Raw genomic sequence first — 144,179 nt, forward strand, 5'->3', positions numbered from 1 at the left:
TCCATTCTATTGCCATCATTAGAAGACTGAGATGGAAACAGTGTGATCATTTTAGAATGCTTCTTCCTTGGTATCTGCCCCAGATACTTTCAAGCAAGGATCTCTTTCAGAAAAAGCAGGTCCAGTGGAAGAATAATGTAATGGAGATGTCTAACGCAGTTTAAAAAGAGAGAAAGTTTGAAAATAGCATCATAAAAGCGAGATTTCTTCCTCTTTCCAAACACATTTTAGAAGATCTAAATAACAGAAACAAAAATCTCATATGTCATCATATATGGAATACAACTGAAGTGGTATACAGAAGAAATGTCTCTCCTTGAATATGTGTCTCAATAAAAAAGGAGAGAATGAAAATAAATGAATCAAGCATCTAACTCAGTAAGTTAGAAAAATAGCAACAAAATAAACCTAAGAAGAGCAGAAGGAAGGATTGCCATGAAAGGAGAAAGAATGAATCGCAAAACAATAATAAGACAAATTACATTTCCAGGTCTGGATTCATTGGCAGAACCAGCGAGAGAGATAAAGCATTAGCTATCTTAACTGAGGAAAACATGGAGGAGTGCAAAAGTACAGAGAATTTAAAAAAATGTTACAGGGAAAATAAAACAGATAGAGGAAACTAAAAGAATCATAAGGGATTACTTTGCTTGACTCTGTAGATACATCTGAACACTCAGATGAAATGGACAATGTTCTAGGAAAACATACCTTACATTGACTTAAGAAAAGCTCAAGAACTTTAATAAACCAAGTACTATAAAGAAATGGAGAAGTTATCAAAGAGCTGCCCTTCAGAAAGTGCCAGGCCCACATGGTTTCAAGAGAAATTATTCCAAACCTTTTAAGAAGAAATTATTTCAATGTTATTTAAATTGTTTCAAGGCATAAAAAAAATGGAGAAAAACTTCCACATTTTTTCATGAAGCAAGTATAATATTGCTATCAATCCCCAAAACATTGCACGAAAAAGAAAGTCACTGTTCAATCTTATAGAGAAAAAAAAATTCTAAATACAATAAATTCAAGAGCATATTGGTAGAAAAATATATCTTAGTTTAGTCTAAGAATATACTAACAATTTAATAACAATACTTAGGAAGGTTTAATCATAAAAAATCTTTCTCGTTTAAAAAAACAAGGTTACACAAAATGTGACAACTTCATTAAACTTTCTAACGTGTTTTATTGTTTAATATTTTTATTTGAGATAGGCACTAGGGTGACGTCTTAATGGTCTCAGTGTTTAAGGCCTCTAAACATCTTGAACAGGTCCTGATTGCAGCAAGAAGTTGGGCAGCACGGCAGACTGGCTGTGTTGTATGGGGATCCTGGGGTCTGAGGGCTGACACACTTTTAACACAGGTGGACCTGGAGGCTGAGTATGAGAGAGAAGAAGTTAATACAGACCCCACCCCAACAGGGGATAGATAGCTGCAGCCGTCCCCTACCCAGCTGAGCTCTGTAGTACTCTTGGGGTCTGGACTTGTCAAGGAGCTCAAAGAAAAGTACTGTGCCTGTTGTGGCGGAGAGGTAGGGAGGGGGGAATCCTGCAGGGACTGGCGTTTGCACTGTAGCCAAGGTGCCAGCTCATTTCTTTTACTTTTCTTTCTTTTCTTAAAATAGCAAATCCACCCTAGTCAAGGCACTAACCATTGCTCCCGGAGGCTGGAAGACAGAGCTAATTTCTAGGACATTAAAAATAATAACATGTTTAGATGCAGTAAAAGAGTGAAATTGACCTTGAGGTTCAGGGGAGAAGGTTAACATCATTGGGGATGAGCATGGACGTGAATCGTGCTAGCCACCACGGTTCAGTGAGGGCCTAGAGGAGAATCAATGAGAGCTGCAATCAGACTGTTTGCAGCCTGACATACTGCTGTATGTGATACAGAGACAGAGGCAAAGGAGGGGTGGGGAGGAGATGGGGAGGGCAGAGGGGAGAAGGGGAAGCAGGGTGCAGTGAGAGGGAGAAAGCCTCATTTCATCTTTTAGGAGTAATTGCAGATCAATGCTTTGTACAGTGAGCCTGCTGGTTTCTGGTTTGCAGCAGTAGCTGCCATGTACTGAGATTGCTTTCCTGGAGGAATGCGGGAAGCTGCCTCGTACCACGTCAGGTTGACTGGGCTTGTTCCTGGGCACCCGCTTGCTAGGCTGCCTGTGCTCAGTCGTCACTCACAGAAGGGCTGGCCACAGAGAACATATGCAGACTGTTTTTTTTTTGGGAAAATATTATATCATAGACCCTTGGACAACCGGGTCCTGTTCTTAATTAGATCTTCATCCACACATATGCTAGTGCTTTGAGGATAAGTTTCTACCTATAAGCACTGGATTCATTAATATACGAAAGGATGGAAAGTGAGGTCTGGGAGAGCCTGTTTTTTTGGAAAGTCTTTCCCGTCATGTCAGCTACGTGGGAATCCAGCTCTGAGACACAGCACTGAAAGCCAGAGAAATAGAGGAGAGTCTGCACTCACTGGCCCTAACCTCCCCTCTAGCCTAGAATCCTCCATGCCCCGTCTCTGAGGGTCGGCAGCCAGCGCTTCTCTAATCTCTACGAGGGACAGGGAGCTTATGACAGCAAAATGAAGCCTTGGTTTTCTTAAATAAGAGAGCCTCTCTTGATGAAACTTGGTCTACTTCTTCATCTGACAAACCTGTCAGTTTCATAATTGAAAAAACGACATCTCACCATTGTTTTGTTTCCTGTATCTTTGATACAGAAAAGTTGAATGTCTTTTTTCATATGCTTGTCTCGGTCATTTATATTCATCCTTCTGTGATTTAACACGACATTTCCTTTGCTTGTTTTTCCTGTTGGTGTTATGTTTTCAAGACTAATTTAAAAGAGTTTCACGTGACGTAAATTATAACCTTTGTGTTTCACATTTATTTTCATGTTTCTTTCCTGGTTTACAATTTTCCTTTTTGTTATTGTTTTGTTATGTATGAGAGAGAAACAGAGCTGGTTAAGGTCCTTTGTGTCTATACAGATCCTGCCCCAACAAAGGATAAACAAGGGAATATGTTAGAACACTTAGAGTAGATATTTTAAATCTTATGTAGTTACACCTTTCTACAGGAGATCCTTTATTATATTTATTCATAGGAACTCCTTCTCATCCTGAAATAAATACTACATTTTTTACATTTAGATGTTTATATTCTTATAAAAATATTTAGTGTATGTTTCACACATCTGAATTTTTATTTATTATGAAGTCTAGATTAGATCTTTTTTTCTCCTTTAAAAACAGACATTTTCCTCAACACCATTTGTTCAGTAACCCATCTCCTCCCCTTAGCTTGGGATAGTATATTAGAGTAGGTCGCTAAGCAAACAAGAGCAGGGCGGGAGGGGGCCTCCCCCATCCCCAAGAATGTCCGGCAACCGCCAGGTGACGGTCAGGCAGTTGTTAAATTGTCTCCCTAAAATAGTGATTGGCCACAGCTGGCACCAGGGACCGGCCGTCTCCCAACAGCTAGAAACACCTGAAACTGGTGATCCGCAGCTTCCCAGGAGGACTTCAGGCGCCAGGCACGTGCGCTCGAGCATGCGCACTCAGAGGCAAAATGGCGGTGCTTGGCTGCCCTCTGACCTCCGTGTGGAAACGCTACCCCCGGAAGGAAACGCCTCATGTGAGCGTGCGCTCAGCTTCAGTGAACATGCTGCGCACGAGGCTCCTCCCAGGCGCTGTCAGGCCCCTGTGCCCGCGGACAGCCCACCCCCAGGGAGGAATTAGGGGAGAAGAAACGCAAACCCTGGAACCCTAATGATTCCCCAGGCCAAGGGCTGGATGGAGGCCTGGAGCTCTCAGGTACGCCACTTGCCCCCTTCCAGATGCGCTTGACTTCCTGTCGTTCCTGCTGTGAAACTTTTTAACACACTTTCCGCCCTGCCCTGAAACTTGCCTGGGTCTCTCCCTCTGCCTCGCGCCCCTCGGGCGAATCCTTTGTTCCGAGGAGGCTGCAGACCTGTGCACATCCGCCCGATACCACATCCGGTGGGGGGAATTCCAGGACACGCTGCGGCCCAGTTACCTGCAAGAGCTTTAATCCTTACACATTTCCTTCTATGTGGAATGCAAATCTGGCACCTTTTTTTTTTAATTGTTTTTTTTAAATTTTTTTGAGACGGAGTTTCGCTCTTGTTACCCAGGCTGGAGTGCAATGGCTCGATCTTGGCTCACCACAACCTCCGCCTCCTGGGTTCAGGCAATTCTCCTGCCTCAGCCTCCTGAGTAGCTGGGATTACAGGCACGCGCCACCATGCCCAGCTAATTTTTTGTATTTTTAGTAGAGACGGGGTTTCACCATGTTGACCAGGATGGTCTCGATCTCTTGACCTCGTGATCCACCCGCCTCGGCCTCCCAAAGTGCAGGGATTAGAGGCAGGCGCCACCGTGCCCAGCTAATTTTTTGTATTTTTAGTAGAGACGGGGTTTCACCATATTGACCAGGATGGTCTCGGTCTCTTGACCTCGTGATCCGCCCGCCTCGGCCTCCCAAAGTGCTGGGATTACAGGCGTGAGCCACCGCGCCCGGCCAAATCCGCCCCTGTTATCACATCCGGTGGGTGGAATTCCAGGACACACTGCGGCCCAGTTACCTGCAAGAGCTTTAATCCTTACACATTTCCTTCTATGTGGAATGCAAATCTGGCACCTTTTAACTGTTACTTCTTGAACCTTCCGCTCTTGTGGCTCCAAAATACAAGGATTGCTACGACATTATTCTGTGAATGCATGCAGGGGGTTCAGTGGACAGATGTGTCGCCAACAAGCCACCTTACCACGATTGCACTTTGCTCTGTCTTCTGTAGAGAGGGGATCTTATCTTCAACGTCAGGGTGTAGCGTGGTTAGAAACCACTTTGATGCCCCGGAGGGCAGCTTCCCAAAGGCTGTGCGGGGAGGCGGGGAAGTAGCCTCAGCTGTTAAGGGAGAAGCATGTTCTCAAGATGTGTGACATTTTAAAGGTCTGAAAATAAGGCAACCTTACCCATGGGGAGCCAGAAAGGTGGTGGAGCTGGAGAAGTGGAGACAGTGGTTCTGAGTCTGCATGAGGGCCTGGAACCAGACCTGCCTGGGCACTCCTGGGCCAGCTTGTGGCCTGTGTCTACCTTGAGGAGGACATTGGAGGTGTGCCTACGGACTGAGAGAGTTTCTACCTTGGCGCCCAAGCTCGTAAGCCTCTGTGCTTGCATAGGGACCACCCGTGGGTGAGTGTGGGTCTAAGCCCCAGCAGCCAAGTGGTTGGGACACCCAGACTCCAATTGCCTCTTTGCAGCACCGGGGAAAGCTTATTCTTTGGGATCTAATAACCCCCTGGGATTCTTGGACAGTCCAGTTTGGTCATTTGGGACGCCTCAAGGGGACTGTGCTGAATTAACGTAATGTTTGAGTCTACTTAAGTAATTAACCAGAGAAAGTAGAGATTTGACATGCGTTTGTGGAGCAGTTCAAACCAGTGAAACCTGTCAAAACGGGTCAAATCAGCTCAAACAGTTTAAACCACACAGCTACGGCATGCCCCTCAAATCCTGCCATCTCCAGACTCAACATTCTGATTTGTATTATAATAAAGTCATTCTTAAAATGGCTTAACTTTCAGCACTCTTATCACCTTTGTCTAGTTCATCTCCAGTTTGCCAGTATTGCCATTAAACCACGGCGTCTAGAATTTACCAGCTAATCCAGTGAAACCAGCAGATTGGTGATCACTCTTGTTCTGGCTACAGTACAGGCTAGATATTTTCTATTTGTCTCTTCAGATCCACTTTCCACACTTCTCCCCCTACTCGGGGCTGGGGCGGCTGGCTGGTGTGGACTGAATGGGCTGCATCGATGAGCTTCCTTGTTCTCTGGCTTCTGGTTGGGTTTGGCCAAGGGGCATCAGTAGAGACAGGAGCAGAGTGAGGTCCTGGTGCTTATTGCCCTGGCTTTCTTCTGCTTTGTCCCTTTACCCAGGCCACAGCTCTTTTAGGCACATGTCTCGGATAACTCTTTTCCCCTGGTTTCGTCCTTGGCCTGGATACAGGGATGACAACAGGTCCCACTCTTGTACCGTATTTTGTGTTTTTCCTGCACTTTTATAAATAGTTCTCCATTAAATGCTCCCTAGTTACTCCATTTGACTTTGTCATTTGTTTCCCAGGCATATGCATTTTGTGAAACATCCAGGTGTTCCTCATGCACATTGTATTTGAGAACCATTGAGTGAATAGTGCTGAAGTGGCTAGCTGGAATTCCCACTAGCTTTTAAAATTATTTTGTAGAGACAATGATACGTGTGTTATAAGACTCCTCTTGCTTCCCAGTGAGCAGGCAGAGCCGTGCACATTATTGTTTGGCTGGATCTCTACCCAGCCCTCAGTGAATTGCTCTGAAATTGACCTTCTTATGCAGGTAGGTCCTGCCTGGAAGCCAAAGGCTGGGCAAGAAGAAACTGGGACTTTGATAAGCCAGGGCTGGCAGAGTTTCAGGAATTAAGCGCTGAATGATCACGACAGCGTGACTCAGTTATACCTTTCTCTGCTGGAGCTTGTATGGGGATAGCAGTATTCTATTGAAGGGCTGGTGCCAGTGTCCCAGGGGTGCTCACTGAGTGTGAAGGACCCCACTACTGGGTGGACAAGGCAGGAGGGATATTGGACATCCTAGCTTTTCAAAAAATGTGCTAGGAAATGTTACTCTTGAGGTTGGGGGAAGATGACACTTATTTATAGTTACTTTCTCAGAACTTGGTTTTGTTATATGCAGAATTCTTCTCAAGATAAGCATACAGTAACCAGTAATAATGGCTGCTTGAGTTGCTGAAAAGACCCACCCACTGGGCCCTCCATTCTCACTCTCTTTCCATCCGTTCATTCTCCCTGGAGCAGCCTGAGTGACATTTTATTTTATTTTTATTTTTTATTTTTTTGAGATAGAGTCTTACACTGTCTCCCAGGCTGGAGCAGTGGCAGGATCTCAGCTCACTGCGACCTCTGCCTCCTGGGTTCAAGCGATTCTCCTGCCTCTGCCTCCCGAGTAGCTGGGATTACAGGTGCCCACCATCAGGCTCAGCTACTTTTGTGTATTTTTAGTAGAGACAAGGTTTCACTATGTTGGCCAGGCTGGTCTTGAACTCCTGACCTCATGATTTGCCTGCCTAGGTCTCCCAAAGTGCTGGGATGAGTGACATTTTAAAGTACAAATTGGACTCCATCACCTCTCCCGCTAAAGATCAGGACAGGCTTCTTAGTGCCGTTAGGGGAAGGCACACAGAAGAAACACACCCAAGTCCTGCTTCCTTCATGTGCTTGTTTAATTGTTATTTCTTAAATTTCTGATTGGATGACTTTGTTAGACAAGCAAACTGTAACAGCTGAGCTTACATGAACATGGTTTGTGTTGATGCATGTAATCGAATGACTGCCAATTTGCACACCCCTTCCCCACCTGAAGGGATGGAGTGGGACGGAACGGCGCATGCGTATTGGCATCTCAGGGCAGGGCTGTTCAACAGAAATGGAACACAAGCCTGTTATATGATTTTTAACTTTCTAGTAGCCATAGTAAAAACAAGCAGGTGAAATAAATTGTAATAATTCACTTTAATATCAAGTATGTAATAATATCAAATAAAGTTGTGTTCAGTAGAAAATATTTTTGCCCTGCTCCAGATTTTCAGTTTGCACTTAATCAAAATTAAATGATATCAAAAATAGTTACATTACAGTAGTCACTTTTTTTTTTTTATGAGGCACAGTCTCACTCTGTCACCCAGGCTGGAGTGCAGTGGCACGATCTTGGCTCACTGCAACTTCCGCCTCCCAGGTTCAGGCAATTCTCCTGCCTCAGCCTCCTGAGTAGCTGGGATTACAGGCATTTGCCACCATGCCCAGCTCATTTTTGTATTTTTAGTAGAGATGAGGTTTCACTATGTTGGTCAGGCTGGTCTCAAACTCCTGAGCTTGTGATCCACCTGCCTCAGCCTCCCAAAGTGCTGGGATTATAGGCGTGAGCCACCACGCCCGGCAGCAGTAGTCACATTTTAAGGGCTCTGCAGTCACATGAAGTAGTGGCTACTATATAGTGTAATACGGTCATAAGGTTCTGCCATTGCCAACAACTGCAGCCTTACCCAAGCTGCAGAGGAGGCTACCTTGTCTCTGCTGCTTTCTCATTTTCCTTCAGAACCTCTCTCCATTGCTTTCCTTCTCCCTGTGATTCTTGCAGCTCTTAAGAACTGTCATTCTTCTCAAAGTCCCCACTTCATGCAGCCATCCCTTCTCCCCAAACACTCCGTGGTCTTCCTCCAACGTCACTCTTGGAAGGCAAGAAGATAGATTGAAGGCATTTGAAAAGAGGTGAGAACGAGGCTTCCGGCACAAATATATCCAGAATTACCCTCTAATTGGTGAAAGGGAGTGGGAACCAATTACAATGAATTCTGCTGCACAGCATTTAATCTTGGGGGTCCAACAGTCAAGGACTTACCTTGCTGACCATCAAGCCTTCCCACCTTCTCCTGAGCCACTCCCATACGCTTCCTCACCCCTGCAAGCCAAGAGCTGTAAGCTCAGTCAACACAGCTCCTGTTCACAAATAATAAAATGGCTGCCATGTGTATAGAATGAATAACATCAGATTTGTATCCTGATATCTGGAATCCCCAAAATGACCCAGCAAGGGAGCCATTATACTCCTGTTCCCATGGACTCAGAGGGTGCAGCCAGGATGGGGATATGGGTCTGTCTGACCACAGCCATGGGCCACCTGAACACCAGCCTGCCCCTGGGACCTCAGCTGTCTGGTAGGTCAGGACAGAAATCTGAGCAGCAAAGCCATGTGAAAAAGGCTGGCTCCGGGAGGGCTCCCAGAGGACTTTAGATTCACTGAGTGTCCACAGCAAAGTGTGTGCAAATGGCTGAGGGCAGACACCTTGCCTCCCTCCTACAGGGGCTCTTTTACACAAGGAGGACAGATTCAGTGTTACCTGCATCTGGCAGAAATTATCTCCAAGATGGTTCACTTATGTTCCCTACCATGGTTTGTTTTGTTGTTGATAATATTCTTTTACTTAAAAAATGAGATAGAATAAAGAAATGCACCCCTTTCTATGTAACATTACCCCAACCCAGATATAGAATATTTCCATTGCCCCATAAAGTACTGTCCTTGCAGATAGAGTTTCCTAAGGGATGAAAACTACTCTAACCTCATTACTATACATTAGTTATGCCTCTTCTTTAACTTCATAAAAATGGGATTATGTAGGATGTATTTTTTTGGTCTGACTTTGCTTAATATTGTTTGTGAGATTCTTCTGTGTCCTTTATTGGTAGTTTATTCTTCTACTGGAAAAAACATACCTAATTTTATTCTTTGTCATGCCTTGTCGATGGGCATTTTGGTGATTTCCAGTGTTTGTGTACTATGACCAAAGCAGCTATGTATTTAGGGGGATACATGCATTCATTTCTTAAGGATACATACCTGGGAGTAAAATTGCTGGCCTGTAGGATAGGCATATGTTTTATTAGAAGCCATCAAGCATTTCTCCAAAGTGGCTGCACTGTGCCTTTACCAGCTTCTTTTAAGGTCCTGGTTCCTGGCCAGGCAGCTGGCAGGTCCACCTGGCAACCAGACTGTAGAAGCCTGATGGGGTTGTTTGCGCATCCTCAGTCTGGATGCAGGTCAACAGAATCCCAGCCTGAACCACCTGAAATCAAAAAAGGGGGTGTCACTGGTTAACGCCCAGGGTGGGACCCAGGGACCCTCTCTCCCCTTTCTGTGTCTCAGTTCTGCTTCTCTCTACCTGCACTTGGACTTCTCCCAGGCTGGCCATTTCCATATGACTGAGGCATGGCCTGGGGTCCCCTCCCTAAAGCTTTGCAAGCATTTGGAGTCCTCCAACCCAAAGATAAAAGATGGTGAAAATTAGAACTACCCCCAAGATGCCATTTTTAACTTGTTAGATTGGCAAAATTCCAGAGTTTGATAACACTTTTTATTGACATGGCTGTGGGGAAACGGGCAGTTAGTTGCATACACCGCAAGTGACAGTGAAAAACTGGTGCGACCCCTAGAGACAGAAATTAGCCTGCGTGTATCGAGACAAGTAATCCTACCTCTAGAAATATATCATACAAATATTCTCAAAATATTGTATACTCTGTATGCTAAACAATATACAGGCCAGGCTAGTCATTGCAGTGTTGTTTGAAACAGCAAAGGCTGAAAACACCTAAATGTCTCTTGAAAGAGCAGTGATTAAGTAACATAATACATGTACACAATGGAGTACTCTGTAGCTGCACTGTTTTTTAAAGTAAAGACACAGGCGAGGAGGTTCTTCATATACTGGTGTGGAAAGGTCACCTATCAGTAAAGTGCCTGCTTGTGGGATTAGAGCTAGAGAAAGGGAAAGAGCAAGACTTTACTGTATACTTTCTCTGTTTAGACATTTTGGTTTTTGAACTACATAAATATATTGCCTAGTTAAAATACTGCTTTCATTTTTAAGTTGAAAAATTTAGCCTTGATTGTCCAGCCTTAGCAATGTGCCTGTCTCTGCACCAATCGCTGTATCTAGGGTGGGGTGCTATTTTTGGCAGCTTCTACTCGAATGGGTTTGGAGGAACTTCTCTCCTCCCAGGAGAAGAGGAGTAGTGTTCTGAGCAGACAGAACTACAAGTGTTCTTATACCCAGGAAGCAGGGTCAGGTGGATCCCAGAGTTGTGGTGCAAGGTTCCTTGTGAGGACTTTCCAGGTATGGAGGGCGGTGGTCTCTGGAGCCCCAGGTAAGGTCCTGCCACAGGGCTACTTAGCTCATCTGCTAGAGATCCCTTCCTCTTACCTGTCCAGCCCCCTGGGAATTAAAGGCAATTCCTGCTTGTATAGAGGAGCTCTAAGGGGAATTTGAAGGTTCAGATTATCCTTCTGCTGCTGATATCCATATTCCCAAGCCCTTCTGTTTTACTGATGTAACTAATTCCATCCAATCAGTCACACCTAGCCTTTTCTTTAAAATAATTCCAGTCTTAATTGGCTTTGGTCCTTGTATTCTTTATTTTTGCATTTAGAACAGTTCTTCTCTGTTCTTCAGAACAAGTATATCATCCACAAATCATGAGATGGGGATTTTTTTTCTGCTTGTGATCTATTGGGGGGAGAGCTCTCAGGAGAAGGAGAGGAAAGAAAATAGGAACAGAACCGAAAAGGATGAGCTTGGCTTCAGCCTGAGCTTTCCGGGAGCTTTGGAATATGAATTGCACCACGGTCGTTGCCACTTTGAGGTAAGGGCACCTGCATTTTGTATTCCTGTGTTAATAAGTCATTGGTTGATAGCTTGTGGGGAGGGTACATGCCTAACCTCCTGGCAAGATGGCTGCTGTTTCATTGGCCAAGGACAGTTTTCCAGAGAAGAGACAGTGGCCAGCTCTCACGGCAGCTGGGGGCCAGGCGTGGCTGCTTACACTGGAACCTGCCCACAGTGCTCAGTGTTAGTTTTGTTGGGTCTCTTTAGGGGGCCACATCTTAGCATTTTAAGATGAGATTTGCTTAATTGCTATTTCCTCTGTCCTCTCCTTACTTACCTCCCCCACACACTGCTGCATTATTTTTTAAAAATTTCTAATTTTTAATTGTAATAGCTTTTGGGGTACAAGTGGTTTTTTGTTACATGGATGCATTATATAGCAGTGAGTTTGGAGACGTCAGTGCACATCACCCCTGTAGTGTGCACTGTACCAAATGTGTAGTTTTGAAAATTCCTAATCCCCCTCCACCTTCACATAGGGTCTCTTCAGAGCCTGTCCTATCACTCTGTCTGCCTTTGTGTACCTAGAGCTTAGCTCCCACTTGTAAGTGAGAACATACGGTTTTTGGTTTTCCACTCCTGTGTTACTTCACTTAGAATAATGGCCTCCAGCTCCATTCAAGTGGCTGCGAAAGACATGGTTTTGTTGCTTTTTACAGCCAAGTAGTATTTCATAGTATATGTATACATTTTCTTTATCCACTCTTTCATTGATGGGCATGTAGGTTGGCTCCACTTCTTTGCAAGTTTGAATTGTGCTGCTATAAACATACATGTGCAATGTCTTTTTCCTATATCCTTCTTTTCCTTTGGATAGATACCCAGTAGTGGGATAGCTGGATTGAATGGTAGATCTATTTTTAGCTCTTTAAGGACTCTTCATACTGTTTTCATAGAAGTTGTGCATTCCTACCAGTAGTGTATAAGTGTTTCCTTTTCCTCACATCCATGTCAACATCTATTGTTTTTTGACTTTTAATTATGGCCATTCTAGCAGAAGCAAAGAGGCATCGCATCATGGTTTTGATTTGCATTTCCCTGATTAGTGATACTGAGCATTTTTTTCATATGTTTGTTGGCCATTTGTATATCTTTGAGAAATGTCTAGGCATATCCTTTGCCCACTTTTTAATGGGTTATGTTTTCTTCCTGCTAATTTGTTTGAGTTCCTTATAGATTCTGGGTATTAGTCCTTTGTCGAATGCATAGTTTGCAAATATTTTCTCTCACTCTGTAGGTTGTCTGTTTACTCTGCTGATTATTTTTTTGCTGTGTAGAAACTTTTTAGTTTAATTAGATCCCATCTATTTGTTTTTGTTTTTGTTGCATTTGCTTTTGGGGTCATATTCATGAAATCTTTGCCTAGGCCAATGTCTAGGAGAGCTTTTCCAATTTTGTCTTCTATAATTTGTATGATTTCAGGTCTTAGATTTTAGGCTTTGATCCATCTGGTGTTGATTTTTGTATCAAGCGAGAGATAGGGATCCAGTTTATTCTTCTACATGTGACTTGCTAATTATCTGAGCACCAGGCCAGGCGCGGTGGCTCACGCCTGTAATCCCAGCACTTTGGGAGGCCGAGGCGGGTGGATCATGAGGTCAACAGATTGAGACCATCCTGGTCAACATGGTGAAACCCTGTCTCTACTAAAAATACAAAAAATTAGCTGGGCATGGTGGCGCGTGCCTGTAATCCCAGCTACTCAGGAGGCTGAGGCAGGAGAATTGCCTGAACCCAGGAGGCAGAGGTTGCGGTGAGCCAAGAGTAACAAGAGTGAAACTCCATCTCAAAAAAAAAAAAAAAAAAAATTATCCGAGCACCGTTTGTTGAATAGGGAGTCCACTTCATGTTTTTGTTTGCTTTGTCAAAGATGAATTGGCTGCAAATATTTGGTTTTATTTCTGAGTTCTCTATTTTGTTCCATTGGTCTGTGTGCCTATTTTTATACCAGTATCATGCTGTTTTGGTGACTATGGCCTTATAGTGTAGTTCGAAGTTGGGTAATGTGATACCTCTGGACTTGGTCTTTTTGCTTAGTCTTGCACTGGCTGTGCAGGGTTTTTCTTTGGTTCCGTATACATTTTAGGAGTTTTTGTTTTAGTTATTTGAAGAATGATGATGGCATTTTTATGGGAAGTACATGAATTTCTAGATTGCTTTTGGTAGTATGGTTATTTTCACAATGCTATTCTATCCATTCGTGAGCATGGATGTGTTTCCATTTGTTCATGTCATCTATGATTTCTTTCAGTAGTGTTTTGTAGTTTTCCTCGTAGAGATCTTTTACCTCCTCGGTTAGGTATATTCTTAAGTTTCGTTTGTTTGTTTTTTATAGCTGTTGTGAAAGGGGTTGAGTTTTTTTATTTTCAGCTTAGTCATTGTTGGTGTACAGCGGTGTTACTAAGTTGTGTACATTGAGGTTTGTATCCTGAAATTTTATTGAACTCATTTATCAGATCTAGCAGCTTTTTGGAGGAATCTTTAGGGTATACCATCATATTATTAGCAAGCACAGTTTGACTTCCTCTTTGCTGATTTATATGCCCTTGATTTCTTTCTCTTATCTGACTGCTCCAGCTGGGACTTCCAGTACTATGTTGAATAGAAATGGTGAAAGTGGCATCTCTGTCTTATTACAGTTATCAGGGGGAATGCTTTCAACTTTTCCCCATTCAGTTCAATGGCTATGAGTTAGCATTTATGATTAAAGCATACCTTTATGATTAAAGAATTTGACATTTTCAAACTGACACAAGAACAGAAAATGAAATACCGCATATTCTCACTCATAGGCAGGTGACACATGGACACAGGGAGGGGAGTACTAAACACTGGGGACTATTGGGGGGGGAAAGGGGAGGGCCAGTGGGAGGGGGAGCTGGGGAGAGATAGCCTGGGGAGAAATGCCAAATGTGGGTAAAGGGGAGAAAGGAAGCAAAACACACTGCCATGTGTGTACCTATGCAACTGTCTTGCATGTTCTGCATATGTACCCCAAAACCTAAAATGCAATAAAAAATAAAAAAAAAAAAAGAATTTGACATTTTGTCAAAGGCATCTATTGAGATGATCATATGGATTTTCTTTTCAATTCTCTTTATATATTGTATCACATTTATTGACTTGTGTGTGTAAAACCATCCCTGCATTCCTGGTATAAAACCCACTTGATCATCATGTGTTATCTTTCTAATATGCTGTTGGATTCCGTTAGCTAGTATTTTGTTGAGGATTTTTGCATCTATGTTCATCAGGGATATTGGTCTATAGTTTTCTTTTCTTAAAAATTATGTTCTTTCCTGGTTTTGGTATTAGAGTGATACTGGTTTCATAGAATAATTTAAGGAGGATTCCCTCTATATCTTTTGGAATAGTTTCAGTAAGATTGGTACCAATTCTTCTTTGAATGCATGATAGAATTCAGCTGTTAATCCATCTGGGCCTGGGCCTTCTTTTTTTGGCAATTTAAAAATTACCGTTTCAATCTCACTACTTGTTATGTTCGGAGTTTCTATTTCTTCCTGGCTTAATCTAGGAGCATTGTATATTTCCAAGAATTTATCCATATACTCTAGATTACATAGTTTGTGCACATAAAGGTTTTCATAGTACCCTTGAATGATCTTTTGTATTTCTGTGGTATTGGTTGTAATACTTCCCGTTTCATTTCTACTTGAACTTAATTTGGATCTTCTCCTTTCCTTTCTTGTGAATCTCACTAAAGGCCTATCAGTTTTGTTTATCTTTTCAAAGCACCAGCTTTTTGTTTCATTGATATTTTGTATTTTGTTGTTGTTGTTTCAGTTTCATTTAATTGAGCTCTGATCTTTGTTATTTCTTTTCTTCTGCTGGGTTTGGGTTTGGTTTGTTCTTGTTTCTCTAGTTCTTTAAGGTGTGACCTTAAATTGTCTGTTTGTGCTCTTTCAGACTTTTTAATTGAGGCATTTAAGGCTGTGAATTTTCTCTTAGCACTGCTTTAGTGTCCCAGAGGATCTTGATTTCATTGTTGACCCAAAGATCATAAAGGAGCAGATTATTTAATTTCCATGTATTTGCGTGGTTTTGAAAGTTCCTTTTGGAGTTAATTTCCAATTTTATTCTACTGTGGTCTAAGGGGGTACTTGATGTAATTTCAATTTTCTTAAATTTATTGAGACTTATTTTGTGGCCTATCATTCATGTCTTCCATCTTGGGGAATGTTTCATGTGCTAACAAAAAGAAGGTACATTCTGCACTGGTGGGTAGAATGTTCTGTAAATTTCTGTTAAGTCCGTTTGTTCTTGGGTATAGTTTAAGGCTATTATTTCTTTGTTGACTTTCTGTCTTGATGATCTGTCTAGTGCTGTCAGTGGAGTATTGAAGTCCTCCACTATTATTGTGTCACCATCTATCTCATTTCTTATGTCTAGTAGTAATTGTTTTATAAACTTGGGAGCTGCCATATTAGGTGCATAGATCTTTAGGATTGTTATCTTTTCCTGTTGGACTGATCCTTTTGTCATTATATGATATCCCTCTTGGCCTTTAAAAAAAAAACTGTTGTCTGTTTTAAAGTCTGTTTTGTCTGAGATACGAATAGCTATTCCTGCTCACTTTTGGTTTCCATTTGCACAGAATATCTTTTTCTGCTTCTTTACCTTAAGTTTATGTGAGCTTTTCCATGTTAGGTGAGTGTCTTGAAAACAGTAGATACTTAATTGGTGGATTTTTATCCATTCTGCTATCTTTTAAGTGGAGCATTTAGACCATTTACATTTGATATTAGTATTGAGATGTGAGTTACTGTTTTATTGATTGTGCTAGTCGTTGCCTGAATACCTTGGGGGTTTTTTCATTCTGTTATTGTTATGTAGGTCCTGTGAGGTATATGCTTTGAGGTTCTGTTTTGGTGTATTTCTAGATTTTTGTTTCAAGCTTTAGAATTCCTGTTAGCATTTCTTGTAGTACTGGCTTGGTGGTGGCAGATTCTCTCAGCATTTGTCTGAGGAAGACTTTCTCTCTCCTTCACTTACGAAGCTTAGTTTTACTGGATACAAAATTCTTAGCTGGCAATCATTTCATTTCACGATGCTAAAGATAGGACCCCAATCTCTTCTGGCTTGTAGGGTTTCTGCTGAGAAATCTGCTGTTAATCTGATAGGTTTTTCTTTATAGTTACCTGATGCTTTTGCCTCACAGTTCTTAAGATTCTTCGTCTTGACTTTAGATAACCTGTTGACTTTGTGCCTGGGTGATGATCTTTTTGCAATGAATTTCCCAGGTGTTCTTTGAACTTTTTGTATTTGATTGTGTAAATCTCTTGCAAGGCCCTGTTTTCCCCTATTATTCCCTCAAATATGTTTTCCAGACTTTTAGATTTCTCTTCGTCCTCAGGAACAGCAATTATTCTTAGGTTTGGCCATTTAACATAATCCTAAATTTCTTGGAGGCTTTGTTCATTTTTCAAATTCTCTTTGCTTTGTCTTTGTCTCATTGAGTTAATTTGAAGGCCTTGTCTTAGAGTCTGAAGTTCTTTTTCTACTTGTTCAGTTCCCTTATTCTAACTTTTCAATGCATTTTGTCATTCTCTAAGTGTGTCTTTCATTTCCAGATGTTGTGATTGTTTTTTCTTTATGATTTCTATTTCTCTGGAGCATTTTTCATCCATATCCTGTATTTTTTTAAAAACTTAAATTGTTTTTCACCTTTCTCTGGTATCTCCTTGAGCAGCTTACTAACCTTCTGAATGCTTTATCTGGCAATTCAGAGATTTCTTCTTGGATTGGACGTATTGCTGGGGAGCTACTGTGGTCTTTTGGGAGTGTTATAGAACCTTACTTTGTCATATAATCAGAATTACTTTTCTGATTCCTTCTCATTTGGGTGGACTAATGCAGTGGAAAATTCTAGAACATAAGTGCTGCTGTTCAGATTCTTTTGTTTCATGATGTGGTACACTCCCCTTTCCCCTGAGGACAGGGCTTCCTCTTAGCCAGACTGCAGTGATTGTTGTTGCTCTTTTGGGTCTAGCCACCCAGTGGGACTACCAGGCTCTGGGTTGGTGCTTGGAATATCTGCAAAGAGTCCTGTGATACAGTCTGTCTTCAGGTCTCCCAGCTGTGGACACCAGCACCTGAGCTGGTGGAGCTGGTAGGGGAGTGAAATAGAGTCTGTGAGAGTCCTTAGTTGTAGATATTTTTTACTGTGCTGGCTTCCTGGAATGCTGGTTATGCTAGCAGAGAAGCTGTCACATGGACAGACTCAGGACCACTGGCTAGCCAGGATGTTGCAGGCAGTTGAATTTGCTGCTGTTTTCTCCTTCCTTGGAGCAGGGTTATTCTGTCATGAGTTGTTGTAGTGTCTTGAGTTGATCGGCCTCCAGCCAGGAGGTGGCACTTTCGAGAGAATACCAGCTGCAACTGTAGAAGGGGGAAAAGAGGCTTACCCTAAGTTGGCCAGGATAAGTATTTGGGTTTCTCAGACAATGGGCAGGGATATAAAGCTCCCAAAGAGTTTGTGTCTTTTGTGATCTGCTACTGGGGTAGGTAGAGAAATACCATCAGGGGGTGCAGGGTTAGGCAAATATGAGCACAGACACTTCCTGGGCAGGGCTTGCCATGGCCACTGAGAGGAGTGGGGGGTGGTTCTTGGGGCAGTGGGTTTATGTTTCAGAGGGTATTATGGCTGCCTCTGTCACCAGGGAAGTGGGAGAAAGCCAGCAGCAATAGGCCTCACCCAGCTTTCACGCAGTTGGCAAGGTCAGCCTCACTAACACTGCCTAGTTTACCTCCAGGCAGCCTGGGCATGGGACTCAGACATAGCTCCAGGCTATTCATTTTCTCACTGAGAAAGCAAGCATGGCTTTCAGGCCATACCCCTCCCCATCTGCCCACACTATTGGATGCAACTCCTGCTCTCCTTTCCGAAGCACTTCCTATTTGCCATTGGATTCTGCTCAAGAGAGTTTGAATCCAGTCAAAATTATGACAAAGTTCAGTTGGAAGCTACTTTCACCCTGTGACCCTTCCCAAATTCTACCAGCTGATTTCCCAAGGGCCCCTGTGAGATACAGACAGAGATAGCTTTCCTGGGCTCAAGCTAGAGAATGGGAATGCCTACAAGGCTCTTCCTACTGTTGCTTCTAATTTTATATTTTACGCTAAATCCATTTCAGCTCTAGGTAAGGTTAAATCCTTCTCCCACAATCTGGACTTTTGGGTTTCCTGTAGGGACATGTGCTCGGAGGCGGGTTTTTCCCCTTCACACTTTGAGAACTCACAGTTTTTCACCTGTCTTCTGGAATTTGCAGTGGCCTGCTGCTGCTTTCAAAGGATCTGTGGTGGTTCTGGAGCAAAAGTTCACGGTGTGAGTCTCCACATGCTCTTCCATCCATCCAAGTGGGAGCTGCATGTCAGCCTTATCACCTGTCCACCCTCTTCTCTAAGTTTTTCCAGTTTAATTTCTGATTGAGTTTATTGGGATCTTCTTTCTTCTTTTCTTTTCTCGGTTAATCTAGCTAGAGGTCTATCCGTTTTTTGTTTTTCAAAGAACCAGTTTTTTTGTTTCATTGCTATTTGGTATTGTTTTGTTTGAATTTCGTTTAGTTCTGCCCTGATCTTTGTTACTTCTTCTTTTAACTTAAGGTTTAGTTTGTTCTTGTTTCTCCAGTTCCTTGAGGTGTGACATTAGGTTGTAAATTTGTGCTTTCAGACTTTTTGATGTAGGCATTTAGTGCTATAAACTTTCCTCTTAGCACTGCTATTGCTGTCTCCCGGGGGTTTTGGTAACATGTGTCATGATTATCATTCAATTCAAAGAATTTTTAAATTTCTGTCTAATCTCATTATTAACACAGATGTCATTCAGGAGCAGATTATTTAACTTTCATATATATTTTGTATAATTTTTGAGGGCTCTTTTTGGAGTTGATTTCTAGTTTTATTCTCCTGCAGTCTGAGAAGATACTTGACAAGATTTTCATTTTTTTAATTTATTGAGATTTGTTTTGCGGCCTATCATACGATCTATCTTGGAGAATGTTCCATGTGCTGATGAGAATGTGTATTCTGCAGCTCTTAGGTAGAATGTTCTGTAAATATCTGTTCAATCCATTAGTTCTAGCATGTCATTTAAGCCCGTTGTTTCTCTGTTGACTTTCTGTTTCAGAGACCTGTGGAGAGCTTTCAGTGGTGTGTAAAAGTCTCCCACTATTACTGTTTTGCTGTCTGTCTGATTTCTTAGATCTCATAATAATTGTTTTGTATCTAGGAGCCCCAGTGTATGGTACATACACATTTAGGATTGTAATATCTTTTTGTTGGATTGATCCTTTTGTATAGTGACCATTGTTGTCTTTTTTTGTTTTTATTTTTGTTGCTTTGAAGTCTGTTTTGGCTTTGAAGTAGCTATAAGCATAGATACTTATATTAATCCATTCTCACATTGCTTTAAAGAAATACCTGAGGCTGGGCAATTTTAAGGAAAAGAGGTTTAATTCATTCATAGTTCTGCAAGCTGTGCAGGAAGCATAGCAGCTTGTGTTTCTGGGGAGACCTCAGGAAACTTACAATCATGGCAGAAGGTGAAGGGGAAGCCGGCATGTCTTACGAGGCTGGAGCAGGTGGAGTGGGGGTAGGTGCGCTACACACTTTTAAAACAACCAGATGTTGCGATAACTCAGTATCAGAAGAACAGCACTGCAGGGTTGGTGCTAAACCGTCCATAAGGATCCACCCCACAGGTCCAATCACTTCCCACCAAGCCCTGCCTCTGACCCTGGGGAGGCATGAGGTTTGAGCAGGGATACAGAGCCAAACTGTGCCACTCCTCCTGCCTGCTTTTGGTTTCCATTTGTGTCCCATTGTCCTTCTAGCTTGAGTTATATAAATCCTTCCGTTTTAGGTTGAGTCTCTTGAAGCCGGACATGCACCAAAATAGAACCTCTTGAAAACTCAAAACTCGCAGGGCCTATAATACAATGACACAACAACAACAAAACTGTCAGGTTAACAGCATGAGTAAGAGACTCGTACCCCACATCTTAGTGTTGATGTTGAATGTGAATGGTCTAGATGTGCCGCTTAGGAGATCCAGGATGGCAGAATGCTGCATTATTGTAAAGCAGATTCCAAACATCATCTGACCTTGTCTGTATGTACTTGAGTATGTAGCCTGTATAGTTGAATGTATTTTTCATTCAACCCCAATACCATCATAATACCTAAAAAACAATATTTACTTAATATCATTTTATACAGTCTGTTTAAATTTCCGAGATTGTGTCAAAGGGTCTTTTTATAGTTGCTTTGCTTAAAGTAGGATGCCAACAAGGCCTGCACGTAGTGTTTGATTGACTATTTATCTCTAACATACTTCACTTGACTTTCCTATACTGTTGTTTGTTGAGGCACTGAGGGCATTCGGCCTGTAGAATTTCCACATTCTCATCTGAGCTGATTGCCTCGTTACTGTGCTGTCTACAAGTCCCATTAGTGTCTGCACTTCTTGCAAACCAGTAGTTTTGGGGGCATGAAGGGTGCCACTGCTAATGAGTTGTCATTGCTTCTAGGCCCTTCCAAAGAACGATGGTAGGAAGCAGACATTTTCTAGAAAAAGAAAGAAATCATGATGTTACCTCCCATTTAAATTTAGAATTATATGATTTTCTATGAAATCTTTTAATTTTATATTAGTCTCTTTTTTTATTTGGAAAATCTTTATCCTTAACAAGAATTACATAATCACTTACAATCTATCTAGATACATTTTTTTTCTGAATAGTTAATATTATTTAAATCTTGGTCAAAGCCCCATGGCCCTGGGACAGTCACGTCAACTGTAAAATGGATATGGGAGCCCTTGCCCTCCCCTCAACCCAGTGTGGCAGGATCAGATGAAACAGTGGATGTAAGAGTCATTTGTAAAGACAGGAAAGGTGAAGGAAAGCCTTCACCCCTAGGGGCCTGTGAAAAAGTTCCAAGGAATCCTGAGCATGGGTTATTCAGGGAACCAGATCTCCAGACCCTTAATTTTTATACACATACTTTACTGGTTTTATTTGCCTAAGAACAGCTCTGAGTTTCCATTTGTCCTCCTGCTTTATTGTTTAAAAAACGCAAAAAGGCAGACTCCTCATTCACCCCTGATCTGACTATGGTAATATTGCCACAAGGTGTGCAAACCTCAGGGAGAATGGAAAAAATAAGAGGAAGAGTTCTTTATTGCTTAGCCAAGATTCCATTAGCTCCTGGGCTCTCGTGGTTTCCCATCCCATGCACTTTATGTTAAGGAAGAAGATGGTCTAGAGAATAGTATTTTGTCACACGTTAGGATGTTCTGAATATAGACATGAGAGTCAAGACATTTTCCTTCTTAAAGGAGAGTCCAACAACAGTAAAGCAAAGAGAACATCAGTTAGAAACACTGAATGCCAGAGGAAAAAACAACGTGGCTTTTACAAATATATTTAAATGTAAGCAATACCTTTCAGCCACCTTCAGTACCGGCCCCAGGTCAGGTCTCCAGCTCAAAGGAAGAGCATGGAAGTACAGTCCAGGCATATAGGTTGGTCTGTGCTGACTCATTTAAATATAACTGCAAGTTTTGCCAAGACTTTCACAATTCTCAAGGTATATCAAATGAACTGCACAAATACCAATTTTAGGTGACTTATTTGGATGCAGTATATTTATTCAGTAAGGTAATTTAAAATCCATCTTATGAAATGATATCATGAAATAATCCAATGATAGCTATCGCTCATTTTATTTTACCAGATAAAATATTTAATATCTTCTGCTTTTAACAGGAATAATATTATCCTAGCTTCTGGACTGATTTATTTTTAGCAGAATATACCCCTCTCTTTTATTAAATACATATGAAAAGTTAGAACACGTTCATCTCATTAGGAGATACACTTCCAATCACATTTAACTTTATGTTTAAAAAACAATCAAAATTGGTAACATTTTAATGCAGTTTTGATTAGTTGTATGATAATTCAATCCATAAGCAATTTTTTAAAGCATGGAGAACCTTAAGGTCACAAGGATAAAAGATATTTTTTAATGTATTACAAATACATATGTTATACATTTTAATGTATGATAGGATGATCAATAAAATACCTTCAAATTCTAAAAGTATATTAAATTATGTTAAAGGTTTATGGAGGAAGTAGAGAAGAAATATAAATTCAAAGAGAAAAAGGAAAAATGTAAAATTTCTCAACAGTAAAAACAGCTTATTCACATATTTTAAATGGGATGGTGATGAGCATGAAACCTTTATGAGCTCCAGATTCTGGTTAATATTTTAAGATTGATAGTTGTATGTTTAAATGTCAGTATTTGCAGTAAAATGAAAATTACATCTCTTGTAATTACTGAAACTTATGGTGAAAACTTCACCTATGAACTTAAAAATATGTGACAGGTATATTGTTTGAGATTCTTTTTTGAGATGTGCAAACAAATTTGAAGAGACCTCGGAGCTACAGGAAGGCCTCAGAGGCACAGACGGGAGGCGCTATATTCTCCTTCCTGGCCCTACCCTCTCTGCCTTCCCATCCAAGGCCAACTTGACAAGGGCACTCTGTGTCTGCCTGAGCAGCCTCCAAGCAGCCTGAACACAGAAATGCTCTTTTCTCTTTAGTCAACTGCCTCTTAATAATAATAAAAAGCATGTAACACATCCGTTAGCTATTGTCACGGTTATATTGCATGAAAAACAATCAGAAAACCTCAGTGGCAGACAATGAAAATGTTTCCTCCAGGTCATGAGTCCTTGGGTTGGCCGGGCAGTTCTGTGAATCCTCCCCAGGCCCTGTTGGCCTCTGCTGGGCTCTCATACATCGGCAGTCACTGGGATGGCTTGTCTCTGCTCTGTGTGACCTTTCATTCTCCAGGAGGCCAGTTTGTGCTTATTATGCTGGCAGCCGAGCAGCCTTCTGAGAGAGAAAAGAATGCAAAGCTGATTGAAGGCCTCGTTCAGCACTGGCATTCCATCACTTCCACATCCTGCTGGCCAAAGCAAGTCACAGGGTCTCCCAGATCCAAGGAGTGGGCAGTAGTCTCCGCCTCTTAATGGGAGGAGCTACATAGTCACAGTGCAAAGGGGCATGGATATGGGAAAATAGAGAGAACTGGGCCCATGTGTGCAATGAATCTACCACAAACAGTAACAGCTTCTATGACTTAGGTCCTTGTAATGAGCCAGACACTGTGATTAGAAACTTTTTTTTTTTTAAAGATGGAGTCTTGCTCTGTTGCCTAGGCTGGTGTGCAGTGGCTGATCTTGGCTCACTGCAACCTTGCCTCCCAGGTTGAAGCAATTCTCTGTCTCAGCCTCCTGAGTAGCTGGGATTACAGGCACATGCCACGACACCTGGCTAATTTTTGTATTTTTAGTACAGATGGTGTTTCAGCATCTTGGCCAGGCTGGTCTTGAACTCCTGACCTCATGATCCCCCCACCTTGGCCTCCCAAAGTGCTGGGATTACAGCTATGAGCCACCACGCCTGGCTGATCAGAAACTTTAAATATGTGAATGCCTTTGTTCCTCAAAAAGGTGGATAATCTATGTATATCCTGAGTTTTATCTCTGCTCCTCCTTTCTTCTCACAGGTACCCTGAAAACCACTTCCTTTCCTTTAGTGGGACTGAAACAGAGACTTGAGGAAGCTGTAGGCCTCAGTAACCAGAAGGAAAGTTAGGATGGCAGAGCAGACTTTCTCCCTCCTCAAATCAAGCAGGGCTGGGGCTGGTGGGCAGAAGAGAAGGCACACGGGAGGGAGATACAGAGGGACTGCGAATGCTCAGAGTGAGGGATAGAAGGCTCTCCTGTCTTTATAATGAGGAATTGGGGCATGGGGCCTCTACCCACTCCCTCAAGGGTACATCCCATTTCTCTGTTTCATTTAGCCTGTATGAAGCCTGTATTGATACCTTGCTGACATCTAAATGACTCCTACTCCTGAGTCTGAGCACTCATTGAGAGGAGCGTGATGGCTTGAGTCTGCTGAAGAAATAGGCAGCCATGTCATGATGCTTCTTTCCAGCACTCCACATTACTTGTGTAGGGCTGAGGCTCTGGAAAGAAGGGGGCTGAAAGGCCAAATCTTTATGGCCTTTGGTCTCTGCCCGCACAGAGATTCCTCTGTGAGAAGATGGCTGTCAAAGAGGGTGAGGCTTCCTCACAGCCATGGGGAGGTCACCTGATTCGGGAAGGAGGGGCAATGAGGCATGAACTTGAAGACTGCTTTCTTTCTTTTTTTTTTGAGACAGAGTTTCGCTCTTGTTACCCAGGCTGGAGTGCAATGGCGCAATCTCGGCTCACCGCAACCTCCGCCTCCTGGGTTCCGACAATTCTCCTGCCTCAGCCTCCTGAGTAGCTGGGATTACAGGCACGCGCCACCATGCCCAGCTAATTTTTTTGTATTTTTAGTAGAGACGGGGTTTCACCATGTTGACCAGGATGGTCTCGATCTCTTGATCTCGTGATCCACCCGCCTCGGCCTCCCAAAGTGCTAGGATTACAGGCTTGAGCCACCGCGCCCGGCCAAGACTGCTTTCTTGAGGTGGGCCAGTCTCGCCGACAAACCATCGTCTTCCTGAAGACAAGGAGGTGTTGGTGAGTTGGTGGCGTGGTGTACTCTGAGTTTATTTATTTCCCTGGCTCTCTGCGTTGTGTTTTTGAGACCTTCAAAGTCTCAGTATGACCCTGTCAGTCTCATGTTGTTTTGGCCTCTCTGGTATGTAAATAAAATCAGCATAGGATATTCTTAAAGTTGAGGATGTCCTAAGAGCCTTGGTTCCCCCAGCAACAGACCTTGAGATCAGGATTCTACTGCAGGTGGTTTACTTGGGAGATGAACCTAGGAAACGCCAGAGGAGAGTGGGGAAGTGGTGCAGGGAAGGGAGGGAAGCCAGCGCAAGATGCATTTTCAAGGCTCTTACCACTGTGGCAACTGTTCCTCAGAAAGGTGGGTAAAAGCATCTACCTTTTATCTCTCTGGGAGCTCTTGGTGCCCGTGTAGAACACATGCCTCAGAGCGATTCCACTCAAGGGGTGAGGGAGCTGCCATGTTTATCTACCAGCTCCCGTTGGTGCAACAATAAGGCACTCACCGTGGGCACACTTGCGGCACAGCTGGCTCCGCTGGCTGGTAGAAGCCTTTAGGTAAACAGACATGGGCTAGCCACTGAGAAGGGCTGACACGAGAGGAGATGATACAAAGTGAAGGGAAGTGGGTAAGGCATGTTCCGTAGAAGTCTTTTGTGATTCACTCCCTGCAAGTTACCAGGAAGGTACCTTGGTTAAGCTGCAGGGGCGTCCAGCAGAGGAAAACCCATGGCAACACCTAGAGAATGGTGCACTCACGACGCAGGCAGACATTCAAGGCCCAGTGCAGCCGGGTCTGGTTGTGTCCCCTCACGCTGCTTTTGGCCTGTCCTCAGTCTCCTGGCTGACCACAGCCGTACAGAGACTCAGCCTCCACTTCGCTCCATTTGATTGGAGCTAGCTCCTTCCCTCTCGTCCTTGCCTGGCTCCAGCCAATCCTTGAAGCGTCAGGTCAGGTCCCACCGTTTTTCTCAGGTCTTTTTTTTTCATTACCTATACTTCAGGCCATGGACTTGTCCCAGCCCCTCATGCCCTGTTGTCACGGTCTTGCCTTTGTCATATGATTTATTGCACTGTGTTTTCGTGTAACTGTGTGTGTGTGGGTCTGGTTTCCTCCAGTTGATAACGTGAATTCATGCACCTGTTTCATTGTGCCTGGATGGTCAGGCCAAGGCTGTGTGTGTAATAGATGCTTTTTCCTTCCAATTTGGGGTGACATATTAAGCAAGATATTGGCTTGGCTACTAAGAGAGATCAAAATAACAGTGGCTGAAACAAAATAGACATTTTAATTCTCTGTTATTAAAGAGAAGTAAGTTTTATAGTTACAGATGTCTTTGTTTTAGCTGGTGGGTGGCCCAGGGCAGCTCTCCCACATAAGGGCAACCGTGGACCTGAGGTTGTCTCATTGTTGTCTCATCGAGCTGATGGTTTTGTCAGCATGGTCAGCCTGACTTGTTTCTGTGATTGTGGCATTGACACTTGGACAGGAGGAAAGAAGTGAAGAGCAGGCAGCTTCCTTTTCAAGACTGTGATTTCAAAGTTAGTTACACAAATCACTTCTCAGCTAGACTTCGGTCACATGGCCACATGTAGCTCAAGGAGCCAGGGAAATGTTGGGTCTCACTTTGTGGCTAAAATTCTGAAAGGAGGAATCGGAGAGTGGATGTTGAGAGGCAGCCCTGTGACACAGAGGGCTGACAAATCCGGCTTTACTTTGGACAATGTATGCCATTGCAGCAGGTCTGAACAGTTAAAATGTTAACACATCCCATTTCCTTATTCCCGTATTTCTCACGAACACAATTAGTAATTTCCTTATTCTCAGATACAACATGTAGAGGAATAACATTTGCAATTTTAATTGAAGTATCTTCATCCTTGCTAATTCGTTTTGATCTATGGTCTTTCCTCCACTAAAATTAGACCGTGAGGCTGGGGCTTATCTCCTCAGGAGCGAACTGAAATGTGGAGATAGAAATGAGCCAGTGCCCAGCCTTGAGTTTTGAAACAGACTTCTGAAGCTCACGGCAGATGCAGTAACTTTGAGAGATAAGACTTTTAAAGTTCTAGAGTGCTTGAATTCCAGAAGCCCAAAGCGTATGCCCTAACCAATAATTTTGAAGGAGTACATAATGATAAAAGGAATTGTTTTCCTACCCAAAAGGAAAGAAGACCCGTAGGAGGGTGAGGAGGAGCGAGATAACTAGACAGGGGCAGTACAGGACAGTGAGGGGGTTGGTTGTGTTTCTCCCCCACCCCAGGCAGACTCCTGGTTTGGGGGAGACCCAGAGGTGGGGTCATCAGACTGGGTGGCGGAGCCAAACCACGTGTCTTGAATCCCAGTTTCGCCGTTTATTAGCCTTGTAACTCGGGCAACGTGTCTCTGTGTTTGAATTTCCTGTTTTTTAAGATGGAGATAGCAACAACAATGATAATATCTACTGTATGTTGTTACTGTGAGGGTTCGGTGAGTGAGTACATGAACAGAGCCCGGTATGTAATAATCACCTAATACATTTATTGTTATTAATACCTGAGAGGAGGGATCTGTATAGAGCTTCACTTTGTCTCTAATTTTAAAAATATCTAACATTTCTTCCACTTTTGTTTTTGAGACAGTTTCATGCTTGTTGCCTAGGCTGGAGTGCAGTGGCATGATCTTGGCTCACCATAACCTCCACCTCCCGGGTTCTAGCGATTCTCCGGCCTCAGTCTCCTGAGTAGCTGGGAATACAGCCATGCACCACCATGCCTGTCTAATTTTATATCTTTGGTAGAGATGGGGTTTCTCCATGTTGGTCAGGCTAGTCCCGAACTCCTGACCTTAGGTGATCCACCTGCCTCGGCTTCCCAAAGTGCTGGGATTACAGGTGTGAGCCACTGCACCCGGCCCCACATTTTTTTTTAGTTACATATGATTCAGACTTTTTACATTTGGAAGTTTAATATTTTATTAAGTAATACTACTCAATCCTCTTTCATTATACAAAGAAGCACTGAGAACGAAGAAATTCTTACAAACCCTGAGTACATTGCATGAGATCCAAAATCTGTAAATCATGATGATGATATGCTTTGTAGAAATTCTAGACATAATTTCAAAAAGATCAAGTGAATTAACATTTGAAGATAAACCTGATTATTATAAGCAGTCACAGTATCGCTGTCACCTGCCATTAACAGCATTTACAGGTAGAATATACATGCGATCCATCCATCTGTGGATACCTGCAGGTTTATTAGACTCAAAGATTATGAGGCAGCTATATCCTGATAAAACTTGGAGGAACCACACATTGAGGAGATTTCACAAGTGTAGAGCTAATGCAGACAATTTGAAAAGGATTGGCTTCATGCTGTCGTGAAATTGCGGTTGAGTCTGGGGGAACATTTGAGTGGGCTTGAGGGAAGTGGCTTATGGCACAATCCCAGGGCCTTACCTGGCTCGACTCACCCTTCTTGGTAGTAATGTCATTCCTTTCCTCTGTGCTACACACATTCATGTGCAAGCACAAACACGTCCCACACTCCAGCAGGAAGCACGGTTCCCCCAAGTGCAGCTGCTTAGGTTGCCATAGCAACCCTTGTCGCCAAGTGCCCAGCTGAACAAGTTTCACAAGACACCAGAATGTTTTCTTGCACTGCTCTCCCAGAATTGGGCTGAGATGGATCCAAGAATGGCCGACAGTGAGGGCAGTGGGAAAAGACACCAGGGTGACATCAAGCGTGGCCACAGGGAAGGAAGACTGCCTATGCACTTGGAGTGACTTACACATCCAGCCCGTCAGGACACTGCAGGACTCATGGTTCAGGGAGGTAAGGACGGCTCTGTGCAGAGCCATGGCTGCCTGTACCCAAGTTCCGGCCTGCAAATAGGTGCTCTTTTTCAGCCTTATGGGCGGAGGCCTTGAGCTGAACAGAAAACCCCCATCTGGTTCTAAAAAACAAAACAAGCTAAACAAACAAAACAAAAAATCTCTAATAAAATTCATGGTCAAAACAGAGGAACGCTCCTCATGTCTTGTCTCAAGGTTTCTTTGCTGCCAGTTGCCTGTAACTGATGTAAACCAACAGTCAGCCCCTCGATTCTCACCACATTCACTCTGTGAACTGGACCCTGGGTGAGGGGCTTGGCACAGGAACGAGAACAACGTAAAGGAGTTCACCGGGAGGTCATGCGTTTCACGGCCTCCGTACACCATGATCAAAACTATTTAGGCCTCTTTAGGGCTGGTCAGTACGGTCTAAGAGGCCGTGGTCTTGTGATAAGAAAAGCTCTTTGAGCCTCACAAAGTCCTTTCCTTCAACAGTGTTTTCTTTGGACCTAGTGACAAGTTGGCAAGAGTGGAAGAGTAGGGAAGGCCTTCTTAAATCTGCTTGATGGGAAACTCTGCAAACTTTGGGATCAAGCCTAAGTGATACCTGAGGAAAAGCTGTGCTTTGATTAGAAAACAAAAAATGTTTTAAATACATGAAGTAAGCTTTCTATTTAGGAGGCCAAAATATAGCAAGATAAACAAAGGTTTTGAGACATAGAATTCAGATTTTGGCTCTGCTATTTATATGGCTAAAAGACTTTTGGGCAGGTTAATTCACCTTTTAAACTTAAGCTTCCTTAACTGTGAAATGAATACAATAACAAAAATATCTATCTTCATACAGTAATTGAAAAATCAAATGAGATACTCTATGCAAAAGTGCTTGGTAAATGGCATAAAGTATTAAGGATGTTTATTGATATGGAAAGATGAAGTGTATACACATAATCCCATTTTGTACAAAACAACAGTATGCATTGGAAATTTGTACGAATATGTACCAATATATCTATGGCAGTATTTCTCAAACTTTGTTTTTTTAGTTTTTTTTTTCTTCAAAACGCCTTTTTACACCATTTTTCCTAATCTTATTCTCCAGTGATTTTTTTTTTGAGACAGAGTCATTCTCTGTCACCAGGCTGGAGTGCAGTGGCATGATCTCAGCTCACTGCAACCTCTGTGTCCCAGGTTCAAGTGATTCTCCTGTCTCAGCCTCCCGAGTAGCTGGGACTACAGGCACGTGCCACCACACCCAGCTAATTTTTGTATTTTTAGTGGAAGCCGGTTTCACCTTGTTGGCCAGGCTGCTCTTGAACTCCTGACCTTGTGATCTGCCCACCTCAGCCTCCCAGAGTGCTGGGATTACAGGCATGAGCCACCGCGCTCAGCTTCTCCAGTGAAGTTTTTACCACCAATATTCCGTATATCCATCTGCTTATGTACTGCATGAACATCTGTGCTTTACATACATGAAGAGTAATTGTTTTCTCCCCATGGGGACCAATTTTTGTCTCCTGGGGCTGTGCCGCCTCCACCGAGAATGTGTGCTCTCTGGGTAGTGGGAATAGAGCCGACTGTGCTTCTCTTGCCTTTGCTTCACTTTCTCTTCTTTTTTATTCTCTTCCTCCTTTTTCTTCTTTCTTGGTTTAATTCCAAGTAACCTATATTCCTTGAGTCATTTAAAATACCGTAGTGATTTCAAAAAATAAAGGTGGGTGGGACCTATACTGGACAATTCAGACCCCTTCTTTAAGTGTTGCAAGTTAATTCAGTTTAAAAGTGCCGAGTCCCTGAATCCAACTGTCTGGATTTGAGTCCTGATCCCATCTTACGCTGTGTGACCTGGAGTGGTGCTTAACCTCTCTAAGCTTCAGTTCACTCTTTCGTAAAATGGTGATACCTGCAGTATACCTCCCTAAAAGTGGCTCGTGTTAAAACTTTATTCATGCCAAGATAGTGGGTGCAAACATATTCTAAGGCAGAAAGTGCGCATAACTGAGGCCTCCTGGATAAACTGCCTTAACCTACAGGATGCTCTAATGGAGAGAATTTTAGACACCACGGCAGAAAAGGAGGCCTGTCATGTCTGCATCAAACCATGTAGGCGTTTATTTGCCTACTCCTCCTCCATCCCTCCTCAGCCTTAATTAAAAACCTCATCTCTCTATTACCATAACAATGAGTGAAACAACAACTGATTTGTTTCGCCAAATTAATTCTCCTTTTGGGAACCTGGGAGAACATTATTTATCAGAGCAGCAGGCAGAGATTTAAAAATGGAAACATTTTTCCAATTTGTATGCCAAATTGAGAAAATAACGGGATGAGTATTTCAAGGTTTGAAGGCATCTTAGAGATTTGTTCACTGCTGTGTCCCCAGCACTCAGGACAATGCTGTCACGTGGAAGACCCACAGTAATCACCTGTTGAATGGATGACTAAAATTAGTATCACGAAGATCTCACTTTTCATGAGTTTTTGCTGTTGCTTACACAAAGTACGGTATTTACAAGCCAGAGCAGGAGATGGATTTGTTTTGACATTCCATTACATGTTTTGTGTCTCCTGTTGGCAATTAAGAAGGAATAGGCTTACTTTTTCATGCACAGTCAAAATGAACAAACTCCTCTAAATCATTCTGTTCGCCTGTGATGAAATCTTTCCAGAGATCTAAAAACCAAGATATTTCCAATGTAGGTTCTGAAGTTCCTCTTTTTTCCTGAGGAAACATGACTGTGTCATGTGATAAGACCTGAGGAATAAACACACATGGGATGGTAAACTCAGTAAATACTTTTAAACTTAAGGTAAATATTGTGATGGTTTAGGGGACTTCCCCATATATTAATTTTATCCCTTAAAGGATTAAGAAAATTTACCACAACCTCCCAAGTTTTACCCAGAGTGAGAGAGGACTAGACGCTTCTAACATCTCACAATTTCATCTTCATTTCTCATTTTTGTACATCTTAAAAGTTATTTTGAAGAATTATTGAATGGAAATGAAGTAAAAATATATACCATCAATGAAGAAGCTTTTACAACATGGGAACCAACACCTACGTACTTTCTATTGTTAGCCAAAATCTCCAGAGAAGGAAAGAATGATGGAGGTGGGGTGGGGACCAGCTGCAATGCCTACTTTTCTGTGTGTCATCTCTGATGGATAGATTCAGTAATTCTTATATTTTTTCGACTAGAGATCTTCCTGAGCTGGAAATTTCTGCAACCAGTGATGGTGGGGTCTTTGCTTCAGGCACTCTTAGGGTGTGATTTAGGAACTATTTTCAGTTCTAATGGGATAATTTAGCACCCAGTCCCCAAAATCACGTGATCTGCAGTTCCATTTGAAGAATTAGAGACTTTCACAGCTGAAAGTTAAACAAAATGCAGACAAAACCCCTGAGATTCTTTAATCCAGCAGTATTCAAACTTTTTAAAGCAGCAGAACCTGTTGTTAAAATGAAAGTTTATCTGCAATTGGTAGCAGATAATGTTGATGCCCCAACCAGGGCCCATCAAATCCCCTTGCCATGGCTTAGGTGCTCTTTTATTTTCAATGGCCAGCACTTGCAGCTGGGCCAGCAGAGCTTACTTTGCCCACACTGATGGAAAGCTGGAAAGGTCTGGGAATGTACAGCCCTCTGGAGTGGCCCTGAGCCAATGATTCATCAGTACAGGAAGATGAGAGTGCAGTTCTCTTGTCTCTGGGTCAGGATGACTCTGAGATGTAACTTATACTCCAGAGCTCCCCATGGGATCAGGCAGAGGCCACCCCAGAGGGACTCTGGGTTTGTCTTGTTCCCCTTCCCAGTCTTGCTTCTCCATCTTCTGTCTTCCTTATACGTCTCCCCTGGGAGTATTTCCTTACTCAATGACTCAGGGTATCTTCTGGGGAGCTCAGCCTGAGACAGAGCCTGATATGAAAGTGGAGTATGGGAGGGAAGTCTGTAGATCACTATTCTGTCTGACTTTCTTACTCCGTCCTTTCTCAATTTCTTACTTGCTCTCCTGAAGAGAAAAATCAAGACCAGGGTGGTAAATGAGAGGTTGGAGGGGAAATCTTAACATTATAAAGGCTCAGGGTAGAAAGGGCTCTTCCAAGCCCAGAAAAACACTTTATTATTCCAGGAAGTTTGTTCATGACATTAGATGCTGCCAGCTCTGATGCCATATCACTTCTGCCGCCCTGGAGGTCAACTGTAGCTTCAGTTCATGGTTCCCAATACCCTGATTATACTCCGATGCCTTCTTATCTTGAGTCCCTACATCTCCCTGCACCTGAAGGCTTTCTCGGCCACAGAAGTTACTTGCCAGCACACGGAGAGAGTGGAAGTTCTGAGAGTTAATTATCCCAAGATTAATCCTTAACCCTGGTGGATGGATGTCTCACCCTCTTCCCTGCTTGTTGGCTCAGCTTTAACTGTGTTCTACACTGTCTTTCGAGGACTCCTGGCCAGATTGAGTTCAGATACCTGCAGTGGTAACCTGCCCATTAGCCATGCTTTCTAGACTTTTCTTCTCTTCCTGCCTCTTTTCCCTACTTCCTCACTATGCTTCCTTGGGTAATTGTCCAGCCACTACCCTCCCTGGTCTTTGCCTCATGGTCAGCTTTTGGAAGAAGCCAAAGCGAACCCTCCAGTTTGGAGTTGGCACAGCCCAGACTGAAATCGAGGTCAAGCCCTAAGGGTAAGGTTTTTATCAGAAGGTTGTATTTGGTTGAACATGTGAGCAGCAAGGCTGATTCCTGATGCTACCAGTGGGCGGGCTGGAGTTCCTAACATTCCCCAGCCTCGATCAGGTCTCGCTCTGGAGTTGGTGATGAGACCTGCAGGCCCCATGCTAAGCAGAGCTGGAAAGGCAGGAGAGGTAATGAGTGACACCCATGCACACCAGAATGCAGGCTTTTCAAAAGGGTGGACAGCTGGATGGATAGCCTTCCCGGATGAGAAGTGGAGGGAGCACTGGAGCTAGCGCTGTGGAGTTCCATAGCCTTCCCAGATGAGTGGAGGGAGCACTGGAGCTAGAGCTGTGGAGTTCCATAGCCTTCTCAGGTGAGGAGTGGAGGGAGCACTGGAGCTAGCACTGTGGAGTTCCACAGCCTTCCCAGATGAGGAGTGGAGGGAGCACCGGAGCTAGAGCTGTGGAGTTCCATAGCCTTCCCGGATGAGGAGTGGAGGGAGCACTGGAGCTAGCACTGTGGAGTTCCATAGCCTTCCCAGATGAGTGGAGGGAGCACTGGAGCTAGAGCTGTGGAGTTCCATAGCTTTCCCCAGATGAGTAGCGGAGGGAGCACCGGAGCTAGCACTGTGGAGTTCCATAGCCTTCCCGTTGAGGGGTGGAGGGAGCACTGGAGCTAGTGCTGTGGAGTTCCATAGCCTTCTCAGATGAGGAGTGGAGGGAGCACTGGAGCTAGAGCTGTGGAGTTCCATAGCCTCCCAGATAAGGAGCCGAGGGAGCACCGGAGCTAGCGCTGTGGAGTTCCATAGCCTTCCCGATGAGGGGTGGAGGGAGCACCGGAGCTAGCACTGTGGAGTTCCATAGCCTTCCCGATGAGGGGTGGAGGGAGCACTGGAGCTAGTGCTGTGGAGTTCCATAGCCTTCTCAGATGAGGAGTGGAGGGAGCACTGGAGCTAGAGCTGTGGAGTTCCATAGCCTTCCCAGATGAGTGGAGGGAGCACTGGAGCTAGAGCTGTGGAGTTCCATAGCTTTCCCCAGATGAGTAGCGGAGGGAGCACCGGAGCTAGCACTGTGGAGTTCCATAGCCTTCCCGATGAGGGGTGGAGGGAGCACTGGAGCTAGTGCTGTGGAGTTCCATAGCCTTCTCAGATGAGGAGTGGAGGGAGCACTGGAGCTAGAGCTGTGGAGTTCCATAGCCTCCCAGATAAGGAGCCGAGGGAGCATCGGAGCTAGCACTGTGGAGTTCCATAGCCTTCCCCAGATGAGGAGTGGAGGGAGCACCGGAGCTAGCACTGTGGAGTTCCATAGCTTTCCCCAGATGAGGAGCGGAGGGAGCACTGGAGCTAGCACTGTGGAGTTCCATAGCTTTCCCCAGATGAGGAGCGGAGGGAGCACCGGAGCTAGCACTGTGGAGTTCCATAGCTTTCCCCAGATGAGGAGCGGAGGGAGCATCGGAGCTAGCACTGTGGAGTTCCATAGCCTTCCCCAGATGAGGAGCGGAGGGAGCACCGGAGCTAGCACTGTGGAGTTCCATAGCTTTCCCCAGATGAGGAGCGGAGGAAGCACTACAGCTAGAGCTGTGGGAGAGCAGAGGAGGAGGAGGAGCTCTAACTTGGAATCTACAGTGTCCCATGTGAAAACTGTGAGATCTGGTTTCCTTAAACTTCTCCATATTCTTATTTTGACACGTGTGTGTGTGTGTGTGTGTGTATACATCAGAGTCAGGACTAGGTCAAGTGTCTGGGTTTCAAAATCTAATTAGGCACTCCTCAGATTCGCACAGACCTGGGAGTGATTTTGCACGCTAGACTCTCAGCTTTCCTCTCCCTAATCCTGGCAGGGATTAGGTCTCATTTGACGTGTGTGTGTGTGTGTGTGTGTGTGTGTGTGTGAGAGAGAGAGAGAGAGAGAGAGAGAGAGAGAGAGAGAGAGAATATGAGACAGAAGGAGTATGGTGATGGGGTCATCCTACTCTAACAAGAATACTTCTTGCTATCATTTGTAGAGCATTTGCTATGGGCCTGACACTGTCTGAAGTGCTTTTCTGATATGATTTCCCTTAGCCCTCAACAACAACTTTATTTGGTGGATATTATTCCTCTTTAACAGATACGAAAACTAAGGCTCAGCTGGAGAGAGATCTATTTTCTGAGCACACTTGACCTCCCAAGCACACGGACCCATGGCACTTCGTTTCCACAAAGGGTCTAAGTCCTCAGATGATGTATCACCCACCTGCCTCTCTTTAAGGAAAAGCAGAATGCCAGATTATAAACTAGTATAACAGCTCAATAAAGAGTGGATGATTTCATTTCAAACGGATTCTCCAGTTATGGAGCGATTCCCATGAGAGGGACTTTTTTTGGTGAACTGAATTCAGAATTTGATGTGCAGTTCTGTTTCCATGGGACCTTATTTCTATCTCCTCTATCACTTATTTAAAACAATGGAAATAATTTTTATATATGGACCTGTTTTGAGAGGTGTAGAATCCTTCACTATGTCTCCTTAAGTCTTCAAGCCTTCCTTCCACGCAGGGTTTATAATCCCCATTTCGCAGATGAGAGAAAGAGAGGCACAGAGAAAGGAAAGGCTCAGAGCAGTAAACGGGAAAATCTGGACCTAGAGCACACAGACCCTACACACCTGCCTGAGTAGCCATGGACTCTTCCGGGCTGCCTTTCCTAACCTAAACTTTGAGGAGGAAGAAACTTCATTTGAAAAACTTCCCGTAAAGTCTGCATGGCCAGCGTAGTGTAGCTGCCTGCTCCTCTTAACTCCTCAAGGAGTGATTTTTCTAGAGCCCAAAGGGCGTTTGTTTCTAGCTCAGCTTCACACAGGCTTCCATCTATTCAGAAAGCTATGAGAAAAGGCTGGGATGAAGCATGATTGTGGGCAGCTCATTGGTGCTCCCCGTGCCTATGTGCAGGAGAAAGCAAGGCTTTAGGGGCCAACTGTGGGTCACCCAGGAATCTTGATGTGTCTCTTCCTAGGAAAATGACAGGGCTCCGGCTGGTGCCTGAAATTCTCACGTGGCTTTGAGAGCTGTTCCCCATCATTGCATGTGTGGTCACACCTTTCTTCCATGGACTGGTTTATGTCCTCACTGGCATCCTGTGCTCTAGGCAGCCATTGTTTTAGCCACTGCTAAAAGAGGATGAGCTGCTTCGTGCAAATTCTGCCCCTAACAAGCACACAGCTTACTCACAAAGGCTTGGGAGCAGCCTCAATGAATAAGAGACTAGTGTTCTAGATTCATCCATGGCTCTACAAAGGACATGAACTCATTGTTTTTTGTGGCTACATAGTATTCCATGGTGTATATGTGCCACATTTTCTTTGTCCAGTCTTATCCTTGATGGGCATTTGGGTTGGTTCCAGGTCTTTGCTATCATAAACAGTGCCACAACGAACATACGTGTGCACGTGTCCTTATAATACAACGATTTATAATCCTTTTGGTATGTCCCATTGCTGGGTCAAATGGAATTTCTATTTCTAGATCCTTGAGGAATCACCACAATCCATAGTGGTTGGACTAATTTACACTCCCACCAACAGTGTAAAAGCGTTCCTGTTTCTCCACATCCTCTCCAGCATCTGTTGTCTCAGAGTTTTTAATGATCGCCATTCTAACTGGCATAATCAGCAAACTGACACAAGAACAGAAAAGCAAAACCAAAACGGCATGTTTTCACTCATGGGCGGTGATGAACAATGAGAACACATGGGCCCAGGGAAGGGAACAACACTCACTGGCTATGTGGAGGGGGTCGGGGAGGATGGGGGGGGATAACACCGGGGAAAAGTGCCTGATGTGGGCGACGGGGCGGGGGCTGGGGGTGGGGGCGGATGGAGACAGCAAACCACCACGGCATGTATGTACCTGTGCAGCAGTCCTGCAGGATGCAGGATGTGTACATGTACCCCAGAGCCCAAAGTACAATTAAAAATAAAATAACAACAAAAAAGAAAATAGTTTTGAGTAGGGACAAATGTAAATAATGGCACCTTCTCTCCTGTGAAATGACTCTGCCCAAGCACCAGGTAGGCCAGAGCAGGTGTCATGATTCCTCTTACAGAAGCTTCCTGCCCACCGGCGAGTCAGGGGCACTCCACTGATGGGTAGGCCGTGACCTTCATTAAGGCTTAACGTCATAAATGGCCATCTGTGGAACGTCTTGGCGTTTTATAAGATTACTCACAAAGACATGCTCCACAGACTTTATGTATTCTTATCTTGTGTCTATTTTTATAAACTCAGCCTCTTCCACAGTGGAATTGAGTTAACATACAAAAGAAACACATACAGTAAAATTGTAAACTATAGCTTAGAGTTAAAAATTCAGGTCTAAAGAATATAAACAATCACCTCTCTTGCTTTTTCTTTCTTTCCTATTTTTTTTGGGTCTCTAAAAGTGAGCTTAATTTTTCTTTTGGAAATCAGGGTATAAACAAAATAGGCAGAAAGGCCAACAAGACCTAATAAGAAGAAGTCAGGAATAGGAAGGAAGGAAATTAATATACAGGCCATCAGTGTCTCCATGTAAGTGTTGGAATCGGCCTCCATTCTGGCTCTGAACTTTATAGTAGCCCAAGTGGAAAGGGAAAAAGAGTCATCACACATTTCTTATTATCAGTACACAATATGTCTGTTTTATAGGAGGGTAAAGATTTTGGTACTTGAATCTAAAAGAAATTTCTCAGAGGCATTCACTGCTGGAGTGAGCAGTAGCTTCCCAGAGCAATTCTTTGAAGGCCAGTGGAGAATAGGGGGTGGGATCTGGAGACTGATTTCATTCAAATATGTCAGAAACCCCAGGGAAATTTCAGCTTGCTTCCATAAAGGGCTCTTGTTCTGGGGGGGCCTTGGGTGGAGGCTGGGCAGGTCCAGCCGGCTGTTCTCTGAGAAGGACCTGGGAGGGCAGGGTCAGGCTTACGCATAAAAGTGGGTCCTCAGCAGGAGAATTGCCTGAACCCAGGAGGTGGAGGTTGCGGTGAGCCGAGGTTGCGCCATTGCACTCCAGCCTGGGTAACAAGAGCGAAACTCCATCTCAAAAAAAAAAAAAAAAAAAGTGGGTCCTCAGAAATGGAAGAGGTTTTGAACCAGCATGGGCTGCTGTTTTCATGCCCAAACCCAGAAATGCCACAGGTACAAAAAGGAAGTGGCTGGATTTCAGGAACCAACACAGACACTAGGAGAAAACCCTGGCACAAGGAAGGTGGAAGGGTCCCCATGTGGGGTAACAGTGTCAGGGCTGGGGCCACAGGTGGCTTTCTAGAAGTCCCCTTTTTCTCCCACATTTCCTGGGTGGGACCATGTCCCACAGGGCAGGAAGGGATTCTGCCAGAGGGAGATTCTGGAGTGACATCAGAGCAGTGGATGGTAACCTGACAGGTGATTTAGCCAGCCTCACTCCCACAGCCCAGCCCTGAGGGCTATGCATTTTAGCAGAGGGTGGTCCTGTCTGGGGGCAAGCTTGTCTGGGGGTTGAGCCTAGAGTGTGCTGTACAGACTACCCTGCAGAGGTGCCCTGGTGAGTGTTGTCTATTTGCAGCCAGGCGGCATATCGAGCTGTCAGCTGGCAATCCCAAGGGGTCAGGGTAGGTACTCTCAGGGAGACATCCGAGGGGAGTGTGTGTGCTGCTAAGACACCCAACAAAAGGAGCGGCTTGTGCAGGAGAACAGAAATAATGGAACATACGGAATAATAATTTAAAATAAACATCATAAATATCCTCAGGGAGACCAGGAAGTAGGAGTAGGCAGTTATAAAGAAAACTAACTGGAGGTAACAGACAAAAGTAGAATTGTAAAAACAGAGCCCTCAGCGGATGGGTGGAAGAACACAGGGAATTCAGCAGCAGCTCAGATTATTAAGAGAGACGTGGGACATTCATCTCACAGAAGATACCAGAAAGGCGTGCAGATGGGAGAAAATGAGAGAAAACAACATTGAGGGTAGAATCAGAGGTGTTGACTCTTTCTTCTAAAACTCCCAGCAAGAGGGAAATGAGTCTATGGAGGGGAGAGAATAAATATTTGAGGAACTAATGACTGGGGATTTTCCAGATTTAGTGACATAATTGAGGCCTCTGATTAGATGAGTGCATGGTGCACCAAATAGGACAGAGTTAGACACACACACGCCCTTAGCTGTGTTATATTGACATTTAAACACATCAAAGACAGAGACGTTTCCAGAGGCAGAAAGCAGATCCGTACAAGAGAGTCCATGTAAAATAGATACTAAACTTCTCAGTGGCTACCTGGAAATCAGGAAGACAGTGGAGTGATGTCTGCAGAGTGTGGAAGGAAAATACCAGCACATCTAGAATATAAATGACCATATATACATACATATATAGTCATTTCAATGTGAAAGAAAAAAAGGCGTTCCCAGAGATACAAAGTCACAGACACATCCCATGTAAAATCCCTTCCTGAAGAGACCTGAGAAGGGGCCTCCGGGAGGAAGCCAGGAGATGTGGGAGGGTAAAGCTGAAGAAATGGCCCAGTGCAGTTTATGGCTGCCTGGGTAAGGACTGACCTGAGCACTTGTCTGTAACGTCGCAGACCTACGGTGCGAGACCACACCAGCATTGCAGGGGTGTTGGCGTGGGCTGGAGAAGAGGGAGAGATCGGAGGGAGGTGGGAGGATGGTAAGTTGCTGTCTTATTCCAGTGGAAAACAAGCATGTGGACATGTATATCCATGGAGAGCCCACGAATTGCAGCCCCAGGCAGTAGACACTTTCCACTCCCCAGTCTTTCGTGAACGTACCTGAAGAAGGTAGGCTTTCTTGACAAACTCCAACCATTATGGACTGCTTGTGTCTCCTCCAGATTCATATGTTGAAATCCTAACCCCCAATGCAGTGGTTTCAGGAGGGTTGGCTGTGGGAGCTATTAGGTCATGAGGGCAGAGCCCTTATGAATAAGATTAGTTAGCAAAGACATGCGAGCTTGCTCTCTCTCTCTCTGCTCTCTGCCATGCCAGTATACAGTGAGAAGATGGCCATTTGCAAACCAAGAAGTAGGTCCTCACCTGATACCAGATTCTCACCAGGCACCAGTTTCTCACCAGGCACCAGGTCCTCACCAGACACCAGATCCTCACCAGGCACCAGGTCCTCACCAGACACCATGTCTTCACCAGACACCATGTCTTCACCAGACACCAGGTCCTCACCAGACACCGGATGCTCACCAGGCACCAGTTTCTCACCAGACACCAGATGCTCACCAGGCACCAGTTTCTCACCAGACACCAGATGCTCACCAGACACCATGTCTTCACCAGACACCAGGTCCTCACCAGACACCAGATCCTCACCAGGCACCAGGTCCTCACCAGACACCAGATCCTCACCAGGCACCAGTTTCTCACCAGGCACCAGGTCCTCACCAGACACCAGATGCTCACCAGACACCATGTCTTCACCAGACACCAGGTCCTCACCAGACACCAGATCATCACCAGGCACCAGATCCTCACCAAACACCAGGTCCTCACCAGACACCAGGTCCTCACCAGACACTGGATCCTTACCAGGCACCAGGTCCTCACCAGACACCAGATCTGCCGGCACCTTGGTCTTGGACTTCCTAGCTTCAAAACTGGGAAATAAACAGTCATTGTTTAAGCCACCCAGTTTATGGTAATTTGTTATAGTGGCCCAAATGGGCTAAGGCACCAGCCATAATAAGCCACCATTGCTCTCTTCCTCCTCCTCAACAACAGTGGCTTTGAATCATGCTCCTTAAGTAGGGAAGACTCTAGGACAAATCCATGGATTCCCCGGAACTGGGGCTGGGAAAGTCTGTTTTGTGGCCAGTTGGCGTCTGATGCTCTGATTAGGTGGGGGTGGGGCCACTCCCTGCTGTCCCTCCTTTGCATCCATTCCCAGGAAGCTTAGAGCTTAGTTGTCTGGCTGGATGGAGTCCCTCAGCTTGGCTTCATTTTTCTGGAGTCATTTTTCCTCTCCACCCTCTCCATCCTCACTCCCTCTCTGCCCCAGCCCTTCCCTTCTGTGAATTCCTGGACTTCACTTGTGAAAGTTGTTTTCTGACACGCTTTTGAAGACTGCCTGTATGAGGCAGAGCTATATTGGAATCTGTGTCTGTACTGAAGTGGTTAGAGACTGGGTCCTGCAATTGCACACATATTGGCCTTGTTATCTCAGACGAGTTAGCTCCTTCTCTGTGTTCCAGGTTCTTTGTAATAGGGGGAATGCAGATAAGCCTTCTATCGGGGGTTGTTGCGGGGCTGAGATCATGCGGAAAGGGCTTGGCATAGTGCCTGGAGCATGTTAAGTGCCCAGTAAATGTTAATTCAGGGGCCAATGCCGTATCCTTTTTCTGGGAAGGCAAAACAGCATTAAAATACACACCTGTGACCACGTAGAAGTCTTGCTGTTGGGTGTTTCTCTGCAAGATGGGATATACACATACATGTAGATACACATACATTTCATGTGTGTGTAGAGGGGAGGCGGGGAGAAACAGCTATGAGCTCGTGCGAGCTGGCTGGCGCACATACATGTAGATACACATACATTTCATGTGTGTGTAGAGGAGAGGCGGGGAGAAAGGGCTGTGAGCTCCTGCAAGCTGGCTGGCGCACATACATGTAGATACACATACATTTCATGTGTGTGTAGAGAGGGGAGGCGGGGAGAAAGGGCTGTGAGCTCGTGCAAGCTGGCTGGCGCACATACATGTAGATACACATACATTTCATGTGTGTGTAGAGAGGGGAGGCGGGGAGAAAGGGCTGTGAGCTTGTGCGAGTTGGCTGGTGCTGATACTTTGGCTCAGAGCCATCCACACATTCACTTTGCAATTGAAGTTGTTGCAATGCATGAACCCACTAGGCCACGCCCCATTTTCCCAGCAAGGGCATCTTATTTTCATGCTGGTGGGTGCTTCGTGAGGGGCATCCGCTCCAGTCCCCAGGCCTGTCCACCTCCCACTAACATGATGCTGGCTGTAGGCCACTTTCTCTGCTTCTCAAAGCATCCCCTTCATTCTATGATGAGGAATCACTTTGAACTTTGAAAAAGGAACATAAAACAACTGACTTTAACTTCCTTCTGCTTCACAGGGCTGTGGTCCTCCTCTGCTGCGGCCCCTCCCTCATTGCTGGACGTGGACCCCCTGGCGGGGTCCAGCTCTGGCCCTGCTTCTGAGGCTCACGGTCCCTGCCACACACTGCCTCCTCTCCAACCTCTTGGGGCATGAAAGCTGCTCCTAGGCTGGCCGAGTGTGAGCACCCAGGCCCTTTGGAGAAGCTCCCGTGGTGGTAGGGGCAGCAGAGATGAGTAGGGATGCAAGTTAACAGGTGAGAGGGGAGGCACATGAGGCTTTGAAGGCAAAGGACTGCCTGCCCAGCAAATGTTCCCTCTCCACGTGCCAAGTAGAATTTGCTCAAACATATGGAGGCTACAGTTGGCTGCACAGCAGGCTTCCTGGCCAAACTCCTGGAGAGTGGAGCCAGACTTGCCTCCGAATTGTACCAGTGTGGCTACTGGCTCTGCTGGAACGTGCTGCAGGCATTTCATGACCCAACATGGGCAAACCTGAGCTGCTGCTCCTCTCTTCCTCCCCAGCCCTGTAGATGCTTCCCAGCATGGCCGACGGTCAGCTTCTCCATGGGCAGGGTCTTGCTGCAGCAGGAATCCAGCTGTTCTTGAGAAGTACCATAATCAGACTGTTTGCTGTGATTTCAGGGAAGACAATCATTATATTCCAACACCCAGAACCGTGCCAAGCAGGTAACAGGGGCTCCATAATATAAGTTGAATGAATGGGGAGGGCTTTGCAGAAAGCAGAGTCTCTTCTAGGCGGAGGTCTGAGAGAATTCGTGTTTGCCTTTCCCTGGCAATGAGGACTGTGGTTCTCTCCTCCCCCAGCTACTATGAGGGGCTGTGATGACTCATAGCAGCCCCCCTTCTCTGGAGAATTACCCTTGGGCCACATCATCCAGAAGGTATGCACACCCTCATCTAAGGCAGCCCGCAGAGACAAACTTACTGATGTTGAAGGGGTAAAAAGCCCTTAACTGCCTCTGTGGTGGGATTTATGTTCCAAAGCCCCCTTAGGCTCAAGCGAGGCTGGGTGTATTGAGAGCAGATGTGCTTGACCGAGATGCCGCGGACCCAGAAAGCTTTTAGGGAAGAACCTAAAGGGGGTTGATACGAGTTATATTACGTCCTCCACAAAAGATATGTTGAATTTGTAACCCCGGAACCTCTAAATGTGACCATATTTGGAACTAGGGTCTTTGTAGATATAATTAAGATGTAAATTAGGATGAGATCCTACTAAATTGGGGCAAGTCCTTAATTCAATGTGACTAGTGTCCTTGCTAAAGAGAAGAGAGACATGCAGGGAGGGCCCCATGTGGTGAGAGAGGCAGAGACTGAAGTGACACAGCTGCAAAGCGCAGAAACGCCAAGGGCTGGCAGCCACCACCAGACGCTAGGAAAAGCGAGGAAGGGTTCTGTCAGTGTCTCAGAGGGGCACAGCCCAGCTGGCATCTTGACCGCAGGCTTTGAGCCCACAGATCAGTGAGAAAGTTGATGGCTTTGACGTATTTCATTGTGGTACTTTGTCTCAGCAGCCCTAGGAAATTAAGGGTTGTTTCTGGAACCCTGTGTTACTGCATACTCTGTTATCTTTTGGGGAGTGGAGCACCTGAATGGGAACCAGCAGGAGAGCACCAGTTAGCTTCTGGTTCCACTTAGGACTCCCAGCACCCACAGGGAAGTCACAGTTTTCAGAACAAGGACCCAAGAATGAATGTTCTTGCTTCTCTCCGTGAAAATGTTCTTGGGGATTGTTGTGAGGAGAAGTGGCTGCGGAGCACAGCAGCGAAGAGGGCACTGTCTGGGAATCAGGTTGTCTGAGTTCTAGTACAGGTTCTGCTGCCAACAGCTGGGGCCTTTGGGTGAAACCCTTCGCAGCCTAGACTGCTCTCAGTTGTAAAATGGGGAGTTGGGTCAAACATGTCCGTCTGACTTGTTTTCTCTGGGATACGCCTGAGGTTTGGTGATGAACTTTGAACCTGGTGCCACAGCATTCCTGGGCTGCGTATTTTCCAGTTTGTCTTAAAGGACTTCTCCTGCCCTGCTCATCTTTATGGGACCTGTAGGTGATGAAAGACAAACGGGTCCCAAGCAGCTTTGAGCTCAGATTCTGAGTAGCCAGTGTTTTCCTCCCTGCATTCTGTTCTGCTCCGAACTTCAGCTCCTTTCATAACCAGCCTCTCCACCTGCGTTTGTGCCTCAGCGGAAGGTTCCCATGCAGATCCTAAAAGGATCTCAGCCCTTCATTTTTAACTCTCCCGCTTGTTTAAGCCTGAGGAAGCTGTTGGCTTATCAAGTTGTTCCATGAGTTTTATATAAAAATCTGTGGAAAATTGTCCCTATCATGTTTATTAAAAATGTTTGTAACCAAAAGGAACAGAATAGCTGATTGATTGAAAAATAGGTCTATTTATCTGTTGCCTACAAAAAACATGCTTCACTTATAAAGACACACATAGACTGAAAATAAAGGGATGGAAAAAGGTACTCTAAGTCCATAGAAACCAAAAAAGAGCAGGAGTAGCTATACTCGTATCAGAATGGATTTTAAGACAAAAATCATAAGAACCAAAGAAGGTCTCTATATGATGAAAAAGAGGTTCATTCAGACAGAGGATATAGAAATTGTAAGTATATATATACCCAGCATTGGAGCAGCCAGATATATAGAACAAATGTTATCAGCGCTAGAGAGAGAGAGAGAGAGCGAGAGAGAGAGTGAGAGAGAGAGAGAGAGAGAGAGAGAGAGAGAGAGAGAGCCTCCAATATAATAATAGCTGAAGACTTCATCACCTGTTTTCAGCACTGGACAGATTGTCCAGAGAGAAAATCAATAACCATCAGGCTTAATCTGCACCATAGACCAAATGGGTCTAGGATATATTTGCAGAACATACTCCGTGACCATGGAATACACATTCCTTTCCCCAGCACACGGGTCACACTCAAGGGTGGACCACATGTTAGGTTACAGAACAAGTCTTCAAACATTTTAAAAAATCAAAATATTAGCAGGTATCTTCTCTGATAACAATGGAATAAAATGAGAAACAAAACACAAGAAAAAGTTTGGAAACTATACAAATACATGGAAATTAAACAACATACTCCTGAATGATCAGTGGGTCAATGAAGCAATGAAGAAGGAAATTGAAAAACTGAAAAATTTCTTAAAGCAAATAATAAAGGAAACACAATATATCAAGCCTATAGGATACGGCAACAGCAGTACCAAGAGGGAAGTTTATAGCTATAAGTTCCTACATCAAAAAAGAAGAAAAACTTCAAATAAACAACATAACGATGCAGCTTAAAGAACTAGAAAAGCAGGAGCAAACCAAACCCCAAGCTAGTGGAATAAAAGAAATAATAAAGATCAGAGCACAAATAAGTGAAATTCAAATGAAGAAAACAAAAGGTCAGTGAAACAAAAGTTGGTTTTTGAAAACTTAAACAAAATTGACAAACCTTTAGCCAGACTATGAGAAAAAGAGAGAAGATAGAAATAAATAAAATGAGAAATAAAAAAGGAGACATTACAACTGATGCCATATGATCAACTATATGCCAATAAATTGGAAAATCTAGACATAATGGACAAATTACTAGTCACGTGACTGACCGAGATGGAACCATGAAGAAATGCAAAACTTTAACAGTTCAATAACAGGTAAAGAAATTGAAACCATAATTAAAAGTCTCCCAGTAAGAAAAGCCAATGGCTTCACTGCTGCATTCTACCAAACATTTAAGGAAGAAATAATACCAATCCTGCTCCAACTATTCCAACAAACAGAGGAGGAAGGAGTGCTTCCAAACTCATTCTGTAAGGCCAGTACTGCCCTGATACCAAAACCAGACAAAGACACATCAAAAAAAGAAAACTGGGGGCCAGATGTTTCTGATGAAGATTGATGTGAAATACTCAACAAAATACTAGCAAACTGAATTCAACAATACACTAAAATCATCATATATATTGACCAAGTGAGCTTTATCCCTGGAGTGCAAGAATGGTACAATATCCGCAAATCAGTCAATGTAATACATCACATCAACAGAGTGAAGGACAGAAACCATATGATCATGTCCAGTAATACTGAAAAAGCCTTTGATAAAATTCAATATTGCTTCATGATAAAACCCTCAAAAAACTGGCTATCGAAGGAACATACTTCAACATAATAAAAGTCATAGATGACAGACTCACAGCTAGTATCACACTTAATGGGGAAGAACTGAAAGCCTTTTCTCTAAGATCTGGAACACAACCAAGGATGCTCACTTTCACCACTGATACTAAGCAGAGTACTGGAAGTCCTAGCTAGAGCAATTAGACAAGACAAAGAAATAAAGGGCATCCAAATTGGAAAGGAAGAAGCCAAATTACCTTTGTTTACAGATGATATTATCATATGTTTGGAAGAACCTTACTCCACAAAGAACTGATAAATTCAGTAAGGTCGTGGAATGCAATATCAACACACAAAATCAGTAGCATTTCTATATGCCAAGAGCAAAGAATCTGAAAAAAAAATTTAAAAAGTAATCGCATTTACAATAGTCACAAATACAATTAAATGCCCAGCAATTAGTTTAACCAAAGAAGTGAAAGATCTCTATAATGAAAACTATAGCCAGGCACGGTGGCTCATGCCTGTAATCCCAGTACTTTGAGAGGTCAAGGCAGATGGATCACCTGAGGTTGGTAGTTTGAGACCAGCCTGACCAACATGGAGAAACCCTGCCTCTACCAAAAATACAAAAATTCACTGGGTGTGGTGGCACATGCCTGTAATCCCAGCTACTTGGGAGGCTGAGGCAGGAGAATCACCTGAACCCAAGAGATGGAGGTTGCAGTGAGCCAAGATCGTGGCATTGCACTCTAGCTTGGGCAACAAGAGTGAAACTTTGTCTCAAAAAAAAAGGAAAGAACAGAAAGGAAGAGAAAAGAAAACTATAAAACACTGAGAAAGAAATTGAAGAGGACACTGAAAATATGGAAAAATATTTCATGTTAATGGATTGGAAGAATCAATATCTCTAAAATGTCCATAACTACCCAAAGTGATCTACAGACTCAATATAATTCCTATCAAAATACCAATGACATTCTTCACAGAAATAGAAAAAACAATCCTAAGCAAAAAGAACAAAACTGAAGGAATCATATTACATGACTTCAAATTATACTACAGAGCTATGGTAACCAAAACAGCATGGAACTGGCATAAAAGCAGACTATATGAGAATAGAGAATCCAGAAACAAATCCACACGCTTATAGTGAACTCATTTTCAACAAAGGTGCTAAGAATATACACTGGGGAAAAGACAGTCTCTTCAATAAATGGTGCTGGGAAAACTGGATATCCATCTGCAGAAGAATGAAACTAGACCCTATATGTCTCACCATATACAAAAGTCAAATAAACGTGGGCTGAAAACTTAAACCTAAGACATCACACTGTGAAACTGTTACAAGAAAAGCAACTCTGCAGAACATTGGTCTATGCAAAAAATTTCTTGACCAGTACCCCATAAACACAGGCAATCAAAGCAAAAATGGACAAATGGGATCACATAAAATTTAAAAGCTTTTATACAGCAGAGGATACAATCAACAAAGTGAAGAGGCAACCCACAGAATGGGAGAAAATATTTTCAAACTATGCATCTGACAAGGGATTAGTACCCAAAATATATAAAGAGATCAAACAACTCTACAATAAAAAATCTAACAATCCAATAAAAAATGGGCAAAAGATTTAAATAGACACTTCAAATGGAAAACAGGCACATAAAAAGTTGCTCAACATCATTGATCGTTGGAGAAATGTAGATCAAAACTACAATAAGATATATCCCCCCTGTTAAAATGGCTTGTATCCAAAAGACAGGGAGTAACAAATGCTGGTGAGGATGTGGAGAAAAGGGAACTCTCATACACTGTTGGTGGGAAGGTAAATTAGTAAAACCACTATGTAGAACAGTTTGGAGGTTCCTCAAAAAACTAAAAATTGAGCTACCCTATGACTCAGCAATCCCACTGCTGGAGTCATAACTAACAGGAAATCAGTATGTGAAAGAGATATCTGCACTCCTTCGTGTTTGTTGCAGCACTGTTCACAAAAGCCAAGATTTTTGAAACAACCTAAGTGTCCAGCAGTTGAATGTGTAAAGAAAATGTCATATTCATGCACAATGGAGTACTATTCAGCCATAAAAAAGAACGTGATTCTGTTATTTGCAGCAACGTGGATGGAACTGGAGATCATTGGATTAAGTGAAATAAACCAGGCACAGAAAGACAAACAGTGCATGTTTTCACTTATTTGTGGGATCAAAAAAATCAAAACAGTTGAACGTATGGAGAGTAGAAGCATGGTTACTGCAGGCTGGGGAGGGTGGAGCTGTGGTGGGGCATGGGGAGGTGGGGTTGGTTAATGGATACAAAAATTAGAAAGAATAAATAAGACCTAGTATTTGGTAGCACAACAAGATAACTATAGTCTGATGATAACCTAATTGTACATTTTAAAATAACTAGAAGACTTAGAATTAGATTGTTTGTTGCACAAAGAATAAATGCTTGAGGTGATGGATACCCCATTTTCCATGATGTGGTTATTACACATTACATTCTTTTGCCAAAACATCTCACATACCCCATAAATATATCCACCTACTATGTACCCACACAAATTAGAAATATAAAACATATAAAAAGTTTTAAAGTTTCCCAAAGTTACTTTAAAAATATTACTCAGTATAACTAACAAAGTAATAGAAAGTAACACGCATGTGGTGACAAAAACGTAACCGTTTCCACCTGCTTGCATCTCCATTCCTCCCTTTTCTGACAGTGTCACTTTTTTTTATTCATGCTTCAATTTAACCATTGTAGAGATTGCTGAAGACTTCTCAGTATCCGTTTTGTCTCTTCATCTTAGTTTAACAAACCCCGTATTTTTAGCTGGTATGTTGCTTCCCAAATAAAAACTACATTTCTCAGCTTCCTTTGCAATGTCATGTGGTCATCTTTCTAAATTCTGGCCAATGAAATGTCAGTGGAATTGTCACGTGGGACTTCTCAGAGCCATCCTTTAAAAGCAAGCCTTTCTTTCGGGCATCTTTTCCTCCTCCTTGCTTCCTTGAACGTCAATATGATGGCTGAACTGTAGCAACCATCTTAGATGAAAATAGCCAGGCCATGAGGATGAGGGCCATATCACGGGACTTTGGAGCAGTGACTCTGAAGAAGGCCTGTCCCTGGTGACTTTGTAGAGCCACTCTACTGGACTGCCTGCCTCCAGGCTTCTTTTACATATGGAGAAATGAGCTTCTATCTTGTTTACGTCACCTCTTGTTCCAGTCTCTGTTGCTTATGATCGAACCTAATTCTACTTGATAACAAATATTGGCAATCTTGGTGTTTCCTTTCACATCTTTCTGTAGGCCATACACACGTGTACAAACACATATACATATACGTAAAATTCTTATGCCCATTGTTTAAAAATGGAGTCAATAAATGTTTCCGCTTCTAGCCTTTCTCTTTTGACAATGCATTGTTGATACTGAAGTGTGGCTTGAGTGGTCCAGAAGGAAAAAATAAGCAAAACTTGAAACGACTTGAAAGCCATCAGTAGGTGACTGGCTGAATAAATTATGGGCCATCCGAACTATAGGTGATGCCAGCATTTGAAAGAATCAGCTGTTTCTGTATTTATTGGTCTTTTAAAGCTTATCTCTCTAGATAAAACATCTTTTGCTCAATAAGGTTCTAAAGGACCCATGAGGTTTCACTTTTACCCCATCTCAGGAAGCTCAAAGCTCCTGAGTACTACTTAGTTGAAGCAGCGCTCTTCCTCAGTAAATGAAACAATGATCCTTTGTCCACATAATGCCCATTCTCTTTCTTATCTTTATTGCAGTCTTCCCAAACTACCGTGTGTACTTTTATTATAAGTTCTTTTGAGTCCTTTGTGGGAGCAGGTGGAACACAAACAGTACATTAACCAGTAATTTGGGTCTTTACTTTCCCACTGAAACTCTCCAAAGCAAGTGGAAAGATCAACTGCAAGATGGGTGGATGGAGATACCTTTTCATTCTTAGCTGAGAAAGTGAATTGGTTCATAGCCCCGGACACTCTTCCCTGGACCCATTTGTTCATGAAATGAACAGTTCAAGAAGAGAATGAAGAATTTTGACTCTTGGATATGGCCAATACCACAGAGTGGTGGTTCTCATGGGAGGGTGAGATGCTTATGTATCAGGAACATTTAGGAGTCCCTGCCCTGCCCACATAAGATTTTCATTTGTGTCCCAGCTCTTATCTTGCAGAGGACCACTGCTGTAGCATGCTTTCCAGATGCCAAAAGAACAGGCAGAGGGCTTTTAGCCTGCCTCTTCATTCCCTCCTTCGATTCCATCCCTTCTTTATCCTAAGGCTCCTGAAATTTCTCTGAAGAATCAGAAGCAGTTATTACCCTCAGAGAGTTCTAGATCCAGAGCAGGTGCTTCTTAGCTTGGATGTTCAAACCCGTCCCTCTACGTGGATCAGATTAATGCTTGCTGGCTCTTTGATTGGTGAGGCTCAGTGGTTAGTGGAACACCCAGGCTTCTGCAGTGGCTGAGCCTCCCTTACTGACTCTGGACGCTCTTCCATTTCCCAAAGAAATTGGGTTAGAAGATCCATTCTTGCTCCTTCCTTGGAAAAGTTGAAAGCTTTGATCAGGTCCTAAAATAACACACAACGCCTGATAAGAAAGAAAAACACATGTGATCATCCCTAGTAAAGATTTTTAATTAAAAAATTATTGTTATGAAAAGATACGTGTTTGACCCCTGGAAAGAAGAGAACGTAACTGATAGAGCTGTTTAAATGGAGGAAAAGGAAGACTTGAAGAATAAGACAAGGATTTCAGTGGGTGGATAGGGTGTGATAAGTGCGCAGATGGGCTGAGGATGTGCAGAGATCTAAAACCAGCAGCTACTAACTTGACATGTGACTCAGAGTAAACCTCTTTCCCGGTAGGTCTCACTTGCCCAAAAATACAATGAGAGGATCTCGTGGGACTCTTTTGGCTTGAATACTGTTGGGTTGTGAGTAAGCTTGACCCATTTCAGTACACAAGTCCTCTGGGCAGAGTTCTTAGGTCTGTAAGCCAAGCCACTTCTGTTTCTCTTTGGGTTGCTATAAAGTACAGATGATTCTATCAGCCTTGACGCAGATGCCCAGCTTCCCCCAGTTCAGTCTGACAGAGAAAAGTCTGGCAGGGCAGGTTGAATTTGTGGGGGGAATGGGGTGGAATATATCATCTCTTCTCAATCAATGAGCTACTTGGGTGATACTTCTGGACACAAAACAGACACATAAGTGCTCCTAATTTGGCATGATGTGAGATGTGTCTGGGTATGGTGGGACTCGGGAGGGGATACTGAGGACATGTGTGCTGCCTCGGGGGAGATGAACCAGCATGAAGGGTGGTGCCAGCAGTGGGCAGAAGGGAGTTTTGTTGAGGGAGGCAGAAAGAGAAAGCAGTAGCAGGCTCACTACCACAGCTCTTCGGTGCAGATGACAGAAGTGGACTCTGAGTGATACGACCAGGAAAAGAAATTCACTGGAGGAATGCTGGGTAGCTGGCAGGATCCCTGAGAGCTCTAGAGCCTCAGACTTGGGTTGTATGTGGATCACTGGTGGCTTCGCCATCAGAACCACAGCCAGTCTTGTGCCGCAGAAGCAGGTGTGTAATGGGGGATGCCCCTGCTACTGTGATCAGGTCGCTGGGTTCTGAATTCTGTGTTCACCCCACCCCCACCATCGTCCAAAGAAATTTTCCTCTGTTTCTGCTTCTTTGGGTCACTAACTTCCAACAGAAAGTCTAGAGAGTGTGGGTGTGAGTGACCAAGCCTGACCACCTGCCCGTGCCTACCTGCATGTTTTATTGGCTTCTATTGTGAGAAATAAAGTGATGGAGAAGACTCTAAACATAGAGCAATGAGCTTGGGTCACTCAGAAGCTTTCTTCCGCACCAAAGGAGAAAAGGGGCATTTAGTTATTAATCATGTTAAATTAAGTTAACAGGAACTTAGAAAATATTTCAAGGTTTAGAGGAAAAAAAAATTGAAAGAGACTAAAGGTCAAATTACAAAGAAGGTAAAAAGTGGTTTTGAGGGTCCTCAAGTGTCCATACATTAGTGACTCTTTGTTTCGCATTTAAAATCAGAGCTTGCATATAAAAATGTGGTCAAACCTGGTGTCTACAAGTGTTCCATGTGATTAGGGTGACACATGTTTTGAAAGGAAGTATGACCTGGGGTGCAATCCTGTTTTAAATGTTACGGAATTAACAAGGGTGACCTGTCATCACAAAACTTGGGAGACCCAAGGGAGCTTTGCAGCAGGTCAGGTGTCAAGCAAGGAACGTTCAGCCACTTTCATGGGGCAGGAGGAACGAAGTAACTTCCCATCCAAGTGGCAACCAATCGCATGCTTCCGAACAGATGGCACTTTGATGAGAAGTATGACCTCAACCTATACCTTTCCTCTAACCTGGTAGTGTGGGAAGGTCTTCAGGTACTGTGCTCAGGTCTCTTAGCAAAAAGAACCACACATGTATATGTGATTGTACACACCTACACATATACAGCCAGGTCTACCAAGGTAGCCAAGTCTACCTTGAGACAAAGGAAACACAAATATGGCAGGTTGGGTCACAGGATGACCCTGAAGGGCTGGACCCATGACCTTGGCCTCACTACTCCCTCTCTGGATTCCTGAGACAGAAGAAGAGGACCTCCAACAAAGAAGACATCTGGTCCTACCCTGGTGAACATGGATTGGATTCAGAAAGGTGCTATCAGCAAGTGAACCTAGAAGGAGGAGAGGATATTGCCACTTGAGGGAGAAGGAGAGACAGCGGTCCACATTAGAGGCTGGGCATGGAAAAAGCCCAAGTTCCTCGCCCTCTCTCACGGTGACACTCAGTGAAGGGCTGGGCTTTCTGTTACTCACTGAAATATTCCTGCTACTCTGCTGGCTCTCCACGCCATGATTTGAAGACAAGTTAAGCAGTAAAAGGTATTTATGGCAGAATGAGATTTTACCTTCAGAGTTGTAAGGGAAATCTTGAAAATGGAAGAGGCTGCTATGAGAGTTTCCAAAGCACCTCTGAGTGTTCAAGAGTCAAGTACGGTGACGGTGTGGCCCTTCCAGAGATAAGGGCTGTGCCAAAGATCCAGAATTGAATCCTGGGACTTTCTGCCATTGCTCTGAGAGATGACCTAGCACTGGGACTCAAATTGTCGAATGTCCCCACTAGAAGAGGCCCCTGAGAGGCACAGCAGGAGGAGGTCTTGGTGGTGGGAGTCAGCATTTTGCCTAAGGCTACACAGCCAGCTGTGGCAGGAACAGGGAATAATGCGAACACAAATATGCTAGACCCAATTCTTCCAGGAGCGAGACACAGATTGTTGGATTACCTCCCTGAAAGGTCCAAGGGAAGGCACAGTTATCAGGGTCAAGCGGATCAAGGCACTTGAACCATGTCTCTAAGAAGCACCTCTCCTCTCTCCTCCACTCCTGGCTCCGCCACCTTTCAGATAGCCTTCATTCTCAGGCAGGCTTTCTCTCGTGGCAACCCCCGGAAACCTCACATGTTCTCCCTTACAGCTCTAGGTTTAGCGTAAACCAGGCGTCTATTTCCCAGTTGACTCCTAAAGAAGTCCCAGGATAAACTCTGATTGGATGCCTTAGGTCATGTGCCCATCTCGGATTGGATGCCTTAGATCATGCCTGTCTCTGATTGAATGCCTTAGATCATGTCCCCGTCTCTGATTGGATGCCTTAGGTCATGTGCCTGTTTCCGAGTTTGTCACTGGACTGGAGTTACGAAGTATGCTGAGTAGGCTGGGATGAGGTGGGCCTCAGTGTCTCAAACCTTTGGGAGTAAGAAGCGGGAGGTGTGTGATTTCCAGGGAAAATCTGGGAACTGTTTCTGACAACAGGGCATCTAGCTACTTGGAAGATAAACCCATAGGTGCCCACTACATTAGTTTATCTGCATGTGAGCCTCATGGATTTCCTTCATACCCGCTGCCCTTTCCTGGGAATGCCCAGGTTTGCTCTATATGAGCAGGCGCCCAGAAAGCTCAACAGGCAGTCAGTGGTCTTTGCCAGGCTGTTCAGGGAAGGGGCGGGAGGCAGGAGAACAGTGAAGTCTGCCCTGAGGCATCACCCTACCCCAAATGAAGAGCTCGAGCGGCTTATTGTGTCGAGCTCATTGTTTTAACCGCGTAACTCATTGAAAGAAAATGCATAGTTTTATAGCCCTCCTTGATTGAGACTACATGGCTCATTAATTTTTGACATACCTGCCAAGGACTCAGAGGAAGGCAGTGAGCCCTGTGCCTGGGGGCCAGTGGGATCCAGCCAGGACGCCCACCCTAGGGAGAGTGAGGGCAGTGGGGCACACTGCTTGGCACTCTGGGGGCAAGCCTTGCCTGAGCAAAGTGGCACCCTGCAGGGAGAGACTGGGCAGGTACAACAGATGTGAACTCTGGTGCTTTCTCAGAGCTCTGGGCAGGGCTGAATGTTGTCACAGATGGGATTGAATGTGGAAACTTGGATTTAACTGTCAGGTCACGAGGCTTTCCTGGAGAGAAAATTGAGATTTTCAAGACAGTACGACCTGGGAAATCTTCTAGCTGGGGTCCTAGAGTGGGTAAGAGATTCGCTTGAGGCCACACAACCGTGAGTGCAAGAGCAGCTGGGAAGTAGTGCTTTTTTTTGTCACTATGGTTTAGTGTCCTTTCTGCCTCCCTAATGCAGGGTATGATATTGGGCCACAGAGATACACTGTTCCTTCAGGTGGTGTGGCCCCAGGGCTCTGTTCTCTGATGCCATGTGGCTCCTTACAGTGTGGCTGTTACTCAGCCTGAGGGCTTCCTCTGGCGAGTACACAAGGCACCAAGGAGGTGACCCCCCAGGAGCAGCCTTCAGCCAATGAGAGATGAGAAGTGGCAGTTGAATATGCAACTCCTTAACCTTAGGCGGGACCCCTCTGAGGCATGAGCTTCACTGTTATTCTCAAAGTACGTCCTGGCCGGAGGCATCACTATCACCTGGGAACCTGAAAGAAATGCAGATTGGCAGGCCCTCCCCACTTCAGACCTACTCATCAGAAACTGAGGCAGGTCCCAGCAGGCGGTTTCAATATCCCTTTTAGGTGATTCTGACACACACACGAGTTTGGGGATCTGTCCTTCAGTTTCCAGGGCTTCCCCTGATAACCTCCTTATTAATGTACCCCGCTTGTTCTCTCTGCTTCTCTGTCTTCCTTAGGTTTTGACTGGTGCTTTCTGAGATCATTTCCCAAATAAACAACTTGCCCTCAAATCCTTGCTCCCCAGCTTCTGCAGGAACCTGGGAGTACCAACGGCCCCAAACACATCTGAGGTTTTCTTTTCTTTATAACCACAGCTGGTCCCAGAAGCAGTGCAGGCTGATGCAAAGCCCCTGATGGGTCAGACTCTCTTGGGCCAGTAACTTAACCTCGCTGAACTAAAGTTTTCTGAGAGCCTACATTTGGGGGCCTGAAGGCCTAGGAATCAAAAGAGGTGTGTGAGTGGAGCTGAGGATTAATTCTTTTCTAGGACACTCAGTGTCTAGGGACTACATGATGCCTGCCCCTGGAGGGGGCAGATCTCCTTTCCTAATACATTTCTGCTGCAAAAGTTTTCCCGGAGGCCATGAAAACTCTGGCAGAAAGGGACTGGGATGCTGATCCCTCACTTGACATCAAGTTTCGAAGGTAAATTGAATGACAGGAAAGTAGTTACAAGAGAGGGCAGCAGCCTCCCTGAGGGCATAGGACATCTGTGTCAGTAAACTGCATTCTCCTAAGGATTCCCTGGAGGGGACAGCTGGTCGCAGATACAGCCTTCAACCAGAGCCGCCACCCAAGGGCACATGCCAGACGAAATGGGCACCAGTGTTTACTGTAGTTGTTATAAGCTGTAACACTAGGAGCTCAGGCAGTCAGCTGTGGGGCATCCCTCACTGAGGACAGTCCATAGGGATGAGTGTCCTGTTTCTCACTGTGGGAAGTCCTCGGGGCAAGACAGAAGGGACTCCACCTGAGCTTCCGGAAGCAGGCAGCTCGGCAGTGACTGCAGTGTTGAGTAAGATCTCAGTGCCAGTGGGAAGGGGTGGTTTGGTGAAAACCAAATTCCTGTGATCCTGCCAGAAGTTTTAGAAGCACCACAGATCGCTGGCTCTCCCCTGCCCCTGGCAGGCACTGAAGTAACTGAAGCCAGAGGCTGGCAGGGATGCTGGGAGCCAGCAGTTGCTGAACTCAGTTTCAAGTAAGGCTGCCATCATCCAGCCCTTCCACAGGCCAAAGCGGTGAGCACTGACTTTGTATTTTGGAGAGCAATTTATGAGAATTTCTGGTAATAAAGTAGGTAGAGTTGTTACAATGTGGGATATTCATGCGTACATATACACACAACATACATTCATGTGTATATATGCACACACACATGTAGCTGCATGTGTGAATACACAACCCTCTTGAGACCCTCAGTCGATAGAAAGGCATACACACCTCAGCTGGCTGCAGTGGAAACTGGAAGCTAATGGAAGCGCAGCAGCTCAGCACAGTGCCTGGCATGGAGGAGGTGGTGAGTGTCAGGAGTATCCCCATCAAGCCAGGGGGCAGCAAGAACATCCCAGACTCATGGATGCAGGAATCCGGAACAGAGACGTCCAGTCAGCCAGGGTGAGTTCTCGGCCCCTCCCTCAGGGCCTCCATGGTCAGCCCAGCAGGCTCAAGGAATGTGACAGGCACCCCTGGAGTGTACATGTGGTGACCTGGGCCCTCAAGATTTTCCACTTTAATCCTGGTTTCACTCTCCACTGGAGGCATAGGATTCCTGGCATTAGGTCAATGGTCAATGCTTTCAAAGCCAAAAAAAAGAAAAGCTTACACCTTCTCCGTGTGAGCCCTAAGACCCTGAAGACCACTTCATATCTTCCAGAGCCGCAGGAATATGCCATCGCACGTCCCAGCATTGAAACTGGCTGCTCCAGCCAAAGGCACCAACCAGTACTAATGTGTGGCCAGGCCGCTCTGAAAAATGCACCAGGGTCCCTAAGCCGCAAAACCACCTCCTTTAAACAACGACGATGAAGAGTTGCTTTTTCACATTTTCAATTACAATTAAATGAAGGAATGGAATCAGCCACCACCGAACACTAACTATAAACTTCATGTTTGCAGCCCTGCAAGCGTCGCTCTTCCTCAAAATACAACCTTGCTGGAATTTTCTCCTTCTCACCCTTCATTGACGGGAATTAGTGATGGAACACTCCCATATGTTACTGACAAGAATGCAGCCTTCTAAAAGCCGAGTATTTGGCTGGGTGCAGTGGCTGACACCTGTAATCCCAGAACTTTGGGAGGTCAAGATAGGTGGATCACATGAGGCCAGGAGTTCAAGACTAGCCTGACCAACATGATGAAACCCCGTTTCTAGTAAAAATACAAAAATTAGCCAGGCATGGTGGTGCTTGCCTGTAATCCCAGCTACTCAGGTGGCTGAGGCACAAGAATTGCTTGAACCCAAGATGCAGTGAGCCAAGATCGCACCACTGCACTTCAACCTGGGCAAGAGAGCAAGACCCTCTCTGAAGAAATAAAAAAATAAAAGGCTAGGATTCATCCAGCTAGACTGGGGATATGGGAGTGAGGATTTCTGCTGCACAACTGAAGTCCAGTGGACTCAGTAGCCCTGGGTGGGTATAAAAATGCAAATTGCCTTGACTTCCTGAGTGCCATACAGGGTGGTACGCGTCTTCATACGTACGGTATAGCTCGTCACAGCAGCCATGTAGGCTGCCAATGACTTATTCTGTGACCTTAGCGCATGTAGGAGTTTGCAGATCGCTAACCCTGCTATTAGTGAGAGCACACAATGTGCCATGCCCTGTGCCAGCTGCTTACAAGTGGTGCTTCTGATATTGACCAGTCTCATGGCTGCCAAGCTGTAGTCTTACAAATGAGGAAAGGAAAATGGAGCTAATATTAACTGTGTTGCTAAGGAATGGTTACTGTGGAGGAAAGTGGATGCTTCTATTTTTCCAAATCGGTAATTACAGGGCACACATTTTAAAGGAAATAAACTAATATGAATTACTTCCAAATATGATTGGTAAAATAGTTCTTTCTAAGAAAATATGCTTGTTGTAATCTTGGCTTTTTGAAACAGCTCATTCAAAGTATATTATACATATCATAAAATTTACACATTTCCAGCGTACAATTCAATGCGTTTTTAGTAAATTTATAGAGTTGTACAACAGTCTCCATAAATCAATTTTACAAGGTTTTCATGGCCCAGTATGATCCCTTGTGCCAACTCACAATTAATCTCCATTCCCACCTCAGCCCCAGGCAACTACCAATATACTTTTTTTCTCTGTAAATTTGACTCTTGGCTGCTCTTTAATGCAGTTCTCAGCCTGTGTTTTCATTTGTCCAGCTGCAGATTAGACAGGAGGCAGCATGGGATGGTGAGTAAGTCGTGGACCAGGAGTGAAGTGAAGATCTGCTCACTCACCTGGGCCACTCACCAGGTCAGCGAGGTTGAAAGGGGCTCCTCCTGGGTCCTAGTTTCTGCATTGACTAGCAATTTTGCAGGGCTGCTGAGAGTCCACTGTGCAAACATGCTGTGAACTAGGTAAGTGGCACCATCCTTATTTACAGACGAGGGAACCAAGGCTCAGTAGGTTAAGCAGTAGTCTCGGTGTCATGCAGCTAGGGAGCGATAGTGTTGAGATATACACTCAGTCTTTCTAGCCTTGAAGCACTTGTGTTTTCTAGTGTACCTCACTGGTCCCCAAAACTCAATCCAATATTGAGCTGAGTGAATTTCTCAAGTCTCTCAGCTGTAAGGAGTAATTCCCCCTGAGCTTACTTACGGTCAGCCTTCAGTGTGACCCAGAGACTGAGCTCCCTCCCCAGCAGCTCTCATTGGCAGCACCCTTGGAGATGCATGTATGTAGACAGCAAGTACATCGAGTCTCTTCTAGGTTTACAGCTTCGTCTGTGGGTTCTCTAGGGTCCCAGGTGGGACCAGGCATCCACGCTGTGGACCAGGCATCCACGCTGCCTCGCATCTGGCATGTTTCTTCCCGTCGCTTGGAATTTCCATTTCAAAGTGGGTTCATGGCAACCATTCCTAATCAAGGAGAGTCACTATTCTCATCTTTGACTCTCAGCTCTGCTATCCAAACATACAGGACTCACCTTCCCACAAGCACAGGCAATTCTCATAAGAGGCAGACTCACATCTTGCAATTCTGACCTTGATAATCGAACGCTAAAGTCGTTCTGCTAGTAGTCATTTGCCAAGGAGTCAACCAACAGATTCTCCCCTGGAAAACAAAGGGCCCATGACTTAAGGTTTCTGGGAGTTGAAACCTCCAAAATGACTATTTGGCTCAGCTTATTTTCCAGAGCGGTTACCTGAAAAATATCAAAAGCCCTAGACACAAGGTATTCATGAAACTGTGCACTTGCCTATACAGAGCGAAGTAGGAGGTGGTGACTTCTGCTGTTGGTTCTGCACTAATGCACACTTCTCTGCAAAATAAGTTTGGTAAGGTCAGTGTCTGCTATTTTGCTTTGTTTAAGTTATTTTCTATAGCAACTCACCCTCCACCCTCCAACCCGCACTTACCAAGTTCTGTTTTTATGCATTTTATATATTTGCATTTTATGTAAGATTTTATTCACAAAAGAATTCCACTGCAAAAAAGAATGGAAAAACACTGGGCTTGTTGCCTCCAGCTCTAACAAATAATTTAAGGCTTTGTGAAGGATTTCTTTCACAACTGAGAGCCATCCCTGTGACTGATGTGAAGGAGCACTTGGTCGACAGGCATTCTGGTACAGCTTTCTTTACAGGCAGTGTCTTAGGGATTCACCAGTCCATGAGCCTTCAGGAGTTTTACTTGGAACAGCAGACACAGTAACAAACACCACGGACATCTGTGCAGGACCTTCAGCCGTCACATTTGTCCATCTGTTTTGGTCCTCTCTCTTATGTGCAGGTTTCTGAAGGGCTCAGTAACAAAAGGGTCTCAAGAAAGCCACTGTAAGGGACGCAGCACAAAAAGCAGAAGGCTCTTCGATAAGGCTGCACTAATGTTTAAGCTAGGGACCTTGTTTATTTCTTCAGATCCAAGTCCATACACTTTCAGCCACAGGTGTGTGCAGGACTCCCCTTACCGGATATCCTGGCTGTACGTGTGTATGTATGTGTTGTGTGTGTGTGTGTGTGTGTGTGTGTGTGTGTGACAAAGGCAGACAGGGCTTGGGAAGGAGGGAAAGAAAGAGGAGAAAAGACACAGATAAATGCACAGAGAAACAGAAAAATATTCACAGAGAGATAAAGTTACACAGAAACAGACATAGACAGAAGCCAAACCTGCGAAAACCAAGCTGTTTATACAGGGGAAGACAGAAAAACAGAGAGACACAGAGAGATAGGAAGAGGTGGTCAGCCAAAAAACATTCAGTGACAATAGCCTGACGAAACTTATGAACATACCCAATGTGTGGATCTTATTTAGAGGCTGATCTGAATGAAAACACTGTTAAAACAAAGTGGAGTCGGTTGGGGAAACCTGAAGCACTGATGCGATGTTGGATAATTCCGAGGAATTATTGCTAACTATGGAGTGTGCTAAAGGTATCGTTATGTTTTAATTGAGCCGTTACCTCTTAGACACATTCTGAAATGTTTAGGGGTAAAATGACACAATGTCTGAGCTTGTTTGAAACTAACCTGCAGGGAGGAGTGGGTGAGGATGTCAATGAGCGATCATGAAAACTGGCTGATGGGCACATGGGGTTCCTTATATTAATCTGTACCTTCTGTGTATGTTTGAAATGCTCCATAATATGAAGTTTAAAAAACTGTTAAATGCTTACCATGAGTCAGGCAATAGTGTGGGGAATGGGAAATAGGGTGACAAGGCTAGAGGCAGGGATGAGAGAGACAGACAGTGGCGATGGAGGGATGGCGGCAGAGGCAGACAAAATCCAGAGAGACAGAGGAGAGACGGAGAGACGCAGGGTGGGGAGGATGAAGGCGTGAGTGCTGCCCTCACAGCCGTGTACAGAAAAGAGACTTCATCCCGTGGTATTAGGGTACTGACACATATTCCAGCATTCCGGGAATCCCAGAGTTAAAAATGAGACTTCAGCACAATCACTGCACCCACCACAGCCATGGCAGGTGTGCAGCTGCTATCAGAGCCTCTCCGTGTTGTGTTTTTTGGAGTCTTTTGGAGCCTGAGCCCAAGTTCATGAAGCTGCCACACATCGTCCCCCAGGCTCCCTTGTCTCTTGCTCTGGCTTGTGGTCCAGGCTGTGGCCTCAGCAGGGCACCTCTGTTCTTTCCTCTCTGGTCACTGGGGTTTCTCCTGGTCACCACTTCCACTTCCTGTGGGCCCCTCTCTGCACAGCGGGCACCTTCGTCCTTCCCTCCTGCTGGCCACTGCAGCTGGTCCTCTACACACGTGCCTGCTGGGCATGGCCATCTCTTCCAGGTTTTGCTTCTGCCCCACGCTGATAGCCAGCACCCCAGTCAGAGAAAGTTCTGGAGCCTTCCATATGAAAAAATGCATAATGGTCTGTGGCAACATGGAGAAGATGAAGGCACCACTCCACTCTTCCTCACATGGAGGCCACGGAGAGCCAGAGCTGGCTGCTTGTACCCCAGCACCTCACCACTCTGCCTTCCACAGCCCTTTCCATTTTCCCTCATTGCACTCTCCCTTCCAGCAATACCTGAGTCTGTGGGGCTGGGAGGGACCGGTCCGGGGCCAGCCGCCACACTGCACTCTGCATCACTCTGCTTCTAATAATCAAGGCCAAGCATGGCCTGCCCTGCAGATGGAGTAGCAGTCAGGGTTATCCAGAGAACCGTGGCCCATAGAATATATCTGGATATACAGAAAGAGATGTATCCACAAGGATTATCTTATGCCATTATGAAGGCTGAGGAGTTCCACAGTCTGCTGTTTGCAAACTAGAAGCAGGTCATGTAGGCCGAGTCCAAACGTAAAGTCCTGGGAACCAGGAGGACCCATGGCCCAAGGCCCAGTGTGAGTGAGAAGGCCCAAAAACTAGGGGCACTGATGTCTGAGGAAGGGAGAAGATGGGAGTCTCCGCCTAAGCGAAGAGCACATTCAGGCTCCTCCTGCCTTTCTGTCCTCTCAGGGCCCTCAGCGGAGTGGATGATGGCATATTGCTGAGGGCAGTCTACTCAGCCCGCTGATAAAAGTGCTCATTTCTCCTGAAACACTCCCAGGCACACACCAAAGTGGTGTTCTACCAGCTGTCTGGGCATTCCCTCACCTAGTCAGATGGAGGGAACGTGAGCGGCCACAGATGGTTCTCCTCCCTCACCCAGTCAGATGGAGGGAACGTGAGCGGCCACAGGTGGCTCTCCTCCCTCACCCAGTCAGATGGAGGGAACACGAGCGGCCACAGGTGACTCTCCTCCCTCACCCAGTCAGATGGAGGGAACGTGAGCTGCCACAGATGGCTCTCCTCCCTCACCCAGTCAGATGGAGGGAACATGAGCGGCTACAGATGGCTCTCCTCCCTCACCCAGTCAGATGGAGGGAACGTGAGCTGCCACAGATGGCTGTCCTCCCTCACTCAGTCAGATGGAGGGAACATGAGCCACCACAGATGGTTCTCCTCCCTCACCCAGTCAGATGGAGGGAACGTGAGTGGCCAAAGGTGGCTCTCCTCCCTCACCCAGTCAGATGGAGGGAACGTGAGCCGCCACAGGTGGCTGTCCTCCCTCACTCAGTCAGATGGAGGGAACATGAGCCACCACAGATGGCTGTCCTCCCTCACCCAGTCAGATGGAGGGAAGATGAGCCACCACAGATGGCTGTCCTCCCTCACCCAGTCAGATGGAGGGAACGTGAGCTGCCACAGATGGTTCTCCTCCCTCACCCAGTCAGATGGAGGGAACATGAGCCACCACAGATGGCTGTCCTCCCTCACCCAGTCAGATGGAGGGAACGTGAGCCACCACAGATGGCTCTCCTCCCTCACCCAGTCAGATGGAGGGAACGTGAGCCACCACAGATGGCTGTCCTCCCTCACCCAGTCAGATGGAGGGAACGTGAGCCGCCACAGATGGCTGTCCTCCCTCACCCAGTCAGATGGAGGGAACGTGAGCTGCCACAGATGGCTCTCCTCCCTCACCCAGTCAGATGGAGGGAACACGAGCGGCCACAGGTGGCTCTCCTCCCTCACCCAGTCAGATGGAGGGAACGTGAGCGACCACAGGTGGCTGTCCTCCCTCACTCAGTCAGATGGAGGGAACATGAGCCACCACAGATGGCTGTCCTCCCTCACCCAGTCAGATGGAGGGAACGTGAGCCGCCACAGATGGCTGTCCTCCCTCACCCAGTCAGATGGAGGGAACGTGAGCCACCACAGATGGCTGTCCTCCCTCACCCAGTCAGATGGAGGGAACATGAGCCTCCACAGGTGGCTGTCCTCCCTTGTGGTTCTGCGGTCTTCAGGAGGCCTGTCCGGGCGTCCCCTCCCAGAGTGTCTCCAGCCATGCAGAGCCCACACTTGGCAGGAGGCACACTCCTCCTACACAGTTAGCAGGAAGGAGAACTCCGAGGGGTCACTGCAATTACTGTGCCCTGTGCTATCACATTCCAGAGCCTGGTTCCCACCTTGCTCCATCCTTTCCCTGGAAGTCTTCCTTTGTCTTTAAATTCAGATACTCTGAGCATGCTAGACCGCGGGATCCACCAGACCTACTCCACCAAGACTTAGGGAAAGATGTATTTTCCCCAACAAAGGCAGAACCTTCCAGTCATGAAGAAATGATTCCTCAAACCATACTCTAGAGCTTGGATGTGTACAAAGGGTGCTGTGATGTGAAGGGAGGTGTTTCAGCTTAAGAAGCAGATGCTGCTCCTTTGTGTGTGAGGAGAAAGGACGCTGGCATTGGATGAGGTAATGTCTGGAAAGCACCTGGCATTGGGCTCTTCACTTACAGGCTCTCTGTAAATAAATGCCCCTTTCCCAAGTCCTATCCTTTCCTCCTCCACCAGGAAGATCCCTTTAAGGCAGGCAGTTGTCACACTTCTTCCAGGGGGGATTTGCATTCTGAACCTTCTCTCTGCATTGCAGGGTGATTAAAGAAGGGGCAGGAAGATGGACACCCACTAAAGCTGATAGATACCCTAAGAAAGCAAAAGGGAGCATAAAAGAAAAATTTAACTTTGGCTTAGATTTTCCAAGTGTTGTTTTGCACATCTTCTATGTGCGAACCATATGCTAGCTTTCACATTCTAGGAGATGCAAGTTTAATAATTATTATAGCAGCCAGCATTTATTGAACATTTACTATTTGCCAACTGTCGTGCAATGTGCTTTACACACACTAACTTAAGCATAATCTAAAAAGGTGGATACTTTTGTTATGCCCATCTTACCAATGAGAAAATGAGGCTTGGAGAAATCCCACCTGTGTTCGTGCCTTATTGCTTCAGTCCTTCTGACCAGAGGGTTTGTTACTGTGACTCAGGCTCTGGAGGTTGTGGCTGTGTAACTCTGAGAAACCTGTGATGAGGCGCTGATGTTCTTTGTATTTTTGAAGGCACTGACTGGCTCTGAATCAGAAAGGAAACAGGCCACAGAAAGGATTCCCCTGTTGTAGGCAGAGCACGTCAGCCGTGTTTGAAACACCGAGACACCCTGAGAGGAGGAAGCACCTCCGCCTCGTCCCCTCATTGCTTGAGCTCCCTGAGATCCCGCGATCCTCTTCAGGCCAGATGGTTTTTGACAATCCCAAACAGGGCTCTATGTCCCTCAGTGCGTCAGCCGAAGACTGTCACTATCCTTAGTGTCAGGCAAAGAGCTGGCAAGTAGGAGGCGACTTCCTCCCATGCCGTTTCTCTCGTCCCGGCTTTCAAGGGTGAAAGTCTGTATTTTGTTCCATCTCGAATTCGGTTACAGTCCCACTGACCAGCAGATATCTCCACCACTGAGGAGATTTCCCAAATGCATGGATGTGACTTGGATCTTAGCGGTCCCTTCAAGACCCGGAAGTCCCCCATAGACCCTCCTATCCGACTGTCTCCTCGTTGGTTCTGCTGTTCAGCCAGGGAGAGCTACAGGGTGTCATGAAAGCCTCTCGGGCTTGAAGTGCGGTCCATAGACCAGGAGGGCAGCACTCTTGTTGGGCATCCAGAGTCTCAGGCTGAGTCGAACTTATTTTTTTTAACGCGACCTCAGGTGGTTCACGTATATATTAGGGTTTGAGAAGGACTCCTGAGCCAGTGGTTCTTATACTTGGCTGCACACTGGAACCATCTTGGGAGTTTTAAAAATACCAGTGCCTGGTCCCACCTCCCAGAGTTTCTTACTTTTTTGGTTTGGAGGCTGCTTGAAAGGTCCCCAGTGATCCCGGTGTGCAGCTGGGGTTGAGAACTGCTGGCTTAGAGAGTTGGGTAACTACCTTAGCTACACTGATGAAATCCAGACGAGTGGCCCCCTTGCTGGCATCCTGTCACTTAGAGTGCCAAGAGGGACTCCCTCCAGGACTCCGATTCCAGAGTCAGCCCCACCTCCTCTCTCCCTGGCAAGGAGGAGCAGGACCTCTGTCCTCTGCAACAAAGGGGGCTTCTCTGGCTTTGTTTCATGGGAAGATGGCAGGTGAGGGAGCAGGAGTTTCCAGCCGAGTGCCTGCATAGCCCTGTGGCCAGGTAGCCTTGGTCCCTGTGGAGAAAGAAGGCATTACTGGCCAGTGCATCTGAAGGTCAAACGCACTTGAATGCCATTCCCGAAGGATGGAAGAGCAGTGGAAGGCGTCAGCCTTGGCTGCTGCCCGGCCTTGCTTTTCTGGGAAAAACAGAAGTTATGGGATGGAAGGAGTATGGAGAGAGGGTGTTGCTGGCCCTCCAGGCACCACAGCTTGTGATCTGCCGCAGCCATGGGCAGCTGGCTCCCTTCACTGGCCCTGCCGGTCTGGGATCTTTGCAGGGGCGCTAAGAACTCACCCACTGCAGAGGCCCCACCTCGAGGCAGTTTCCTGTGGGCAGTTATTTTGGGAACAGGAACTGGGCATTTGGGAGGAAGAGGGGTAGCCAAGGGCCTGAAGGCAGGCGGTGGCCGGGGGAGGGCCTGCAGCTCAGCCATGCTGAAAGGGCCCAGTGTCCACACCGCAGGCAGCCTCCGCCTGGCACGGGTTGTCCATGCTGCCTCAGGTTCCAGGGAGCCAGACGCTGGGAGGACGGACTTTGTTTTCATTTTCTTTTTCTTTTTTCTTTGTTTGAAAGTAACAGGGGCGAAGGCCAACAGCATTTCCAACTCCGGAAGTGGGGTCTACACAGGCACACACGCCGAACAGACTTCTCCAAGTGTGTTTTTCTAACACATTGGAAACCACACAGTTCAGGGGAGACTTCATCTCACATGCCGTAGCCTGCTTTCCCGGAACATGTCCAGAGACTGCTGTGTCAACACTGCCAAACGCAGCGAGCCGCCCTCCCCACGGAATGGTGTGATTTGCCAAGGAAAAGACTCGACCCAGAGCCTGGGGGCGGGGGGCGGAAGGCAGGCGGCTGGGCGCATTGCGCACCGCTCAAAGGGAGGGTGGGCTTCCAGCTGGACAGGGCACTTCCCTGATTGCACAGCTGTCACCGACCCCTTCAGAGGCCCCGCTGCATCCCCTGGGTTCCCTGTTCCCAGGCAGGGCCGCATTTGTGTGCTCAGCTGCTGAGTGTCCTACTCTTAAAGCACCCAGGGTGGGAGTGTGGGGAGCGAGGAATGAGGCTGGGGTGAGGATGTTTCTCAGCCCACGTTCTGCTCTGAAGCAGCTTGGCGGAAGAGGAAAGGGCTGTGGCATCGCTGAGACCTCAGACAGGATGTAAATCCCCAGTCGCGCATAGTCCTAGCTGCGTTTTCCTGAAGTGAGGATGAGCGCTTCCTCTGCAGAGACATTACAAATAGAAGGGGCGCTAAGGATGGCGAAGGTGTTTACTGCACCTTTCTAACAGGTGCTCACTGCATACCCGTTTCCTCCACCGGTTTGTCCCCGGAGGTTGAGTGTGGGGTTCTGTCTCTCTTACTTGGTTTTCAGGAGATACCCCAATCAGCCATGCTTCCCTTCCTGAACCCCAATCAGCCATGCTCCCCTTCCTGTACCCCAATCAGCCAGGCTCCCCTTCCTGTACCCCAATCAGCCATGCTTCCCTTCCTGTACCCCAGTCAGCCATGCTCCCCTTCCTGTACCCCAGTCAGCCATGCTTCCCTTCCTGAACCCCAATCAGCCGTGCTCCCCTTCCTGTACCCCAGTCAGCCGTGCTCCCCTTCCTGTACCCCAGTCAGCCGTGCTCCCCTTCCTGTACCCCAGTCAGCCGTGCTCCCCTTCCTGTACCCCAGTCAGCCGTGCTCCCCTTCCTGTACCCCAGTCAGCCGTGCTCCCCTTCCTGTACCCCAGTCAGCCGCGCTCCCCTTCCTGTACCCCAGTCAGCCGCGCTCCCCTTCCTGTACCCCAGTCAGCCGTGCTCCCTTTCCTGTACCCCAATCAGTCGTGCTCCCCTTCCTGTTCCTGTACCCCAATCAGCCGTGCTCCCCTTCCTGTACCCCAATCAGTCATGCTCCCCTTCCTGTACCCCAATCAACCATGCTCCCCTTCCTGTACCCCAATCAGTCATGCTCCCCTTCCTGTACCCCAATCAACCATGCTCCCTTTCCTGTACCCCAATCAGCCAGGCTCCCCTTCCTGTACCCCAATCAGCCATGTTCCCCTTCCTGTACCCCAATCAGCCATGCTCCCCTTCCTGTACCCCTCCCAACCACCACATAAGCTGCACCCTTTTTTGGTGTTTGTCTCCCTGAATTACCTCACTCATCTGGCAACTTTCAGGAGCATGTGGACTCTCTCTGCTGGCCATGTGGGGCCTACACTCTCCTCCACACCACCTGGGGGCTGAAGACAGCCTGTTGTCTGCCTCGTGTACCTCTCCTGTACCAGCTCTCTAGTACCCTGCTGGCTAGTTCCATGAGATGGCCACTGTCAGAAACCTCTGGAAGAGATGCAGAGGCCTTCTTCTTCTCTCTTAGCTGACCTCAACCCTCATGAGGAACCCTCTCCCATTTCTTACTCCTTCCTGTCTGATGATGGTGATGATGATCTCTGTGTGTCTACAGTGGAACGTATCACTCCTTATTCTTGATCTTTAAACTCTTCAGGCAGCGGGAAAACCGTCTCCCACTACCTCTTTGCATCAAGTCTGTCTAGTTTCAAACTCTGAGCTGTGTCCTTGAGCAACTTTAGGGTTAGGAGTCTCTGCTCTCATGCTGGGGGCATGTCTGCTGCAATGGATGACCCTGATTTAGTTTCCAGTTGGTGGAGAGTCCCCACAAGAAGCCACCAGGGATCACTAAGGGGCACATTTAATTAACATCTGACTTACCGACCTGCCGGAGTTATGTCATTTTATTTTTATGTATTTATTTATTTTTTTTGCAGAAAAGTGATTTATTTAGGCAGAGGAAGAGAAAAGGGAGAGAGAAAAAGATGAAAGAGAAAGCTTCCATGAGGACTGTGGAAGGGGACCCAGATATGGAATCCCAGAGAGGAAAGCAGCTTCCACGCTGAGTGGGGCGGGACCCCAGAGGGGGAAATCCCAGTTACGTCATTTTAAAGCTGACTGGCTTTGTGTCCCCTCGCAAATTCTTCATGAGCTCCTGGCAGCTGTCTCGGGATGACCTGAGCTCATTGCTTCAGATTTCTGAGCTTCAATTTTTCAAGGCTGAAGCATCTCTAAGTCGCCTTCCGGTTCCAAACTTCTAACATGTATGTGTTTGAGATTCTGGACAAGCCTCTAAATGCTGAGCTCTGGCATCCATATGAAATACAGAGAGTCCCCATCAGACTCCAATTTCTCTAGTAATGGAGGGGAGGTCTGGTATAGATTAAATATAATCCACTGATAATCCAAAGCCCCACGTTAGCCTTTGGTTTTGATCTCATGTATTAGAGCAGTGAACAAGTTACGAAATTGGCCAATTTGAATTCTACCTGTCCCTTCCCCTTCTATCCTCTCAAAGACATGCTAATTTGATCTGTAATGTGGCCAAAGGGCAGACAGTAGAAGGGAGGAGAAGCCAGAGGCATGAAAAATCCCCAAACTGGATCATCCACCCCCTGGATAATGGGCAGCTGCCTCAACAGAATGCTCAATGAAGGCTCATCTTTTTTCCAGCCAGCCCTGTCCCCACGCTGCAATAGCTATAATCTCCATGGCAAAATGCATTAAACCTTTGAGTTCCTTAGACAAATTCCACCATTCCTCACTCAATTCACAGGCAGACTAGATTGTTTGAAATTGAGAAACTGCTTAATTGTCATTTAGAAGTAGCAGGATGTCTGAAAGACCTAACCAAATGCCCGTCTAGGGGCCCGGGAACCCCATTTTCTGCTATCCGGATAGTAAAAGCAAGCAGAAACTTGTATAAACTTTTCATGATTGCTTCTATAATTATAAATGTTTTACTATGAATACCCCTTAAGCTGCAAATGAACCTGACTTGTGAATATTGCTAAAATCCCACGTGGCCTCCTCTGGTCTCCATCTACACCACAGTCTCTTTGGAGTGCTGGCAGCACCCATTTTTGCCAGCCATAATCTCCATCTCAGCTCCTATCTTTGAAGGAGGAAATTTGATTGGCTTTAGGCTTGGCAGTGGATAGGCTGCCTTGGGATCAAAGGAGGGTGTGTTCATTGCCGCCTCCACCCAGTCCCTGCCCGAACGAGGCTCCCTCATTGTACCGTGAAACTCTGACAGTGGGTAGTTAGACTACAAGTGGACATCTGAGCTGGTCTGTGCTTACAACATTCTTGGACCCTATGGCAGAGACTAAACCAGCATGTAGCAAGGTCCCTTCCCACTGCGAAGAACAAGTTAGACTTCATGAGTCTCTGAAGGTCCCTCAAGTTCAAATGTTCTGTAATTTCTTTCCTAAGCCTAAAGATTCTTACGGTCGCCAGGCGCAGTGGCTGAAGCCTGTAATCCCAGCACTTTGGGAGGCTGAGGCGGGTGGATCATGAGGTCAAGAGATCGAGACCATCCTGGTCAACATGGTGAAACCCCATCTCTACTAAAAATACAAAAAAAATTAGCTGGGCATAGTGGCGCGTGCCTGTAATCCCAGCTACTCAGGAGGCTGAGGCAGGAGAATTGCCTGAACCCAGGAGGCGGAGGTTGCGGTGAGCCGAGATCACGCCATTGTACTCCAGCCTGGGTAACAAGAGTGAAACTCCGTCTCAAAAAAAAAAAAAAAAAGAAGCCCCCTTTCTGACTCAGCCCACCAAGCTGCTGCGAAGCATTCCCGTGACTGCTTTGGGTTCCGAGTGGCTCCGCTTGTGTCACTGTCCCATCAGCTGCTAGCCAGTGCAGCCTTGCTCTGCTCCCTTCCTCTTCGTTTCATTCCCCAGTCCTGATACCCAAGGCTCATACCCCAGGCTTTTCTTCTTCCTTGGTTCTCCTTATAATGGTTAACGGCTGCTCCCTGATGGTCATTGGTGACCTTCGGTGAGAACAAGTGCATACGGGTCTAGAATTGCTTTACAGGTCAGATACCGTTTTCTATGGTTGCATAACAAATCACCACAAACTGAAGTATTTAAAATATTTAGGTTGGTGCAAAAGTGACTGCAGTTCTTGCCATTACTTTTAATTCAATTTACCATTACTTCTAATTTAATGTGCCGTTACTTCTAATGGCAAGAACTGCAGTCACTTTTGCACCAACCTAGTAACATCCATTTGTTAGCTCATGGTTCTGTAGGTCAAAATTCTTGACCCATCTTGACAGAGTTCCCTGCTCAGGTTTCACATTCAAGGTGTCCCTTTCTTCTGGAGGCTTCGGTGTGATAGGGGCAGGGGGGCGGGTGTGGCAGAAATCCAAGCTCATTCATGTTGTTGGCAGAATCCGGTTCCTCAGTTACAGGACTGAGGTCTCCATCTTCTTGCTAGCTGTGGACCAGGATTTGTTGTCAGCTCCTGGAGGCCAGCTGCCGCTGCATGACATATGACCCCTCCATCATCAGGTCGGCAGTGGAGACACTCCCTTGCACTGATTCCCTCTGATATTAATCTATTGCATCTCTTATGTCCCCTGTCTCTGATCTCTAGACCCAGATTTAAAGGACTCATGAGATCAGGTTGGGCCCACTTGAATAATCATCCTTTCTTAGAGTCAACCATGCCATATAACACAACCTAATCATATGAACAGTATCCCCTTATTAACCCAGGAAGTAAATATCAGGGGCTGGGAATTTTCAGGGACGTCTTGGAATTCTGCCTACTACAGTTGGTTTCTCATTTCTTCTCTTTTCGTCCATAGTGTCTGGCTTCTACCTGGGCTGGTATTGGCTACAACAAGCTTTTCACACCTTGTGTTGAGAGATGTGGTTCCTGGTATCAGGCTGTTGGAAATATACCCTAATCTTTGACACAGGTGCCCAAAACAGGGATATGGTGGGAAGTCCAGCCAAGGAGTCCTTTGGAATTATGAATGCTTTCCATATATGTATGGTGATAACCACTGTTAATGTTTTTCCAGAGATACTCTGTTCTTAGTATTTAACCATTCTGTGTACATATGCACATGCACCAAATGCGCGTGCACACACACACACACACACACACACACTTGCTCTCTCTACATAAACATACTTGCATAAGTACATATATATAGCCTTAATAAATTGGGGTCATAATGTAAGTACTGTTTATTTTCTGGTGCTTATTTCAGTTTTAAATTTCATGTTAAATAGCTGCATAGTATTTATTGCACTTACCCAAGAGCACCAGTTCTGGAGCTAGATTGTCCAAGTCCTTCTTAGTTCTAGACCAGCGACTCATGTCTTGTGACCCTAAGTGTTCTCATCCGTAAAACAGAGATAATAACTGTACCTCCTTTAAATAACGTCTATGAGAATTAAAGGGGTTTGTAAAGGAGTCAGGGCTCAGTGCTTCATATGTGGTAGGTCCTCAGAAGTTTTCTGTGTTTTTCATTATTCATCCGTCAGTGATCACTCCCCCACTTCTACCAAATGTTCTTATTCAGCAAAACTGGCTTTCTCTAGCAATTGTCTCTACCATTATTTTGGTTCTGCACAGAAGTTATTACACAGAGAGTAGTTCAGAATTAATTAAACCAAGACTAGAAATTCCACTGTTTTCATGTAACTTGCTGCTAGCCATCTGTGAATTTATGTCACTATGAAATCAGATGAAAAATGGCAAAATCAGAGGAAACTTTGTTTTGGGAACTGTGTGTGAGTTTGTTTTTTGCCTTTTCAAATTAATATGTTTTTATGAATAAATAGTTCTATATTCTTTTACTTTAAATTCAGTTCTGAAATTGTTCCTAGCAACGGAAAGTAGTTTGATTTGCTACTAACTCATCTGATACTATCTATTACTATCATCTATTACTATCATTAGTAATAGATTAATCAAAGTTATCTTTGTTGTTCCTAGCAATGGAAAGTAGTTTGATTTCCTACTAACTCATCTGATACTATCTATTACTATCATCTATTACTATCATTAGTAATAGATTAATCAAAGTTATCTTTGTTGTTCCTAGCAATGGAAAGTAGTTTGATTTCCTACTAACTCATCTGTTACTATCTATTACTATCATCTATTACTATCATTAGTAATAGATTAATCAAAGTTATCTTTGTTGTTCCTAGCAATGGAAAGTAGTTTGATTTCCTACTAACTCATCTGATACTATCTATTACTATCATCTATTACTATCATTAGTAATAGATTAATAAAAGTTATCTATCAAATATCATGCTGACATGTGATCTCCAGCATTAGAGATGGGTCCAGTAGGAGGTGTTTGGGTCATGGGCTTCCTCCTCATAGTGATGAGTGAGTTCTTGCTCTGAGTTCACGGGAGATCTGGTTGTTCAAAAAGTTATCTATTACTGTCGATGTTATTCAAAGCATTACTGATGGGCATTCAAGTTGTTTCCAGTGGTTCACCATTATTGAGTCTGTGGAGAGTGTTCTTGCATGTAAATCTTCTGCACATCTGATGATTTTCTTGGAACAAGTCGCTAGAGTCACAGCTCAAGACTGAATGAGGTTTCTGTTTGTATCTACACTGCCAAGTTACCCTACAGGAAGTGTGTGCCTGCGCATACCCCCAGCAGCTGTATGTGAGCAGGGTCCTGTCCCCCAGCTGGCACAGTGACAGGGGGCTACTCTGAAAAGACAGGGTGCACATACAGACTAATTCTCCTGATCTGACCCAGGTGCCACAGACATCCATGAATTGTCACAAGGAATTTACTGTGGACAATAATTAAACTCTCCAAGTTCGTGAATATTGGACTCTTTGGTTCAAATTAGAGTGGATTCCATGCTCTTCCTAAAACATCAGGGTTTCTTGCCGTGCATTCTGATATACTTCTTGAAGAAGCAAAGTTAGTTATAAGAACATGGGTTTCTTTTATAATTAGGAAGGAGAAAAGTAAAAGTTACATTTTTTACAGGATTCTAAATGTAGGGATTATCCTTGGGCAGTGGAGAGAAAATCTCTTCCTCGTGGTCTTTGGGTTATTATAGATAACATCAGTTCCTAGGCATGAGTGAAGGAAGTTGGAAAAGTTAAATTCAGATAGCTTCAAGATTTTTCTTTTAAGCAAGGTATTTAAAAGAAAAAAGCAAAAAGTTTTCTGCTGAGAGAGGAACACTAATGCATGAGGATCAGAAAAACAACATAAAACTTCCCAATGACACTTGACATTGGAAATCGTAGTTTTGTCATGACTCCAATCAGTATGATCATTTGCCTTGCAGGGGTAGAGAGGACAGGTGGTTGAATTGGTTCCAGACAGAGGGCCAGTAGAACAGGTAGGTCTGAAACATGTTGGTTGAATTGGTTCCAGACAGAGGGCCAGTGGAACAGGTAGTTCTGAAACATGTCGAGGGTGCTTCCATGAGCAGCAAGCATCAAGTGTAGGCTGCACAGAGAAGGGGGCCAGGTCATGCCCAGGGTGAGAAAGAAAGGGTGGACGGGAGGGCAGGAGGGTCTCAATGCCAAGATGAAATGAATATAATTCCAGGCGAGTTCAGAAGCTTAGGGGATAGGTGTTGTGTTCAGAAATAATCAAGGTTAAAACTTCTATAAGTCCTGAGCATGAGCAGGGATTGTGTTATTTACCTGGTGATGGCCGAATGTTGCTGGGACTATGGTTAGGAAATCCTATCAGCTAGTTTTACCTGCATCTTAAAAGATGCCAAAACACAGTGGCTAAAAGAAACAGCCAAAATGTGGGAGAGCTGGGTAGGATAGCAGCCCCTAGAAAAAGCTGAGAGGGCAGACAAAGCTTTATGTTCAAAACCCTGCTGATACAATTTGGATGTTTCCTGCCTCCAAATATCGTGTTGAAATGCGATCTCCAGTGTTTGAGAGGGGTCCAGTAGGAGGTGTTTGGGTCATGGGGGTGGATTCTGTTGAGTGGCTTGGCATACTCCTCACAGTAATGAGTGCGTTCTTGCTCTGAATTCCTGGGAGAGCTGGTTGTTTATAAAGAGCCTAGCATTTTCCTTCCTCTCTCTTGCTCCTGCTCTTATCATGTAACATGGTAGCTCCCGTTTACTTTCCACCATGACTGCAGACTTTCTGAGGCCCTTACCAGAAGCTGAGCACGTGCTGCCGCCATGCTTCCTGTATAGCCTGTAGAACCAAGAGCCAAAACAAACCTCTTTTGTTTATAAATTACCCAGCCTCAGGTGTTCCTTTATAGCCATGCAAAGCAGACCAAGACAGAAAATTGGTATCTAGGAGTGGAATGTTGCTGTAAAGTTACCTGAAATTGGGGAAGCAGCTGTGGAGCTGGGTAATGGAGAAAGGTCCAAGAGTTTGGAAGGCTCAGAAGACAGGAAGATGAGGGAAGCTTTGGAGCTTCTTAGGTACTGTTTAAATGGCTGTGGTCAAAATGCTGATGGAGATATGGACAGTGAAGGCCAGACTGATGGGGTCTCAGAAGGAAATGAGAAACTTCCTGGGAACTGGAATAAAGGCCACCCCTGCCACCATCCTAGCAAAGGGCTTGGATGGATTGTGTTCATGTCTAGGGATTTGTGGAAGGCTAAACCTAAGAGTCATGACCTAGGGCAGCAGTCTTCAACCTTTTGGCGACAGGGACTGGTTTCATGGAAGACAGTTTTGCCATACACTAGGCAGGGGATTGTTTCAGGACGATTCAAGAACCTTACATTTATTATAACCTATACTTCTATTATAACACTGTAACACATAATGAATCAGTGGGAGCACTGAGCTTGTTTTCCCACAGCTAGACAGTCCCATCTGGGGGCAATGAGAGAGAGTGACAGATCATGAGACATTAGATTCTCATAAGGAGCATGCAACCTAGATCCCTCACATGCACAGTTCACAATAGGGTTCATGCTTCTGAGAATCTAATGCCACCACTGATATGGCAGGGGTGACTCAGGGGGTAATGTGAGTGATGGGAAGTGACTGTAAGGACAGGTGAAGTTTCATTCACTTGCCTGCCACTCGCCTCCTGCTGTGTGGCCCAGGTCCTAACAGGCCATGGACTGGTACTGGTTTGTGGCCCAGGGGTTGGGGACCCCTAACCTATGGTATTTGGTGGAAGAAATCTCTAAACAACAAAGCATTCAAGATGTGATCTGGCTGCTTCTAATGGTCTGCAGTCAGATACGGGAGAAAATAAATGACTTGAAGTTGGAACTTAAAGGAGAAGGAGAACATAAACATTTGGAAAATTTGCAGGCTGGCCATGTGGTAGAGAAGAAAAAAGCATTTTTAGGAGAGAAATTCAAGCAGCCTGTGGAGCAACCACTTGCTGGAGAGATCAGTGTAACTGAAAGGGAGCCAAGTGCTAATGTCCAAGGCAGTGAGGAAAAAACCTTGAAGGCATTTCAGAAATCTTGGAGGCAGCCCTTCCCATCATAGGCCCAGAGGCTTAGGTGGACTGAATGGCTTTTAAGGGCCAGGCCATGGGTGCTATTGCCCGGAGCCACTTTAGGAAGCTTCTGTTCCCATCCCTGCTGCTCCAGCTGCAGCTCAAAGGGCCTCAGGCACAGATAAGACTGCCAGTTTCACCACCAACTGAAAGCCACCAAGGATTACCAGCTGCCATAATCCTTCATGGCTTCCATGTGGTGGCGAGCCTATTGGTGCACAGAATACAAGAGTGAAGTAGCGTTGACAGTTTTCATGTAAGTTCCAGAGTATGTATGAGAAAGCCTGGCTGCCCAGGAAGAAGCTACAGTAGGGCTGGAGCTCCCACACAGAATCCCCACCAAGGCACTGCCTGGTGGAGCTGTGGGAAGGGAGCCATTGTCCTGCAGACCCAAAAATGGTAGCGCCAGCAGCAGCTTTTATTGTGATCCTGGAAAAGCCACAGACACTCAACTCCAACCTGTGAGAGCAACCGTAGTATCGGCACCCTGCAGCTACAGAGGCAGGGCTGCCCAAGGCCTTCGGAGCTCATCTTTGGCACCAGCATGCCCCAGATGTAGGACATGGAGTCAAGAGAGAGTATTTTGGAGCTTTAAGGTTTAATGTCTGCCCTGCTGCATTTTGGACTTGTATGGGGCTTATTGCCCCTTTCATTTGGTCAACTTCTCCCTTTTAAAATGAGGATATTTGCCCGATTTCTGTTCCACCATCATATCTTGAAAGTAAATAGCTTGTTTTTTTTACTTTACACGCTCATAGGTAGAAGGAACATACCTCGATTCTCAGATGGGACTTTGGACCTTAGACGTCAGACTTTGATTTGATGCTGGAACACGTTAAGTCTTTGGGAAACTATTGAGAAGGGATGGTTGTATTTTGCGAAGTAAGAAGAACATAAGATTTGGGGCCCCAGGAGAAGAATGATATAGTTTGGTTTGGATGTTTGCCTCTCCAAATATCATGTTGAAATACGATCCCCAAAGTTGGAAGTGGGGCCGAGTGGGAAGTGTCTGGGTCATGGGGGCAAATCCCTCAGGAATGTCTTGGTGCCCTCCTGGTGGTAATGAGTGAGTTCTTGCAAAATCTGGTTGTTTACCAAGGATGCACACCTCCCCTCCCCCTCTTCTCTCTCTCTTGCTTCTTCTCTTGCTGTGTGGTACACTGGCTCCCCCTTCACCTTATACCATGATTGTAAGGTTCCTGAGATCTTCCCCAGAAGCCAACTAGATGGTGCCATGCTTGTTACAGCCTGCAGAACTGTGAGCCAAATAAACCTCTTTCTTTATAAATTATGCAGCCTCAGGTATTCCTTTATAGTGATGGAAAATGGATTAAGATACCTGCTGATCCAACAGCTTGAGCAATGTGGATGGCCAAGCTCCTACTTTCCAAAGGAAGCACTTCATTGTAAGACAGCTTTACAGCTAGAAAATCCTTCCCTGGACTGATCTGAAAGCTACCTTCCTGCAGTTTCCACTTGTTGGTACCAGTTCTGTGCCCTGGGCCAGAGAGGGGGCAAATCTGTGTCCTCTGCCACATGGTCACTGGAGAAGAGCCTGGGATGCTGAGGGGACAAACTCATCTGAGTATCCCTTCCCATGCATGTAGATCCTGGCTGAACCCCTGCTCTTCTATGCCGTGTGATTAGCTTCACATAAGTCCCCATTGCTTTAAGTTCCTGACTCAGATAATGAGTTAAATTCTCCCCTGGAAGGAGAGACATGAGGTCATCTGATCAGGAAGAGGGAATTGTTTTAGAGGCAGCTGCAAAGCAGAGTGTGGTAATTAGACAGGAAATCTCCATATCCCTAATGCCTAAAGCAGCTCATTGAGGCAAAGGTATATTTACTGAGCCTTAAATTATATACTTAATTTTTTAATGACTATTAATAAATGTAGACTTAGTCAAAATAATATATAACCTCAAGAGACAAAAATAATGTAATAAGCAATTTTAACTTTGTTATCTCATTTAAACCTTTTATCAACCCTGGGAGATAGATTGAAATATTTTCACTTTATAGGAAGGAAAATCAACCCTCAGAAGGCAAGTGTAATCATACTCTCAGCAAGCTAGGCTGGCCTTATTCTGGGCAACCTGGAATACAGTGCTCAGAGCTCACCTGCCCCTTATGGTGAGGAATTTGGGAGAAGACCTGGATCCAGGGTACTAATCTACATTCCACATGAATCATGCAGGGTATATGGTGGCAACAGTTCCAGTTTCACAGTGGTAATTTGAACCTTTAAATATCATTGATAGGCAAAATAACCCCTCCCCCCAAACCCATGTCCTAATCCCTGAAATCTGAGACTACGTTATCTTCTATGGCAAAGGGGACTTTGCAGGTATGATTAATTTAAGGATCTGTGAATGGGAAAATTGTCCTGGATTATCTGGGTGAGCCCAACCTAATCTCAAGAGTCCTTATAAAATGGAGGAAAGAGCATCAGAGAGAGAGAGAGAGGTTTAAATATGCTATGCTGCTGACGTTAAGGGATCACAAGCCAAGGAATGCATGTGGCCCCTAAAAACCTGGAAAGGCAAGGACATGAATTCTTTACACAGGCCTCCAGAAAAAACAGCCCTACCATACTTTGAGTTTAGCTCAGTGAGAACTCTGACCTACAGAACAATACATTTATGTTATTTTAAGCCAGCGAGTTTATGGTGATCTGTTACAGCAGTCATAGGAAACTAATACAGTATACAACCCTGGTTCTGACTTGCTTGGCCTGTACCAAGGCACACGTGAGCTTGTGTCTTTGGGTTCTGCAGAAGCAGACCCTGAAGCTTATGTGAATGCAGGTTGTTTGCTTTGGAGTGTAAAGAAGCAAAGAAGACAGAGGCAAGGAAAGTTCCTTTTTCTGAGCAAGTTACCACTGTGGTCCATTGGGGGTGAGGCTGATGGAAGGTCTCTGGGAAATAGTGTGGGATGGGCTGCAGAAATGGGTCACCTGAAGGGCAGGAAAGCTGGAGTTTTCATCTGTTATTGGTCAATGGCTGCTCTTGGAGATCCCTAACACTTCTAACTGGTTCCCACATGGACTGATCAGACTTCAGGCAAAGCGTTGCAGGTGCTCATGGTAAGAAGCCATTGGTGTACAGGGGAATGTTGACTGCTGAGGCAATATGGTGGGCCCATTAGCATCTGCTGAGGCTGATTTCTTGGAGAGTTTGTCAGAAAATGACAGGCTGCTTCTCCCATTCTGCAGCTTCACGTGGATCCTTTTGGAGTTAACTTGGAATGTTGCCTTGGGTCTGAAATCTCAGTTAAAGAACTGAAGGGCTTGAAGATTCAGCTCTTTTACCTCTTTCACCTGTCATACCTAAGGCATGACTGGATGGTGTGGGCTGTGAACAGCCGACTCCAGCCACAGCAAGGAGAAGCCATGTGTTTCCTGGACTGTGACCTTTGACGACATAGCAGGTAGTTCCTGGCTGGGAGGGAAAGCATTTCATGAGGAACAGGAGAAAGGTGTTTCGTAAGGATAGCTTACTTGATAAACAGGGAGCTAGACTGTCTTGACCAAGGGAGGGAGGAATAAAGCTCAGGGAAAATGAAGATGAAGATGACCTAACATTTCAATGTCAAGAGGGAACAAGAGTCTTGTAAAATACACTCAGCTCTGGTAAATAAATCACCTGAAATAGAACCAGACGAACACTGTGTTCAGAAGAAGGGCAAACAGAATCACACTATGGACGTTGACCTAGAAACACACAGATCCATGTGGAGAAACACAGTGGAGACTCTTGTGGTGAGACTAAAATGTGGGAAGAACAGTTGTTTTGTGGAAGGGGTTTTAGCAGCGGGGCTGGAGCTGGGGTTGGAGTGTCAGCTGAAAGCAGAGCACATTTCAGTGCCCTGCTGACAACCTCCTCTCCTAGCAAGGCAGGGAAAGCCACAGGGAAGAAAAATTATTCTGGAATCGATTATTATCAGCAGCAAAAAACTAATTGGTAAAATGGAAGCAATAAAAGCTTTGCATAAAGTGACTGTTTTACCCCAGGATTCATAAAGGAAGTATTGAGGATGGTAAGAAAATGGATTCTAGGCTTTGGAGGGCAGATTTCCAAAACAGTCCCAGAAAATGGATATAGTTCTGTAGCTAGAACATCTTAACTGGTGATATGACACAAGAAAAAATGGAGACTTTAAAGCTAAAATTATTACAATCCACAGTTCTCCAGAAAGAAATGTGCCTGTACCTGATGCTTTCAGATAAATTCTACTCCAGAGGATATAAGGAAAAGCTAGAAGAAGGGGTACAGCCAAGGTGTGTGACGAAGGTGAGACGTGGGCCAGGAGGGCTTCAGGAGGATTAAATTCCAGGAAAATCATTGAGCTCCCCAAAGGCTCAAAATGGTAATAACAGCTGAACTTTTATTGGTCTCCTGTATTCCAATCACCGTGCAAAGCATATTATCCTATTTTATCCTCATATCAATCCTGTGAGGTAGGAAGAGGAAACTAAGGCCCAGAGTGACCAACTGGCTGAGGCAAGTCACACGCTAGTAAGCAGATGAAACAAAAATGTTGACCAGTGAGATGGACCGACAGCTGCTTCAGCCTTGCTCAAAGGGTGCTGCTTCCTGCCTCCACATTCACCTGGAGAAAGGTTTCTAGGACTTGCCGCCAGGCTGTTTGGCATAATTGTGGCTAACATGTGAGTGAATGACCCTGATGTAGGTTTCGTAAACCCAGGAGGCACAGAGAAGGAATGCTGATAGATAGAGCTTCACAATCATCGCAAGCCGGACTTCTGAGCCAAAGTGAACTGCTGCTTATGCGCAGGTTGAGGGCCTTCTGAGGAGATTTCTCAGGTGGTTCTAGTGGGGGCCGGATTGTCACAAACTTCACATGAGACACAGGGTGTGTGGCCAATCTCGTGAAGGCCTGGTGGTTTGACCATCTGCTTGGAGCTCCCGCCCTCACATCTGTGACTGGGTCGCTTAGGCCTGGTGGTGGCGAGGAGTGTCTGGGGTACCCCTGTGGTAGCTCTATGGTGGTCTCCCACCTAAGGGCGCCCCTTCCTGCTCCTGGATTCCACTATGTTGGCCCTCATTCCTCGGTCACACTGTCTCGCACACCCAGACAGCTCGTGTCTTCCTTTCCAATGTGATCCTCTACTTTCTGTTTGTGAGTTTCTCGTAACTTTTTGTCCATTGCAAGCCCTTCTTCTTATTTTTTAATGTGTTTATGTAGATATGTAATATGTTATTTTTATGTTTTCCATCTTTTCTAGGATTTGGCCTAGAGGGGCAGAATGTGGTTGCCCAGTCATTAAAAACAGAAGTTGTTGTCTAAAGCATACTATTGAAAAGCATCTCTGAAGTCTCTGTTTCAGAGCCATGGAAAATGGGAAAATTAAGTTACTTCATTCCAAATCCAACTCAGAAGGCATAGAGAGCTGCTTATGGTCACTGCTCAAGTGACAGCCTGTTTCACAGACCCACATAGGTGTCTCCCTAGTCAGAGACTGAAAAGGTAGTCACTATAATACTTCATCACTTTCTAGACTTGGGGCAATTTTTTTCTCCATGAAATCTCAGAGGAGACCTTGGAATATCTCCCAGAACAGCCTCTCCTCCTCCCCCCCTCCCCCTCCCTCTCCCCTTCCCCTTCCTCCTCCCTTACTTCTTTCTTCTTTCTTCTCTTTTTCAGATGGAGTCTTGCTTTTATTGCCAGGCTGGAGTACAGTGACGCGATCTTGCCTCACTGCAACCTCCACCTCCTGGGCTCAAACGATTTTCCTGCCTCAGCCTCCCAAGTAGCTGGGACTTCAGGCATGTGCCACCACGCCCAGCTAATTTTATATATTTTTAGAGAAAGGGTTTCTCCATGTTGGTCAGGCTGGTCTCAAACTCCCGACCTCAGGTGATCTGCCTGCCTTGGCCTCCCAAAGTGCTGGGATTACAGATGTGAGCCACTGCGTGTGGCTGACAACCTCTTATAAAATATCCAGTGAAATTATAATAACTGTAGGCTGCAAAAAAATAAATTATTTCGATGATTACGTAACGTTTTTATTTTTAAACATAGATTACAAGAGCCAAAACTTTTTAGTTTTTTTCTGCACACTTGAGTATTAAAACTCTTTAAAAATGCTTTCTTTTCCTTTCTTCATTTTTCCTTTTCTCTTTTTCTTTCTTATATTTGCAAGAAAAAAAAATAAGAAAAAGGGAATTAAATCGAGTCTTTTAAAATCTCATTTTATTATCAAGAATATGTTCTGCAGATATAATGTGGCAGAGTATCCTGATGTGGTTGCACAGTTAATAGAACTAGCAGGATTCCATGGGTCCAATTTCATCCTTTGATATAAATTTCAGGAGATTGTTAAAAAAGACAAAACCACCTTGGAGAGCTAAATTCACCAGAATCAACCATGAAAGGCAAGGAAATGAGGATAATGCAGCCAGGGCTGGAGCCTACAAGAGTCTGAGAACGTCTTATAGTGTGGAGAGGCCCCTTGTTGCCCACCCGGCGTTTAAGGTTCTTGATGAGCCAGCATCAGTCTTCCCTTTCAGGCTTATCCCTCATTATTTTCTCTTGCTCTCACTTTTTCTCACACACTTTCTTTTTCTCTCTTATACACACACATACACACACGCGCGCGCGTGCGCGCACACGCACGCACGCACGCACTCACAGAGAAAGGGGAAGTTAAACAATTCAGAGAACAGCCCTGCAAATTAGGACCGTATCTGCATCATGAGTATTGATATTCTGTGACTGACATTAACCTTATTTATTTCAGGAATAAGCTGAAGTTTACCAAAATTCCCAAAATATTTTCATAGTTGATGGTGAAGCTAAGGTTGCCAGATAAAAATACAGGATGCCCAGTTAAATCTGAGTTTCAGATAAACAATAAATATTGGGAACTGTTTATACTAAAAAAAATTGTGTTTTTTCTGAAATTCAGTTATAACTGGGCATCCTGTCTTTTGATTTTGCTAAATCTGACTGTCCTATTAGGGGGGATGTGTCAATCAGGGTTTTGACAGAAAAGAGATGAAACACTTAAAAGAGATTATTTACAGAAGTGTAATGATCCCCAGGAAAATGAGGGTTGATGCAGAACCTGGAGTTAGAAACAGCAGGTATAGTTTCTGCCCCACAGGAGTGAGGAGAGGGTGAGGCTTTCAGAACCAGAAGACAGGGAGGCCCCGTGAGGATGGCTGCCTGAAGAGCAATGACCTCTGCATGAGAGACTGGACCCAACTGGCAAGAGACTGACCCAAAACTCTGTGATGTCGCTCATAGACATCAGTGTCTCGGCCAGAGAGCTGGTGTAGACAGGTGGAGATTGGATTTAAAGAGGCAAATAAAACACTTCCAGCATGAGACATCTTGGGGGCTCCAGACATCCCAATGACATGGATCTAGCATGTGATTAGGCCACAACACTGGGGGCAGAACCCACATGACTGTGAAATGCCTGCTTGGGAAGGGTCCCTCTTCCCTGGGACAGCCTCAGGGTCCCGCTGCATGGGTCTGTGTTTCTTGGGCTGGGTCTCTCTCTCTCTCTCTCTCTGTGTGTGTGTGTGTCTGTCTGTCTGTCTGTCTGTCTGTCTGTCTGTCTCTGTCTGTCTGTCTGTCTGTCTGGAGTCTGGCAAGGCCAAAATCTGCAGGGTGGGTTAGAAGGCTGTAGATCCAGGAGGAGCTGATTTTCATTTCAAGTCTGAAGCCTGTCTGCTGACAGACTTTCTTCTTGCTGAGAGGAGGTCAGTCTTTTGTTTTATTCAGCCATAAACTCTTTGGCATTTCAACCACATTTGGAGAGCAATCCATCTTACTCAAAGTCCACCAATTTAAGTGTTAATCTCATCCAAAAACACCTTCACAGAAACATAAAAAGTAACGCTTTAACAAATACTTGGGCACTGTGGCCCAGCCAAGTTGACACCTTGTGTTAGTCTGTTCTCACACTGCTATAAGGAACTGCTTGATACTGGGTAATTTATAAAGAAAAGAGGCTTCATTTACTCACAGTTCCATATGGCTGGGGAGGCCTTGGGAAATTACAATCATGGAGGACGGGGAAGCGGGCACATCTTACATGGCAGCAGGTGAGAGAGAGCAAGCAAGAGCAGGGAAAATGCCTTATAAAACCATCAGATCTCATGAGAACTCGCTGACTATCATGAGAACATCATTGTGGAAACTGCTCCCATGACCCAGTCACCTCCCACCAGGTATCTCCCTCCATACCTGGGATCGCAATTCAAGATGAGATTTGGGTGGGGATGCAAAGCCTACCTATATCGCACGTAAAACCGTCACAGCTGACTTTGAGTGTAGCCTTGGCCAGATGCTCAAAGGTTGTCCTTCTCACCGTCTTGTGGTCCAGCTCAGCTACCAAGGTTGGACTCTTCCTATGTGGGTTTGGGGAAAGCAAAAGAAAGCTTGCCTTTTTCTCACCCTGAAAAGTGGCTGGGGAGGCCTCTCTCTTATCTCTCCCCTGGGAACCTGAAGTGGGTGAAAGCAAGTGGCCAAGGCATGGGGGATGATTAGAAGTCTTGGTCCTCTCTTCCTCAATTTTAAATAAATTAGAGGAATTTTGAATAAGAATCTGCCACTGTCAAAAAACTCTTTATCTGAAATGGTTGGTATGAGTTTTTGATCGGGGAAAATATTGGATATCAGTGTCATAAGCCCACTGGCAGAAGACAAATCCCCTGTAAGTGTCTGCAATATTGGGACTAATAATGGTGCAGCGAGCCTAGGGTTTCTCCAAGCTTTCATGTGGGCACATCCTCGAAGGACCACTTGTGCGATGCCTAACATGGCGAGTGCCTTTTGGAGAAAATGTGATGCTTTGGGGGCAGATATAAACTGGTCCTGATATTTAAGAATAGCTCAAATCCTTTGTATTAGAAATACTCTTCAAGTGACATTATGAACCAGTTTTGGGTTTCATAGAATTAACTGTGCAAAATGATAGCCCTGAAAATATCTAAATCTGGGACCTGCTGTGACCTTCGAAGTTTTATATTGGGAATTCCTCCTCTAGGTATGTCACTAAGTCAAAGGATTTCAGCATTGCATAGATCAGAGCAAAAATTAAACGATGGCATTTTCTTTAGATAAAAGCCTGTGATAGTGCTACCCTTAGTGGTCCAGTTGTCCCAGGAGCTACAGACATTTTTAACTACTCAGATGAGAACGAAGATTAACACTATGTTCCTAAGGAACGTATGATGGGAGCGACATTGTTATTCTTACATTTTGTGGCAGGAACTTCCTGCCATCTTGCCACGAGCTAATTATTGGTTTACCTCATGAATGGGCAGTCAGTTAATACATTTCCAAAAGATGGCACCCTCCACACCTCCGCCAAAATTCTAGATGGCTGGATGTTCAAAAAGTATGAGAAAATCCCAAGGTCAATAAAATTCCAAATTAAGAACTCAGAATGTAGTATTTTGAGTTTATGTTTTTGCTATAATGTCATTAATAATCAGCTGTTGATAAGCTCAGCTAAGCCACGTTTTACAAAGATTTTAGTTCCCCAACGAGATTAGCAAGAAGTTCAGTGACTCTCAGTGCAGATAATGTGTAAGTGTCTCAGTTCAATGTGTTTTCAGTCTCTGTAGAGTCTTACCTCACTCAGACTAGAGTGCTGGAAGAAAGTACGTGTTAGCGGTTCAAGGGCATCTTGTTTGATTAAACGTTCAGTCAATCTCTTATACAAAGCAAGAGCTCCATTTATAGATTTCAAGGGAATTGGCAAAATCATTATTGAAGGCTTTAAGCAGAGGATTGACATGTTAGATTTGTATTTTAGAAAGTCTTTCTGACGGTGGTATGGAAAAAGGCTTGGAGGGATAAAGATGAGCAGCAGGGAGACCAGTCGGGGGTCTCCAGAGAATGGAAGGGTCTGAACTGGGCCAGGAGTTGTAGAGTTGGTGAGGAGCTGTATGCCTGAGCATACAGCTCACAGCTCTCCAATTACAGGGCACATAACGGACCACGGGCACTGTTGCTGTGATCTAAATCCAACCTCACGTTTGTGTTGAAGCCGTGTTTCCCGTGAACTAACTTGAGCCAGTTACCAAGGGTGGCGGTAAAACAAGTGCAGGGATGTTTCTGGGGGACCCTGAGCTCCCCTAATGGTGTTTCTGGCTCGAAACTCCCCAGTGGCTTTGTGGAAATTTCCTTGCACTGCACAACAGTGAGACACTTCCACCCAACCTTCCTTCCCTCTTCCCTTCATTCAAGGTTGTAATGCATCGTGAGCTTCCTCCATGTTTTCTCTCATAGATATTTTCCTTAACAAACATCCTGGCATGTTTAACCTCACCTTGGTGTCTGCTTCTTAACAAACCTGGAGCAACACAGGGGAAAAATGTCAAAAACATTTGTGTGTGACGGAGTCTTGCAATACTGGCCAGGCCTCAAGTGATCCTCTTGCCTCGGCCTCCCAAAGTGTTGGGATTACAGGCATGAGCCATTGTACCCAGCCAAAAATATTTTAAAAGCAGAATTGGCAAAGGAAGGAGGGAGAAATGATTCTGCTACCATTCCCATGTTTCTGAGTGGCAGGAGGGTGGCTGTTAGAACCCAAGGGAGGAGCAGGTATAGAGCTGAGGGTTTCTTTATATCTCTATGGTTTCTTCCATGACGGGGGAGATTCTAATGTCTGAGAGACCACCCTTTGCCTTCTCTCTAACGTGTGAAAACGTGGCTGTTGCTGCTTCTTCTGAGGTTTGACTGTAATGGTGCGAGCACTGTGCTGACCGTGACTAATGACCTTCATTCCACCCTTTAGCTGTGGTAATCTCGGCACTCTTCCAAGAGCCCGACCCTTCAGGTCTCCATGTGTTTTCTCCTGCTGTCTTCAGCCTGGAAATCTCCCCCAGAACTGCCTTCTGAAGTCTGTCTTGCTGGAAGCAGCTGTGTAGGAGAATGGGAAAGCCTAGGCTTTCAGTCAGGAGCCGGGCTCTTCAGCTCCAGCTCTGCTGCTAAGAGAGGCAGCCGTGTTGGTCCCAGAGAGGACCACAGGGGTTGAACTCTTGTTCTGTCACCCATGAGCTATACGACCTTGGACAAGTTATGTCACCTTTCTGGACCTCAGTTTCTTCGTCCATAAAATGGGGATGGCAAGAATTTCCATCTTGTCGGGTTCCTGTGAGGTTGAAGAAGTCAGGCTTAACAGGGATGGCACATGGTCTGTGCTCGATGTGTGAGTGGAGAATTTTTAACCTGTCTGGGTCCTTAGCTGTGAAGCAAAGGTGTTAGACTAGATGACCTTCAGATCACAGAATCTAATTCACGTGCTGCCTGACCCATTCTGCTGCTCCCACCCTGAGAGCCCGTCACTTCTTCCTGGGCCCACCCACAGGGTGCTGCGACACCTCCAGTTGGTTCTCACGCTAGTTTTGCTTTATGTTTTACTTGGGTGTGTGCAAATCTGTCTACTCCCCTGGACGGGAAGCTGCTTGAGGGCAGGGAGCATTTTTCACTGTGACCCTAGAATGACCAGCACAGCAGGAGCACAAAAATTCTTGTGAGTAATTAAGTGATTAAGAATGGCTTCCAGAGAGAGATGGTTGCAAAACTAGGATTCATTTTAACAACAGATAAATTGATTAAATTCTCACTTAGACCTGGCTGTGCTTAAGTCCTTTTTAAACATTATCTCACTTAACTCTCTTATCAGCCCTTAGACTCAAAGGGCTCCTATGTGGGGTTAGAGGTATCAACAGCCCGATCATAAAGAGAGGCATTATTGTTCCCACTTGCAGATGAGGAAAGAGGCTCACGGAGATTTAGGAACTTGCTAAGTGAGTGGCAAAACTGGGATGGAGTGGCAAAACTGGGTCAGCTCTGCTGACCTCTAAAGACCATGTTATTCACACTACATCGCCAGAGTCTTTGATGCGAAACATTCCCCAAACTCTTGCAGACTAATTTGTGTTTGTTACTTTGTGTCCTCCCAAAATTCATGTGGTAAAGACCTAATCCCCAGTGTGATGGTGTTTGGGAGTAAGGCCTTTGGGAGGCAGTTAGGGTTGGAATAGGTCATGAGGCTGGGAGTCTTAGGATGCAGTTAGTGCCCTTGTAAGAAGAGAAAGAGGCCGGGCGCGGTGGCTCACACTTGTAATCCCAGCACTTTGGGAGGCCGAGGCGGGTGGATCACGAGGTCAAGAGATCGAGACCATCCTGGTCAACATGGTGAAACCCCGTCTCTACTAAATATACAAAAAATTAGCTGGGCATGGTGGTGCGTGCCTGTAATCCTGGCTACTTGGGAGGCTGAGGCAGGAGAATTGCCTGAACCCAGGAGGCAGAGGTTGCAGTGAGCCGAGATCACGCGATTGCACTCCAGCCTGGGTAACGAGAGCGAAACTCCATCTCAAAAAAAAAAAAAAGAAGAGAACCTTCCTCTCTTTCCATGCTCATACATGGAGGAAAGAACACGTGATGACACAGCGAGAAGGTGACTGCATATAAGCCAGGAAGAAAGGCTCACCAGGAACGGAATATGACAGCACCTCCTTAGTGTTCCCAGCCTCCAGAAGTGTCAACAGTGTCTATTGTTTAAGCCACCCCGTCTATGATAATTTGTCATAGTAGCCCAAGCTGAGATAGTGTTGTATTTCACTTCCACCCTGGCCACAGGCCAAACAAATACTGTGTTGTCACCTGCCTGCCCGTTGCACACCTCCCCATCCATCTCTGGAGACCTTGGTTGTCATTGCAGGCTGGCTGTCTCCAGTGGTCCCTGCACTAGACCTCTCCCTCCCACTCAGAAACGTCCTGCCTGCTCAGAACTGTGCCAGTTGGATTCGTTAGTGCACATGAAGGTATTAAACACTTAAAGGGGTTGTTTCTTGTGCTCAGGCTGTTGATACCTCCAACCCCACATAGGAGCCCTTTGAGTCTAAGGCAGGCTGCTGGGGAGATACAGGGGGAACAGAAGGGCATTTTGGTCCCTCCTGAATAAAATCTCAGATCTCAGATACTGTTACTTAGGCAATTCCATGAGTTTCTTGAGAGAGAGCTATGACCCTTGTGATATCTGTTAATAGAAACATAAATCTAGGAAGGCCTCAGAGCCTCTCATTTCACAGTCAGGCAACTGAAGTCCAGCAAGGTTACGCACAATGACGCATCCAAAGCAGCAGGGCCAAGGCCAGAGAGAAAGCACCGTCAGGGAAGGCACATCCTTCCTGGGGCAGGGCGCACTCGTGCATGCGTCCTCTGCTTCCCTTTCTTTCTCCTTCTCTCACACACTTCCTTGTTGCTTCTGCTGAGCAGGAGGGCTAAATCACAGCCACAGTTTCCAGAGGTCAGTTTCCGGGGTAGGCAGGTACTGAGGTTATACCACAGGGTGAATCACCCTGGAAGAACAGCATAAGCACATTCTCTGTGGTCAGCTCCACGGGATGCAGCATTTGTCTACAGCCGCAGAGAAGCGGGAACAATCCTAGCTGTAGGATAAAACCCCTCTTAAGAGTTTTCACTGTTTTAACTAAGCCCTTGAGTAATCCATGCTGTAACCACAGCAACCCTATGGACAGCTGTGGGGGACACAAAACCCCTTTACCAAGATCATTGAACCCTCAAGTTTGGGGAAATAAAATGTGGATCTACCAGGAGAAAATAAATATCCAGAAAAGGAGCCATTCCTTAGAATATTATAAGTGACCAAATTTGGCTCAAAAGTAGAAAAGCTGTTCAGGCCAATAATTATGGAAGACCCAGAAATGTCCGAGAATTAACTGAAAGAAAAGTCACCAGTTCCTGCAGGAATATGATTGACTAATCAAAAAACACCTTTTAGGGAATAATTTTTTGTTGTTGTATAAATTATTTTAGACCATAAAAATGTGAAACGCTCCTCTGATTCATTTCACAAAGCAAACTTAACCCTGGTACTACCCTGTGACAACTGGCATTCCCAAAAGAAAATCCTGGACTGATCATCTCATTTATACAAATAGATATAAAAATTCTGAATAAATAGATCACCACTGAAAAGTATAGTGAAAAGAATACGTGTTACGACAGAGTAGAGTTCAGCGTACTAGGAATGCCACGAATCAGGAAAGCTGTGAATAGAATTAATAGCGTAAGTAGACCACATTGCATTAACGCAGTTTGCATCTACTCCTGATGTTTAAATACAAGTACAATGATATTTACTTAAAGTGCTGGTTATTCCCAGTTTTTGCTCCTTGACTTGTTTTTCTCCTCCCTTTTCAGTCCTGTTTTGTGTCCTTCTGTGGCTCACCTCCACAGACCGCATCCTTGAGGCTCCCAGATCCTCTGTCTTCAGACTGCTCAGCCATTGGATAATGGCAGAGGAAGGAAGGTGAAGGGAAGGATGCTTGGAGTGCTTGTCCCCTCCATCCCTTTCATCCCCTGCGGTCTCAGCAGTGGCAGTGATCAGTAGTGGATGTGTTCCTCCTCAACCACAGCTCCTCTAGGCACATAGCTCTAACTCTCACAGGTTCCAGTGATATTTTTCCCTCCCTTTGTCCCTTCAGGTTTAGGGGTGGTAACAGATTCCCTGGACACCTCACCATCTTTTCCTGGTTCCTGTAACCCCACCCACATCTCTATGCTTGGTTTCCTTGTTCAGTTCTGTTTAGTTAAATAATTTTCAGCACACGATCTTACTGCCAGGATCTTGCCTAATACATCCAGCATGATGAGTACTATTTATTATAGATTGATAAGCAATATTATATTTAAATTATCTCATAATATATTAATAGATAGAAAACCTTGAATTTTCCTCTTTGACAATTTTTGGGTCAATGAGAAAACTGAAGCTGAAATTTCAAACTCTAAGACTTAGCAGTAATAAAATACTGCATGTCAAAATTAATGGCAGATGGCCAAAGCTGATTTCCCAGGAAAATAAAGCCGAAAACACATACATTAGTACAAATGAAAATTTAAAAAAATGTTCTCAAGAAGTTAAGAAAGAATATGAAGGATAACATATGAAAAGCATGAGTAATAAATAAAAAAGCAGAAATGAATGAATTACAACACTGAAAAAGAAGAAACAAAATTTAAAAATTTGACAAAAATCATGTTAGAAGTAAAAAATAAAAAATTAGAATGAAGAAGTAATGAAAGACACAGAGGACATTCAAAAAAGTTTCTGGAAATGTTTGGCAAACCTAAGTACAAATTAAATTGAAACTTTGATGAAATAATTAAGCATCTTAGAAAACACAGAAATTACCAAAATTCACCCTAGAAGAGATAAGAATTCTAATTAGACCAGTAATCAAAAATTGAGACTAAAACATCCCCTAATCACCAGGCCCAGTTGGTTTCTCAGGTAAATAATTTCAAATGTTCAAGGAACAAAGAATTTCAATACTTGAACTGTCTCCAAGCACAGCAAGATAAGAACTTCCATGGGAAGCCAAAATAACACCACCACTCAAATCAGAGTACACGGGAGGTAACCAAACTCGTTTATAAATATTGCTGTTAAAAATGTATTAATAATAAAAATTAGCAACTAGAATGAACAGATTAAAAAAAAAGGTCTCTGTCATGAAAGCAAAAAAAGACGGGATAGCTCAGGAATAATAGAAATTCTGCAAGGTCCTAGGTTCCAAGCAGTCCGTTGTGATGCTCAGAGATTTGCAACAGGTTAAGAAAACTTGCAGATAAAGCACATAGCCTAAAAATACGGAAAAAACAATTTAAGAAAAAGGTATGTCATGAATGCATAAAAAATATATAGATACTAGTCTATTTTTTTAATTGTACTTTAGTTTCTGGGGTACATGTGCAGATCATGCAGGACTGTTGCATAGGTACACAAATGGCAATGTGGTTTGCTGCCTCCATCCCCTCATCACCTACATCTGGCATTTCTTCCCGTATTATCCCTCCCCAACCTCCCCACCCCCTCTACTGTCCCTCCATTGGCCCCCCCAACAGACCCCAGTGTGTGATGCTCCCCTCCCTGTGTCCATGTGTTCTCATTGTTCAATACCTGCCTATGAGTGAGAACATGTGGTGTTTGATTTTCTGTTCCTGTGTCACTTTGCTTAGAACGATGGTTTCTAGAGTCATCCATGTGTTTACAAAGGACACAAACTCGTTTTTTATGGCTGCATAGTATTCCATGGTGTATATGTGCCACATTTTCCCTGTCCAGTCTATCATCGATGGGTGTTTGGGTTGTTTCCAGGTCTTTGCTATTGTAAACAGTGTTGCTATGAACATACATGTGCATGTGTCTTTATAATAGAATGATTTATAATCCTTTGGGTATATACCCAGTAATGAGATTGCTGGGTCAAATGGAATTTCTATTTCTAGGTCCTTGAGGAAGTGCCACACTGTCTTCCATGATGATTGAACTAATTTATACTCCCACCAACAGTGTAAAAGCATTCCTATTTCTCCACATGCTCTCCAACATCTGTTGTCTCCAGATTTTAAAAAATTTTTTAGTTTAAAATATATATATATATATTTTATTGCACTTTAGGTTTTGGGATACATGTGAAGAACATGCAAGATTGCTGTATAGGTTCACACATGGCAGTGTGATTTGCTGCCTTCCTCCCCTTCACCTATATCTGGCATTTCTTCCCATGCTATCTCTCCCCAACTTCCCACCCCCCGCTGTCCCTCCCCTGTTTGCCCCCAACAGAGACCAGTGTATGATGCTCCCCTCCCTGTGTCCATGTGTTCTCATTGTTCAACACCTGCCTATGAGGACACGGGGTGTTTGATTTTCTGTTCTTGTGTCAGTTTGCTGAGAATGGTGGTTTCCAGGTTCATCCATGTCCCTACAAAGGACATGAACTCATCGTTTTTGATGGCTGCATAATACTCCATGGTGTATATGTGCCACATTTTCCCTCTCCAGTCTATCATTGATGGGCATTTGGGTTGGTTCCAGGTCTTTGCTATTGTAAACAGTGCTGCAGTGAACATTCGTGTGCATGTGTCCTTATAGTAGAATGATTTATAATCCTTTGGATATATATCCAGTAATGGGATTGCTGGGTCAAATGGAATTTCTATTTCTAGGTCCTTAAGGAATCACCACACTGTCTTCCACAATAGTTGAATTAATTTACACTCCCACCAGCAGTGTAAAAGTGTTTCTATTTCTCCAAAGCCTCTCCAGCATCTGCTGTCTCCAGATTTTTTAGTGATCACCATTCTAACTGGCCTGAGATGGTATCTCAATGTAGTTTGGATTTGCATTTCTCTAATAATCAGTGATAATGAGCATTTTTTCATATGTTTGTTGGCCTAATATATGTCTTCTTTTGAAAAGTGTCTGTTCATATCCTTCTCCCACTTTTGGATGGGTTTGTTTTTTTCTTATAAATCTGTTTTAGTTCTTTGTAGATTCTGGATATTCCATAAGCCCTTTGTCAGATGGGTAGATTGCAAAAATTTTTTCCCATTCTGTTGGTTGCCAGTTCACTCTAATGATTGTTTCTTTTGCTGTGCAGAAGCTGTGGAGTTTGATTAGGTCCCATTTGTCTAATTTGGCTTTTGTTGCCAATGCTTTTGGTGTTTTAGTCACAAATTCCTTGCCTATGCCTATGTCCTGAATGGTTTTGCCTAGGTTTTCTTCTAGGGTTTTTATGGTATTCGGTCTTATGTTTAAGTCTTTAATCCATCTGGAGTTAATTTTATGTAAGGTGTCAGAAAGGGGTCCAGTTTCTGCTTTCTGCACATGGCTACCTAGTTTTCCCAACACCATTTATTAAACATGGAATCCTTTCCCCATTGCTTGTTTTTGTCAGGTTTGTCAAAGATCAGATGGTTGTAGACATAGCATTGCCTCCAGGGCCTCTGTTCTGTTTCATTGTTCTATATCTCTGTTTTGGTACCAGCACCAAACACCAAACAGCACCATGCTGTTTTGATTACTGTGGCTTTGTAGTGTATTTTGAAATCAGGTAGCTTGATGCCTCTGGCTTTGTTCTTTTTGCTTAGGATTGTCTTGGCTATGTGGGCTCTCTTTTGGTTCCATATGAAGTTTAAGGTGGTTTTTTCCAGTTCTGTGAAGAAGGTCATTGGTAGCTTGATGGGGATAGCATTGAATCTATAAATCACTTTGGGCAGTATGGCCATTTTCATGATATTGATTCTTCCTAACCATGAGCATGGAGGGTTTTTCCATTTATCTGTGTCCTCTCTTATTTCCTTGAACAGTGGTTTGTCCTTTCCTTGAAGAGGTCATTTACCTCCTTTGTGAGTTGTATTCCTAGGTATTTAATTCTCTTTATAACAATTGTGAATGGGAGTTCACTCGTGATTTGGCTCTCTGTTAGTCTGTTATTGGTGTATAGGAATGCTTGTGGTTTCTGCACATCGATTTTGTATCCTGAGACTTTTCTGAAGTTGCTTATCAGTTTAAGGAGATTTGGGGCTGAGATGATGGGTTCTTCTAAATACATAATTATGTCATCTGCAAATAGAGACAATTTGACTTCCTTTTTTTCTAATTGAATACACTTTATTTATTATTTACTATCATAAATTATGCTCATGTATTAAAGTTTAAACTTATCAGAACTTACACATACACGTACAGACCATGCATGGTAGCTTTTGCAGCTGAGAGAAATGTAAAGAAATGTAAAATACAATATTAAGTTATAACTGCATAAAATTATGTACATACTGTACTACTGTAATAATTTTGTATCCATCTCTCGTTACTATTGGGTCCGCTCCAGTGTTGGGAGTATCTGCTTAAAACACCCTGTGCTGCTAATCCTCTCCTTGTGAACAGTTTGTCTCTCTAGTAAATTATCACATTAAAAAATGATTTCTTGTGGTTTGCATGTATTTTTCATTGTGCAATATCATAAAACTTGAATAATATCACGGGACTCATACAAAGTGCCAGTACTCGAAGTGCTCCCAAGTAGCAGAGAAAAGTTGACATTACAAGAAAAGACCGAGTTGCTTGATATGCACCATCACTTGAGGTCAGCAGTTGCAGTTGTCTACCATTTCACGATTAATGAAACCAGTGTAAGGATCATTGTTTAAAAAAAAGAAGAAAAGAAAAAAGAAAAAGAAAACTCTTTTGTGAAGCCATCACTGCATTAAAAAGAAAAAAGTACATGAAACCTTGCACTTTTGTGAAATACTTTTTATCTTACACTGAAAACGCAGTTTTTCTGTGGGTGCAGGATTGCTATAAGGAAGGCATAACTTTGGCCGGGTGCAGTGGCTCACACCTGTAATCCCAGCACTTTGGGAGGCCGAGGCGGGCGGATCACCAGGTCAAGAGATCAAGACCATCCTGGCCAACATGGTGAAACCCCATCTCTACTAAAAATACAAAAAATTAGTTGGGTGTGGTGGCATGTGCCTGTAGTCCTAGCTAGTCGGGAGGCTGAGGCAGGAGAATTGCTTGAACCTGGGAGGTGGAGTTTGCGGTGAGCCGAGATCACACCACTGCACTCCAGCCTGGCGCCTGGCAACAGAGTAAGACTCTGCCTCAAAAAAAAAAAAGGCATAACTTTATACTCAAATATGATTTTTAAAAAGTGAAGTAATTATATGAAAACTTAAAGAAAATGAATGGCAAAGGATCTAAAACCTGATAATTTAATGCCAGCAAAGGATGGTTTGATAATTTTAGAAAAAGGCCTGACTTTAAAACTGTCAAGGTATCAGGAGAAGCAGCTTCTGTCAATCAAGAGGCAGCAAAGTTCCCAAACACCATCAAGAAAATCACCAAGGAGAAAGGACATTTGCCTGAACAGATTTTTCATGCAGATGAAAGTGCCCTATTCTGGAGGAAAATACCACGAAAGAGATCTATGAGTTAAAAAGAGAAGTAAGCACCAGGATTTAAGGCAGAAAGAGATAAGATAACTTTATGTTGTTGACTGCCTTTATCCACAAAGCTGCTAACCCCTGGGCCTTGAGTTGAAAAGACAAAAGTGAGCTACTTGCCTTTTGGTTATACAACAAAAATGCATGAACAATAAGAATGCTTTTTCTTGGTTACTTCCATTAATGTTTTGTCCCTGAAGCAGGGAAGTGCCTTGCCAGTAAGAGACTTCCTTTTAAAATTCTTTTGATATGGGACAGTGTCTTTGGCCACCCAGAATTCCACAAGGTCAATACCAAGGACATTAAAGTGGACTATTTGCCCCCAGACACAATGTCTCTAACTCAGTCTCCAGATCAGGGGGTCATAAGGACCTTTAAAAAATTATTATATATGATACCTTACCGAAAGTATTGTCAATGGTAAAGAGAACCTCATTAGAGAGAGCAACATAAAAGTATGGGAGGATTACACCACTGAAAATGCCATCATTGTCATAGAAAAAAATCCATGAAAGCCATCAAGGGTAAAATAATACATTTCTGCTGGAGAAAACTGTGTTCAGATGTTGTACATGGCTTCACAGGATTTACAAGAGTCAATCAAGGAATTCATGAAAGAGATTGTTGATATGGCAAAAAGAAAAAAAGTGGTGGGTAACAAGTCTCAAGATTTGGAGAAATTCTATAGCTAGTAGACACCACACCATATCATCAAAAAAGTGAAAAAGGCAATCTACAAATTAAGACAAAATATTTGCAACTCACACATCTAAGTTACTTGATTCCAAAACATATAAAGAACCTTCATAATTCAATAATAACAAGACAATCCAATTTAATGTACATCCTATGTCTGTAGATTTGCCAATTCTGGACATTTCACATAAACAATATATAACTTTTTGTGACTGACTTCTTTCATTTAGCATCATGAAGACATGATATTCTTGTAAAAAGTATTTAATTTTGATGAAGTTGAATTTATCTTTTTTTGTTGCTTGTGCTTTGGTGTCTGTAGCCCAATTTGGCAAGTATTGCCTTACTAGCAGTGTTAATTCTCTGCCACATAACATGAATGCATTTCCATTCATTTAGTCCTTTATAAATTTATCTCAACAGTATTTTACAGTCTTCACTGGACAGGTTTTGCACTTTTTAAACTTAATTCTGAGGGTTTTAAAAATCTTTTTAATGCAATTGCAAATAGAATTGTTTTCTTAATTTCATTTTCAGATTGTTTATAAAATTAACTTCTGCATATTGTTCTTGTATCCTCCAATCTTGCTGAACTTATTTATTAGTTCTAGTAGTGTTTTGTGGATTCCTTGGGATTTTCTATATACAAGATAATGTCATCTACAGATAGAAATAATTTAGGTTCTTCCTTTCCAGCCTGGATACTTTTCATTTCACTTTTGCCTAATTGCCCTGCCTGGAACTTTCAGAGCAATGTTGATTGAAAAGTGGTGACAGTGGATATTATTGTCTTGTTCCTGATCTTAGGTGGGAATAATGTAGTCTTTTACCTTTAAGTATGATGTTAACTGTGGGTTTTTCATAGGTGATCTTTATTAGGTTGAGGAAGTTTTCTTTTATTCATAAGTGTTCTTGTTATCTACTTAATCATCAAATGGGATTGGATTTTCTCAGATACTTGCTCTGCATTTATTAAGAATATCATGGGGGGGGTTGGTCCTTCATTTTATAATGTATACATTAATTGATTACACTGATAGAGTTTTGGATGTTAAAACAATTTTATATTCCTGAGATAAATTCCACTTGGGCACTTTTACATGTTGCAGGATTCTGCCTGGTAATATTTTGTAAGAAATGTTGCATCTGTATTTATGAAGAATATTGGTCTGTAGTATTATTTTCTTGTGATACCTATTTTGCTTTTGTAGCAGTGAAATACTTCCCCATAGAATGATTTGGTGTATAGAATGTTCCCTTCTCTTTTTGGTAGAGTTTGTGAAAAATTAGCATTATTTTTCTTCAAATGTGTGTTAGAATCACTAATGAAGCCATTTGGGGCTGGGCTTCCCTTTGGGGGATAATTTTTAAACTAGTAAGTCAATCTTCTTATTTGTTATAGGGCCATTCAGATTTTCTATTTCTTCTTGAGTCAGTTTTGGTGTTTTGTGTCTTTCTAGAAATTTGTTCATTTTATCTAGGTTATCTAATTTGTTGGGGTACAATTGTACATAATATCCTTTACACTGTACATAATAATTATACATAATAATAAGGTTAGTAGTAATATCCCCTTTCATTTTTTTAGCGACAGAGCTTCACTCTGTTGTCCAGGCTGGAGTGCAGTGGTGCAATTATACCTTCCTGCAGCGTTGAATTCCTGGGCTCAAGCTATTCTCCCAGCTCAGCTTTTGTTATTCCTGATTTTGGTCAGTTGAGTTTTCTCTCTTTTTCCTTGGTCAAGCTAGTTAAAAGTTTGTTGACTTTTTTAATCTTTTCAAAGAACCAACTTTTTATTTCATTGATTCTCTCTGTTTTTCTATTATCTATTTCATTTATTTCTGCTTCAATATTTCCTTCCCTCTGCTTGCTTTTGGTTAAGTTGGCTCTTTCTTTTTAAATAAAGTAGAAGGTAAGGTTATTGATTTGAGATTATTCTTTTTTAAATGTAGATGTTTATAGCTTTAAATTTCCCTGTGAGCACTGCTTTTGCTGCATTACAAAAGTTTTCATTTAATGTGTTTAGCTACATGTATGTCACAGTATTTTCTAATTTTACTGTTATTTACTTTTTAATCCATTGATTATTTTGAAGCATGTTTAGTTGTCACATATTAGTACATTTTCAAGTTTCCTTCTGTTACTGATTTCTAATTTTATTTTGTTATGGTTAGATAGCATACCTTGTATGATTCCTTGAAAATTTATTGAGGTTTGCTTTATGTTTATTGCTTATTCTGGAAAATGTTCCATGTGTGCTTCAGAAGAATGTATATTCTGCTGTTGTTTCTTTTTTTCTATATATATCTCTTAGATCTATTTGGTTTATAGTTTGTTCAAGTCTTCTGTTTTCTTATTGAGCTTCTGTCTGTTGTTGCATCCATTACTGAAGAGGGGTTATTGAAGTCTCTGTTATTGTTGAATTGTCTATTTCTCCATTTTATTCCGTCAGTTTTTCTTTCATATATTTTTGGGGTCTGTTGTTAGGTGCACATATGTTTATAATTGTTATGCCTACCAGATATATTGAAAATTTATCATTATAAAATTTCCTGGTTTGTTTCTAGTAAAAATTTGTTTTAAAATGGATTTTGTCTGATATTAATACAAATATTTCTGCATTGTTTTGGCCATTATTTGCATGGTGTATCTTTTTCTGTCTTTTTACTTCTAACCTATTTGTGTTTTGAATCCACCTTGAAACCTTATAGCCAACTGACTGATGAATCGCATTTCTTTAAAATCTGTTTTTCAAAACCTCTGACTTTTAATTGGAGAGCTTAATCCATTTACCTTTAGTATAATTGTTAAAATAGTATTTATGGTTGTTATTTTGCTATTTGTTTTCTATATGCCTTATGACTTTTTGTTCCTCTGTTCTTCTATTACTGCCTTTTTTTGTTTTAAAATGGTATTTTCTAATATATAATTATAATCCCATTTTTAACCATATTTTTTGAGTTATTTTCTTAGTGGTTCCACTGAGAATTGTAATTAGCATCTGAAAGCAATCTAGTTTGGATTAATATTAACTTAATTTTATTAATATCTAGAAACTTGGTATCAATAGTGATTGATTCCATCTCTACTCTTTTTTTAATCACAAATCAAATCTTGATATGTTATAAGCCCACCCATACAATTTTATAATTGCTTTGTGAAACTATCTTTAAATCAGATAGCAGAAGAAAAGATTACAAAAAGTACATTTATACTGTGGTTTACATTTGTCTATGTAATTACCTTTACTGGTACTCGTTATTTCTGTATGTGAATTAGAGTTACCATCTAATATCCTTTCATTTCAGCCTGAAGGACTTTCTTTGTTATCTCTGGTAAAGCAGATTTACTACTGATAAATTTTCTCTATTTTAGGTTTTCTCAAAACTTTTCCATTTTTCAAGGATAATTTTGCTGTATGCAGAATTCTTGGATAACAGACATCGTCCTCCCCTCACCCCCAGTACTTTAATGTCTTCTGGCCTCCATGGTTTCTGTTGAGAAGTCAGCTACTAATCTTATTAAGGATTTCTTTTATGTAGCGAGTTGTTTTTCTCTTGCTATTTTCAATATTCTGTATTTGACCTTGTCTTCCAACAGTTTGATTATAATATTCCTTAAGATTCTGTTACTTGGTGTTTGTTCAGCTTCTTGAATGTGTTAATTAAAGATTTCTCTTTCTTTTCTCCTTCTGAAGTTCCCATTATACATATATTAATGTGCTTGATGGTGTCTCACAAGTCTCTGAGGCTCTGTTCATTTTCTTCCATCTTTTTCTCACTATTCTTCAGACTAGATGATCTTTGTTGAATGATCTTTAAGTTTGTTGATTCTTCTGCCCACTCAAGTCTGCCATTGAAATCTGATAGTAATTTTTCATTTGAATAATTGTATTTTGGCTCTTTTCAAAATTTCTATTCACTTGTTGATATTCTTTACCTAGTGAGTCACTGCTGTCACACTTTATTTGATTGTTTGGCTATAGTTCCTTTAGTTCTTTGAACATATTTATAATATTGATTTAACATCTTTGGTAAGTCCAACATCTAGGTCCCCTTCAGGGATAATTTTCATTAACTGATTTTTTATATATATGTAAGTCACACCTTCTTATTTCTCTGTGTGTTTCATGATTTTCATTGAAAATTGGGTACTTTAGATAATATTATGTGGTAATTTTGGGCATCTCTTTCTTTCCTGAGGGTTTGCTGTTGTTCATGCTTTTGTTGCTATTGTCTGTATTCTTTGTGGTTTGTGAAGCTTCTGCCCAATTAGTTGAGTGATCATATGATGTTTGGTCAGAGTTTTTTTGTTTTTGTTTTTTTTTAATGCCTTGAGCCAACATGTCTTCTAGTTTTTGCTGAGGGACTCTGTGTGTACAAAATCATGTCTTTCAACACTCAGACAGTTTATATCTCTACCTTAGACTTTATTTTCTATGAGTTCAGGGCCTCAAGGTCAGCCAGAGAGGAGGGATTTTAGGGTATTCTCAGGTCTTTCCTTCACATGCATATAGCATTGCATGGCACACATCCTTCTTGGTCCCCAGGAATATGTTAGAGATTTTCAAGGTCCTTTTTGGCATATTGCTCCCTAGATCTTCCTTTTAATTATTGGGCAGGTTCTTGTTTACCTTAACTGGTATTACAGCTTTGGGAAGCTGTGATACTAAATAATCAACATTGATTTTTTTTAAAAACTTTTTTATCAAAAACTTTTTAACTGACAAATAGTAATTGTACATATTCATAGGGTACATAGCAATGCTTTCATACATATAATGAATATTCAAATCAGGATACTTAGCCTATTCATCTCAAGTATTTATCCTTTCTTTGGGATCATTCAGTGTATTCCTTCTAGCTATTTGAAACTATATAATGTATTATTGTTACTATTGCCATAACCCTTCTGGAGATAGGGCTTTTCCTACAGGGTGAGCTTGGAGTTAAGTCATGACAGCATGTTGCAAATGTGGTTTCTCCAGGGAGCTATGAGGTAGACCACATAGTGACCATGCTTATGGTGGGGCTTTTTGAGAAGCTCCAAACACAGCATGTTGACTGAATGGCTGCTGATTTTCAAGGCTACTGCAGAGCTGGAAAGACAGGAGTGGGAGTAGGTCAAGTTAAAGTGCTATGAATCCTGCTCTTCTTACTGAGATGAGCAGTTTTCATCAAATGAATGGTCTTCACATTGTTGCAAGGCTTTAGTTAATCTTAGAATTCTGAAAACTTTGATTTAAACATGTTGCCACTGTTTTAATTGCTTTTTGGAAGAGCAGATTTATGGAGGCCTTTCTTTTAGCAATTTGGATGTCCAATCCTGTTTAATTTTTTGATATTGTGAATAGTGTGATTACATTTTCTAAGAGTTCATATAATAAAAATGAGAACAACTGCAATACAAATGCCAGTATAACCTAGACATCACTGGGAAAACAACGGGATCACTGACTGTGTAATTTTAATGAAAGATGTAAGGATTAAGGAGATAGTATAGCATACTATGTGATATGTGAAAAAATGTTGAATTGGGCCTTATGGGGAAGGAGACATGAAAACACAGATGGACGTTGAATCTCCCAAGTCCAGAAAGAGACAGAAAAGTACTTCTAAATCAATCAAGTAGTTTTTCATCTCCAAACAATACAATAAAGCTTAGCTGAAAGTAGCACTTGCCGAATTAACTCGAGATAACCACACAAGCGTGCATTATCATGTAATTCCCTTGTTACCTGAAATTGAGTGAAATTGCCTTTCTTGATTAAAATAGCTATTAAGCACAATTATGATGTCCTATGAGTGAACTAAAGGGAAAATTTTGGTAATAGATGTTGGTGTTGACCCATTACAGTGCAGCACAGATTTTTTTTCAGCTTTTACCAATGGTCATACTTTCTACCATGTATCAAGCAATGCATCTTATCCTGAAAATTAGCAACAACTTGTAGGAATTAGTTTCCAGCTTTCCACAAATGTCCATCCATTTGGTAAATACAGGCTTATTTTGGAGAGCCAGAAACTAGTTCCTATCAATCTAAAAACCTGCTGTTGCTAATAAGTAAAATATTTTTGTTGAGTATTCCATGTCAAACACTTTGAAACTTGAGGGTAAATTTAGCTCGATGTCATCACATTGAACCGACACCAGAATCCTTAAAGCATGCATTTGATAAGAGCAGAACTACAAGTCAAAGTAACTTTTATGTTTGACTATATTCAGTTTACCCCTACATAAAAGAAAAGAAAAATATCCTAAAGGTTACAGGGAGTTCAGAAAAGTATTGTTGGCAAAGAAAAATCAAGGGTAAAAATACCCTACTGTATCATGGAACAAAAAGAAAAATTTCATTGTTATTTTTTATTAAATGTAGGCAATGTCTCTTTAAGATCTACAATTGTATTATCTATTTATTTTCAGAAATCCTACATTTATGTATGTTAAGAAAACACAATATAGCCTATACAATTTGAATATTTATGTAAAAGCTTTTTTTAAACAAGAGTTTAAATAAATTGCTCCGTCAGAATACAGAAAAAAATCATAAAAATGTTATATTTTATTACATACTTATTTTATGGGTCCTATGATTATTTGCTAAATGCCACTGTTAGTCATATTGTTTTGTTTAAATAATAGCCTTTTGCTATAGAAAAGTCAATAACACAGAATAATATATTTATTGGTATTTTATATTAAAATAATGAAACATGTATGTGATTATTACATACATTATTATTTGATTTCACATGCCGTGTTCTGAGTCGGTTCCCTACAAAGTAGATACTATCCACAAACTACACAAAATCCTGGTCATTTTAGGGGCTCCAGTGCCCCAGCCTTGTTAGTGAAACAGAGGCAGGACCCCTGCCAATATGGGCCAAGAGCTTGAAGTATCCATCCAGAGGCTGGGACAGCAGCAGAAGTTGGTGGGCAACTCTCGTGCCCAGGGAGAGACTGCAGGGCTATTAACAACTGCAGGAAACTAGCCCATGTCATACTCCCTGTGAGTCTCAGAAATAGTGTGGTGGGTAGGTCTTTGGAGAGGAAAGTAAGGTCTTCCATGAATATGTGTGGTCAAGTGCTGATAAATTTTAGTTGTAAGTGTTAATGTAACTGTATTAGTTGGCTTGAGCTGCAATAACAAAATGTTGCAGGCTGGAAGGCTTAAACAACAGAAATTCATTTTCTCACAATTCTGGAAGCTGGAAGTTCAAGAACAAGGTGCCAGAAGGGTTAGTTTCTCCTGAGGCTTCTCTCCTTGGCTTGCAAATGGCCACCTCCTCACTCTGTCCTCACATGGTTTTTCCTCTGTACACATGAGAGGAGAGCACTGGTGTCTCTTCCTCTTCTTATAAAGCCACAGTCCTACTGGGTTAGAGGCCTCCCCTTATGACTTCATTTACCTGAATTGCCTCCTTAAAGGCCTTGTCTTCAAATATGGTCACATTGAGTTTTGAGGCTTCCACATATGAATTTGGGGTAACACAATTCAGTCTGTAACAATGGCCCTCACTGGCACCCATAGGCAGGCAGAACCCATAGAGCAGGAAATAGAAATGAGATCAAAGAAGAAAGGAGATCAACTGAAGAAATATCAGTGGTTCACTCTCCTGTTTAGTTACACAGACTGTATCTGAGTCTTTGAAAGATTATGCAAACCATTAGTTACGATAGAGAGGATTTGAATAATAAATCAATAAATTTATTTAATAAGTATCCAAGGAGCTTAGTGTTCTCTAAATAGAGAATATATATTCTTTTCTATTGCATATAAAATACACACACACAGACACACACACACAGACACAAACACACACACACACACACACACTCTATTCCCCACTCTGTTTATAATGGCACAAGCAATAAAGTAATAACAAAAACCTCTAAATACATGGAAATTTAAAAAATGCTCTTCTTAAAAACTCTTGGGTCAAAGAGAAAATTCAAACTATTATGAGAATAATAGGAATAATTAATAACATAGCAACATTTGTGGAATGGGCCCCAAAGCATTACCAGATGGGAAATCAGTAGCCCTAAATGCTGCCATTAATAAACAGACAGAATGAAAATAAATGAGCTCCCAATTCCATTCAATAAGCTCTAAAAAGAACATCAAATAAAAAAATTAATGATGATAAAATGCAGAAATTAATTAATTGGAAAGCAGAAAAACAGAACTGATAAATACCTTTAAAAGCTGGTTCTCTGAAAAAGACAAACAATATAATAGAAAATATTCTGACCAGTTTAACAAAAACAAAAGATAGAAAGCACAAATCAATGAAATTATGAATGAATAAGTAATGCGACAAAAATGGATTATAACAATTTGATTCTAAAACTTGTTAGAAAGGCCGTGGCCCCAAATCTGCATGGAGATCTTGTTTGTTCTGTAAATTGCAGAATTCATTTCCAGCATGTGACTATATCACAGTATACTTATCTGTTCTGTCAGTGAATATTTAGATTCCTTTTTTCTGCAACAAATACTACTACAATAAACATGGTTGTACGTGTACCTTGTGCATATGTGAAGAGTTCTGCAAGTGCACTGATTTTCAAAGTGGGGTTTCTGGGCCAGTAGCATCAGCATCATCTGGGAACTGGTTAGCAATGCAGATTCACAGGCCCCATCTCAGACCTACTCAATCAGAAACTCTAGGGTTAGGTCCCAGGGCTCTGTGCTTAAACAAGCCCTTCACATGATTCTGATGCTTGCTCTAGTTTGCAAAGCATGGCTTTAGGGTGTATACCTAGAAGTAGAATTGCTGATTGAAGGGTAAGGTGCAACTCTGTTTTTATAGGACATTGCCAATAGCCTTCCTAAAGGCTATGCCAATTTATACTTTGATTAGCAATTAATAAGATTTTCAGTAAGCTGTAGTCTTGCAAACACTTGGTATTATAAAACTTAAAATGTCTAAGTGACAGGTGCAAAATTGTGCTTCATTGTTTTTGTTTCTATTTCTTCGATAACTGGCGAAGTTAAGCACCTTATCTGAGGATTTTTGATCCTTTGGTTTTCTCCTACATTAATTGCCTGCTCATATCTTTTGCCCATTTTTCTGTTGAGTTGATGATCTCTTTCTAAATGACATGCAGAAGTTCTTTATTTATGTCAGGCACGCATATTGCAAATATCTTTTCCCACTCTCTGGTTTGTCTTTTTACTTTAATTAGGCATATTATAATTAAACAGAAGTTTTACTTTCTATACGATAATAAAATTCATCACTTTTTCCTAATTTGTGTCTTTGGGAGGTCTTGGTCAAGAAATCCTGTCTGACTTCAGTGCCATAAAGATAACTTCTTCACGTCTCTCATAAGACAGAGAGAGCCTAAGAAGTAGTGCAGTAAGTATACACTTAATGAATATGCTGAAGTTCCAGAGCCATTGCCCACTGGCCTTCTTGAGCACTTCACCATGAAACAAGAACAATTATCTTCTTTTTGTAACCGTATATTTCCATCCCTCTCCTCTGTCCCCACCTTGCTTCTGTTACCTTGTCTTTCCTCATCTAGGCAGAGACTGAATCCCAGACACTGACTGCACATGAAGCATTGATGGTTAGTGATGATGGTGGTGATGAAGTTTATAAGGGAAATGGTGGCCAATTCTGAGAGGTGTAACCACCAGAGAAACACCACTGGCTGTACAGAGAACAGAAAATAAAACTGATGAAAATCTGCCTACAGGGTTATTGTTTTTCATGTTATACATTATTTAGAACACAGATAATCAGGCAGGTAGCATGTTTCACAAAAGCCTCCCTAAAACTGGAAAATGAACTGGCTGTTGCTGATATGAACATGTCAGAGATTTGAAAAACATTTGGGAGAAACCAAGGAAATCAATTCACCCCCATATTGATGTGTCTAATCCGTTCGAGGATAAAAAGAATACTAATGTGGGCTTTTCAGAAAATACTGAAGGAAAAGGAAATGGAATTGCATCTAGAAGATTCAAGGGAAGAGCACCCCTCTGAAAATGATCTGTTATAGGACCCAGAGGGGAAAAAAACCTGAGAAATTAGTTAGCATTTGTTGTCAATGGTGGAGTCAGGTGAGAGGTGACTGGATCATGGAGGCAGATCCCTCATGAATGCTCTAGCAGCATCCCCTTCATGAGAAGTGTGTTCTTGCTCCGTTAGTTCATGTGAGATCTGCTTATTTAAAAGAGTCTGGGACCTCCTCCTTTTCTCTTTTGATCTGGCCTCTCTGTGTGACATGCCTGCTCCCATGTCACCTTCCACCATGATTGTAAGCTTCCTGACACTCTTACCAGAGGCCAAGCAAATATTGGTGCCATGCTTTTACAGCCGATTAAACCTCTTCTCCTTATAAATTACTCAGCCTCAGGTATTTCTTTATAGCAATGTAAGAATGGACTAACACAGAGTCTCCAGGAATCAATAGTATAAAGTCATAGAGAGCAGGCTAACGTGATAAGGCACCAAAAAGAGAAGAAAAGAAAGTAAAATGAAAGAAACGAATGAGAAGGAAGTATTGCACAGAAACTAAAATCTCAGCAACAAAACCAACATCTCCACTGAAATAGAAAGTTATGTTATATATTGTTTTGTATTGTTATATACTTCTTTATATTGTTGGTATAGAGAAGTTATATCAAGGGAAATATAAATAGTAACATAGAAGTTAAAGATACTCTCCCAGAATATAAAGAAATGTACTAAAAAATGACACTGAAAGAAAAAAGATTCATATAGAATAATGAATACAAAGAAAATTGGTTTTCTTGAAGAAGACATAAGAAATAATGAAACAAAACAATATTAGTTTACCCATTTATTCAACGTGTATTTATCGAGCGATCTACCATGTGCGTGCACTGTGCTAGGTGATGCATAGGCTGCAATGTGTATTAAATGAGCTCACCTCCTTCAATTACAGAAGCAAACACACACATAAATATGTACTTGTGGATTTTGGAAAGCATTATGTAAGAAAACAGAACAATAATTAACAATATAACAGAATAGAACTTTAATGAGTTGAAGAAAGATCTCTGCATGGAACTTGAAAGTATGCTTTCCCAGTCAGGCAAAGCCAATAAAACCAGAACGATACCAGCTAGATAAAGACAGCATCTAAATTGCCATTTTTAAATTATAAGATAAAAAATATTTAAAAGCGGTCATGCAGAACAATAACAACAAAAATACCCTAACGGGACTCATCTCTTCAATGCTAAATGTCAGAAACTTCTGGATCATCTTATCTAAAGACTTTGGAAAAAAGTGATCATGAACTTTGTACCCAATAAAGTGTCTTCCATGTGCAAAGGCACATGAGTTTATCAGATAAACTCTTCAGAATATCTCTAATCCATGAATTCTTCTTTAGAAACCATTAGTTCAACCAAACAAGAGGAGATGACAAAGTAAGAGCTCAAGTATGAAACTAGTTTGAAATGAGATAAAACTAAATTATTGATGCACACAAATGAGAAAACTGAGCCTTTGAGGAACTAAAAGGCCATCAGTACGGGTGGAGGGAGGGGGAAATCATGGCAGGGAGGACCTAGGCTGCACAGGTGTACTTGGGCCAGATCCTACAGATCTGGCAAGCCATGCACGTTTCTTTTTTAAACGTGTTTCTCTTTGAAAGAAATATGTCTAACAACTTCTAAAATGTATTACTCAGATAATTAAAAACAGGTCTCCACCTCAAATTATACAAAGCTTTCCCAGTTCTATAAAATAAGGGTGAATACTCCAATAGAAATTATTTTTTAATGAAAAGACTGGACCGAAATGGAAGATGAAAATGTAATTAAAAATGCAAAATTTAGAAGAGAGCTTTGGCAGCTAGGATCCAAGATGGCTAAATAGGAACAGCACTGGAGTGCAGTTCCCAGCAAGAACAATGCAGAGGGTGAGTGAACACTGCATTTCCAAATGAGTTATTACTGCCCACAGACCAGGAGACTCCTGGGCTGAAAAGTGCTACGAATTTCCAGCATGGCTGTTTCAGCAGGTGCAGTGGGTCTGCACAAAAACACAAATCTGGGCGGCTGTTTCAGCTGGCTCCTGGAATACCTGGGAGACAGAAGCACCCATTCAACTGAAAAAAAGGGGGCTGAAACAGAGAGCCAGGTGATCTGGCTCAGCAGGTCCCACCCCCACTAAGACCAGCAATCTGAAATGCTCCAGACTGAGAGTTTCACAGCAAATGCAGCTGGACTTGGGACAGTCCAGCTCTGTTGGGGGAAGGGTATCCGCCACTACCGAGGCAGTCTGTCATTACTGAGGCACTCCACCATTGCAGAGGTAGTCTACCATTACTGAGGCAGACCACCATTACCGGGGCTGTTCTAACTATACCTCTATAAACAAAACTGCAAGGAAGTTCACACAGCAGCTGGGCAGAGCCCATGGCAGCTCAGCAACACCTCTGCTGGCAGACTGTGACTAGGCTACCTCCTTGCTGAGCAGACCAGCTCTGAAAAAAAAGGCAGCAGCATGTCAGGAACTTGTAAATAAATCCCCACCTTCCCAGGACAGAGCATCTGGGGAAAAAGGCAGTTATGAGTTCCACTGCAGCAGATTTAAACATACCTGCCCAGCAGCTCTGAACAGAACAATGGAGCTCGCAGCTCAGCACTTGAGCTCCTAGAAGGGACAGACTGTCTCCTCAAGTAGCTCCCTGACCCCCCCGTAGATCCAAAGAGTCACCTCATAATGGAGAGCTCGGGCTGACATCTGGTGGGTATCCTTCTCAGACGAAGATGACAGAAGAAGAAACTGGCAGCAACTCTTACTGTTCTGCAGCCACCGCAGGTGATCCCCAGGCAAGCAGGGTCTGGAGTTGACCTCCAGCAGTCCTACAGCAGAGGATCCTGACTGTTAGAAGGAAAACTAAAAAACAGAAAGAAATAACTTCATCTTCAACAAAAAGGATGTCTGCTCAGAGACCCCATCAAAAAGTCACCAACTGCAAAGACCACAGGTAGATAAATCCACAAAGATGGGAAGAAACTAGCACAAAAAGGATGAAGACACCCAAAACCAGAACGCCTCTCCTGCTCCAAGGGATCACAACTCATAACCAGCACAGGAAGAAAGCTGGATGGAGAATGAGTCTGATGAATTGACAGAAATAGGCTTCAGAAGGCAACTAATAATGAACTTCTCTGAGCTAAAAGAACATGTTCTAACCCAATGCAAAGAAACTAAGAACATTGAAAAAAGGTTTGACGAAATGCTAACGAGAATAAACAGCTTAGAGAAGAATATAAATGACTTGATAGAGCTGAAAAACACAACACGAGAACTTCATGAAGCATACACAAGTTTCAATAGCCAAATTGACCAAGCAGAAGAAAGAGTATCAGAGATTGAAGATCAACTCAATGAAATAAAACAAGAAGGCAAGATTAGAGAAAAAAGAGTGAAAAGAAATGAACAAAGCCTTCAAGAAATATGGGATTATGTGAAAAGACCTAATCTACGTTTGATAGGTGTACCTGAATGTGACAGAGAGAATGAATCCAAAGCTGGAAAACACTCTTCAGGGTATTAGCCAGGAGAACTTCCCCAACCAGGCAAGGTAGGCCAATATTCAAGTCCAGGAAATACAGAGAACACCACAAAGATATTCCTCAAGAAGAGCAAGCCCAAGGCACATAATTGTCAGATTCACCAGGGTTGAAATGAAGGAAAACATGCTAAGGGCAGCCAGAGAGAAAGGTCAGGTTACTCACAAAGGGAAGCCCATCAGACTAACAGTGGATCTCTTAGCAGAAATCCTACAAGCCAGAAGAGAGTGGGGGCCAATATTTAACATCCTTAAAGAAAAGAATTTTCAACTTAGAATTTCATATCCAGCCAAACTAAACTTTGTAAGCGAAGGAGAAATAAAATCCTTTATGAACAAGCAATTGCTGAGAGATTTTTGTCACCACTAGGCCTGCCTTACAAGAACTCCTGAAAGAAGCACTAAACATAGAAGGGAACAACCAGTACCAGCCACTCCAAAAACATACCAAATGGTAAAAAGCATTGTCAAAATGAAAAAACTGCATCAACTAATGGGCAAAACAACCAGCTAGCATCAAAGTGGCAGGATCAAATTCACACATAATAATATTAACCTTAAATGTAAATGGGCCAAATGCCTCAGTCAAAAGACACAGACTAGCAAATTGGATAAAAAGTCAAAACCCATCTCACATGCCAGGACACACATAGGCTCAAAATAAAGGGATGGAGGAAGATTTACCAAACAAACGGAGAGCAAAAAAAAGCAGGAATTGCAATCTTAGTCTCTGATAAAATAGACTCTAAAGCAACAAAGATCAAAAGAGACAAAAAAGGGCATTACATAATGATAAAAGGATCAATGCAGTAAGAAGAGCTAACTGTCCTAAATATATACACCCCCAATACAGGAGCACCCGGATACATAAAGCAATTTCTTAATGACCTACAAAGAGACTTAGACTCCCACACAATAATAGAGGGAGACTTTAGCACTCCACTAGACAGAGCAACAAGACAGAAAATTAACAAGGATATCCAGGACTTGAACTTGGATCTGGACCAAGCAAACCTAATAGACATCTACAGAACTTTCCACCCCAAATCTCAGCACCACATCACACATACTCTAAAACTGACCACATAAGCAGAACCAAAGACAAAAACCACATGATTATCTCAATAGATGCAGAGAAGGCCTTTGACAAAATTCAACAGCGCTTTATGCTAAAAACTCTCAATAAACTAGGTATTGATGGAACATATCTCAAAATAATAAAAGCTATTAATGACAAACCCACAGACAGTATCATACTGAATGGACACAAACTGAAAGCATTCTCTTTGAAATCTGGCACTGGACAGGGATGCCCTCTCTTACCACTCCTATTCAGTAGAGTATTGGAAGTTCTAGCCAGAGCAATCAGGCAAGAAAAAGAAATGAAGGAAATTCAATTAGGAAAGGAGGAAGCCAAATTTCTCTATTTGTAGACGACATGATTGTATTGTATCCCATCGTCTCAGCCCAAAATCTCCTCAAACTGATAAGCAATTTCAGCAAAGTCTCAGGATACAAAATCAATGTGCAGAAATCACAGGCATTTCTGTACACCAATAACAGACTTAAAGAGAGCCAAATAATGAGCAAACTCCCATTCACAATTGCTACAAAGAGAATAAAATACCTAGGAATGCAACTAACAAAGGATATAAAGGACCTTTTCAAGGAGAACTACAAACCACTGCTCAAGGAAATAAGAGAGGACACAAACAGATGGAGAAACATTCTATGCTCATGGTTAGGAAGAACCAATATTGTGAAAATGGTCATACTGCCCAAAGTAATTTATGGATTCAATGCTATCCCCATCAAGCTACCTATGATCCTCTTCACAGAACTGGGAAAAACCACCTTAAACTTCATATGGAACCAAAAGAGAGCCCGCATAGCCAAGTCAATTCTAAGGAAAAGGAACAAAGCTGGAGGCATCATGCTACCTGACTTCAAACTATACTACAAAGCTCCATTTATCAAAACAGCATGGTACTGGTACCAAAACAGAGATATAGACCAATGTAACAGAATGGAGGCCTCGGAGGCAATGCCACACATCTGCAACCATCTGATCCTTGACAAACCTGACAAAAACAAGCAATAGGGAAAGGATTCCATGTTTAATAAATGGTGTTGGGAAAACTGGCTAGCAGTGTGCAGAAAGCAGAAACTGGACCCCTTTCTGACACCTTACATAGAATTAACTCCAGATGGATTAAAGACTTAAACATAAGACCTAATACCATAAAAACCCTAGAAGAAAACCTAGGCAAAACCATTCAGGACATAGGCATAGGCAAGGAATTTGTGACTAAAACACCAAAAGCATTAGCAACAAAAGCCAAAATAGACAAATGGGACCTAATCAAACTCCACAGCTTCTGCACAGCAAAAGAAGCAATCATTAGAGTGAACTGGCAACCAACAGAATGGGAAAAAATTTTTGCAATCTACCCATCTGACAAAGGACTAATATCCAGAATCTACAAAAAACTAAAACAGATTTACAAGAAAAAAAGCAAACCCATTCAAAAGTAGGTAAAGGATATGAACAGACACTTTTCAAAAGAAGACATATATGAGGCTAATAAACATATGAAAAATTACTCATCATCACTGGTCATTAGAGAGATGCAAATCAAAACCACAATGGGATACCATCTCACGCCAGTTAGAATGGCGATCATTAAAAAATCTGGAGACAGCAGATGCTGGAGAGGATGTGGAGAAATAGGAACACTTTTACACTGTTGATGGGAGTGTAAATTAGTTCAACCATTGTGGAAGACAGTGTGGTGATTCCTTAAGGACCTAGAAATAGAAATTCCATTTGACCCAGCAATCTCATTACTGGGTATATATCCAAAAGATTATAATTCATTTTATTATAAAGACACATGACATGTATGTTCATTACAGCACTGTTTATAATAGCAAAGACCTGGAACCAACCCAAATGCCCATTGATGATAGACTGGACAGGGAAAATGTGGCACATATACACTGTGGAATACTATGCAGCCATAAAAAACAATGAGTTTGTGTCCTTTGTAGGGACATGGATGAATCTGGAAACCATCATTCTCAGCAAACTGACACAAGAACAGAAAATCAAACACTGCATGTTCTCACTCATAGGCGGGTGTTGAACAATGAGAACACATGGACACAGGGAGGGGAGCATCACACACTGGGGTCTGTTGTGGGAGGAATAGGAGAGGGACAGTGGGGGGTAGGGAGGTTGGGGAGGGATAACATGGGGAGAAATGCCAGATATAGGTGATGGGGAGGAAGGCAGCAAACCACATTTGCATGTATGTACCTATGCAACAATCCTGCATGTTTGGCACATGTATCCCAGAACCTAAAGTGCAATAAAATATATATATATAAATGCAAAATTTAAAAAAACAAATATTTTTACCATATCAAAATAAAAATAGCTGAAAAAAAAGATACTCTCTAGTGTTGGCAAGGGAAGGAGGAAATATGCATTGGTTATGCAATGTCTGTAGAAATGTAAATTGGAATGATTTTCTTGGAGGGCAATTTGGCAGCATATTCCAAATGCCTTGCAAATACGCTACTCTTTGCCTGAGTAATTCCACTTCTAGGAATTTGCTCTGGTTACTTTTCTTCGTAGCATTTTCCTCAGATTTTTTACAATCAGTTTTAAATTTTATATTTGTTAGTGCGACTATATGATTAATGCTTGTTTCTGTAAAGGCAGAGATTAGTCTTTTGAGGTTATTATTGTAAACTAGCATGCAGTATATTCTTGAGTAGGTGACTTAAGATGTTTGGAGAAAGTATACACATACATATGCACATGTCGTAGGAAAATTTTCAATGAGCGGAGTCATACTAGAGCTGTCTTCTGCCAGGTATTCTGAATCTTAATTGTGGCGATGGTTACACATATTTATACATGTGTTAAAATTTACTAAACTTTCGATTATATGGTACATAATTTTTGAAAAAATAATTTATGAAAAACTAATAAGGGAAAAACATAATAGTGAAAATTCACCAGTTACTGTATTTTACTATTTCTATGCTTTTGAGTTATTGATGTAGACTTATGGTGAACATGCTGCATGGTTGTGTGCTATTGCATTTTTCTTTCCAACTGTTCAGTGACTTCACTATGGTAGCTTAAAATGGACCACGTGGGAGTATTCACACCATAGAAAGTGACAAATGCTAATAAATTAAGGTTTTTCTCTTTGGACAGCCAGTTGTTAAATGTTGACCAGCTCTCCCTTGTTATGCACCCTGGCTTTGTAAGCAAATGTGCCGTGAGCTTTTGGAACTGGATACTGCAGATGGGAGGGGATAGGAAGATGGGTGGGTATAGAGCCTCCATCTGCTTATTTATCTGGGATCCGACATGCATACAGGAATAGAGGAACTCTCTGGGAACTGTGAAGGAGGTATAAGATTTTCCCTTTTTAGGCAAAGTTATTAAACTATGTCTGAAAGACAGGGATTGTTGTGATGGAAGTCACTTGTTAGGGGAGGGAGCAAGACCCCTGTAGTGATTGAGCACTTGGGACACCCATATCCAGCTGCTGAGAGCACTGGGCTGCTAATGGCTCACAGTTACCCCCTTCTCCAGAGAATTGCCCTCGACTGACCAGAAGCTGCCCTGCCTGGAAGGTTATGCTCCCTACTCCTCTGGGGACAGTTCATAGCCAGTGACTAGCTTGCATGAGGTATGAAAGGCTGGATCCTTGTACCTCTAGATGGGACGACTCTGTAGCACAATTCATGCCCCAGAGCTCTCTGCTCAGGCCAAAGCTGACTCATGCTGGGACCGCACCCTTGCTTAGCTGCTTCTCCTGCGCTGCCCTGCTTCCCTTATTCCCTTCTCCTGAGAATCATCTTCAATAAATTAATCATTAACCTTCAATTTCAAGTTCTGTTTGTATGTATCCTGGCCTCAGATAGAACAGAAATGATTTCATTAGGAGAGTAGGTGAAGGCTTGATCACAAACAGGCCTGTGTGGGCTAGCAGGCCTGTCCTACTCCTGTGCCAACGGCCATTCTCTTAGCAAGTGATGCTCTCAAAAGTGGACATGTGGATGAAACTAAGATCAGAAGGTCGAATGACCAGGCACTTTCAGTCGTGAAGTGCCCTTATCTATACAACACGCTGAGGTGGGAGCATCCTCACCACTCTGACCCATGCAGCTTGGACATAGACTAGGAAATGGGGGATTAGCAGGGTTGGTATCTCCGTAGACTCCCTGGGTCCAGTAAGCAGTGGTAGTAAGACTCAAAATTTGTAAAGACTAGTGGAGGCAGCATCCAGAGACACTCAGGAATGGCGGCCAAGTTGGGATCTTGACTCCGGGTACTGTTAGGCTTTTAGTAAGAAGTGGACGAGGCTCCTGGCTTCATCAAGAGGAGAGGAGACAATGGGAAGAGCTGCAGTAGTGTAGATTGTTGCGCACGAATGGCTGACTTCTGACTTCCCGGAGGGACCCAGTGGAGTTTCTGTTTCATTGCTGAGGAGTTAAAGGCAGTAAGAATGAAGAAAGAGCTCTTAGGGAGTTTTGCATGTATTCATTCAAGAAATATTATTGAGCTAACCACTTGTCAAGCACTGCTCTACATTATCTTAGAGATCATGCTCCCTGGAAACAAGCTGTGTGGCAGGAGGTAGCCTGCAGGAGGTTTACTGGGAAGTAATTTCAGAATAACATCGGTGGGGGAGTTATGGAAGGAGGACATTATAGGCCCCAGCCAATTCCACAGAAAGCTCTTGATTTGGAATGGCCCTTGGAGTTGTTCCAAGTTGTGGTGAGGGAGCTGGGGTGCCCCCAAACCTATAGCGCATTGGATGTGGGCTACCTGTGGAGGAAATGTAACTTTGAAAGGGTAACTCCCTTTGGCTGAAGGCTGTTCTGAGAGGACTTACATGCAAGCCAGCCCTTGGAGCAGGTTGGGTAATGAGTACCTTGGTCCTGAGCATGTGATCTGGAGGGTGAACTGTGTCATTCGTTAGCGATACTGGGTGCAACCGTGATAAAAAGAGAGAAACTCTGGCTTTATGGAGATTACATTCTAGTGGAGACATAATTAATAAATGAGATTCTCACGAAAATGCTATCACAGTGATCATTTTTGGTTGGGTAACTTTATAAAGAATTTTAATTTTTCCTATTCTTATGTACAGTTTGTAAGTAGCCAACAAGAAGTATGACTTGGATAATTAAAACACAAACACAATTTTAAAAATCTTCTAGAAGAATGTACGGGCAACAATAGTCAAGATTAATTTTGATTATGTAGAATCATCAGAGTCATTTGTCCTATCAGCTGTTTAAATAGTAAGACGCAAATCTGTACAAACAGATCAATGGAACCGAACAAACATTTTAGAAAGAAACCATACGCGACGTAACAATTTGGTCTGTGATGCAGGTGGCATCATAGTAGAGTGTGTAAGGGAATAGACTGTCGGGCGTCAGGGGCTGTGTTGCTGGCTGTGCCCATGCTCAACCTTTCTGAGGCTCAGTCCCCAGATCTGCAGTGTCTGAGGCTTAGAGGAAGTGATGTATGCTAATGTGTGTAAAAGGATTTAGCACAATTCCAGGCATGTAGGAAGTACTGATAAGTGGTAGTGGAGATGATTATTAATAAAATCATTAATATTCACTCGATGTATGAAAGATTTTACGTTAAAAAAAAAGGAAGTGCATTCCAGGAGAATTAAATAATTAAATGTAAAAAACTGTCACTACCTTCCAAATTAGTTTAATCATTTTTAAAAACCCATACATTAACATTTAAGTGTCCCCAAATCAAAAGTGCTGAAATTATAGCTTTAAATGCAATTCAACCAAAAAAAAATTTTTTTTGGGAAATGGAATTTGGGCGTCATTAGAAGTCTCCTCACGATGGCTGGACTTTTCCCTTGCAGAATCAATTTGCCTCCCTCCACTCTGATGGAAGTAGGAACTATGTTTCTTGTTTGGAAATTCCTTCTAAGTATCTATTTAGAATTCTGCCATGCAGCCCACCATTTTCTCTCCGTCCCCTGCCTTGTATTTTACATTACCCAACACTCTGCTAAGAGGAGCCATCTCCAGAGACATTATGTGACCTCCTCTACCTGAGATCTAATAACTCTGAGAGTTTTCAGATGTTTAAAGTGTCAGGCACACCATTATCCAAGGAAATATTTTGCCAAGTTTCACAAAATCATTTTCCCAAACACCGACAGTGCTTTGTGAAGGATAAATAAGATAAGTATAGAAAATTGCGGGGACAAAGCAACCATCCAGTGATTCTGCAGATGGATCATTGCCAAAGCCTCCTGAAACCTCGTTTATCTTATTAAAGATAAATTAGCTAGAAATGAGCAAAATGGTTTTGACACAATAACTGTCTTTGGCATATGTTTACTCTGACCTTCAAAAGCACTCTAAGTGTTTTGGAATTTTTTTAAATTTTCTGCTTTTTTCATTAGCTCTTCATGCTCAAGTAACATTACAAATAATTTTGTATTTTACTATTATTTATTGATTCTTCGTCACTTTTTAAATTATGATACTTGTACATTATAGAGAATTAGGAAAATGGAGAGAAGCAAAAAGAGAAGGAAAGTCAGTATTAACCTCATGAAGCAGGTTTAACCATAACCAACATTTTAAGGTATTTCATTCATCTTATTTTTCAGGTATGTACAGACATATAGCAAAATTGGGATTATACAGCATAAAAAGTCTTATCTCCTTTTAAAAGTTAAAGATTATGTAGTAAATTTATTTTTAATCTTTTAATGATATTCAGAAACCTCATTTTTGGAGGTTATCAGGTATGTGCTTGTGTTGAATTACTCTAATTTACCTAAGTGATTTTTTAGACAAAAAGGTTATTTTCAATGTTTGCTATTATATATATAACTTCTTTGTGTAGATCTATCAATACATTTATTTTTGGATTTTTTTATTTTGTCAAGCTAAATTTCTAGAAATGTAATTACTAGTCATAAGATATGAACATTTTGAAGGGTTTTGACATGTTAATTTAGGCTCCCTGTATCTCAGTTTCCTTATTGTAAAATGGGATAACATTAATGCAAACCTCACATGACTGTTGAGAGAATCTAGTAAGACAACTTACTGTAAGATTTTAGCCAATTCTAAAGTAGTATACAGTTTATTATCATGAGTTATTCCATTCCTCTCCTTTCCAATCTGTGCCAAGTGGTTCTCAGGCAGGCTAATCAGCTGCATTCTCCTGTAAGCTTGCTCAGCACAAAGCAGAGACCATTAATAAATTCCTAGGTAGCCAGTGGCTGCTGGGACCCAATACCAGCATTTTATTCCCTTGAAAAGTCCCCGTTGCTTTTGCTCCATTTCCCTACCTGTAGCTATGTGCTTTGTATGTGACCTATAACGACGTGTGATATGCGTGAGCTAAAACAGAGCAGTATGAGGAGTGGTAAACAACTTGCCCATTTTTTGCCATTCCATATCCAAAGGTTCAACCCAGCTCCAAGAAGTTTGTTCCCAAAGCTTCACTGTTCTGTGGAATCATGAAGAGTAACTAATAAACACAGTGTCTTATTTTCAAATGGAAAAACGTAGCTTTCTGAATGTGTTCCTAGAATTCATATTTACAGTCATAGGCACACACACACACACACACACACACACACACACATTCTCTCTCTGTCTCTCTTTCTCCATATACACATATTATATGCATCCCTAATAGGTTCAACATCCAATATCAGGGAAATCTCCTGGGACAAGGCCAGCACATCCAGGTTCATTCCGGATGGCAGCCCGAGTCTGCAGCAGGGACCTGAGAAAACTAACCTAAGAAAGCACTAGCTGAGCCCCCTGAAGGCCCGGAGCTCTCTGACCATAAACTGTCTAAGGGATAATGAGCTTCAAGTCACAAAGTGAAGCAAAATGGAAGAGAAATTCAGGCCAGTTAAATAAAGTTGAAGTGACTGTTATGCTGAGGGACAGCAGTGGCTCACAAGGAGAATCTCATTTCATCGTTAATTTGCATATGGTGAAGATTGATTTTCTACGGCTAATCCAAATTTATGACACATCAGGTGATATTTAAAGGACTCAATGGAGCATTTAATAGCCAAACATTTTTCCTGATTAGTACCCACTTGACCTGGTGGCCCAGAGATGAATGCCGATTACCCTGTCCCCCTCCTCCCTCCAAGTGGCTCTAAGCAGAATAGTTGCCAATCAGGCAGCAGAAAAACACAGCCAGACTGTAGTCCGGTCATCCTGACACTTGGAAGTTGGGAACTCTCGAAGTATGGAAGGGGGTTGGTGGAGGGAACTGATGGGTTTGTTTCTTCAGAAATGGCACTTGTCAAGTACTTTACGGCTTTCACATCCCAGCCTAATTTATGCAGAATATATTTATAGAGCTGTGATTAGATGCTCTCATTTTTCTGATAAATATTCTCAACAATCTTGATAGATACGAGTTCTTAATCCCGTTTGGCAAATCCGAAGACTGAGTCTCAGAGAAGTTAGGTAATCTTTGTCCAGCCACCTAGCTAATGATCGGTGGGGCCAGGATTGAAACTTGGTTCAGGGCTACTCCAAAGCTTAGATGCATTCCAGTTCTGCACTGCTCATTGAAGGTTCCTGGGTCACTGCTTCGGCTGGTGTTGGATCTGGGCAAGAAACTATCCGAAGCCTAGGCCAAGGCAGTGGGGTGAGAGTAGGCAGAGCCAGGCCAGAGGTCTCTGCATACATCTAGATACCACATATCAGAAAATTTTGATCTTGGCTTCATTTCTTTGCAACACTCATCCAGAAGTCTTGAAGAGAATTCACTGGTGGTAGAGTCTGTGCTCATCACCCAGCATTGATATTTCCATTGCTCCATTGTCACGTGTAAGCCTATGAATAGCAACCCTTCTTCAGAAGTGATCTTCCCCAACCTTCAGTTTCACATCAGTCCGGTGGATTCTGTCACCAAGATGGACGTGTTTGTTCTCAGGAAATCCATACAGCCCTGGTTGAAGATTGCAGAAGTGTATTATTTATCTACTGATGCATAAAAAGCACCTATAAAATTTGATGGTTTAACACATCGTCACTGTTGACCCTGTGGGTCAGCAGCCCGGGCTGGGGTCAGCAGGGCTGCTCCTCTGTTGGTTTTCCTGAGGACATTCGTGTGACTGCTGTCAGGCAGTTTCACTGGGGCTGGGTGTTCCAACATGACTCATTCACATGTCTGGCTATTGGTTAAAGCTTTCCTCTGGGCTGGGCTCGCCATGAGCTTGCTCACCCTGCAGCCAGCTGGACTGGGCTTCTCCACAGTGTTCTCAGGTCTCAGGAGGGTGAGGGCAGAAGCTGCCAGGCCACTTGAGGTCCCCGCTTGGAACTCCAACACCACCACTTCTACTGCAATTTATTGTTCAAAGCAGGACAGGAAGCACCCCTATTCAAGGGAGTAGAGACGTAGACTCCACCTCTTTGCCATGAAGCAAAGGCACATGAAAACAGAAGTGGGAGAAATCGGTGACCTTTTTCTGCAGTCTTTCTGAAGGAGAAGCGTAATCCTAGCTGGACAAAGAAGAGGCTTCACCCCAGGTTCTTCCAACTTTAACATGCGCATGATCCCCCTCGGGAACTTGCTACAGTGCAGGTTCTGATTCAGTCCATCTGGTGTGGGATGAGGGTATTTCTAACAAGCTCTCAGCCGGCGCTGATACAACCGGATCACAAACTGCAGTTGGAGAAGCAAGGTTCTAATTACAGACATGGAGTAAGCCCACTCCCTTTTTTCTACTAAGGGCGAGTGCTGGCCTGCCCAATGATGTACTGGTTCTTCCAAGGGTAGAGAGCCATCCAGCCTAAGCCTGCAATTTTAGATATGCAGCCAGCGAACTCAGTCAATGGAGTGTGTATATTACAGGTCCACTTTAAGAACCCAGGTGGCCTGACATGGATCACATACCTGCTGGAATACTTGATTCTGTTAGGTCTGTGTCTGTTGTCTCTGTTTTCCAGTGTGGTTTAGTGACCATGCCGGGGAAGATCCTCAAATGTGAATATCAAAATGTTCACTTTGACTGTAAAAAGTGCCATCATTCCCTTCTACAGGATTTTGAAATTGGATTTTAAATAGTTTGACATTTCGAGCATTATTATAACAGATTGCTTAGGCCAGATGGGTGTTCTCTGAGTTCTTTACCAGAACTTGTAAAACTTGTCTAATTGTATTCAGTCACAACTCTCTCACACTTTAACTGCTCTTCCATTGGAGGCCGTGCGTACCATCATGTCAGGAAGGGGCCCAAGCTTGGGGACAGATGCTCAGGTAACAGAAACCTGGGTTAAAGTCTGGGGCTCTGGCCACTAGGAACCCAGAGTACCTTTCTCTTTCTGAATGAATTGATGATGCAGTTTGTAATACAGCTGAGGCGAGTGTCCTGAGTGTGTGTCTGTTTCTGGCAGATATGGAAGCAATGAAGCCTTTATACACAAGAGTGGCCGATACTTACATTGGCTCATTTGTTTTGTTCACTTGACGCCACCAAGACATTTTATTTTTGTTCTCCTAAATGCTGATCGCCTGGGGGGACACTGAGACAATGCATGCCGTTCTTCTTGCAGTAGTATGGTGCTGCAAATTTGAAAAAATGGTAAAAACACAGACATAGATGATGGGCCACACACGCAGTTATCTTTCTCTCTGAATGAGAACACATACACGTCAGGCATTGGGTCAGCACCAAGAGACACTCGTTTGTTTTTAACGGTTGCCCACTTGCCTTTCGAAATGGAGGATGAAGTATGATACAGTTAGATAAAGAGAAGAAAAAGTTCTAGTTACTAGTGAATAGAATGCTAGCATTCCAAAAAATCACGGAAATCAGTGACTACGAGCCTCTTTACAAATAGGGAATCTGGGGCCCAGACAGGTGACATGACTTCCGTGAAGCCACGGAGCTTGCCCCCGTCGTCCTAATTCACTCTATAGACTCCAACAAATCACGAAGGAGGCTTTACACTCCCAAGCTGCTGTCATGCTACGGTCCTGCTTCTAAGATTTCTTGCTGGAAACTTCTGGCCTTGTATTTGGGATTTTCCAAGTCATTTGTTCAAAATCATGAGTCTGATAAAAACTCTATTTTCCCCTTATGGCCTGTTCCATTCTTCCCTGGAGGTTTCTCGTTTCACACTATCACATTTTTATTAAAGTCACGCTGACAAATGAGGGAAATAAAACTCTTCTGAGGGTTCCTTTCCACCAAAAGTCCTCTCTCTTCTTTGCTCTATTAAAGAGAAAGGACAAGAAAAGCCTCGTATTATACCACTCAGTAGGCTTTCCGGAATTATACGTCAAATTGGTTGCTTCTCTGAGGGTCCGTCAGGGTTTGTGGGGGAGGAAGGTGAAGAAATTTTGTGTGCAATGCTGGACACCTTATATATTTAAGACCATTTAATCCTTGCAACGACTTTCCTCTATTTTACGGGGAAAGTTGAAGTCGGGTAGTTAAATAGCCTGCCCAAGATTTCTCTGTTAGTTGCTTTAGAACCCAGATCTCCACACTCTGTCTTTGTTCCATACAGTCATTCTCAAATGTTTGTCCAGGCTGAATTAGAATCAGTGTGGAGATTTTCAAACAAATTCTCAGGATTCACCCTCTTATAAATCTTATAAATCTGAGTTGGGATTCAAAAATTCTGTTACATATCTTGGTTTCTATTTTATTTTCTATTTTTATGTCTGCATGTATCTCTGTCAGTTAGTACTTGACACATAATCAGTTGTCCTAAAAAGTTTAGTATACACATTATTTAGCTCATGACTCTGTGACTGGGGAATTGGGGCTATCCTCAGCTGGGTGGGCTCTCCTGCTGGTCTTGCTGGGTTCGCGCATCCATGGCTGCTGCCAGGTTGACTGGGGACTGGCTGGTCTATGATGGCCTCAGCTGAAACAGTTGGTATTTGCTCCATTTGGTCTGTCACCCTTCAGCAGCTTAGCCCAGGCTTTTTACATGGTAGCAGTACCAGGAGTCCCAGCAGCGAAAGAGGGCAAGTCCCAGTGCACAAGCAATTTTCTTTATTTATTTTTTATTATTTTTTTAAAGACAGGGTTTCACCATGTTGGTCAGGCTGGTCTTGAACTCCTGACCTCAGGTGATCCGCCTGCCTTGGCCTCCAAAGTGCTTGGATTACAGGCGTGAGCCATTTTCAAGCATCTGCTTGTATCGCCTTCGCTGCTGTCTCACTGACCATGGCAAGTCAAGTGACCAAACCTGGAGGCAACGTGGGCACTACACATAGGCAGGGATGCGGGGAAGCCAATTCTTGTGACCATCTTCACAACCAGTATGTATCTCGAGATAAATACAGATATTTGCTGAACATGCATGGAGATGACAGCTAAAGCAGTACGGAAGGCGTGGAAGTGTGCATGACTTCGTCTAGCCCCTTCCTCATAATCCTGCTCTCCAAAGGATCCTACTTTTTACTCTGCTTTCAGCTAGTCGTATATAACTGTTTTACTGTTACTCAACAATTTGAAAAAATATAGTTGTGTGAGTAAAGTTCACTCACAGAGTCAAATTCTTCAGTAAGTTTGTTACAAACAACAGCAGCTTCCTTCTTATTTTGTTCCCCTCAGAGGCAAATAGTTTCCATTCTTCTGGTTGATTCTTTCGTTAGTCACCTGCATATTACTAAGAATTCTTTTTTCTGTCTTTAGTTTTCAACTGTTTAGTATCTGTTGTTTTTCTCCAGCCCTCTTCTGCCTCACCTCTGCCCTTATCAAACCACACACGCTTTGCACCTCCTTCTTCTGGGTGAAGCCGTCTTAGAACTTTCTCTCCTGCCAGCCTGGGATTCAGCTGTCTCAGGTCAAGTGAGAGTCAGTCCCCATCCATTTGCTTCCAGCTTCCAACATTTTTCTCTTTCCTTTTGTTGTTATGGGTTTTTGTCTGTAAAAAGCCCCTTTAGTGTTGTTTTGTTGGGATTTCAAGACAGAGTAAAAATATATCCTTGTTCTCAGTGTGTCATCTTGATCTAGAAGTCCTACAGTATTTTTTTCCTGATTTGTCAACATCAAGAAATGTCTGTTGACGCTCTACTTGGAAAGGCCAGCATTTTAGGTCATTTATACTATCCCTTTCACCCCTTCTATTCCTTTCTATTTGGTTATATTTTTATTTTTATTTTATTTATTTGTGTCAGATCCTAGGTGGTAAGGACAAAGCAATAAAAAAAGATAATCAAAGTCCCTGCACTCTCAGACTTTACACTCTAGGAGGGCAAACAGAATCTAAATTATATATACCTACATGCACATGCAGTTATTACAAACATAAAATATAATGTATGAAACCATAAACATACAAAATTTATATATAGATTCTGGGCCTTCTACAGCTGAAGTCTTGTGTCTTTCTCTAGCTCTGAAAAATACCTTCGATTGCTTTTAAAATAATTTTCTCCCATATATTTTCTGTTTTCTCTTTCTAGATTTTTACGTGATGGACGTTGCGCCTCCTGGTTAGACCTTTCTCCTGTTTCAGCCCTGCCACCAATTGCTGCCTCATCCCCCTTCTCTCCCCTGCTCCATCTCTCTCTCACTTTACATCCTAAGACGTTCTAAATTACAGCTCCGGCAATGCATGTTTAATGTAGTAATTATATTTTTAATTTTCATAATTGTATTTATGAACTTTTGTGAACTATTTCTTATTTTCTTATTGCTCCTTTATATAGCTGTGTGCCCTTGTTTAAATGGACGCAGTAGCCACTCAACTTTTTCTGGGAGGAAATTAGATTTCTTGAAGGTTTTCTTCTCCTCCAAAAGTGATTTCTGCTTTCCTGGGGTCACTCGTTCCATTTGTTCATATTGGCCCGTCTCCTTTGTCTCACTTGTTTGCTTCAACACCTGCTGAATCTTGGTAGCCCTGTCACATTTATGAATGAATAACTTTGGCAATTAATATGGGGAAGTGGTTGGAGTTTTCTCTGTTATTTTATTTTATGGGACAGAGTCTCACTCCGTGGCCCAGGCTGTGGTTCAGTGGCTTGATCACAGCCTGCTGCAGCCTTGACCTCCCAGCCTCAAGCAATACTGTTGTATTAACCTCCTGAAGAGCTGGGAACCACAGGCACATGCCACCATGCCTAGCTAATTTTTGTATTTTTCGTAGATATGGACTTTCTCCATGTTGTCCAGGCTGGTCTTGAACTCCTGGGCACAAGTGATTCACCTGCCTCAGCCTCCCAAAGTGCTGGGATTACAGGCATGAGCCACCATGCCTGGCCTTTCTCTACCTTTTTTAATGTTCATTTTTATTATATGTTGCCTGTGAGTAGACCAGATACACAAACCAGAGACCTTCACTTCAAGGGGTCCAGCAGGTTAGGTGAGCACTTAATGTCCACTGAGATGCCAAGACAAAAATGAGTCCATCCCAAAGATGCAGCCTCTCAGTCAGATGTCTAGGTAGGCATGCTGTTCATTAATTTCGAATCCTTCTCCTAGGACTGAGCTCTGACACAATACATGTTCAGGGCAAGGGTCATCTGAGGGAGGGATCCCTTGTAGCTGGCTTGGCTATGGAAGTCATGGAGGAGGTAGTGTTTAAGCCAGGATTCTCTAGGCCAGGATGTATCAGTTAGGAATCTTGTGTTACGTACAACAGGAAACATCACTCAAAAATTTATTGACTCAAGTAACAGAAGTCTTGAGTTAAGATGGCCTTCAGGGTTGACAGATCCAGTGGCTCAGCAGTCCCACGGAGGAGTTTCCTCTCTTCTATTCTTACTGCCTGCACAGTGCTGACTTTGTTCTCAGGCTGGATGGCTGCTGGGTGGCAGCAGCAGGTGGTGCTTTTGTTTCCCCTTTTGTGTCCAGTGGGTGAGAGGCAATGGTTTCGCCTCCATGTTTCAAGCAAGAGACCTTAGTTCCCATCAAGAGGATGGCTTACATCACATGACCACTCCTGGACCAATGACTGGGGTCAAAGGGTATGATGTTCTGGTTGTTCTGAGTCAACCAGGGCCTGCCCCCAGTGCTGGATGGGGGGAGTCAGCTTCCTGGAGTGGGAGGGTGGATAACTGAACAAGACTGTGGGCACTGATAGGGCAGAGAGTGGGTGCGGGAGAGGCAGCCGGCAGTATCCACTGCAGCAGAAAACAGCAGTTGAGGCAAGGCGTCAGTAGGAAGAGAGGGCTGAGGCTGAGCAGCGTAGTCTGAGTTTGGGGGCTACTGAGTAACCCAATGTGACTACATAAAACGTAGAGTAGAATCTTTAGACCTAGTTTACCTGGAGTATGACTTTCCTCTCTAGGTCTTTAATTTGTTTTCCACAACTCTTCAGATTAGAAGCTGTCATGCTTGAGTCAGCATCTCAATAACCCCACTGGACAGGCTCAGGAGATCTGCCAGTCTCATGCAATTACATGCAAAGCTGGATGTGTTTGCACATGTTTCTGGTACATGACAGAAGGCTGGCAGCCTCTCGCCTTCTTGCTGATCAGCCTATCCTGATTCCTGTGATTCCTGTCCACCTGTATCCTGGACACAAACAATTACCTCTTTCTTCCTGCTTCTGTCAGTTTCTATGGACTTGACCTATATGTACTTGATCCTTTCATATTCGTTGACTTTTAAACCAATAAGGAAAGGACAGACGGTTAATAAATGGAGCTGGGATGCCTAGCTAAATATTTAGAAAAGATAAGCCTTGCAATTTCTACACAAAAATCGATTCCATATGGTGTATGAGAATAAATGTAAAATGTTTTACCAAAATGTACTAGGAGAGGTTATATTTGAATAACAATGTAATTTTTTAAGTATGAAAGGAATTCCTTAACATAAGCTCAAGGGCAGTTATCTTAAAAGAAAATTATGTAAGGATTAAAAACCTCTGAACATCAAAAAGTAACATAAAAGATTAAAAAGCAAATAAACTAAAAAAATATGAACATGTGTGGCCAAGGATTAATATAATTAATCTATAAAAACATCCTTATAAATCAATAACAAAAGAAGAATTCTCCAAAGGAAACATGGGCTGAGACATGAACAGTTAGTTTACAAAAGATGAATTACAAAGTACTAAAAAAATGTAAAAACCTATTTTACTTATAACAGAAGTAAGCAAATGAAAACAATGAGATTTTTCTTTAAAATTATAACAGTCAATAAAAGAAAACTATAAGGAAATTAACCAGGGTATAGTCTACTGATGGCATTTAAATTAGCACCACATTTTTTAGATTGCCATGGTATTTTTTAGCTTATAAAACCATAAAGTAACAAAAACCTTAAAAATGTGTTTTTTGATTTAGCAATTTCATGTTTGGAAATTTAGTCTAATAAAATAGTCACATAGACAAAAATGTAGGTTCAAGGATATTTATCATAATGCTCTTTGTTTAATGAAGAATGGAAACATTCCACTGTTGAATGAACGCATGTCGATTGAAGAACTTACGGCCTGCTTTTACGGTGAACTGTTGTGGCCATTACAAATAACTTTAAAGAATTATGTCCAAAAACATGGAAATATGCTGAAATACATTATTAAGAATGGGGGCCATGGAGTAGAAGTACCAGGATCCCTCTCTTACAATATGTATTTATGTACAAAGATACACAGAAAATTATCTTCTAAGCAACACTGTCCGACAGAAATAGAATGCAAACCACAAATATGTTTTTATATTTTCTACTGGCCACATTAAAAAAGGTAAAAAGAAACTAATATAACAAATAATATGTTTTATTTAACCCAATATATTCATAAAATTTTAATTTCAACATGTATTCAGTCCTAAAATTATTAATGGGATATTTTACATCGTTTTTGCATATTAAATCTTTAAAATCTGATGTGTATTTTCATCTTACAACACATTTCAATTCAGACTGGCCACATTTCAAGTGCTTAATAGCCATGTGGGACTACTGGTTACTAATTTGGAGAGGGCAGATCTAGAATTATACTCACCAAGCTGTGAATAGCAGTTGGAACAATTAGTGTCCTTTTCTGTTGTTTTTTTTTTTTTCTGTTATTTTGTATTTTCTGGAATAATTGTGGATTACATTTTTAATAGGAAAAAAATGAGCAAAGAAACTTCTCTATTTGCAGAAAAGGAGTAAAAAATAAGAATTTCAACATCAGACCAAGTGGAAGCAGAAAAGGGAGTACACTACATTGATTACATACTCCCAAAGAGTGGGACAGAGGTTCCGCAGTACTGCACACCCCATGAGGGTGCTTAATTATTTCAGGGAGACTGGAATTTTGTTCAAGTAAAACTACTGATTTTAAAAGTGGCTATCACCGAAACTTTGGAATCACAGTAATTCTACAGACGTGTGATAAGAAAAACATTTGAAACCTTCCTACATGTGGACGGTAATCTTTTTTTTTTTTTTTTGAGACGGAGTTTCGCTCTTGTTGCCCAGGCTGGAGTGCAATGGCGCTATCTCGGCTCACCGCAACCTCCGCCCCCTGGGTTCAGGCAATTCTCCTGCCTCAGCCTCCTGAGTAGCTGGGATTACAGGCATGCGCCACCATGCCCAGCTAATTTTTTGTAATTTTTAGTAGAGACGGGGTTTCACCATTAGGCCAGGCGCGGTGGCTCAAGCCTGTAATCCCAGCACTTTGGGAGGCCGAGGCGGGTGGATCACGAGGTCAAGAGATCGAGACCATCGTGGACGGTAATCTTAAATGAAGAGTTGGAAGAATCCTGTAATACACCTGTCCATTAAGCCAGATTGGTGGGTGGAATTATTCCAGAAGAGATAACATAAAAATCGAATCATTATTCAATTACAATTTCAATTATTCAAATCTCTTCATAGCATGTATACTTTAAATGAAGAGCTAGAAATAGCTTATTCAGTCATTAGGATACACATGCAACGTAGATAGTGATTCCCCTCCAGCTGTAACCCTGTGAAACCCATCAAGGGGCCCACAAGAAACAAAGTAGGTAAGCTGAGGAACTAACAGCACTCTTGTAAGGAAGCTTGTTTTACCAAGTTTAGGCCTGCCAGTTAATTTTCTTTAGCTATCCCAAGGGTTAAAGATAAACAGGCTGTAAATTCTGTATTTTATTTGCTGGTGCCTCCACAGTTCTAGCAGAGGACCTACTGCATGATCAGAGATTTACTAATTTACCTGATAACACTATTTAGTGAATATTTATTGCATGTCATGCCCTGTTATGATTGAAATACATCAGAGAACAGACAAGACAAAAATCCCTCATTCTAGTGAGGTGAAATAGACAGTAAACAATATAAATAATAAATAAGTAAATTGCATAATATGTTACAAAGTGGTAAATGCCATGAAAAAATAGAGGTGAGGGCCGGGTGTGGTGGCTCAAGCCTGTAATCCCAGCACTTTGGGAGGCCGAGGCGGGTGGATCACAAGGTCAAGAGATTGAGACCATCCTGGTCAACATGGTGAAACCCCGTCTCTACTAAAAATACAAAAAAATTAGCTGGGCATGGTGGCGCGTGCCTGTAATCCCAGCTACTCAGGAGGCTGAGGCAGGAGAATTGCCTGAACCCAGGAGGCGGAGGTTGTGGTGAGCTGAGATCGCGCCATTGCACTCCAGCCTGGGTAACAGGAGCGAAACTCCATCTCAAAAAAAAAAAAGAAAAAATAGAGGTGAGTACACACTCACGTTCACTGTAACATTATTAGCAATAGTTAAGAGTTAGGTTGCTTTCTAAGTGTGTATTGATGGATAGATGGATAAACAAAACAGAATTCCAGGATCAAGGTGCCAATACATTCAGGGCCTAGTGAAGGCTTGCTTTCTGCTTCTAAGATGGTGCCTTTCAGCTATGTCCTCACATGGCAGAAGGGGCAAACACTGTGTTCTCACATGGTGGAAGGGCAGACAGCTCCCTTAAACTTCTTTTATAAGGGTATTAATCCTATCCATGAGGGCAGGACCCTCATGAGAATCATTTGCAAAAGGCTCCACTTCTTAATACTATCACATTGGGTGTTAGAGTTCAACATATAAATTTTGGGGGAAATACCAACAAGCAGATCAAAGCATTCCAGCCCCCTGAGTTTAGTCCTTCCAACATGCAAAACACATTTGTTCCATTGCAGTAGCCCCAAAAGTCTTAATTTATTTCAACATCAAGGCGAAAGTCTAAACTTCAGAGTCTCATGTCACTATCACCTACATCACATTTGAGTGAGACTCAAAGGTGTGATTTATCCTGAGGCAAATTCCACTCCAGCTGTGAGTCTGTGAAATCTCGCAAGTTATGTGCTTCCAGACTACAAGGTAGAATAGACACAGGAAAGGCGTTTTCATCCTAAAAAGGAGACACAGGAAAGAAGGGAGGGATAACGGGTCCCAGCCAAATTTAAAACTCAGCAGGGCAAGCATTAAATCTCAAAGTTCCATAATAATCTCCTTTGGCTCCATGTCCCACTTTCTGGACACACAGGTGGGGCTTGGTCTCCCAGGGCTCTGGGTGGCCCTGTCGCCATGGGTTCCTGGGTGCGGCAGCTCTCATAGATTGGTTTTGTATCTGCCATTCTCCCAGGCTGGAGTTGCACATTGGTGGCTTTGTAGTCCTGGGGTATTGGGAATAGCCCTGACCCCCATGGCTTCACCAGGCATTGTCTTGGTGGGGACTTTCTCCAGGTCTCCACTGGATATTGTCCTAGTCGGGGTTCATTACAGTGGTTCCACCCTTGCTGTGGTTCTCTACCTGGGCCTTGAGGCTCTTTGGCGCATCCTTCCTTCCATCCCCTCACAGCTCATGCACCCGGTGCCCTGGTGGAGACGGCACCTCAAAGGTGCTGCCAAGGTTTACCATCTGTGCTTTCTGGAAGGGCTGGACAAGCTGCACCTGCTTGAGTCACAAGTGGAGTGGCCAAGGGGTGCTGCACTGTGGCTGGGGGAGTGGAGCCTTGAAATCATCTTTTCTCAAGGCCCTGGCACTCTGGGCCTGCGATGGGGAGGACACCCCTCAAAGAGCTCCAGAATGCTTTTGAGGTTGTTCTTCCATTGCCGTAAAGAAGAGCACTAGGCTTCTGCCCACCCATATTAATCTCTTTATCGGATGGTCACTTGGCCACGCCCTTGTGTTATCTCCCAAACACCCCTTTCCGTTCTTTACCATATGGCCAGGCTGAGAATTTTCCAAATCTTTAAGTTTTGCTTCTCTTTTGATTATAAATTCGCTCTTTAACTTTCTTTCTTTCTTCTTCCATTTTACTGTAAGCAGTCAAGAGCAGCCATGCCACACCCCCAATACTTTACTTAGAGATTTCTTCCGCCAACTATTCTATTTCAGCACTCACAAGCTCTGCCGTTCACAAAACACTAAGACGTGAATAAGATTCGGCCACGTGATACCTGATCCTTTATAACAAGGATGGCTTTTCCTCCAGGTTTTAATAACTTTTTTTAATTTCTGTCTGAGACGTCATGAGAACAGTGCTTACCAGCCACGTTGCTGCAGACACTCTAATCATGACCTTTTCGGTAATCTCCATGAAGACTGACTCATCCTCCATCACCCTCTTCTTTTCCCTGAGCCCTCCCACTAATCACCCTGAACCCTCTGTTCACAGCAATGCAGGCTTTGTTCAGCTGCACCACCAAACTCTCAGTCTCTACTCATCACCCAGTTCTGAAGCCTTTCCTACATTTTCACATTTTTAGGGCTTGTTATAATTGCACCCCGCTTCTCAGCACCAATTTCTGCCTTAGTTCAGACTGCTATAACAAAATATATTAGATTGAGCAATTTACAAACAACATAAAGTTATTGCTCACAATTCTAGAGGCTGGAAGTCCCAAGCTCAGGGCACCAGAAGATTCAGTGTCTGGTAAGGTTTCACTCTGCTTCATAGATCTTGCCTTCTGGCAGTGTCCTCACATGGCCTAAGGGCAAGGCAACTCCCTTCAACCTTTTATAAGGACACAAATCCCATTCTTGAGGGTGGAGCCTTCATGATTTAACCTCTTCCCCAAAGGACCCATCCCTTGATACCCTCACACTGCACATTAGGTTTCAACATATGAACTTCAGGGGGACACCAGCATTCAGACCGTAGTGCAATGGGATGTCATGCAGCCTTAAAAAGAAGGGAGATTCTGACACACACCACAGCCTGGATCAACCAAGACAAATACGCCAAGTGGAATCAGCCAGACACCAAAGAAGGAGTACTCTATGATGCCACTCATAAAATACCTGGAGTAGTCAAATTCGTAGAAACAGAGAGTAGAACGATGGTCACCAGGGCCGGAGGGGGAGGAAGAGGGGAGCTGCTGTTTTTTAAGCACAGAGTTTCCGTTTTGTAAGATGAAAGCGTTCTGAATATTAGTGACACAGCAATGTGAGTTAGCTCACACTACGGAGCTATACACTTAGAAAGGGTTAAAGGTGGTATATTTTATGTTAAGCACTTTTTTACTGCAATTTTTAAAAATGTGAAAAATAGTAGGACTGGGGCGCTGAGGGCAGGGGGTTCAGGGAGGTCTCAGTGTTAAGGGAGTGGTTAGGACAGGCCGCACTCTGAAAGTAACACTTCAGTGAAGATGGGAAGGAAGAAGGGGATGGCCACATTGGCTGTCCGGAGGATGTTAATTCCAGGCAGAGAGAACAGACAATGCAAAGGAGAAGCCTCGGCCTCATGTATGTGAAGAAGGGCAAGGAGGCTGATGTAATTGGAGAGGGGTGGGAGGAGGGGGAGGGAGATGAGGGCCATCGGGTGACACCCGAGGGCCCTATACACCCCTGTAAGGATGCTGGCTTTGTGTCTGAGATGGGAGCCATCAGAGGGTCCTTACTGAGGGGTGACATAATCTGACTTAGGTTTACAGGGATTCCCTCTAACTAGGGGAAAGGGTAGAAGCTGGGAAACCATTTAAGAGGCTGTTAGAATGGTAAAAGAAAGAGATGAATGAAGAAACAGATAAATAAGCAGAAACCATAAAATTAGGGAATGCTGAAGCTGTTATGTATTATTGTGTAGTGAAGAATTAACTTCACCCAGTGCAAGTTCTGGCCTTGTCTTCAGCCGCTAGAAGCTAATCTCTAGGTCCCTTGAATATCTTGTTTGGTAGAAGTATTTTTGTTTGCCAGGGGCTTTTAGCCACTGGACAGCCTAATAATCCAATATGGTGGGGACTTTGGCTCATGCTATATCAGTTCTGATCTTTTTCCAGCCTCAGTTTAAGAACTGGAAACTAAAACTTCTAGTCCCAGTCTCCAGGAGAGGAAGACGCACTAAATGTCAGCTAACATGGGCAGTGTGTGATCAAGCCCCAGTACAAACACTGGACGATGGAATTCGGTTCAGCTTCCCTAGCTGGCAGTACGCCGGGGTATTATTACTAATTGTAGTTGGGCGGAGGTCACATTTTCAAGGACTCCACGGGAGATGACTGGCAGTTTTCTGTTTGAGACCCTCCCCGATCTCGGCCCTGTGTATCTCTTCCTTTGGCTTGTTCTGACTTGTATCCTTTTGCTATAATCAAACTATAATTGGAAACAGCTCTTCCCTAAGTTCTGTGAGTAGTTCTAGCAAATGCTCATGCCTGAGAAAGTCGGTGGGTGGGGAGCCTTGATTTGTAGCCAGTTGGCCAGAAGTGAGGGCGGCCCTGAAGATCTCGACTTGTAGCTGCTGTCTGAATTGTTGCAGGCGTGGTAGTTGTGTTGGAAGACCATGCCCGTAACTTTTGGCAAACTCCTTGCAGTTATGTATTTCATTACGGTGGCTACTGAACTATATCATATGCATTCTTCACAGAGTTTCACTTCAAATTACAGTCCATAGGCAAAATATGGCCCACTGTCTTACTTTTGCAAATAAAGTTTTATTAGAAAACAGCCATGTTCATTCCTTTATGTGTTGTCTGTGGGTACTTTCATGCTGCAACAGCAGAGCCAAGCAATTGTGGCAGAGATGATACCGTCTGCAAAGCCTAAAGTATTTCCTGTCTGGCTCTATATATAAAAAAAAATTGCCAGCTCCTGCTCCTGACCTGGACCTGACCCTGACCTGGGAATTGGGAGTATGAACTCAGAGGGCCACCAAATTTGGGCGTTGTCTTCCACAGGACAACATTGTCCTGATGGCTCATACAGGACAGGGAAAGTGATACATAGTCATGGCTTCAGGAAAGGAGGGCAAATTGCTAGTGAAGTGTGGCACTGTTGCTCTATTAAGGCAAAATGCCAGCTCTCAAAGGTGGCTTCCACCTGGACCTCTGTCATCAGAGTATATCCTACGGCCAGGCGCCGTAGCTCATGCCTGTAATATCAGCACTTTAGGAGGCCGAGGCAGGTGGATTACTTGAGGTTGGGAGTTCAAGACCAGCCTGGCCAACGTGGTAAAACCTTGTCTCTACTGAAAATATAAAAATTAGTTGGGCATGATGGCACATTCCTATAACCCCAGCTACTTGGGAGGCTGAGGCAGGAGAACTGCTTGAACCCAGGAGGTGGAGGTTGCAGTGAGCCGAGATCACAGCACTATACTCCAGCCTGCGTGACAAGAGTAAGACTCCATCTGAAAAAAAAAAAAAAAACCAAAAAACCTATCTCTCTCCTCTCTCTCTCTCAACATATATATATATATTCCATAGAAGAGAGGAAATTGATCCCCATGACACACATCTCTAATTTTAGGCTTAACATTGATGGTGATTTACATTAAATGTTCTACAAATCTTGCCAACAACTAAGATAATAGGTATTCAGTTCTTTTAAACAATGCCAGCTGGAGCCACTGTGTCTGAAGATTGGCTCAAATTCCATTCTGAATCCTGTAGAAAGTGGATGCCAGCCTGATACTTCTGCCGGGACTATGGAAGTTATGTCCCGAGGGCCACTGACACCGAGCTCTGGCCTCTGCTGATAGTCCTGTTCTGGGCCCCTCTTCCCACCCACGTCTGTTGTTCCCAGCCTGCCTCCCTGAACCATGGCTGACACTCATCCACTTCTAGACTCACGGAAGGCCGTTTCAGGTTTGTGAGACTTTGCTGAAAGGAAAGACAGACAGAGAACCTGACGTGGCAGTCAACATCAGCAACTTACAGGTAAACACTGCAGCACGACAGTTCCCAAACTGTGTGTGGGACGCCTTGAGATGTTGGCAATGCTATGAGGGCACTGGGCGTGGTGGCTCGTGCCTTTTGAAATCCCAGTACTTTGGGGTTTTCGCCATGTTGCCCAGGCTGGTCTCGAACTCCAGCGCTCAATCTACTGAGGAGCTCGAGATGAGCCTGGACAACATGGCAAAACTGCATCTCCAACAGACACAAAAATTAGCCAGGTGCGATAGTAGCACGTGCCTGTATCCCTAGCTACTTGGGAGACCGAGGTAGGAAGATGGCTTGAGCCCCAGAAGTAGAGGTTATGGTGAGCTGAGATGGCACTACTGCATTCTAGCCTGGGCGACAGAGCCAGACTTTGTCTCCAGAAAAGCAAAGAGAAGAAATGCTATGAGGTATTTCATATTTCAAGGTAAACAAAGCGATGCTCAGTGTCTGTCAGGTACTCACTGGCTCAAAGGAGTTCCCTGTTCCAACAGCAGATTGCGCTGCACCCTCGCGGTGCTATCTGTGAAATCTGAATGTTCAGGGTCACTGAGGTAAAAGGCAAGCACTGAGTGAAAGTCAACACGGAACAGGAAGTGAGGGTGGGGGTGTCCAGTCCGAGTCCAGGGTTTCAGAAGTGTGCACATCCAGGGTACACGCAGCTGATTAGTAAGTCACTGCGGTTATTTAACAGTAAAATAACATTACTGGGATTTGAATTTGCATTATCATTTCAAACTACAATTGTTCAGACATATGAAGCTGGTTGAGTTTGCTACTTAATAAAGGAATTGTCCTTTCTTGTGGCCCAGGGGACACTATGGAAAACTGTCAGAGACACCAAGGGAGCAGTGAACCAAGAAAGTTTGGGAGCGGCTGTTACAGTAATGAATGCCGTTGGAGAAGAGGCACTGGGTCATTTCTACCGCGTAGGTGCCAGCTCCTGGCTAAGGGGCTTGGCGTTTATTTTCTCTTTTTTGCTGGGTTCCTCTTTCCCGGCTGCTGTTTGCTTCCCATGCAGAACCTTTTAGTCATCTTCCCTGTTTCTCTGCCTCCTTTCAAAGTGTGCCCTCAGGGCGCTGCTCCCTTCTACCCTCCAGCGACTTATCAATGTATTTCCCTAAACAAAGACAATTTCCTCTCTCAAAAAAATTCTTTTACCAGCAATTAAAAAAAAAAATTCTTCCTCTTCTACTATAAATCGCTGTGCTGTGGGAGAAGAGCCTTGAATCACCAGAGCATGCACACTCAAGAACAGGGGGAAAGGAAGATCAAATCAAAGGCAAAATTGCTGAGTAAAGGCAGAGAACAGGCCTCGGAAAAAGTTGATTCCTCACAGTTTTACTGTGACCACAAGCTGTGCGCCCAAAACACATTTAAATCTGTCCAGAGTCCAAATGCAGAGCCTATAACAGATGAAATATTTTTCCTTAACTCTGTAAAAGTGAGTGTTTTCTAACCTCAAAAGGCAGGATTTTACACCGTGGGAATGCTCTGTTTCCTCCTGCAATTAAATATGCTGGTAAAGGCTGTGAGAGCAAAGGCTGGCAATTCAGTCCAGCAGGCGTGTCTGTTTTCTCAAACATTTTAATGAAACTTTTCTTGGTCAACACCTTTGGATTTTGAGCATATACACACCAACCAGTCCTTGCCTTGCTTTATCCTTTATTCCATTCTTATTTTGGAAGAACATTAGACAACTTTGCTAGTCCGGGAGGGTTTGGGGAAAACAGCTGATCCTGTTATGAGAGCGGATTGGTCCTGGCAATTATGAAGCCCTGACTGCACTGAGGTCCGATGAACGTAATATCCGTGTTCTCCCCACCTCCGGCTCGCGGCAGCAGTACCCTCTTCTACATCCATCACTGTCTCATGCCTGACAGAATGACAGGCACACAAAGTCATTCCTTACTGCAGTAGAAATCTCTCACCCAAACAGGTTTTTGGTAGTTACTCTGCCACATCTCTGGCCAACAGGCTCCTGTAAAATGGGTTCTACGTTCTGCTCTGCTTCACAAGAACCACTTGTTTCCGGGTTTCTTTGCGTTTATTTGCATTAACCTCCGTGGCAAGCAGGACCTCTGCACTGTTAACAGCACTCTGAGAGGCCATTTACATAAGCCTTTCATTTACGTAATGCATAGACTTAATGGATGAGGGTGAACGTGGCATTCTTGGTGCTTCTGTTGGGAATGCTTGCTTGGAATTACTTCTGGTTCATCAATCTGAAGGACCCAAGATCTCCTGAAATTTTGGGTGAAAAGTCCATGTTTTATTTCCTATCCTAATGTGTCTAGAGATCTCAATCTGATCTTGACCAAGCATTTTTCTGCAAATGACTCCTACTGTTTCAGGCACCAGACTAACTGCTTATAGTAATTCTTCTCCAAACATGGCCACCATCAATTCCTTCCCCTCCTGGATGCACATGTTTTTCCTCATTTGAAAATATGAAGCTTATTTCTCCTTCCCCTGAATCTAGGCTGGCCCTTAGAGTTTCTCGGACCAATGAACATTGGTCTAGATGACACTATGCTGGTTCCAGGTCTAACCTTTAGGAAGGCTGGAACTTTCTGCTTCTTCTCTCTTAGGTGCCAGTTGCCAAGTAGGGTGACCAAATACTCTGATACTACCATGCTGTATGAAAGCCCAGTTAAGGCTGGGTGCGATGACTCCTGCCTGTAATCCCAATACTTTTGGAGGCCAAGACAGGCTTGAGCCCAGAAATTCAAGAGCAGCCCAGAAAACATAGTGAGACCCTGTCTCTACAAAATATGAAAATAAAAAAACTTGCCAGATGTAGTGTGCACTTGTATTTCCAGCTACTTGTGGAGCTGAGGTGGGAGGATCACTTGAGCCCAGGAGGTCAAGGCTGCAGTGAGCCATAATCATATGACTGTACTCTAGCCTGGGTGACAGAGCAAAACTCTGTCTCAGTAAACATGAGCAGGAAAGAAAAAGAAAGCCCAGTTATCGAATGGAGAGGTCTCACACACACACATACACACCCTCACACACATACACACATACACACACACACACACATACACACACACAGAGCAGCATCTTGAATGTTTCAGCCCCAACATCTGCCACACAGAGGAGAAGAACCACTCAGCTGAGCCCAGCCCAGATGGCAGAATTTTGAGAAATCATAACCATTGTTTTAAGTCACTAAGTTTTGGAATGAATGGTTATATAGTAGGAGATAACTGAAACAGTGCTTAATAAATAATATTTAAATTAATAAATATAGCAGTCAACCCTGTTAGGTATGAACCACTCTCCACATTTCACAATTGAGGAAACTGAGGTTTTAAGAATTACGTGACCTGCCGGATGTCACACTGCTAGTAAACGGCTGAGCTGACACAGGATCCCAGGCTGTCTGATTTCAGTCTTCTCACTTACCAAAATATGCTCATGCCTCTCCACAGAGAATCAGGTCTCCCATGTATGTGGTATACAATAGTGGTGTCCTTTGTTCAAAGGACACATGTGAAAATGCTTGGATTAACAGATGCTAGTGGCTCCTGACTACCCCTTTCCTTTATGGTTCCCTAAAGAAGCCCCTATGTCAGGCTTTTTGCAAAGAGAGATGGTGGCTGTGTGAACCAGGTCTGGGAATGACAGCTGCCGACAGGAACGAGAGGACAATAGGACAGCTGGGAAAGGAAGTGGCATTTGTTGAATAGCTGCCATGTGCTGCGATCTGTACATGACTGACTAATCCTCAGGCAACCTAATAAGGGCAGCATAATTACCTCTGCTTAACAGATGAGAAATCTGAGACAGAGGGAAGTTAAGGAACTTGCCCAAAGTCACCTAGAAGTAAATAGCAAAGATGGGATTTGACTTCAAGTCTATCTCTCCAAAATCTGGAGTCTTTCTGAGTTAACCAAACCAAAGCCCTGGACTTACACCAGTTGTATAAGATTGAGATTTGAGATTTTTACGGTTGGAGGTAAGGAAGTTTTCAGGTTTTAAGCTCTGTCAATGTACTAATTTTGCCATAACAGAAAGCCAACCTGGGGGTAAAAACAGAGGAAAAGCAACAACAATGGGAACTAATTAAAAGACAGATCTGTGTGGGAAAGCAAAGTAAAACAGAAAGAACTCCTGAGTGCAGCCGTCTGAGCTCACCAGGCATGGGAGGGTTGCTGCTGCACCAAAGGCCTGGGCCTCAGACAGCGGGGCTTACCCTCACCACAGCATCCTAGTGCGCACACAGAATAACACCCACTTCACTCCTCTGTATCAGACACCTACGGCAGAGACTGCCGATTGCTGTAGTGAGCCACTAAGGAATTTTCAAATGTCTTGAGAAGTTAATCTCTAAAATTGCCCTGCATGTTTTATGGCTCCAGGATACATTAGCAGAGATTCCAGAGTCCACCAGAACTGCAGCCTTGTAGTTTCTGTCTGCTTAGAGGAAGCCTAGCTCAGTAGCTAAATCCTGGGACAGTTTGTCTACCTTTGTGAACAGACAGACAGACAGACACACACACACACCCCGGTAAGCCTCACAGCGTGGACCTTTATCAGCAAGCCAAGCAGTGTTCTAGCTTCCTTAGAATTTCCTAGTTACTTATGAGTCAGTCTGGACAGTGTGCGCTCGCTCGCTCTCTCTCTCTCTCTCTCTCTCTCTCTCTCTCTCTCTCTCTCTCTCTCTCTCCCCCCCCGCTCCCTCCCCATCTCTCACTGGCTCACTCTGTCTGTCTTCTCTATCAGAATAGAGGCTGCAGGACCAGCTGAGCGTTGTCTGTGTTCCCTGTAGGCTGCACTAGAGATACGTGCAGTCTGCCTGGGCTGTTCCTGCATTCTGTTTCCTACTGCCTTCATCCCTAGCACACAAGAGATGCTGGCATCTTTGGAATGCTCCCCCTTACCCAAGCCCACAGCAGGTGCTGAGGCTCTGGAAGTCTGTGGCTACTGGCTATCACTGTTACCTCTGGGATTGCCTTGGGAGAGGATGTGTGACCAGCCACCCACAGGCTGTGGGGGTCCCCTACCCCTCCTTGTAGATCCCACAAGGAGGCTGCAGCTGGGAGTCTAAAGGGGCCCTCCCACCTATGACGTTCTAAGACCAGACAGTCTTTCCCATTAGCAGACTGCCATGCTTAGAAGGGCGAGCCTTTCCTTCCAGTTCTTAAAGGCTCAGCCTTGCCATGCCCATGCGGGGAGCCCTTCTGGGGTCATTCTTGGAGGCACAGTGCATGGATGAATCTATGAGCTCATGTGGGTTTTGCTCTCCACACATAGGACTAGCTGCATATTTATATAACAGGAGGGAAACAGACACATGTGGGGTTGGCTTAGTAATTAGACACATGGCTCGTCCCTTCATTTTTTGCTAAGTAATTGCAGCATCTGGTTTACCCCAAGAATGACTCTCCTATTAGAAGGCAGAGGGGAGGAAGGAGAGACCTTAGAAACCCACGCATATCAGCTGGTAGAGCTGCTGGAGACACGGGCAAATAAAGAGTCTCATTTAGTAATTTTGTTTAAAGCAAAGCAGCGATAAACACCGCTCCTGCCACCCTCTCCCCATCTCATAAATGCTTCTGAAAGCTTTAGACAACTGGAGCTTATCAGAAACTGACTAACAGTATTTTTGGAGCTGTGAAGTCATCCGTCATACCACCAGGAGGATTGGATCTGGGGCTCCGGGCTCCATGACCATATGTAATATTCAATCTTGCTCGCTCTCTGCACACTGAGCTGTAAGATCACGTTTGTTGTTCTCCCCACAGCTGCATTAAAATGATCTGTGAATCTGTCCGAAGAGGTTCTTTGCTCATCACTGGAAAGCAGGGCTCAGGTTCATGGCTGAACAGGCAAGCACACACTCTCAGATAAAAATGGTAAAGTATGGAAGAGAAAAGGCTCAGATATGGCATTCTGGGTTGGAAAACGACTTTGGCAAGTCATGCAATCTTCCTGTGACTCAGTTTTCTCATCTAACAAATGGGAATAAGAATAGCTAGCTCTGAGCACAGAGGCCAGGGAGAACAGCAACAGAAATGGCCAGCTCACCAGGTAGCCAGCTATTTACCTGCCTGTCTCACAGGGTTATTTTGGAGCTCAAATAAGGGAGGCCAAAAAAAAATGTGGGTTTTAATCACTATAGCAATATGAGATGCTGTTATTTGGCCCAGCCGTATTGCAAGGAGAATTCTCAAGGCAAACACGGAGAAGAGCCTGCTGTGATTATGTCAGCTCAGAGTCACTCTTTTAAGGACCCTTGTCTTTATGATCCTTCTCAAGGTATTGGTTGATTTTATTTTCTTCATCTATAAGAAGAGGAAATGTGGCCAGGTGCGGTGGCTCACACCTGTAATCCCAGCACTTTGGGAGGCTGAGGAAGGCAGATCACTTGAGGTTAGGAGTTTGAAACCAGCCTGGCCAACATAATGAAATCTCATCTCTACTAAAAATCCAAACATTTAGCTAGGCGTGGTGGTAGACGCCTGTAATCCCAACTACTCGGGAGGCGGAGGCAAAAGGGAGTGAGCCAAGATGGTGCCACTGTACTCCAGCCTGGGCGACAGAGCAAGACTCCTTCTCAAAAACAAAAACAGGAAGAAGAAGAAGAGGAAATGCACACCCAGGAAAGCTTATGAAATTCCCAGCCCTAGGTCCATGAAAGGCAGGGCAGAGCAGGGCAGGGCAGGGCATCCAGGAGCTCCAGCCACTTTGGGGTGGTTCCCAGATGACAGTTTTGGTGGTGTCATCTCCTGAAGGAGGGAGGCACTCATGTCAGTTTCTCAACTCAGCCTCAAAGTCATTCTGCCTTGACTTCAGTACATAATAGGTACATGTTGAATTGGTTCAATGAGACACTAATTAAAGCAATATAAAGTAAAATGACCTGGGAAAGGATTATCCAAGATGAGTGACAAAGTCTGTAGACGAAGACCAAGTAGAGGGTGGTCAGCTCTGTCCACCGAGTCTGAAGAGTCACAGGGTCCTCATGCATCCCTGAAAGCAGAACCGCCTCAGATCAAAGTGGACAGGAGTCATGGCACTTGGGAGTTGGAAGCACATTTAAGGATTCTCTTCCTTCATCGCTCATTTCAGATAAGCAAAATGAGTCCCACCAAGGGAAAGGATTTGGCCTGAGTGACAAAGTGCATAAAAGGCAGGGCTAAGACTAAAACCCAGGTTCTCTATAAACATTATATTTCCAATAAATATGAGACTATAACTTCAGTAAAAAGTAGCCAGAGATCGAGGCCCACATTTCAGTTCTCCATGCAGGTCACCAAGCTAGGCACCAAGCTGTGGCTGAATCTTTGATACTTAATCATAGCCCTTATCTAACGAGATACCAGGGTCTGGCAGGGCAGACTGTTGAAGCCTCTCAGGTGCTGAATCACAAGGCTGGAAGTGACCCAGAAAAGCCTGGAGGGACGCAACGTGTCATCTGGACAAGAGGTAGGATACAGTATCCTGGTAGAGGTGAACTGATAGCAAGATGTCTTGGCAGGAAGCAAAATGGGAGAGAGATGGAAAGGGAGTGTGAGGGAGGTGACACAGGACAGGTAAGAGCAAGAAAGTTCCTGTAGGAACCAAAGCAGGTGGAGAAAGAAAACCAAACCCAACCTGCTGGAAGCGGAGTGTAAAACAGCAGCTTGCTTTTAAAAAACCAAAGTAAATCAAGCAAACAAAACCCAAAGGGATGATGCCCGTGGTGCAACGCGTGGAATACAAAAGACGTGTACGAGGCGTGGAATACAAGACCTGCACGAGGCGTGGAATACAAGACCTGCATGAGGCGTGGAATACAAGACCTGCACGAGGCGTGGAATACAAGACCTGCACGAGGTGTGTGTGAGTAGAGCAGAATGCCGGGCCCAGAACCCTGTTAATACCTCAGGGTCCAGAAGGAGTCGGAGGGACTGGTGAGAGTGTCTCTGGTCGTAGAGATGACAGGACTGCAGCAGATAAGAAAGCAGGTGGCACCCAGAACCTGTTTCATCCAGAGGTAAAGGAAAGGAGGCAAAAGGCAGCTGCGTTGATGCATAAATATTTCTAAAACATTTGCTTCCACAACACACTCTTTTTTAAAACTGAGAAACAGTGACAGACCTAAGGAGTGGAGCCCTTTTTCACTGAAGTGACATTGCCCCGATCGTCCTAGAGTAGACGGCCAGGATGGGAAAGCCGAGCTCTCTAGACGTGGCTCTGGATGGCATCTGGCGGAAAGCCAAAGCCACCGGGACCCCTCCCACTTCCGGTCTTCAGTATATTTTTGGAAATGTATGGTGTAGTTAAATGCCCCATTCTCATAAAGATTTTAGCCTTGAAATCTTTGGCTTTATTCTCAGCTGGACCTAGGCCCAGGGTGACTGTCACTTAAGTGATTCCATGCCTTGGGGAGCCTAAGTTAGGGCTTTCA

The 144,179-nt window shown here is 43.6% G+C and overlaps 2 long non-coding RNA genes across 2 annotated transcripts; one reads left to right on the plus strand and one right to left on the minus strand.

Annotated features, from left to right (window-relative positions):
• Positions 1 to 1,166: 1,166 nt before the first annotated feature.
• Positions 1,167 to 3,581, minus strand: LOC144579977 (uncharacterized). The gene is made up of 3 exons (XR_013528773.1): positions 3,496 to 3,581; positions 2,696 to 2,999; positions 1,167 to 1,378 (listed from the first exon to the last, which is right to left on the minus strand). It is a non-coding gene; the product is annotated as an uncharacterized LOC144579977 (long non-coding RNA).
• Positions 3,582 to 10,644: 7,063 nt separating this feature from the next.
• On the plus strand, positions 10,645 to 118,410 carry LOC108588895 (uncharacterized). Its single transcript, XR_004735797.3, has 4 exons — positions 10,645 to 11,286; positions 98,723 to 98,843; positions 106,408 to 106,499; positions 106,669 to 118,410. It is a non-coding gene; the product is annotated as an uncharacterized LOC108588895 (long non-coding RNA).
• Positions 118,411 to 144,179: the final 25,769 nt, after the last annotated feature.

The sequence above is a fragment of the Callithrix jacchus genome, chromosome 17 (assembly GCF_049354715.1).
Source record: "Callithrix jacchus isolate 240 chromosome 17, calJac240_pri, whole genome shotgun sequence".
NCBI lineage: Eukaryota > Metazoa > Chordata > Mammalia > Primates > Cebidae > Callithrix > Callithrix jacchus.